This window comes from Lonchura striata, chromosome 21, assembly GCF_046129695.1.
Source record: "Lonchura striata isolate bLonStr1 chromosome 21, bLonStr1.mat, whole genome shotgun sequence".
Classification (NCBI taxonomy): Eukaryota; Metazoa; Chordata; class Aves; order Passeriformes; family Estrildidae; genus Lonchura; species Lonchura striata.
The window spans coordinates 1,762,002-1,903,820 of NC_134623.1; the positions used below are offsets into that span (position 1 = coordinate 1,762,002).

The 141,819-nt window shown below is 50.0% G+C and overlaps 3 protein-coding genes and 1 non-coding gene across 4 annotated transcripts in view; all 4 read right to left on the bottom strand.

Annotated features, from left to right (window-relative positions):
* Positions 1-3,756: 3,756 nt before the first annotated feature.
* Positions 3,757-63,995, bottom strand: BRD4 (bromodomain containing 4). The gene is made up of 23 exons (XM_077787677.1): positions 63,909-63,995; positions 52,630-52,706; positions 51,477-51,576; positions 47,975-48,293; positions 46,591-46,728; positions 45,607-45,742; positions 43,125-43,214; positions 42,979-43,043; positions 38,470-38,832; positions 36,592-36,720; positions 32,750-32,959; positions 28,424-28,629; positions 26,422-26,720; positions 24,292-24,399; positions 19,775-19,827; positions 18,750-19,071; positions 16,529-17,149; positions 15,258-15,367; positions 12,591-12,756; positions 10,798-10,925; positions 8,838-9,049; positions 5,967-6,225; positions 3,757-3,908 (listed from the first exon to the last, which is right to left on the bottom strand). The coding sequence occupies exons 3-23, from the start codon at positions 51,494-51,496 to the stop codon at positions 3,840-3,842; spliced, it is 4,023 nt and encodes a 1,340-aa protein (XP_077643803.1). The 5' UTR covers positions 51,497-51,576; positions 52,630-52,706; positions 63,909-63,995; the 3' UTR covers positions 3,757-3,839.
* Positions 63,996-65,584: 1,589 nt separating this feature from the next.
* On the bottom strand, positions 65,585-91,402 carry LOC110480323 (uncharacterized). The gene is made up of 11 exons (XM_077787678.1): positions 91,350-91,402; positions 87,635-88,115; positions 84,110-84,344; positions 81,568-81,615; positions 79,692-79,776; positions 78,753-78,894; positions 76,991-77,084; positions 74,442-74,572; positions 72,086-72,181; positions 65,873-66,472; positions 65,585-65,720 (listed from the first exon to the last, which is right to left on the bottom strand). The coding sequence occupies exons 1-10, from the start codon at positions 91,400-91,402 to the stop codon at positions 65,888-65,890; spliced, it is 1,950 nt and encodes a 649-aa protein (XP_077643804.1). The 3' UTR covers positions 65,585-65,720; positions 65,873-65,887.
* Positions 91,403-117,619: 26,217 nt separating this feature from the next.
* On the bottom strand, positions 117,620-121,461 carry LOC110480321 (uncharacterized). Its single transcript, XR_013341006.1, has 3 exons — positions 121,367-121,461; positions 119,026-119,058; positions 117,620-117,761 (listed from the first exon to the last, which is right to left on the bottom strand). It is a non-coding gene; the product is annotated as an uncharacterized LOC110480321 (transcript).
* A 2,489-nt stretch (positions 121,462-123,950) lies between these two features.
* Positions 123,951-141,819, bottom strand: part of WIZ (WIZ zinc finger) — a 36,365-nt gene continuing 18,496 nt past the window's right edge. Inside the window, exons 5-11 of the mRNA XM_077787679.1 lie at positions 141,741-141,819; positions 139,672-140,124; positions 136,967-137,503; positions 133,577-134,026; positions 130,457-130,855; positions 127,635-127,827; positions 123,951-124,104 (exon numbers count right to left, since the gene is read on the bottom strand). The exon at positions 141,741-141,819 is cut by the window's right edge and continues 86 nt beyond it. Of these exons, the coding sequence (XP_077643805.1) occupies positions 123,951-124,104; positions 127,635-127,827; positions 130,457-130,855; positions 133,577-134,026; positions 136,967-137,503; positions 139,672-140,124; positions 141,741-141,819 (2,265 nt within the window). The remainder of the gene's footprint in view (positions 124,105-127,634; positions 127,828-130,456; positions 130,856-133,576; positions 134,027-136,966; positions 137,504-139,671; positions 140,125-141,740) is intronic.

Here is a 141,819-nt window from a genome sequence, read left to right on the forward strand (position 1 = left end):
GGCGCCGTCCCCGGGCTGTCCCGGGCTGTCCCGGTCTGTCCCGGTCTGTCCCCGCCGCCTCTATCGCGACATTGGCGCCGTCCCCGGGCTGTCCCGGTCTGTCCCGGGTTCTCCCCGGTCTGTCCCGGTCTGTCCCCGGTCTCCCCCAGTCGGTCCCCGGGCTGTCCCCAAGTTGTCCCCGGTCTGTACCAAGGCTGTCCCGGGTCTGTCCCCGTGTCCCGGGTCTGTCCCGGGTCTGTCCCGGTCTGTCCCCGTGTCCCCGGTCTGTCCGGGGTCTGTCCCGGTCTGTCCCAGGCTGTCCCTGGTCTGTCACCGTGTCCCGGGTCTGTCCCGGGTCTGTCCCGGGTTCTCCCCGGTCTGTCCCCGGTCTGTCCCCGTGTCCCGGGTCTGTCCCCGTGTCCCGGGTCTGTCCCGGTCTGTCCCAGTCTGTCCCCGGCCTGTCCCGGGTCTGTCCCTGTGTCCCGGTCTGTCCCCGGTCTGTCCCGGTCTGTCCCGGTCTGTCCCCGGTCTGTCCCCGTGTCCCCGGTCTGTCCCGGGTTCTCCCCGGTCTGTCCCGGTCTGTCCCGGTCTGTCCCGGGTCTGTCCCGGTCTGTCCCCACCGACCTGCGGCCCCGCGGCTTTTCCGTCACCTCCGCCGCGACCGCGGCGCTGGCCCCGCCCCCGAGCGCTGATTGGACAGCGGGGGAAAAGGGGCGGAGCTGTCAGGAAGCAACCAATGAACGCGCGAGGGGCGTGGCCTGGAGCTCCCGAGGGGGCGTGGCCTCTGGAACCGTTTTTTGGAATTTTTTTTTTTTTCCCCCTTCTTTTTTTTTTCTTTTTCTTTTCCCCCTTTTTTGGCTTTTTCCCCCCCCCTTTTTTTGTTTTTTTTTTTTTTTCCCCTCCTTTTTTCGGCTTTTTCTTTGGTTTTTTTTCCCCTTTTTCCTTTTTTGGGCTTTTTTTTGGGGGGAATTTTTCTCATTTTTTGGACTTTTTTCGTGTTTTTTTCCTCATTTTTTTTTGCTTTTTTTTCTCCTTTTTTTCCCCCTTTTTTGGTTTTTCCTCCTTTTTTTAGCTTTTTTTTACCCCTTTTTTTGGCTTTTTTTTTTCTCCTTTCCCTCCCCCCCCCCCTTTTTTTGGCTTTTTTTTCGATTTTTATTTCTCCTTTTTTGTCTCTTTTTTTTGTTTGTTTTTTCCTCTTTTTTCTGGCTTTTTTTTTTTCTTTCCTCCCTTTATAGTTTTTTTTTTTTCCCTTTTCTGGCTTATTTTATTTCCTTTTTTTGGCTTTTAAATTTTTTTTTTCTTTTTTTTTTGGCTTTTTTTTCCTCCATTTTTTTTTCCCCCCCAATTCTCCCTTTTTAATTTTCAAATTTTTTTTGTCGCGAAAGCGACAAAAGTTTTATTTTAAAATATTTTGACCCTTTTAAAAATACCTTTTGACCTTTTTTCCTCCCCTTTTCATTAAAACTTTTCACTTTTTTTTTCCCTTCTGAGAATTTCAATTTTTCTCCATTTCGGGTCGAATTTTGCGTTTTTTAAAAATCGTAACCAAAATTCCACTGAAATTTCGATTTTAAAACCTCACAACTTCAACTTTTCAGTCTCAATTCATTCATTTCCACTGAAACCTTCAAAATTTGGATTTTAAACCTTCAAAATTTGGATTTTAAATCTCCAATTTCTGTTCATTTCCACTGAAACCTTCAAAAATTGAATTTAAAAATCCCTGTTTCCACTGAAACCTTCCAAATTTGGATTTTAAATCCCCAACTTCTGTTGATTTTCACTGAAACCCTCAAAATTTGGATTTTAAATCCCCAATTTCTGTCGATTTCCTCTTAAAATTCCAATTTCTGGGCATTTTAATTCCCTTAAATTCCCATTTTTTCTGATTTAATTCTGATTTTTTTTCCCCCTCCCTTTTTTTTTTAATTCCCTCCCACCCCTTGAAATTTTTTCGGGATAAAAACGGGGCGGAAAAACCCGAAAATTCGGTGATTTTGGTGTTTTTTTGGTGTTTTTTTTTATACAAAACCAAACTCGCAGCGTTTTTTATTCCACGATCGGCGAAACCCCGGCGCGGGAATTCCGGGGGAAAAAACCTCGGGATTGGCACCGACGGCGACCCCAACCCAAATAAAATTAATTCACTCTTAATAATTAATAAAAACCCCGGGGGGGAGGGGGAAACGGGGAGAATTCCCGGGATTTTGGGGGAAAAAATGGAGGAAAAATAAAAAAAATGGAATTAAAAATGGGAGAAAAAAGGGGAAAAAATTATAAAAATAATTCCGGGTGCGGCGGCGATTTTGGGGGGAAAAGGGGGAGGGGAGGGAGGGGGAAGGGGGAAAAAGGGAAAATTTTTTTAAAAATGAGGAATTTGTAAAAAATGGGGGGAAATGGGGAAAAAATGAGGAAAAATTGGGGAAAAATGGGGGGAAAATTGGGAAAAAAGTGAATTTTGAGGGAAGAAATTCAAATTAAAAAGGGAAAAAGATGGAAAAGGGATTGAAGGGGAAATAAAAATGAAATTAAAGGGGAAATAAAAAAGAGGGAATAAAAAAAGATAGAATAAGGGAAAAAAGAAAAGGGAAAAAAGGGAAAAATCAGGGGAAAAAAGAGGGAAAAAGGAAAGAAAAGAAGGAAAAAATTTTAAAAATGGGGAAAAAGGGGAAAGAAAAAAATCAGGGAAAAGGAGGAAAAATAGAAAAAATGGGGGAAAGGAAAAGAAATGGGAAAAATCAGGGAAAAAAGTCAAGAAAAAATCAGGGAAAAATCAGGAATAAAATGAAAAATTTAGGAAAAAAATAGAAAAAAGTCAGGAAAAAAAACAGAAAAAAAAAAAAAACCCAGAAAAAAAGGGAAAAAAATCTGGAAAAAAAGAGAGAAAAAATCAGGGAAAAAAAGATAAAAAACACAAAAAAATCAGAAAAAAAAATCCGAAAAAAAGGGAAAAAAAGAGAGAAAAATTCAGGGAAAAAAAGAAAAAAATCAGGAAAAAAAATAAATTCAAGAAAAAAGATGGAAAAATTCAGGAAAAATCAGAAAAAAGAAAAATTCAGGGAAAAAAAGTTGGGGGAAAAAAGAGAAATTCAGGAAAAATGTGAAAAAAAATCAGGGAAAAAAAAAATTCTGGAAAAAATCAGAGGAAAAAAGGAAAATAAAGGGAAAAAAAGGGAATATTTTTGGGAAGGGAAAATATTTAAAAATGGAGGGAAAAAAAGGGAAAATTCCAGGGAAAAAGGGGAAAAAAAGGTGAAGGGGGGGAAGTCCCTGAGGCCGTCACCCCTCCCCCAAAAAATCCCCAAATCCGCCCCGATCCAGCCCAAAAAATCGGGAATTTTCTCCCAATTTTTCGCCGCCCACCGCAAAAAAAAAAAAAAAAAAAAAAAAAAAAGCTAAAAAACTGATGAAAGAAAAAAAACCCCAAAAATTCCAAATTTCTGAACGCAAAATCCCAGGAAATTCCCGAGAATTCTGATTTTTTTTTTTTTTTTTTTTTGGTGTGAAAAAAGGGCAAAAAAAAGGGCAAAAAAAAAAAAATTGGAATTCCGGGGTAAGGCAGCCCCGCCCCCGCTCCCATTCCCGAATTTTTTCCGATATTTAAGGAGAGTCCCAACTTTTGTTGTTTTTTTTTTTTTTTTCCCAGTTTTTTGGGGATTTTTTTGGCCAGGAAAAAAAGGGGGAAAAGAGCGAAAAAAAAAAAAAAGGAATTTTTTTTCTTTTTTTTGTTTTTTTTTTTGAGATTTTTCCACTTTTTTTTTTTCCGGGTTTTTTTTTTTTTCCGTTGTTTTTTTGTCCTTTTTTTTTTTTTTGTTTGTTTTTTGGGAAAGAGTCAAAATTCCCGGCCGGAGTCGCCGCTCCTAGAAAAGATTCTCCTCGAAAATGGCCAGGAGGTCGCTCTGGAAGTTCATGTCGATCGTCGCCGCCATCTGCAAAAAACGGGAAAATCGGGAAAAAATTCCGGGAAAAAAATTCCCACATTTTGGGGGAAATTTCTGGGGGTTTTGGGGGATTTTTTTGGGGGGTTTTATTGTGGATTCTTGGGTTTTTTTGGTGGATTTTTTGAGGATTTTATTTTTTTATTCTTTGGGTTTTTGTTGATTTTTTGGGTTTTTTTTTTTGATTTTTCGGGTTATTTTTGTGGATTTTCCCACGATTTCTCCCTGATTTTTGGGGATTTTTTTTGGGGGGATATTCCCTTGATTCCCCCCCATTTTTAGGGACTCTTTTTCAGGTACATCCCAACAATTTTAACTCATTTTTTGGGAACGTCCCGACTATTTTAACCCATTTTTTGGGCTATTTTTGGGGACCCCCCCTGGTAACTTTAACCCATTTTTGGTGACCCCTTTTGGGGTTTTTTTAGGGATAATCCCACGATTTCCCCCCGTTTTTGGGGGCCAATTTCAGGTACATCCCAACCATTTTAACCCATTTTTGGGGCTGGTTTTTTTGGCTATTTTTGGGGACCCCCCGGTGCCTTGAACCCATTTTTGGGGACCCTTTTTTGGGTACATCCCAATTATTTTAACCCATTTTTTGGGGCTATTTTTGGGGATCCCCGTGGTGCCTTGAACCCATTTTTGGGGACCCCCCTGGTAACTTTAACCCATTTTTGGTGATCCTTTTTCGGGTACATCCTGACCATTTTAACCCATTTTTTTGGACTATTTTTGGGGACCCCCCCGGTGACTTTGACCCATTTTTGGGGACCCTTTTTCAGGTACTTCTCAACAATTTTAACCCATTTTTTGGGGCTATTTTTGAGGACCTCCGTGGTGCCTTTAACCCATTTCTGGCTATTTTTGGGGACCCCCCCAGTGACTTTGACCCATTTTTTCGGGACCCTTTTTCGGGTACATCCCGACCATTTTAACCCATTTCTGGGGCTATTTTTTTTGGCTATTTTTGGGACCCCCCTGGTGCCTTTAACCCATTTTTTGACTATTTTTGGGACCCCCCTGGTGCCTTTAACCCATTTTTTGACTATTTTTGGGACCCCCCTGGTGCCTTTAACCCATTTTTTGGCCCCCTGGCGCCTTGAACCCATTTTTGGGGACATTTTCGAGCCCCCCTGGTGCCTTTAACCCATTTTTTGACTATTTTTGGGATCTCCTGGTGCCTTGAACCCATTTTTGGGGACATTTTTTAACCCTCTGATGCCTTTAGCCCATTTTTGGGACATTTTTGGGTCCCCCCCAGTGCCTTTAACCCATTTTTGGGGACATTTTCTAACCCCCTCGTGCCTTTAACCCATTTTGTGACTATTTTTGGGACCCCCCGGTGCCTTTAACCCCTTTTTGGCACATTTTTGGTACCCCCCGGTGCCTTTAACCCCTTTTTTGGGACATTTTGGTGACCCCCCAGTGCCTTTAACCCATTTTTTGGCACATTTTTGGGCCCCCCCGGTGCCTTTAACCCCTTTTTGGCACATTTTGGTGACCCCCAGTGCCTTTAACCCCTTTTTGGCACATTTTGGTGACCCCCCGGTGCCTTTAACCCATTTTGTGACTATTTTTGGTACCCCCCGGTGCGTTTAACCCATTTTTGGTTCATTTATTAACCCCCCGGTGCCTTTTAACCCCTTTTTGGCACATTTTTAGTGACCCCCCGGTGCCTTTAACCCATTTTTGGTTCATTTTTTAACCCCCCGGTGCCTTGAACCCCTTTTTGGCACATTTTTGGTACCCCCTGGTGTCTTTAACCTCTTTTTGGCACATTTTTTGTGACCCCCGGTGCCTTTAACCCATTTTTTGACCATTTTTGGTACCCCCCGGTGCGTTTAACCCCTTTTTGGCACATTTTTTGTGACCCCCGGTGCCTTTAACCCATTTTTTGACCATTTTGGTGACCCCCCGGTGTGTTTAACCCCTTTTTGACCATTTTGGTGACCCCCCGGTGTGTTTAACCCCTTTTTGACCATTTTGGTGACCCCCCGGTGTATTTAACCCCTTTTTGACCATTTTGGTGACCCCCCGGTGTCTCACCGCCTCGCGCCGCCGCCGCTCCTGCTCCCTCTTGCGCGCCAGCTCGCGCTGCTGGTCCAGCAGCGCCTGCGAGCCGGGCGGGGCCGGCGGCTGCGGCGCCGCCGAGGCGGCCGACACCGGCACCGCCACCGGCACCGGCACCGGCACCGGCACCGGCGCCGCCGCGCCCGGCCCCGGCGGCGGCTGCTGCTCCTGGCGCCGCCGCGCCTCCTCGTGCACCCGGCGCGCCTGCTCCAGCGCCTCCTCGTCCTCCCGGCTCCTGGGGGGGACCAGAGTGACCATGAGTGACCACTGAGTGACCACTGAGTGACCATGAGTGACCACAGTGACCAGTGAGTGACCCTGAGCCCTGCACTGCTCCAGCGCCTCCTCGTCCTCCCGGCTCCTGGGGAGTGACCAGAGTGACCATGAGTGACCACAGTGACCATGAGTGACCATGAGTGACCACAGAGTGACCACAGTGACCAGTGAGTGACCACAGTGACCAGTGAGTGACCCAGACCCTGCACTGCTCCAGCGCCTCCTCGTCCTCCCGGCTCCTGGGGAACACCAAAGTGACCAGGAGTGACCACTGAGTGACCACTGAGTGACCACAGTGTGACCACAGTGACCATGAGTGACCATGAGTGACCAGTGAGTGACCACAGAGTGACCACAGAGTGAACACAGTGACCACAGAGTGACCCAGACCCTGCACTGCTCCAGCGCCTCCTCGTCCTCCCGGCTCCTGGGGAGTGACCAGAGTGACCATGAGTGACCAGTGAGTGACCATGAGTGACCAGAGTGACCAGAGTGACCAGTGAGTGACCAGTGAGTGACCATGAGTGACCATGAGTGACCAGTGAGTGACCATGAGTGACCACTGAGTGACCAGAGTGACCATTGAGTGACCTTGAGTGACCTTGAGTGACCCCTGAGTGACCAGAGTGACCATTGAGTGACCCCAAGTGACCCCTGAGTGACCATGAGTGACCAGGAGTGACCACAGTGTCCGTGGTGCTCCCTGTGGTGTTCCTGGTGGTGTTTGTGGTGGATCTGATGATGGTTCTGGTGTCTCTGGTGGTGTTTATGGTGTTCCTGGTGGTGTTTGTGGTGGATCTGATGATGGTTCTGGTGTCTCTGGTGGTGTTTAAAGTGTTCCTGGTGTCTCTGGTGGTGTTTGTGATGTTCCTGATGATGCTTCTGGTGTCTCTGGTGGTGTTTATGGTGCTCCTGGTGGTGTTTGTGGTGTCATGGTGGATCTGATGATGGTTCTGGTGGTGTTTATGGTGTTCCTGGTGGTGTTTGTGGTGGATCTGATGATGCTTCTGGTGTCTCTGGTGGTGTTTATGGTGCTCCTGGTGGTGTTTGTGGTGTCATGGTGGATCTGATGATGGTTCTGGTGGTGTTTATGGTGTTCCTGGTGGTGTCTGTGGTGGATCTGATGATGGTTCTGGTGTCTCTGGTGGTGTTTAGAGTGTTCCTGGTGTCTCTGGTGGTGTGTGTGATGTCCCTGGTGATGTTTCTGATGTTCCTGCTGGTGTTTATGGTGGATCTGATGATGGTTCTGGTGGTATTTGGTGTCTCTGGTGGTGTTTATGGTGGTGTTTCTGGTGTCTCTGGTGGTGTCATGGTGGATCTGATGATGGTTCTGGTGGTGTTTGAGGTGTCTCTGGTGATGTATGTGGTGGATCTGATGATGGTTCTGGTGTCTCTGGTGGTGGTGGTGGTGTCTCTGGTGTTTATGGTGGATCTAATGATGTTCCTGTTGGTGTTTCTGGTGTCTCTGGAGGTGTCTGTGATGTTTCTGGTGATGTTGGTGGTGTCTCTGGTGGCTATAGTGGATCTGATGATGTTCCTGGTGGTGCCTGTGGTGTCCCTGGTGGTGTTTCTGGTGTCTCTGGAGATGTTTCTGGTGTCTGTGGTGGTTATGGTGGATCTGATGATGTTCCTGGTGGTGTCTGTGGTGTCTCTGGTGGTTACGGTGGATCTGTGATGGTTTTGGTGGTGTTTGTGGTGTCACTGGTGCTGTTTGTGGTGGATCTGATGACGGTTATGGTGTCTCTGGTGGTGTTTATGGTGTTCCTGGTGTTTCTGGTGGTGTTTTTGGTGGTTATGGTGGATCTGTGATGGTTCTGGTGGTGTTTCTGGTGTCTCTGGAGGTGTCTGTGATGTCTCTGGTGGTGTTGGTGGTGTCTCTGGTGGTTATAGTGGATCTGATGATGTTCCTGGTGGTGCCTGTGGTGTCTCTGGAGGTGTCTCTGGTGTTCCTGGTGTTTGTGGTGGATCTGATGATGTCCCTGCTGGTGTTTCTCGTGTTTCTGGTGTCCCTGCTGGTGTTTCTGGTGTCTCTGGTGGTGTCCCTGGTGGTGTTTATGGTGTCCCTGCTGGTGTTTCTGGTGCCTCTGGAGGTGTCTGTGGTGTCTCTGGTGGTGTTTCTGGTGTCTCTGGTGGTGTTGGTGGTGTCTCTGGTGGTTATAGTGGATCTGATGATGTTTCTGGTGGTGTCTGTGGTGTCTCTGGAGGTGTCTGTGGTGTCTCTGGAGGTGCCTGTGGTGTCTCTGGTGGTGTTTCTGGTGTTCCTGGTGTTTGTGGTGGATCTGATGATGTCCCTGCTGGTGTTTCTCGTGTTTCTGGTGTCTCTGGTGGTGTCCCTGGTGGTGTTTATGGTGTCCCTGCTGGTGTTTCTGGTGCCTCTGGAGGTGTCTGTGGTGTCTCTGGTGGTGTTTCTGGTGTTCCTGGTGTTTGTGGTGGATCTGATGATGTCCCTGCTGGTGTTTCTGGTGTCTCTGGAGGTGTCTGTGGTGTCTGTGGTGTCTCTGGAGGTGTCTGTGGTGTCTGTGGTGTCTCCTCTGTTCCTGCCGCTGCCCGCGCCGGTGGCCGTGTCCTCACCTCATCCTCTCCTGCTCCCGGCGCAGCCGCTCCTTCTCGCGCTCCACCTGCTCGGCCTGGGCCTTGAGGGCCTTCTCGCGCTCCTCCTTCTCGCGCGCCGCCCGCTTGAACTGCTCGAAGGAGTCGCTGGAGGACTTGGCCGCCGCCGCCGGCGCCGCCGGGTGCTTCTGCACCAGCGAGGCCCACGAGCCCATGTTCTTGATCTTCAGGTCCTGCCGGGAGACAGCGCGTCACCGCCGGGCCACCGCGAGGTCTGGGATCCACCAGGATCCACCAGAGCCGTGGTGGCCTCCAATGGCTTCATCCCGAGGAACCGGAGCCAACCCTGGAGGTCCCTTGGCCTGGTGGGATCTCAGGGGGTTCTCCCAGATCCAACCCTGGAGGTCCCTCGGCCTGGTGGGATCTCAGGGGGTTCTCCCAGATCCAACCCTGGAGGTCCCTCGGCCTGGTGGGATCTCAGGGGGTTCCTCAACCTGGTGGTTGGATCTCAGAGAACCTCCTGAGACCCAACCCTGGAGATCCCTTGGCCTGGTGGGATCTCAGGAGGTTCTCCCAGATCAAATCCTGGACTTCCCTCAGCCTGGTGGGATCACAGGAGCTTCTCCCAGATCCAACCCTGGAGCTCTCCAGGTCCCTCAGCCTGGGATCTCAGGAGGTTCTCAGAGACCCAATCTTGGAGTTCCCTTGGACTGGTGGGATCTCAGGGGGTTCCTCAACCTGGTGGTTGGATCTCAAGAGAACCTCCTGAGACCCAACCCTGGAGATCCCTCAGCCTGGTGGGATCTCAAGGGCTTCTCCCAGATCCAACCCTGCAGTTCCCTCAGCCTGGTGGGACCTCAGGAACTTCTCCAAGATCCTGTTCTGGAGCTCCTCCAGGTTCCTGGGGACCTCCAAACCCTCCCTGACCCTGGTGGCACCTCAGGAACTTCTCCAAGACCAACCCTGGAGCTCCTCCAGGTTCCTGGAGACCCCAGACCTCATTTTTGGGGCAGGAGCGCCCAAAATCCCAACCCCACGTCCCAGGTGACCTCCTGAAGATCCCGCGGGAATTTTGGGGCTTTCCCCCCAAATTTGGGATTTTTTAACTTTCGGGGAATTTTTTACCTTTTTTGACATATTTACCTTTTTTGGAATTTTTTATCTTTTTTGACATTTATTACCTTTTTTGACATTTTTCTCCTTTCTGACATTTTTATCTTTTTTGACATTTTTCCCCTTTCTGACATTTTTCCCTTTTTTGTTCTTTTTTCCCTTTTTTGTCATTTTTTACCTTTTCTGGCATTTTTACCTTGCGTGGATTTTTTTCCCTTTTTTGATGATTTTTCCCTTTTTCGACATTTTTACCTTTTTTGACCTTTTTCCCCTTTCTGACATTTTTATCTTTTTTGACATTTTCCCCTTTTTTGTTATCTTTTCCCTTTTCTGACTTTTTTCCCCCTTTTTGTAATTTTTTACCTTTATTGACATTTTTCACTTTTTTTTTACTTTTTACCTTTTATGACGTTTTTTTCCTTTTTTGGCATTTTTTACCTTTATTGACATTTTCACCTTTCATGTTTTTTTTCCCGTTTTTGTCGTTTTTTCCCTTTTTCAGCATTTTTTACCTTTATTGACATTTTTACCTTGTGTGGTTTTTTTTCCCTTTTTTGACGTTTTCCCCTTTTTTGTAGTTTTTTTACCTTTTCTGGCCTCTTTTACCTTTTTTGACATATTTCCCTTTTTTGTCATTTTTTACCTTTATTGACATTTTCACCTTGCGTGGGTTTTTTTTCCCTTTTTTGACGTTTTTTCCCTTTTTTGCCATTCATTACCTTTTTTTGACATTTTGCCCTTTTTGTTCTTTTTTCCCTTTTTTGACGTTTTTTCCCTTTTTTGTCGTTTTTCACCTTTATTGACATATTCACCTTTCGTGTTTTTTTTCCCCTTTTTGCCGCTTTTTCCCATTTTTGCCGTTTTTTACCTTTTTTGGGGCCACGGGCGTTTTGGGCTCGGCCTTTTGGCGCTCCTTGTCCGTGGGGGGCGGGGCCTGCTCGGGGGGGCGGATCACGGGCCGGGGTCCCGCCCCCTCCAGGGGCTTCAGCTCCGGCCCTGAAACCAAAATTTGGGAATTCTGAACCCCAAAATTGGGCATTTACACCCCAAAATCGGGCCGGGGTCCCGCCCCCTCCAGGGGCTTCAGCTCCGGCCCTGAAACCAAAATTTGGGAATTCTGAACCCCAAAATTGGGCATTTACACCCCAAAATCGGGCCGGGGTCCCGCCCCCTCCAGGGGCTTCAGCTCCGGCCCTGAAACCAAAATTTGGGAATTCTGAACCCCAAAATTGGGCATTTACACCCCAAAATCGGGCCGGGGTCCCGCCCCCTCCAGGGGCTTCAGCTCCGGCCCTGAAACCAAAATTTGGGAATTCTGAACCCCAAAATTGGGCATTTACAACCCAAAACGGGGCCGGGGTCCCGCCCCCTCCAGGGGCTTCAGCTCCGGCCCTGAAACCAAAATTTGGGAATTCTGAACCCCAAAATTGGGAATTCTGGGGATTTATGGTCCCAAAATTGGGAATTCTGGGAGTTTGAACCCAAAAATTGGGAATTCCGACCCCAAAATGGGAAATTCTGGGGATTTATAGTCCCAAAATTGGGAATTCCAACCCCAAAAATTGGGAATTTTGGTGTTTTCATCTCTCCCCATGACGTTTTATAGGATTTTTGGAGTTTTTTTCTCTCCCTCTGAAATTCTAAGTGGATTTTTTTGGGTTTCCCTCTCTCCCCATGACATTTTATGGGATTTTTTTGTGTTTTTTTCCCTCCCCATGAATTCTGAGGGATATTTTGGGGGTTTTCTCCTCTCCCCAAGACATTTCCTGGGATTTTTATGGGATTTTTTTTTGTTTTTTCCCTCCCCATGAATTCTGAGGGATGTTTTGGGGGTTTTCCCCTCTCCCCAAGACATTTCCTGGGATTTTTACAGGATTTTTTTGGTTTTTTTCCCTCCCCATGAATTCTGAGGGATATTTTGACAGTTTTCCCCTCTCCCCAAGACATTTTATGGGATTTTTTGGGTTTTTTTCCCTCCCCATAAATTCTGAGGGATATTTTGGGGGTTTTCCCCTCTCCCCAAGACATTTCCTAGGATTTTTATGAGATTTTTATGGGATTTTTATGGGATTTTTTCCCTCCCCTTGAATTCCGAGGGATGTTTTGGGGGTTTTCCCCTCTCCCCAAGACATTTCCTGGGATTTTTATGGGATTTTTTTAGGTTTTTTTCCCTCCCCATAAATTCTAAGGGATATTCTGGGGGTTTTCCCCTCTCCCCAAGACATTTCCTGGGATTTTTATGGGGTTTTTTCCCTCCCCATGAATTCTGAGGGATATTTTGGGGTTTTCCCCTCTCCCCAAGACATTTTATGGGATTTTTATGGGGTTTTTTCCCTCCCCATGAATTCTGAGGGATGTTTTGGGGGTTTTCCCCTCTCCCCAAGACATTTCCTAGGATTTTTATGAGATTTTAATGGGATTTTTATGGGATTTTTTCCCTCCCCTTGAATTCTGAGGGATATTTTGGGGGTTTTCCCCTCTCTCCATGACATTTTATGGGATTTTTGGGGTTTTTTTCCCTCCCCATGAATTCCGAGGGATGTTTTGAGGGTTTTCCCCTCTCCCCAGGCCATTTTACGGGATTTTTATGGGATTTTTTCCCTCCCCATGAATTCCGAGGGATGTTTGGGGTGTCCCGGGATTTTGGGGGTGCGCACTCACGCTGGGGGAGGTGCGGGGCCGCCTTGACGCCCTCGGGGTGGCCCTTGGGGGGCTCCTGGCGCAGGGGGGGGCTGAAGGTCTCGGTGCGGATCACGGGCGAGTGCAGCTTCTCCTCCTTCCCCCCCCCCAGCGGCTGCGACTGCACCACCGAGGCCGCTCGCAATTCCTGCGGAAATCCGGGATCAGGATCCGCCCCAAAATCCCAAATCCAACCCCAGTCCTGGCAACGAGGCCGCTCGCAATTCCTGCGGAAATCCGGGATCAGGATCCATCCCAAAATCCCAACCCCAATCCTGATCCTGACCCTGATCCCAATCCTGATCCTGACTCCAACACCGCTCGCAATTCCTGCGGAAATCCGGGATCAGGATCCATCCCAAAATCCCAACCCCAGTCCTGGCAACGAGGCCACTCGCAATTCCTGCAGAAATCCGGGATCAGGATCCATCCCAAAATCCCAAATCCAACCCCAGTCCTGGCAACGAGGCCACTCGCAATTCCTGCAGAAATCCGGGATCAGGATCCATCCCAAAATCCCAAATCCAACCCCAGTCCTGGCAACGAGGCCGCTCGCAATTCCTGCGGAAATCCGGGATCAGGATCCATCCCAAAATCCAGATCCCAATCCCAACACCGCTCGCAATTCCTGCGGAAATCCGGGATCAGGATCCATCCCAAAATCCAGATCCCAATCCCAACACCGCTCGCAATTCCTGCGGAAATCCGGGATCAGGATCCATCCCAAAATCCCAACCCCAATCCTGGCAACGAGGCCGCTCGCAATTCCTGCGGAAATCCGGGATCAGGATCCATCCCAAAATCCCAAATCCAACCCCAGTCCTGGCAACGAGGCCGCTCGCAATTCCTGCGGAAATCCGGGATCAGGATCCATCCCAAAATCCAGATCCCAATCCTGATCCTGACTCCAACACCGCTCGCAATTCCTGCGGAAATCCGGGATCAGGATCCATCCCAAAATCCCAACCCCAGTCCTGGCAACGAGGCCGCTCGCAATTCCTGCAGAAATCCGGGATCAGGATCCGCCCCAAAATCCCAACCCCAGTCCTGGCAACGAGGCCACTCGCAATTCCTGCGGAAATCCGGGATCAGGATCCATCCCAAAATCCCAACCCCAATCCTGATCCTGACCCTGATCCCAATCCCAACACCGCTCGCAATTCCTGCGGAAATCCGGGATCAGGATCCATCCCAAAATCCCAAATCCAATCCTGAGCCTGACCCTGATCCCAATCCCGACACCGCTCGCAATTCCTGCAGAAATCCGGGATCAGGATCCATCCCAAAATCCCAACCCCAATCCTGATCCTGACCCTGACACTGCTCACAATTCCTGCAGAAATCTGGGATCAGGATAGACCCCAAAATCCCAACCCCAATCCTGATCCTGACCCTGATCCCAATCCCAACACCGCTCGCAATTCCTGCGGAAATCCGGGATCAGGATCCATCCCAAAATCCTAAATCCAATCCTGAGCCTGACCCTGATCCCAATCCCAACACCGCTCGCAATTCCTGCCATGGAAATCTGGGATGAGGATCCATCCAAAATCCCAACCCCAATCCTGATCCTGATACCGCTCGCAATTCCTGCAGAAATTTGGGATCAGGATAGACCCCAAAATCCCAACCCCAATCCTGATCCTGATACCGCTCACAATTCCTGCAGAAATTTGGGATCAGGATCAGCCCCAAAATCCCGACCCCAATCCCGAGCCTGACCCTGCTCACAATTCCTGTGGCTCCCCAAACCCCGTTTTCTTCCCTGATCCCAAATCCAAAATCCTGGTTTTTCACCTGACCCCAAATCCACATCCTCAAATCCCGAATTCCGTTCTCTCACCTGACCCCAAATCCCAAAATCCAAAATCCTGTTCTTTCCCCGATCCCAAATCCCAAACTCTGACTTTCCATCTGACCCTAAATCCCAAAGTCCCAAAATCCCAAATCCCGTTCTCTCACCTGACCCCAAATCCCCAAATTCCAAATCCCCAAATTCCAAATCCCCAAATTCCAGTCTTGGTCTTTCACCTGAACCCAAACCCCAGACCCCAAACCCCAAATCCAGAACCTCAAATCCCAAAATCCCAAATCCTGTTCTTTCACCTGACCCCAAATTCCCAAATCCTGTTCTTTCACCTTACCCCAAAGTCCCAAATCCAAACTCCAAACTCCAAATCCCCAATCCAAAATCTCAAATCCCAAATCCCAAAATCCCAAGTCCTGTTCTTTCACCTGACCCCAAAGTCCTAAATCCAAACTCGAAACTCCAAATCCCCAATCATAAACCTCAAATCCCAAATCCCAAAATCCAAAATCCTGTTCTTTCACCTGACCCCAAAATCCCAAATCCAAACTCCAAATCCCCAATCCAAAATCCCAAAATCCCAAATCCTGTTCTTTCACCTGACCCCAAAGTCCCAAATCCAAACTCCAAACTCCAAATCCCAAATCTCAAATCCCAAAATCCCAAATCCTGTTCTTTCACCTGACCCCAAAGTCCCAAATGTGAAATCCAAACTCCAAATCCCAAACTCCAAATCTCAAATCCCAGATGCCATTTTTTCACCTGACCCCAAACTCCAAATCCCAAACCCCAAATCCCAAATCCCGATCCCAAATCCCAAATCCCAAATCCCGCCCTTTCACCTGTTTTTTTGGCTGGATGTTTTGCTGAGGGGGCGACTGAGGCACGAGGCCCTGGAACGGCATCTGTGGGGAAGGCATCATGAGAGGGGAAGGGGCTTCCCGCAGGTGACCTGCAACAGGTGGGCACCGGTCAGTCAGCGTCGTCACCGCCACCGCCACCGCCACCGCCACCGCCGCCGGCGCGTCCCCGAGACCCGCCACCCACCCACCGTCCATGCGTGGACTCCAACCATCCATCCATGGACTGCATGCATCCATCCATCCATGGACTCCATCCATCTATCCATGGACTGCATGCATCCATGGATTTCATCCATCATCCATCCATCATCCATCCATGGATTCCATCCATCCATCCATCCATGGACTCCATCCATCCATCCATCCATGGACTCCATCCATCATCCATCCATGGACTCCATCCATCATCCATCCATCCATCCATCCATGGATTTCATCCATCATCCATCCATCATCCATCCATGGATTCCATCCATCATCCATCCATGGACTCCATCCATCATCCATCCATGGATTCCATCCATCATCCATCCATCATCCATCCATGGACTCCATCCATCCATCATCCATCCATGGATTCCATCCATCCATCCATCCATGGACTCCATCCATCCATCCATCCATGGACTCCATCCATCCATCATCCATCCATGGACTCCATCCATCCATCCATCATCCATCCATGGACTCCATCCATCCATCCATCATCCATCCATCCATCCATCATCCATCCATCCATCCATCCATGGATTCCATCCATCATCCATCCATCCATCATCCATCCATCCATCCATCCATGGATTCCATCCATCATCCATCCATCCATCCATGGATTCCATCCATCATCCATCCATCATCCATCCATGGACTCCATCCATCCATCATCCATCCATGGACTCCATCCATCCATCTATCCATCCATGGACTCCATCCATCCATCCATCCATCCATCATCCATCCATGGATTCCATCCATCATCCATCCATGGACTCCATCCATCCATGATCCATCCATCCATCCATCCATGATCCATCCATCATCCATCCATCATCCATCCATGACCCATCCATGATCCATCATCCATCCATCCATGATCCATCCATCCATGATCCATCCATGACCCATCCATGATCCATCCATGATCCATCCATGACCCATCCATGACCCATCCACGCCCCACCCACGACCCACCCGTGACCCATCCGTGACCCCCCCCACCCCTCGGCGCCGTCTCCGTCCCCGCCGCTCACCGGCGCCGTAGGGGTCGGCTTTGTGGTGCCGCGGCGACGGGTGGTGCTGGATGACCTGCTGCGCTTTTGCCGGCGCCGGCTGCGGCTGCTGCGGCGCCGGCGGCTGCTGCTGCTGCGTCGGCGGCGCCGGCTGCGGCGGCGGCGGCGCCGGCGGCTGCGCCAGGTGCGACGGGAAGGGCAGGGGCTGCAGGTGCAGCGGGCGCGGCGGCGGCTGCAGCGGCTGCACCGCGGGGTGCGCCGGCGGCGGCGGCAGCGCCGGGGGGGGCGGCGGCGGCTGCGGCTGCGGCGCCGGCTGCGACTGGACCTTCACTGAAGGGAGAAGCGGAGGCTGCGGCTGCACCTTCTGCAGCTGCTGCAGGTACAGCTGCATCTGGCTGGCGCTCAGCGGCAGGCCGTGGTGCGGCGGCGGCGGCACCGGCACCGGCACCGGCGCCGGCGGCTCCTCGTCCTCCAGCAGCACCTGCGGCGGCTGCGGCAGCGGCGGCTGCGGCAGCAGCGGCTGCGGCGGCGGCTGCGGCGGCAGCGCCGGCGACGGGGCCGGCGGCCGCGGCGGCTTCGGGGGCAGCGCCGCCGCGCGGTTGCTGGGCCTCGAGGGCTGCTGAGGCAGAGCGTTGTGCAAAGCTGCGGGACAGGACACGGCCAGAGGTCAGGAGAGCTCCACGTCCCCCGTCCCACCCAACCTTCTCCTCTTCTGCCACATGACGCAGTGGTGGGACCAGGAGAACTTCCAGGGCCACCCTGCACCCTCCCGTCCCAGCTGGTATCAGCACCTTCCTCTGGCATGTGCCAGGGAGCACGCGGTGGTGGGGCCAGGAGAACTTCCAGGGCGTGGCCCATCACCGCCCTATCCCACCCCATCGCCTTCCAGATGGAACCAACCTCACCCACCACCACCCTCCTCCTCTGAGAGCTTGGGGCGCCAAGACCCAAGAACCTCCCTCTTCCCCTCTGTACCCTCATCCTCTTCCTCTTGGGACACCTCAACAAACCCACGGTGGACACCAAGAGTGAAGAACCTCCCTTTGCCCATCTACCACCATTCTGTTCCTCCCGGGACACCCCAAGGAGCTGATGGTGAACCCCAAGAGTAAAGAACCTCCTCTTCCCCATCTACCACCGCCCTCATCCTCTTGGGACACCCCAAGGAGCTGATGGTAGACACCAAGAGTGAAGAACCTCCTTTTCCTCCATCTATCACCATCCTCATCCTCCCGGGACATCCTGAGGAGCCCATGGTGGACACCAAGAGTGAAGAACCTCCTTTTCCTCCATCTATCACCATGCTCATCCTCCCGGGACACCCCGAGGAGCTGATGGTGGACACCAAGAGTGAAGAACCTCCTTCCTCCATCTATCACCATGCTCATCCTCTTGGGACACCCCAAGGAGCCCATGGTGGACACCAAGAGTGAAGAACCTCCTTCCTCCATCTACCACCGCCCTCATCCTCCCGGGACACCCCAAGGAGCTGATGGTGGACACCAAGAGTGAAGAACCTCCTTCCTCCATCTACCACCGCCCTCATCCTCCCGGGACACCCCGAGGAGCCCATGGTGAACCCCAAGAGTGAAGAACCTCCCTTTCCTCCATCTATCACCACCCTCATCCTCCTGGGACACCCCACGGAGCTGATGGTGGACACCAAGAGTGAAAAACCTCCTTTCCCCATCTATCACCATGCTCATCCTCCCGGGACACCCCGAGGAGCCCATGGTGGACACCAGGAGTGAAAAACCTCCCTTTCCTCCATCTACCACCACCCTCATCCTCCTGGGACACCCCACGGAGCTGATGGTGGACACCAAGAGTGAAGAACCTCCTTTTCCTCCATCTATCACCATGCTCATCCTCCCGGGACACCCCGAGGAGCTGATGGTGGACACCAAGAGTGAAGAACCTCCTTCCTCCATCTATCACCATGCTCATCCTCTTGGGACACCCCAAGGAGCCCATGGTGGACACCAAGAGTGAAGAACCTCCTTCCTCCATCTACCACCGCCCTCATCCTCCCGGGACACCCCAAGGAGCTGATGGTGGACACCAAGAGTGAAGAACCTCCTTCCTCCATCTATCACCATCCTCATCCTCCCGGGACACCCTGAGGAGCTGATGGTGGACACCAAGACCCAAGAACCTCTCTTTCCCCATCTACCACCGCCCTCATCCTCCCGGGACACCCCGAGGAGCCCACGGTGGACGCCGAGGCCCGTGCCCGGCTCACCTGGAGGAGACACCACGTGCTGGTTGAGGTGGGGCGAGGGGCTGTGCTCGGGCGCCGGGGGCAGGTGGGGCGGGGGCAGCTCGGCCTGGGGCAGGTGCAGGATGGGTTGGCCGAAGTGGGCCATGGTGTCGAACATGGTCCCCGGCAAGGGGTGCTCCAGGACGGGCACCGGCGCGGCGACGAAGGGCGGCGGCGGCGACGCCTTCAGCGGCGCCGCGGGCTGCGGGACGGGCGGCGGCTGCGGCGGCTGCAGCGCCGGCGGCGCGGGCTGCGGCGGCGCCGGCGGCGGCTGCGGCGGCGGCTGGTGGTGGTGGTGGTGGTGCTGTTGGAAGAGGAGGAGTTAGGAAGGGTGGAGACGGCGTCCGAATGGGCGTTTGGGCGTGGAAATGAGCTCCTGGGGTCGGCGAAATGTTCTCGTTGGTCACCGGAGTTGGTGATTTGGGTCATCTAATCGACCTCTTGGGTCATCTCAATGTGGGTTTGGAGACCAAAATGGTCTTTTGGTCATCAAAATGTGAGTTTGGACACCAAAATGGTCTTTTAGTCATCTAAATGGTCATCTCTATGTGGGTTTGGACACCAAAATGGTCTTTTGGTCAACCAAAATGTGAGTTTGGACACCAAAATGGTCTTTAGGTCATCAAAATGTGACTTTGGACACCAAAATGATGTTTTGGTCATCTCAATGTGGGTTTGGAGGCCAAAATGATCTTTTGGTCACCTGAACGTGAGTTGGGACACCAAAATGGTCTTTGGTCATCAAAATGACCGATCCCACCCCAGTCCCAATCCATGGATCCAACCCAAACCCAATCCCAATCCATGGATTCCATTCCAATCCATGGATCCCATCCCAACCCAATTCATGGACCCAACCCAAACCCAATTAATGGATCCAATCCAAATCCAAACCCAAATCTATTGATCCCAGTCCCAATCCATGGATCCAATCCCAATCCATGGATCCCAACCCACCCCACGGATCCCATCCCACAGATCTAATCCCAATCCCATCCCAATCCTACCTTTTTCTGCTCCCGCCCCGAGTGCCCTTTTTTCTTCAACTTCGGCGCCATCTCTGCCAAAAATAAACGGGAAAAGAAGGAAAATTAATTTGGGAACGGCTCCGGATGAACCCGACGGCACCGATCGGGAACGAGGCAGGAATTCCCCCGGGATTGACCGGAATTCCCCTGGGATTTCTGGGATTGGATATTCTGCCGCCAAAAAAAGAAAAATAAAGGAGGGAAAATTGTTGGAAAAAGATCCAACAGCCAAGAAAATCCATGGATTCAACAGGAGCAGGTATCCCGGGAATGTCGCTGCTCCAGCAGGAGAACCTCGGCAAAATTCATCGCCGGTGTTGGATCCCAGCTGGAATCGCGTTCCAAGAAGAGATTCCAAGGATTTCAACCCAAAGATGATCCCAAATTCCATCGTCGGGGTCGGGTCCCAGTTGGAATCGCAAGACCCAAAAGAAAATCCCAAGGATTTCAACCCAAAGATGATCCCAAATTCCTTTACCGGTGTTGGGTCCCAGCTGGAATTGTGAGGCCCAGAAGGTTCATCCTGGATTTTGGAGATCTCAACCCAAGGACGATCCCAACCTTCATCAACAATTGTTGATCCAACTTGGAATCACGGCGTCCAGAAGAAGACTCCAAGAATTTTAATCCAAAACGATCCCAAATTCCTTCACCGGTGTTTGATCCCAGTTGGAATCACGTTCCCAGAAGGTTCATCCTGGATTCTGGAGATCCAACCCAAGGATGATCCCAACCTTCATCGCCGGTGTTTGATCCCAGTTGGAATCGCATTCCCAGAAGGTTCATCCTGGATTCTGGAGATCCCAACCCAAGGATGATCTCAACCTTCATCGCCGGTGTTGTATCCCAGTGGGAATCGCATTCCCAGAAGGTTCATCCTGGATTCTGGAGATCCCAACCCAAGGATGATCTCAACCTTCATCGCCGGTGTTGTATCCCAGTGGGAATTGCGTTCCCAGAAGGTTCATCCTGGATTCTGGAGATCCCACCCAAGGATGATCTCAACCTTCATCGCCGGTGTTGGATCCCAGTGGGAATCGCGTTCCCAGAAGAGATTCCAAGGATTTCAACCCAAAGATGATCCCAAATTCCTCTGCCGGTGTTTGATCCCAGTTGGAATCGCGTTCCCAGGAGGTTCATCCTGGATTCTGGAGATCCCAAGGATGATCCCAACCTTCATTCCCAGCTATCGGGTCCCAGTCGGAATCGCGAGGTCCAAAAGAAGATTCCAGGGATCCCAACCCAAGGATGATCCCGAAATTTCATCACCGATTTTGGGTCCCAGTTGGAATTTTCTGGTCTGGAAGATTCCAAGGATTTCAACCCAAGGACGATCCCGAACTCCATCACCGATTTTGGGTCCCACTCGGAATCGTGGGGTTCCATGGAGATCACCTGGAGATCCTGGAGATCCCAACCCAAGGATGATCCCAACTTTCCTCACCGGTTGTTGAGTCACAGTCAGAATCGTGTTCCCAGAAGGTTCATCCTGGATTTTGGAGATCCCAAAGATGATCCCAATCTTCATCGCGAACTGGAATGTTCTAGTCCAGAAGGATGATCCTGGATTTTGGAGATCCCAACCCAAGGATGATCCCGAATTTCATCACCGATTTTGGCTCCCAGTTGGAATTTTCTGGTCCAGAAGGAGATTCCAGAGATTTCAACCCCAAACATCCTCCCCGGCTGTCGGGTTGGAGTCGGAATCGCGCTCCCAGAAGGATGATCCTGGATTTTGGAGATCCCAACCCAAGGATAATCCCAAACTCCATCACCGATTTTGGCTCCCAGTTGGAATTTTCTGGTCTGGAAGATTCCAAGGATTTCAACCCAAGGACGATCCCGAACTCCATCACCAATTTTGGGTCCCACTCGGAATCGTGGGGTTCCATGGAGATCACCTGGAGATCCTGGAGATCCCAACCCAAGGATGATCCCAACTTTCCTCACCGGTTGTTGAGTCTCAGTCGGAATCGTGTTCCCAGAAGGTTCATCCTGGATTTTGGAGATCCCAAAGATGATCCCAACCTTCATCACCAACCGGAATTTTCAAGTCCAGAAGGATGATCCTGGATTTTGGAGATCCCAACCCAAGGATGATCCCGAATTTCATCACCGATTTTGGCTCCCCGTTGGAATTTCCTGGTCCAGAAGGAGATTCCGAGGATTTCAACCCAAGGACGATCCCAAACTCCATCACCGATTTTGGGTCCCACTCGGAATCGTGGGGTTCCATGGAGATCACCTGGAGATCCTGGAGATCCCAACCCAAGGACGATCCTGAATTTCATCACCGATTTTGGCTCCCAGTTGGAATTTTCTGGTCCAGAAGGAGATTCCAAGGATTTCAACCCAAGGATGATCCCGAACTTCCTCCCCGGCTGTCGGATCTGAGTCGGAATCACGATCCCAGAAGGTTCATCCTGGATTTTGGAGATCCCAGCCCAACCCATGGATGAACCTTCAACCCCGAATCCACGGGGATAAAATCCGGGATCGATGGAAAAGTCACTTCCAGGTGATTTTGGGGCAGAGAAGTCCAATCCAGCCATGGCCACGTGGATTTATGGGATTTCTCCCAAATTTTCCCCAAAATCCTGATTTTATTCCCACCCAAAGAGCGAAACGCCGCCGGACGGATCCAAATTCCCAAATCCTGGGGTAAAATTCCATGAAAAAAGAGATTTTTGGAGTCCCTTTATGGCTTTTATTACATCAAAACACCCAATGGATCCGATTTTCCAGGTTTTTGAGGGAGTGAGGAATTGCTGCTTCCAAGGCTGAGAAATCTTGGAAAAAGGAACAAAAAAATCAATGAATTTTGGGAAAATATTCGGGGCAGATCAAAGTGTTTTGGGAAAAAAACCTGGATTTGGTGGTTTGGAGTGAAAGTCATCCCCAAAAAATTCCTTTTCCAGGTTTTTCTGCTTCCAACCACCATTTTTTTTTGGAAAAATTAAAGTTCTGGATTTGGGATGAGCCCAATCCTGTTAATTTTGGTGGATTTGATGGAAAATCAGGCAAAAATCAGGAAAAACCTGATAAAAATAGGATTTAAAAGATAAATCCAGGGAAGAATTCAGCACCAATTCCTTGGATTTTGCCATTCCTAAGGCCTAAAAATTCAAAAAAAACCTCCAAAAATTGATGGGAAATTCCAACAAAACCCCCAAATTTATGGAAAACTCCTTAAAATTACTCTAAAAAATTATGAAAATGTTCCAAGATTCCCAATTCTGGATTTATCTTGGAAAATTGCTGGGAATTGCCAGCAGATCCGGCTCAATCCTGGATTTTTTGGGGACATTTTTGGGATTTTTTTTTGTTTTTTCTGTTTTTTTGGAGGATTTTGTTTGGATTTCTGCTCCCCTTCCGTGCCTGACCCGCTCTGGAATTCAATCCCGAATATTTCCAGGGGATTTTCCAACACTGGAGCCACCAAACCCTTCCCGATTCCTGGAGTTAAGCCCGGCTCAACCTCAGATTTTGGGATGGGAACAAATCTCAAATTCCCGGAGCGCGAGGAAAGGTGGGAATTGGGAAAATTTGGGATAATACCCAGGAAAAATCGGGATTTTACCCCCAGGGAGGCGCAGGGAGCGACGACGGGGACTTGGAATTTCAAATTCCCTCAAAATCCAATTTTTCCTCCAGATTCCAGATCCCAAATCCACCTGGAGCCATAAAATAAAACTGGATTTATCCCCAAAATCCCATTTCCCCCACCTTTTTCATCTGTAAAATCCCATTCCCTCAACGTTTTTAACCTTAAGATCCCATTTTCCCCATTTTTTAATCAATAAAATAATGTTCCCTCAATTTTTCCTTCATAAAATTTCATTTTTTTCTCATAAAATCCCATTCCCTCCATCTTTTTATCCATAAAATCCCATTTTTCCCATAAAATCCTTTTCCCTCCATTGTTATCCACAAAAGCCCATTTTTCCATAAAATTCCATTTTCTCTATCTTTTTCCTCCATAAAACCCCATTTTCTCCATCTTTTCCCTCTATAAAACCCCATTTTCTCCATAAAATCCCATTTTTCCATCTTTTTTTCTCCACAAACCCCCATTTTTTCCATAAAATCCCATTTTCCCATATTTTTCCTCCATTAAACCCCATTTTCTCCATAAAATCCCATTTTTCCATATTTTTTTCTCCACAAAACCCCATTTTTTCCATAAAACCCCATTATCTCCATTTTTTTCTCCACAAAACCCCACCCCTCCATCTCCACACGACGTTCCCGACGGCTCCACCGTAATTCCCATTTTCCCAAAAAAAAGCCCAAAACCCGAACCCAACCCCACCCAACCCTGCCCCGGCGCTCGCCGCAGGATTATTACAAAAAAACAGGAAAAAAAACTTTAAAAAATCACGGAATGCTGGCCAGGAAATTGCAAAGGCTCCCCCAAAGAAGAATGGACGGCGAAGGCAGGAATGAAATCGAGTTTATTTGTCCGGAAAAGGTTGGGAAAGGCGGGAAGCGCTAACCTGAGTCCGACTCGTCGCTGTCGGAAGAGCTCGACTCGCTGCTGGATTCCGACTCCGACGAGGAGAATCCCTTGAGCTTGGAGGAGCCGGCCAGGACGTCGAGCTTCTCTGCCGGGAACAACGGGAGGGCGTCACCGCGGGGCCTCACCGGGGATCGACCGCCTCAACCCCACGGCTTTGGCCTCAAGTCAACCAGGGCATGCCAGCTGGGTCATCCTGAACTCAACTGGTTCATTCTGAACTCAACCGGTTTGTTCTAAACCCAACCGGTTCGTTCTGAACTCAACCGGTTTGTTCTAAACCCAACCGGTTGGTTCTGAACAAAACTGGTTAATTCTAAACCCAACCGGTTCATTCTGAACTCAACCGGGTCATTCTAAACCCAACCGGTTCGTTCTGAACTCAACCGCTTAGTTCTGAACTCAACTGGGTCATCCTGAATTCAACCGGGTCATTCTAAACCCAACCGGTTCATTCTGAATTTAACCGGGTCATTCTAAACCCAACCGGTTCGTTCTGAACTCAACCGGTTTGTTCTAAACCCAACCGGTTCATTCTGAACTCAACCGGTTTGTTCTAAACCCAACCGGTTCGTTCTGAACTCAACTGGGTCATTCTAAACTCAGCTGGTTGGTTCTAAACCCAACTGGTTGGTTCTGAACTCAGTTGGTTGATCCCAAACTCAACCGGTTGGTTCTGAACTCAACTGGGTCATCCTGAACCCAACCGCTTGGTTGTGAACAGAACCGGTTCGTTCTAAACACAACCAGTTGGTTCTAAACCCGACTGGTTGGTTCTGAACTCAATTGGTTGATCCCAAACTCAACCAGTTAATTCTAAATTCAACTGGGTCATCCAGAATTCAACTGGTTGGATCTAAACTCAGCTGGGTCATCCTGACCTCAACTAGTTGGTTCTAAATTCATCTGGGTCATCCTGAACTCAACCAGTTAGCTCTGAACTCAACTGGTTCATTCTAAACCCAACTGGTTGGTTCTGAACTCAATTTGGTCATCCCGAACTCAACCAGTTGGTTCTAAACTCAAGTGGTTGATCACAAACTCAACTGGGTCATCCTAAACTGAACTGGTTGGTTCTAAACTCAACTGGGTCATCCAGAACTCAGCTGGGTTGGTTCTAAACCCAACTGGTTGATTCTGAATTCAACTGGGTCATCCCAAAAACAACCAGTCGGTTCAAAACTCAACTGGTTCATCCCAAACTGAACCGGTTGGTTCTGAAGCCAACTGGTTAGTCCTAAACTCAACTGGCTCATTCTAAACCCAACTGGTTAGTCCTAAACTCAACTGGGTCATCCTAAACTCAACTGGTTGGTTCTAAACTCAACTGGTTGGTTCTAAACCCAATGGTTTGTCTCAACTGGTTCAAACTCAACTGGTCAGTCCCAAACTCAACTGGTTGATCCTAAACCTGCCTGGTTCATCCCAACTGGCTGATCCTAAACCCAACTGGTTGAGCTCAAACTCAACTGGTTCATCCCAAACTCAACCAGTTGCACCTGAAGCCAACTGGCTGATCCTAAACCCAACTGGTTCATCTCCACTGGCTGATCCTAAACCCAACTGGTTCATCTCCACTGGCTGATCCTAAACCCAACTGGTTCATCCCAACTGGCTGATCCTAAACTCAACTGGTTGATCCTAAACCCAACTGGTTCATCCCAACTGGTTGATCCTAAACTCAACTGGTTCATCCCAACTGGTTGATCCTAAACCCAACTGGTTGGTCCTAAACCCAACTGGTTGATCCCAACTGGCTGATCCTAAACACAACTGGTTCATCCCAACTGGCTGATCCTAAACCCAACTGGCTGATCCTAAACCCAACTGGTTCATCCCAACTGGCTGATCCTAAACCCAACTGGTTGGTCCTAAACCCAACTGGTTTGCTGCAAACGTGCACTCAATAATCCAAAATATTGAAACTTCAAAAGAAAATCTTTAATTATTACAAAGTGGGGCCTGCAGCGGCCGCCATTTTGAATCCCACCCGCCGCCATCTGGGTGAGGCGAAGCCGCCTCCAAAACCTCCCCAAAACGCCCAAACCCCGGCAGAAAAACCGCCGGGCAAGGCGGCCGGCGGCGCCGGAACGCCGGGATCCGGGAGTACCTGGGGCTTTCCTCTTCTTGCGCAGGCAGGAGGTGACGTAGCGCTCGAGCTCGCGCAGCGTCGACGGCTTCAGCGTCTCGAAGTCGATCTCGATCTCGTCGGGGTTGGAGTTCTTGAGCGAGGGCTCGCGGGACTGGATGATGTGCACCACGCGCCCGAGCTTCTCGCCGGGCAGTTTGTTGATGTCCAGGCTCAGCTGCCGCTTCTCCTCGTAGGACATGGGCTTGCACTTCTCCTCCTCCTCCGACTCGTAGGCGGGCGCGGCTTTGCTGGGCTTCACCGGCGCCGGCTCCTTCTTGCTGCTCACGGCGGCGGGAAGGGAGGTTTAGGTCTAAACCCGGCCTAAACCCGACCTAAACCAGCTCTAAACATGACCTAAACCCGACCTAAACCCAGCCTAAACCCAACCTAAATTCAACCTAGACTAGTCCTAACTCAGAGCATCTGGAGGACCTGAGTGCCACCGGCTCCTTCTTGCTGCTCACGGCGGCGGGAAGGGAGGTTTAGGTCTAAACCTGGCCTAAACCAGCTCTAAACCTGACCTAAACCCAACCTAAACCCAGCCTAAACCTGACCTAAACCCAGCTCTAAACCCAACCTAAATTCAACCTAAACTGGTCCTAACTCAGAGCATCTGGAGGACCTGAGTGCCACTGGCTCCTTCTTGCTGCTCACGGCGGCGGGAAGGGAGGTTTAGGTCTAAACCCGGCCTAAACCCGACCTAAACCAGCTCTAAACCTGACCTAAACCCAGCCTAAACCCAACCTACTAAACCCAGCCTAAACTGGTTCTAATTCACAGGATCTGGAGAACTTCACAACCACCGGCTCCTTCTTGCTGCTCACGGTGGCGGGAAGGGAGGTTTAGGTCTAAAACTGGCCTAAACCCGACTTAAACCCAGCTCTAAACCTGATCTAAACCCAGCTCTATACCCAACCTAAATTCAACTTAAACTGGTCCTAACTCAGAGGATCTTGAGAACTTCACTACCACCGGCTCCTTCTTGCTGCTCACGGCGACGGCAAGGGAGGTTTAGGCCTAAACCCAACCTAAACCCAGCCTAAACCTGATCTAAACCCAGCTCTAAACCCAACCTAAATTCAACCTAAACTGGTCCTAACTCAGAGCATCTGGAGGACCTGAGTGCCACCAGCTCCTTCTTGCTGCTCACGGCGACAGAAAGGGTGCTTTAGGTCTAAACCCGGCCTAAACCCAGCCTAAACCTGATCTAAACCCAGCCTAAACCAGCTTTAAACCAAACTTAAACTCGTCCTAACTCAGAGGATCTGGAGAACTTCACAACCACCGGCTCCTTCTTGATGCTCACAGCAACAAAAGATGGTGGTTTAGGCCTAAACCCAAAGCTGAGCTCAGGCAGGATTTGGGCACCCGAAGCTGAGTTTAACTCGCCCCTGGGCACCCAAAGCCCAGCCTAACTCCCCCCTGGGCACCCAAAGCCCAGCCTAACTCACCCCTGGGCACCCAAATCCCAGACTAACTCACCCCTGGGCACCCGAAGCTGAGCTTAACTCGCCCCTGGGCACCCAAAGCCCAGCCTAACTCACCCCTGGGCACCCAAAGCCCAGCCTAACTCACCCCTGGGCACCCAAAGCCCAGCTTAACTCGCCCCTGGGCACCCAAAGCCCAGCCTAACTCACACCTGGGCACCCAAAGCCCAGCCTAACTCACCCCTGGGCACCCAAGGCCCAGCCTAACTCCCCCCTGGGCACCCAAAGCCCAGCCTAACTCACCCCTGGGCACCCAAGGCCCAGCCTAACTCACCCCTGGGCACCCAAAGCTGAGCCTAACTCACCCCTGGGCACCCCAAGCCCAGCCTAACTCCCCCCTGGGCACCCAAATCCCGGCCCCCCGCCCACCGCGCGTCCCCGCAGCCACGGAGAAGAACCGGCCCCAGACCGAGCTGGGCTCCAGCGAGGAGCAGGCGGTTCCTCGTTAAGGAGCCCGCTAATTACCCTAACGAGGCGGGGGAGGGGAGGCGCACCTGGAGGCGCTGCTGCTGCTGCTGCTGTTGCTCTTCTTGGCCTTCTTGGGCGGCGGCTCCTTGGCCTTGCTCTTCTTGGCCTCGTCCAGCTCCTCCTTCTTTTTGTGCTTCTCCTTCTTCTTCTCCTTCTTGTCCTTCTCCTTCTTCTTTGGTTTGTTCTGCTGGGGCTGGGACAGCGCCGCCAGCTGCTCGTGCACGGCCTTCAGCTGCGGGACGGCACGCCTTGGAGACCCCGAGAACTTCTCCAGGGTCCACCCGCGCCCACCTCCACCCGCCCCAGCGGCTCGGCCACAGCGGCCCGGGTCACCTCCAGGGTCATGGAGGGTGACCTGGAGTCACCAACCCAGCCCGGTCACCCCAGGAGATCCATGGACACCTCCAGGGTCATTGAGGGTGACCTGGAGTCACCAACCCACCCTGGTCACCCCAGGAGATCCATGGACACCTCTGAGGTCATTGAGGGTGACCTGGAGTCACCAACCCAGCCCGGTCACCCCAGGAGATCCATGGACACCTCCAGGGTCATCATGTGCAACCCAGAGTGACCAACCCAGCCCGGTCACCCCAGGAGATCCATGGACACCTCCAGGGTCATTGAGGGTGACCTGGAGTCACCAACCCACCCTGGTCACCCCAGGAGATCCATGGACACCTCTGAGGTCATTGAGGGTGATCTGGAGTGACCAACCCAGCCCGGTCACCCCAGGAGATCCATGGACACCTCCAGGGTCATCGAGGGTGACCTGGAGTCACCAACCCAGCCCGGTCACCCCAGGAGATCCATGGACACCTCCAGGGTCATCGAGGGTGACCTGGAGTCACCAACCCACCCTGGTCACCCCAGGAGATCCATGGACACCTCTGAGGTCATTGAGGGTGACCTGGAGTCACCAACCCAGCCCGGTCACCCCAGGAGATCCATGGACACCTCCAGGGTCATCGAGGGTGACCTGGAGTCACCAACCCACCCTGGTCACCCCAGGAGATCCATGGACACCTCTGAGGTCATTGAGGGTGACCTGGAGTCACCAACCCACCCTGGTCACCCCAGGAGATCCATGGACACCTCTGAGGTCACTGAGGGTAACTTGGAATGACCAACCCAGCCCGGTCACCCCAGGAGATCCATGGACACCTCCAGGGTCATCGAGGGTGACCTGGAGTCACCAACCCAGCCCGGTCACCCCAGGAGATCCATGGACACCTCTGAGGTCATTGAGTGTGACCTGGAGTCACCAACCCAGCCCGGTCACCCCAGGAGATCCATGGACACCTCCAGGGTCATCGTGTGCAACCCAGAGTGACCAACCCAGCCCGGTCACCCCAGGAGATCCATGGACACTCCAGGGTCATGGAGTGTGACCTGGAGTCACCAACCCAGCCCGGTCACCCCAGGAGATCCATGGACACCTCCAGGGTCATCGAGGGTGATCTGGAGTCACCAACCCAGCCCGGTCACCCCAGGAGATCCATGGACACCTCCAGGGTCATCGAGGGTGATCTGGAGTCACCAACCCAGCCCGGTCACCCCAGGAGATCCATGGACACCTCCAGGGTCATTGAGGGTGATCTGGAGTCACCAACCCACCCTGGTCACCCCAGGAGATCCATGGAGACCTCCAGGGTCATCGAGGGTGATCTGGAGTCACCAACCCAGCCCGGTCACCCCAGGAGATCCATGGAGACCTCCAGGGTCATCGAGGGTGATCTGGAGTCACCAACCCAGCCCGGTCACCCCAGGAGATCCATGGACACCTCCAGGGTCATTGAGGGTGATCTGGAGTCACCAACCCACCCTGGTCACCCCAGGAGATCCATGGAGACCTCCAGGGTCATCGAGGGTGATCTGGAGTCACCAACCCAGCCCGGTCACCCCAGGAGATCCATGGAGACCTCCAGGGTCATCGAGGGTGATCTGGAGTCACCAACCCAGCCCGGTCACCCCAGAGCAATGGTCAGGAGATCCATGGACACCTCCAGGGTCATCAAACCCAACCCATGACTGACCCCACCTGCTGAGGGTCACCTCCAACCATTCCATGGACACCTCCAGGGTCATCGTGTGCAACCTGGAGTGACCAACCCACCCCGGTCACCCCAGCAATGTCCAGGAGATCCATGGACACCTCCAGGGTCATCAAACCCAACCCATGACTGACCTCACCTGGTCCCTGTCACCTCCAATGGTTCCATGGAGACCTCCAGGGTCATCAAACCCAACCCATGACTGACCTCACCAAGTCACTGTCACTTCCAATGGTTCCATGGAGACCTCCAGGGTCATCAAACCCAACCCATGACTGACCTCACCATGTCACTGTCACCTCCAATGGTTCCATGGAGACCTCCAGGGTCATCAAACCCAACCCATGACTGACCTCACCTGGTCCCTGTCACCTCCAATGGTTCCATGGAGACCTCCAGGGTCATCAAACCCAACCCATGACTGACCTCACCTGGTCCCTGTCACCTCCAATGGTTCCATGGACACCTCCAGGGTCATCAAACCCAACCCATGACCCCACCTGGTCCCTGTCACCTCCAATGGTTCCATGGACACCTCCAGGGTCATCAAACCCAACCCATGACTGACCTCATCTGGTCCCTGTCACCTCCAATGGTTCCATGGAAACCTCCAGGGTCATCAAACCCAACCCATGACCCCACCTGGTCACTCATTTTGGGCCAACAAACCCAATGGTTTTGGGTCAACCCAAGACTTTCAGGCCAACAAACTCACGGATTTTGGGTCAACAAACCCGAGGAATTTGGGTCAAACCAATGGTTTTGGGTCAACCAATCCAACCAAGGATTTAAGGTCAACAAACCCAACAATTTCAGGTCAAACCAACCACTTTGGGTCAACCAACCCAAGTGGTTTTGAGTCAACCCAACGCAACTTTAGGTCAACGTACCCAACGGTTTTGGAGCAACCAACCCAACAATTTTGGGTCAAACCGAACCATTCTGGCTCAACCCGACAACCTTGGGTCAACCAACCCAACATTTTTGGGTCAACTCAAAAATTTTAGATAAACCCAACGATTTTGGAGCGACAAACTCAACAATCCTGGGTCAACAAACCCAACAATTTTGGGTTAAACCCAACAATCTTGGGTCAACCAACCCAACAATTTTGGGTCAACTCAAAAATCTCAGATAACCCAAACGATTTTGGAGCGACAAACCCAACAATCCTGGGTCAACAAACCCAACAATTCCAACAATTTTGGGTCAAAAAACCCAAGAAATTCAGATCGACAAATCAAACAATTCCAGTTGACAAACCCAACAATTTAGGTCAACAAACCCAACGATTGTGGGTCAACAAACCCAACGGTTTAGGTCAACAAACCCAACGATTTTGGGTGAACAAACCCAACAATATTGGGTCAACAAACCCAGTGACTTTGGGTCAACAAACCCAACGATTTTGGGTCGACAAACCCAACCATTTTGAGCTGAGAAACCCAATGGTTTAGGTCAACAAACCAAACAATTTTGGGTCAACAAACCCAACAATTTTGAGCTGACATCCCAAGGATTCCAGAATGACAAACCCAACGATTCTGGGTCAACAAACCCAACGACTTTGGGTTGACAAACCCAATGATTTCAAGCTAAGAAACACAATGATTTTGGGTCGACAAACCAAACGATTTTGGGTTGACAAACCCAATCATTTTGTGTTGACAAACCCAACGATTTTGGGTCAACAAACCCAATCATTTTGTGTTGATAAACCCAACGATTTTGAGTTGACAAACCCAACGATTTTGAGCTGACATCCCAAGGATTCCAAAATGACAAACCCAACGATTTTGAGCTGACATCCCAAGGATTCCAAAATGACAAACCCAACGATTCTGGGTCAACAAACCCAACGATTTTGGGCTGACATCCCAAGGATTCCAAAATGACAAACCCAACGATTTTGAGTTGACAAACCCAACGATTTTGGGCTGACATCCCAAGGATTCCAAAATGACAAACCCAATGACTTTGGGTCGACAAACCCAACAATTTTGAGTTGACAAACCCAACGATTTTGAGCTGACATCCCAAGGATTCCAAAATGACAAACCCAATGACTTTGGGTCGACAAACCCAACGATTTTGGGTTGACAAACCCAACGACTTTGGGTCGACAAACCCAACGATTTTGCGTTGACAAACCCAACGATTTTGGGCCGACAAACTCAAGCATTCCATAATGACAAACCCAACGCTTTCGCTGCCCCTGGAGCTGGCGGCCGTGGGACACCCAGGCCCTCCACCGCGACCCCAGGCCCACCCGGCGCCGCCGGCCGGGGCCTCGGGCCGTACCTGCTCCTGCAGCTCGGCCAAGCGCTGCGCCCGCTCCTCCTCGGAGTCGTCGGAGGAGCTGTCGCTGTCCGAGGAGCTGTCGCTGCTGCTGTCGCTGGACGAGGGCGGCGCCACCTTGGTGGGAGGTGGCACCACCACCGGCGACGAGGCGGGCACGGCCGGCTCCTCCGGCTCGTCCGGCATCTTGGCAAAGCGCATCTCGAACACGTCCTGCAAGCACAGCGGGGGGCCGGGGGTGACGCCGGGCTCGGCGCCGCCGCGGCTCCCGAACGGGGGGACCCCACGGACCGGGAGGTTCCGCACCGAAAATCAACTCCTGGACGTGGGGTGAGGCAGGGGCCATGGAATTTTGGGAGTTTCTTGGAGTTCTGACTCTGTCCGAGGTGGATTTAAGGGAAAAGTGATGGGATTTGCTCGTTTATTTTCTCGTTTAAAAGGTGCCGTTTTCAGGTTCTTGAGATCTTGGGTCACCTTCAGTAGAGGTTCCACCGTGGGTTCCCACTGGAGATCTCAACCATCTCCAAGGTGGTTTTGGGATGAAAAATTGGTGGTTTTGGGGGGAAAATTCAGAGGATTTCCCCAATTTCTTATTCAAAAGCTGCTTCTGGAGTTCTCCTCCATCTTCTCGGACCATCTCTGGTCGACTCCGTGATTTTCGAGGTCTTTTCCAACCTCAAGCCCACCACGGATTCCCACTGGAGACCTCAACCATCTCCAAGGTGGTTTTGGGGGAAAAACTCAGAGAAATTCCTCCATTTCCCGTTTCAAACCTGACTTTTCCAAGTTCTTGAGATCTTCCTGGACCATCTTTGGTTGACTCCACGATTTTTGAGGTCTTCTCCAGCCTCAATCCCACCAGGAATTCCCACCCCACTCCCCTCTTCATCCATCCCAGGGGTTCTCACTCACTTTGAAGGAATTCCTTTCCATTTGCCAGGATTTTTCCTCATTTTGGAAGGAATTTTCCATAATTTTGAAGGATTTTTCCCTCCATTTTAAAGCACATTTTGAAGGATTTTATTCCATTTTTCCTCCTTTTTGAAGGATTTTTAAAAATTTTCCTCCTTTTTGAAGGATTTTATTCCATTTTCCTCCTTTTTAAAGGATTTTTAAAAATTTTCCTCCTTTTTGAAGGATTTCATTCCATTTTCCTCCTTTTTAAAGGATTTTATTCATTTTTCCTCCTTTTTAAAGGATTTTTAAAAATTTTCCTCCTTTTTGAAGGATTTTATTCCATTTTCCTCCTTTTAAAGGATTTTTTAAAATTTTCCTCCTTTTTAAAGGATTTTATTCCATTTTCCCTTCTTTTAAAGGATTTTATTCCATTTTCCTCATTTTTAAAGGATTTTATTCCATTTTCCTCCTTTTAAAGGATTTTATTCAATTTTCAAGGATTTCAACATCATTCTGAAGGATTCTCACTCATTTTTAAACAATTTTTCCTATTTCTAGAAAGATTTCCTAAATTTTTGACAATCTCATTTTTAAAAGATTTTTCCTCAATTAAATAAAATTTTTCCTCCATTTTGAGTTTTTAAAACTTAATTTCCATTTTTTACTATCCCAAAACTCCAATTTAATTCCAATTTGGATTCTAAACCTCTTCCAGAAGCTGAAATTCCCTGGAAAACCCCAAAAATTGGGATATTCCGGGGATGAAAAATCAGAAAAATGAGTAATTCCAGAAAGATTCCAGGAGTCGTTTTTTGGGATTCTGACACTCAAAAATCCACTTTTTTTTTTTTTATTTTGATCCCAAAAATCAACATTTTTTCCCCAAAAAATGAGTTGAAAAACACAATTTTCCATGAAAAATCTTCAGCTTGGGAAATGAAAAATTGGGATTTTAAATTGGATTTTGCCTTTTCCTCCTGCTAGGGGTTGGAAAATTCCACAGAATTTTATTTAATTTCATGCTGGAATTGCGTTTTCCAGGCATCTCCTCCTCAAAAATTCCATATAAAATCACAAAAAAATTCCCGGATTTCCCTAAATTCATCCCAAAATTCACAATCCCTGGGCTCCAATGAAAGCTGAGCTGGATTTCTACAGAAACACCCCAAAAATTCCTGTTTTGGGATAAAATTCAGAATATTGGAGGAATTTTTGGGATAAAAAATATGGAATATTGGAGGAATTTTTGGGATAAAATTCGGAATATTGGGAGGAATTTTTGGGATAAAAAATTCGGAATATTGGAGGCATTTTTGGGATAAAATTCAGAATATTGGGAGGAATTTTTGGGATAAAATTCGGAATATTGGAGGGGAGCGTCGGGATCGAGGATTTTCCCAAATTTTTGGGATTTTTTTGTTTTTTGCTTCAAATAAATTCCCAAAAAACCACCGGAATTTTAGTTTTTTATGGAATTTTGGTGGTGAAATTTTCACTGGAGCTTTTTGAGGAGCAGATTCAGGAATGGCAAAATTTGGGAATGAGGAAAAACCGGGAAAATTCCCGGGAAGAGGCCGAGGAGGGACCCTGGGGAGCCTCCAGAGGATTTTTTTGGCGACAAAAATGGGAATTTTGGATTTTTTTGGGGATAAAAATGGGAATTTTGGAGCCACGCCGGTCCTGCCCACGCCTGCCTCAAACTGGGAGGGACGAAAAAAAGAAATTTTCAATAAAAGCTGGGCTGGAAGGGGATTGGAGGAAAATTGGGGAAAATTTGGGGAAAAAATGAGAAAAATTCAGAGGAAAATGAGGAAAAAATTGGGGGGAAATGAGGGAAAATTTGGGGAAAATTGAGGAAAAAATGAGGGGAAATTCAGGGGGAAATGAGGGAAAAATTGGGAAAAATTTGGGAAAATTCAGGGGAAAATATGGAAAAACTGAGCTGAGACAGGAAAAAGAGAAATATTCAATAAAAACTGGATTAAAGAGAGGAATTGTAATAAAATTTGGGGCAAGTTGAAGAAAAATTTAGGGAAAAATGAGGAAAAATCAGGGGAAAATGAGGGAAAAATAAGAAACATTAAATAAAATTTAGCTTAAAGGAAGAAATTTAGAAAAAATCAAGGGAAAATTAAGGGAAAAACAAGAAAAAATTCAGTTAAAAGGAAAATTTGAAATAAAACTGAGACTAAAGAAGGAAACCGGGAGAAAATTGAGAAATATTGAATAAAATAGAGTTTAAAGAAAATCAAGGAAAAATTAAGGGAAAACCAAGAACAAACTGAACTAAAAAAAAACCCCCATTAATTAAAACTGAGCCAATTTCCATCCCTTCAACAAATCTTAATTTACTTTTTTTTTCTGAGTCAGCATTTTCGATTTTTTCCATCATTTTAAAAATTTTTTATTTTGGGGTAAATCCCGCTGAGAAAACCGAGCCCATTTCCTTCACTTCAACAACAAAAAAAAGCCAATTTTTAATTTTTTTTTGGCCGAGTCAGCTTTTTTTTTTTTTTGTAATTTTTTTTTAAGTTATTTTTTTGGGGGTAAATCCCGCTAAAAACTAAAACTAAAAACCGACCCTACCTAAACGCCCTAAATAAGAAAACCGAGCCAATTTCCTTCACTTCAACAACAAAAAAAAAAGCCAATTTTAAATTTTTTTGGGCTGAGTCAGCTTTTTTTTTTTTGGTGAAATTTTTTTTTTTTTTTTTTTTTGGGGTAAATCCCACTAAAAACTAAAACTAAAAACCGACCCTACCTAAAGGCCCTAAATAATAAAACCGAGCCAATTTCCTTCACTTCAACAACAAAAAAGTGCCAATTAAAATAAATTTTTTGCTGAGTCAGCATTTTGGAATTTTTTTTTTTTTTTTTTTTTTTTTGTGGCAAATCCCGGTGGGAAAACCTCCCCCCAAAAAAAGGGAATTTTGGGGCGGACTCCTCACCTGGAGTTTCCTGGCCATGGCCACCACCTCGTGGTCGGCGGGGTTGTACTTGTAGCAGTTGGAGAACATCAGGCGGACGTCGGCCGCGAACTCCTGAGCGTCGCGGTACTCGCGGCCCTCCAGCTTGGACTGCGGGCACCAAATGTCCCCAATCCGCCCCGATTTCACCCCAATTCCACCCAAATTCCGCCCCGATTTCACCCCAATTCCACCCAAATTCTGCCCCGATTTCACCCCAATTCCGCCCAAATTCTGCCCCAATTTCACCCCAATTCCACCCAAATTCTGCCCGAATTTCACCCCAATTCCACCCAAATTCTGCCCCAATTCCACCCAAATTCTGCCCCGATTTCACCCCAATTCCACCCAAATTCTGCCCCAATTCCACCCAAACACTGCCCCAATTTCACCCCAATTCCACCCAAATTCTGCCGCGATTTCACCCAAGTTCTGTCCCAATTTTACCCAAATCCGCCCCAATTCTGCCCCAATTTCATCCCAGTTCTGCCCAAATTCTGCCGATTTCACCCCAATTCTGCCCCAATTTCACCCCAATTCCACCCAAATTCTGCCCCAATTTCACACAAACACTGCCCTGATTTCACCCAAATTCTGCCGCGATTTCACCCAGATTCTGCCCCAATTTTACCCAAATCCACCCCAATTCTGCCCCAATTCTGCCCTGATTTCACCCCAATTCTGCCCCAATTTCATCCCAATTCTGCCCAAATTCTGCCCAAATTCTGCCCAAATTCTGCCCAAATTCTGCCCGTCCCACCCAAATTCTGCCCCAGTGCCACCCCAATTCTGCCCCAATTTCACTCCAATGCCGCCCAAATTCTGCCCGAATTTCACCCCAATTCCACCTAAATTCTGCCCGAATTTCACCCCAATGCCGCCCAAATTCCACTCAAATCCCACCCAAATTCCACCTGAATTCCATTTTAATCACGCCCAACTTCCACTCGAATTCTGCCCAAATCCCACCCAAATCATGCCCAAATCCCACCCAAATCCCACCCAAATCGTGCCCAAATCCCACCCAAATCGTGCCCAAATCCCTCCCAAATTCCACCCAAATCTGCCCGAATTCCACACCAGGGATGGGCTGGGGGACAAACCCCATTTTTCCCCCTCCCTCCCCCCAAACCCCATTTTACCCCCCCAAACCCAATTTTTCCCCATCCCACCTCCCCAGACCCCATTTTCCTCCCCCCAAACCCCATTTTCCCCCCATCCCACCTCCCCAAACCCCATTTTCCTCCCCCCAAACCCCATTTTCCCCCCATCCCACCTCCCCAAACCCCATTTTCCTCCCCCCAAACCCCATTTTCCCCCCATCCCACCTCCCCAAACCCCATTTTCCTCCCCCCAAACCCCATTTTCCTCCCCCCAAACCCCATTTTCCCCTCATCCCACCCCCCCCAAACCCCATTTTCCTCCCCCCAAACCCCATTTTCCCCTCATCCCACCCCCCAAACCCCATTTCCCCCCAATCCCACCCCCCAAACCCCATTTTCCTCCCCCCAAACCCCATTTTCCCCTCATCCCACCCCCCCAAACCCCTTTTCCCCCCATCCCACCTCCCCAAACCCCATTTTCCTCCCCCCAAACCCCATTTTCCCCCCAATCCCACCCCCCAAACCCCATTTTCCTCCCCCCAAACCCCATTTTCCTCCCCCCAAACCCCATTTTTCCCCATCCCACCTCCCCAAACCCCATTTTCCTCCCCCCAAACCCCATTTTCCTCCCCCCAAACCCCATTTTCCTCCCCCCAAACCCCATTTTCCCCCCATCCCACCCCCCCAAACCCCATTTCCCCCCAATCCCACCCCCCAAACCCCATTTCCCCCCCATTTCCCCGTCCACCCCGCTCACCTTGATGGTGCTGAGGTCCATGGGGTGCTTGATGATGTCGCAGTAGTCGTGCAGCCCCAGCGCCTCCACGTCCACGGGCTTGTAGAAGGGCCAGGCGTAGGCGGCGTGCTTCTTGGCGAACATCTCCTTGATGATGCCGCCGCAGTACTTGAGCTGCTCCGAGGCCTTGGAGGCGCGCGCCTCGCCCGGCTGCTGCTGCGAGTCGGGCACCTCCTTCTTGGGGGGCTTCGGGGGGCGGCCGCCCTCGCGCCGCGCCCCCAGCTTGGCGGCCTTGGGCTCGGCGGGCAGCGAGGGCGACTCGTGGATGGGGTCCAGCGCCGTGGGCGTGGTGGTGTCGGCTTTCCGCTTGACGCCCTTCTTGGTCTGCCGGCAGCGCGGGCGTCAGCGGGGCGGGGTCGGGGTTTGGGATTTGGGGGTCAGGGTTTGGGGTTTGGGGTGGGATTTGGGGTTTGGGGGTCGGGGTTTGGGGTGGGATCAGGGTTTGGGGTTTGGGGGTCGGGGTTTGGGATGGGATTGGGGTTTGGGGGTCGGGGTTTGGGGTGGGATCAGGGTTTGGGGTTTGGGGTTTGGGGGTCGGGGTGGGATTTGGGTTTTGGGGTCAGGGTTTGGGATGGGATTGGGGTTTGGGGGTCAGGGTTTGGGGGTCGGGATTTGGGTTTTGGGGTCAGGGTTTGGGATGGGATTGGGATTTGGGGTGGGATTGGGGTTTGGGGGTCGGGATTTGGGGTTTGGGGTCAGGGTTTGGGTTTTGGGGTCAGGGTTTGGGATGGGATTGGGGTTTGGGGGTCGGGGTTTGGGGTTTGGGGGTCGGGGTTTGGGATGGGATTGGGGTTTGGGGGTCAGGATTTGGGGTGGGATCAGGGTTTGGGGGTTGCGATTTGGGGTTGGGGTGGGATTGGGTTTTGGGGGTTGGGATTTGGGTTTTGGGGTCAGGGTTTGGGGTGGGATTGGGGTTTGGGGGTCAGGATTTGGGGTCTGGGGGTCGGGATTTGGGGTTTGGGGTCAGGGTTTGGGTTTTGGGGTCAGGGTTTGGGATGGGATTGGGTTTTGGGGGTCGGGATTTGGGGTCTGGGGGTCGGGATTTGGGGTGGTGTTGCCATCACGCTGTGGGATTGGGGGTTTGGGGTCAGGATTTGAGGTGGGATTTGGAGTTTGGGGTCAGGGTTTGGGGTGGGATCGGGATTTGGGGTTTGGGGGTCGGGGATTTGGGGGGATTTGGGGTTTGGGGGTCGGGGTTTGGGGTGGGATTTGGAGTGGGATTGGGGGTTTGGGGTTGGGATTTGGGGACGTTCCTTGGGGTTTTGGGGTTGGGATTTGGGGGCATTCTTTGGGTTTTGGGGTTGGGATTTGGGATTTTGGGGTTTGGAGTTTGACTTTGGGATTTTGGGGTTTGGGGTCTCCACTTTGGGATCGTTCTTTGGGATTTTGGGGTTTGGGGTTTCTGCTTTGGGATCGTTTTTGGGATTTTGGGGTTTCTGCTTTGGAATTTGGGGATTTTGGGGTTTCTCCTTTGGGATTTTGGGGTTTGGGGTTTCTCCTTTGGGATCACTCAATAATCAACATTAAATGAAATAATAAATCCCAACACCAAATCAGACCAATTAACCTTGGCTAATGAACGCTAATTAACACCAACCAAAACAAACCTAATACCAAATCCCACCCCTTAATTAACCTAATTACTGGTGCCTAACGAAGCATAGATAATAATGATAATTATAATAATAATAGCAACAACAATAATAACGATAAAAATAGAAAACCAGTAATTAACACCACTAACACCTAAGCCAAACCCAATCCCAGTCCCTCATTAAGCTAATTACGGGTGCTTAATGAAGCAATGATAATAATAACCCAAAAAACTCCAATAATAATCTGATAGTAATAACAATAACTAATAATAATAATAATTAAACAACAATTAACACCACCAAACCCAACCCCATATGCAGTCCCTAATTAAGCTAATTACAGGCGCCTAACGAAGCCATGAAAACAGCAATGAAAACAATATTAATAATAACAGTAACATTAATAAAAATAATAATAAACAACAATTAACACCAAAGGCAGTCCCTAATTAAGGTAATTACGGGCACCTAACGAATCAATGACAATAAACACCACCAACCCTAACCTCAGTCCCTAATTAAGCTAATTACAGGTACCTAACGGAGCAATGTCAATAAACACCACCAACCCCAACCTCAGTCCCTAATTAAGCTAATTACGGGCACCTAACGGAGCAATGGCAACGATAACAAAAAGAACAATAACAGTGATAACAATAACAACAATAAATAAACAATTAACACCAAGGACAGTCCCTAATGAAGCTAATTACGGGTACCTAACGAAGCAATGGCAATGATAATGAAAACAACGGTAACAGTAATAACAATAACTAATAATAACAACAACAAATAAAAAAATTACACCAAGGGCAGCCCCTAATTAAGCTAATTACAGGTGCCTAACAAAGCAATGTCAATAAACACCATCAACCCCAACCTCAGTCCCTAATTAAGCTAATTATGGGCACCTAACAGAGCAATGGCAATGATAATGAAAACAAGAATAACAGTAATAATGATAACTAATAATAATAATAATAAACAAACAATTAGCACCAGGGTAGTCCTTAACGAAGCTAATTACGGGTACCTAACGAATCAATGGCAATAAACACCACCAACCCCAACCTCAGTCCCTAATTAAGCTAATTACGGGCACCTAACGGAGCAATGGCAACGATAACAAAAAGAACAATAACAGTGATAACAATAACAACAATAAATAAACAATTAACACCAAGGACAGTCCCTAATGAAGCTAATTACGGGTACCTAACGAAGCAATGGCAATGATAATGAAAACAACGGTAACAGTAATAACAATAACTAATAATAACAACAACAAATAAAAAAATTACACCAAGGGCAGCCCCTAATTAAGCTAATTACGGGTACCTAACAAAGCAATGGCAATAAGCACCACCAACCCCAACCTCAGTCCCTAATTAAGCTAATTACAGGTACCTAACGAAGCAATGTCAATAAACACCACCAACCCCAACCTCAGTCCCTAATTAAGCTAATTACGGGCACCTAACAGAGCAATGGCAATGATAATGAAAACAAGAATAACAGTAATAATGATAACTAATAATAATAATAATAAACAAACAATTAGCACCAGGATAGTCCTTAATGAAGCTAATTACGGGTACCTAACGAATCAATGGCAATAAACACTACCAACCCCAACCTCAGTCCCTAATTAAGCTAATTACAGGTACCTAACAGAGCAATGTCAATAAACACCACCAACCCCAACCTCAGTCCCTAATTAAGCTAATTACAGGTACCTAACGGAGCAATGTCAATAAACACCACCAACCCCAACCTCAGTCCCTAATTAAGCTAATTATGGATACCTAACGAATCAACAGCAATAATAATGAAACCAAGAATAACAGTAATAACCATAACTAATAATAACAACAACAAATAAAAATGTAACACCAAGGGCAGTCCCTAATTAAGCTAATTACGGGTACCCAACGAAGCAATGGCAACAATAATGAAAACAATAACAGTAATAATGATAACTAATAATAATAATAATAATAATTAAACAATTAGCACCAGGGTAGTCCTTAATTTAGCTAATTACGGGTACCTAACGAATCAATGGCAATAAACACCACCAACCCTAACCTCAGTCCCTAATTAAGCTAATTACAGGTACCTAACGGAACAATGGCAATAAACAGCACCAACCCCAACCTCAGTCCCTAATTAAGCTAATTATGGATACCTAACGAATCAACAGCAATAATAATGAAACCAAGAATAACAGTAATAGCGATAGCTAGTAATAATAATAATAATAATAATAATAATAATAATAATAATAATAATAGTTAAAATACTACTAGTACTAATAATAACAATGATAGCTAAAAATAATAACAATAATAATAATGATAGCTAAAATACTACTACTAATAATAACAATGATAGCTAAAAATTAATAATAATAATAATAATAATGATAACTAAAATACTACTACTAATAATAACAACGATAGCTAAAAATGATAATAATAATAATAATAATAATAATAACAATAATGATAGCTAAAAAAATAATAATAATGATAGCTAATAATAATAATAATAAGAAGAACAATAGCTAAAATACTACTACTAATAATAATAATGATAGCTAAAAATAATAATAATAAAAGTAATAATAATAAAAATAATAATAATAACAACAATAGCTAATAATAATAATAATAATTATTATAGCTAATAATAATAATGATAGCTAATAATAATAATAATAATAGTAGTAGTAACGATAGATAATAATAATAATAATAGTAATAGTAATAATAGTAATAATAGTAATAATAATAATAATAATAATAATAATAATAATAATAACAACAACAACAACAACAACAACGAGCGGGGCCGAGGCGGCGGGGCGGCTCACCTTGAGGGGCGGCGCGGGCGCGGGCAGGACGGGCGGGTGGGGCTGCAGGGCGGCGGGCGCGGCGGGCGCGGGCGGCGGCGCCGGGGCGGGCGCGGGCGGCACCGCGGTGACGGCGGGCGGCGGCAGCAGCTCCGCGCCCGCCGCGCCCAGCGGCAGCGGCGGCGCCAGGCCCGGCACCGGCGGCACCGGGGACGGCGCCGGGGCCGGCAGCGCCGAGGAGCCCGGCTTGGAGGGCGCTGCCGGGGGAAACTGAGTCACGGCGCGGCACCGCGGGGAGCAAGGGGGAATAGGGGGAATAATGGGGGATAATGGGGGATAAATGGGGGATAATGGGGGATAATGGGGAATGATGGGGAATGAATGGGGGAATGAATGGGGGAATAATGGGGGATAATGGGGGAATAATGGGGGATAATGGGGGATAATGGGGGATAAATGGGGGATAATGGGGGGAAATGGGGAATGAATGGGGAATGAATGGGGAATGATGGGGGAATAATGGGGGATAATGGGGGATAAGGGGGAAATGAATGGGGAATGATGGGGAATAATGGGGGATAATGGGGAATAATGGGTAAATAAATGGGGAATGATGGGGGAATAATGGGGGATAAGGGGGAAATGAATGGGGAATGAATGGGGAATGAATGGGAAATGAATGGGAAATGAATGGGAAATGAATGGGAAATGAATGGGAAATGAATGGGAAATGAATGGGGAATAATGGGGAATGAATGGGGAATGATGGGGGAATAATGGGGGAATAATGGGGGAATAGTGGGGGATAATGGGGGATAAATGGGGGATAATGGGGGAATGAATGGGGAATGAATGGGGAATAATGGGGGATAAATGGGGGATAAATGGGGGATAAGGGGGGAATGAATGGGGAATGATGGGGGAATAATGGGGGAATAATGGGGGAATGAATGGGGAATGAATGGGGGATAATGGGGAAATGAATGGGGAATAAGGGGGGAATGAATGGGGAATAATGGGGGAATGAATGGGGAATAATGGGGAATAATGGGGGAATAAGGGGGGAATAAGGGGGGAATAAATGGGGGATAATGGGGAAATGAATGGGGAAATGAATGGGAAATAAGGGGGAAATAATGGGGGGATAAATGGGGGATAATGGGGAAATGAATGGGAAATAAATGGGGAATAATGGGGGAATAATGGGGGAATGAATGGGGAATGAATGGGGAATAATGGGGCAATAAATGGGAGATAAATGGGGGAATGAATGGGAAATGAATGGGGAATGATGGGGGAATGAATGGGGAATAAGGGGGAATGAATGGGGAAATGAATGGGAAATAATGGGAAAATAATGGGGGGATAAATGGGAAATAAATGGGGGAATGAATGGGAAATAGGGGGAAATAATGGGGGATAAATGGGAAATGAATGGGGAATGAAAGGGGAATGATGGGGGAATGAGGGGGGAATGAATGGGAAATAAGGGGGGAAATAATAGGGAAATAAAGGGGAATAAAGGGGGAATAAGGGGGAAATAAAGGGAAATAAATGAGAAATAATGGGAAATAAAGGGGAAAATGAATGGGAAATAAATGGGGAATAAGGGGGAAATGAATGGGAAATAATGGGGGAATAAATGGAAAATAATGGGGAAATAAGGAGGAATAATGGGGGAAATGAATGGGAAATAAGGGGGAAAAATGGGAAATAAGGCGGAAATAAAGGGGGAAATAAATGGGAAAAAGGGAGAAATAAATGGGAAATAAAGGGGAAAATAAATGGGAAAAAGGGGGAAAATATGGGGGAAATGAGGGGAAATAAGGGAAAACAGGAGGGAAATGAGGGGGAAAATGAAGGGAAAATAGGGAAAATTAAGGGGGGACACAGGAGGGAAAATCAGGGAAAAAATATGGGAAAATAGGAAAGAAAATAGGGGGGAATGATGGGAAATAAAGGAAAAGGGGGGAAACAAGGGGGGAAATTTTGGGATTTTTTTCAGAAATTTTGCGAATTTCAGGACTTTTTTTGGGGGGGATTTTTTAGGATTTTTTGGGGGAATTTTGGGAATTTTTTGGAGGTGGGAATTTTGCGGATTTGGGGATTATTTGGGGGGAATTTTGGGAATTTATTTTTCAGAAATTTTACGAATTTCAGGACTTTTTTGGGGGGGAATTTTTATATTTTATGGGGGGGAATTCTGCGGATTTGGGGGTTATTTGGGGGGAATTTTGGGAATTTATTTTTCAGAAATTTTGCGAATTTCAGGACTTTTTTGGGGGGGAATTTTAGGATTTTTTGGGGGAATTTTGGGAAGTTTTTGGAGGTGGGAATTTTGCGGATTTGGGGGTTTTTGGGAGGAATTTTGGCAATTTATTTTTCAGAAATTTTGCGAATTTCAGGACTTTTTTGGGGGGAATTTTGGAAATTTTTTTGAGGTGGGAATTTTGCGGATTTGGGCGTTATTTGAGGGGAATGTTGGGAATTTTTTTTCAGAAATTTTGCGAATTTCAGGACTTTTTTGGGGGGAATTTTAGGATTTTTTGCGGGGAATTTTGGGAATTTTTTGGAGGTGGGAATTTTGCGGATTTGGGGGTTATTTGGGGGGAATTTTGGGAATTTTTTTGGGAATTCAGGACCCCCCACCTGCTTCCTTGCGGGCGCGGCCCCGGCCCTTGGTCTGGGCGATGACGATTTCCGTTTCCTCCGGCGTCATCTCCGAGATCTTCTGCAGGAAAAGCTTCTCCAGAGCCTCTGCCATCAGCACAATGTCATCTCCTGGCTAAAAAATGGGATAAAAAAATCACAATTTGGGAAAAAAGCTTCTCCAGAGCCTCTGCCATCAGCACAATGTCATCTCCTGGCTAAAAAACGGGATAAAAAATTCACAATTTGGGTAAAAACCCTCCTGCCATCAGCACAATGTCATCTCCTGGCTAAAAAACGGGATAAAAAATTCACAATTTGGGCAAAAAGCTTCTCCAGAGCCTCTGCCATCAGCACAATGTCATCTCCTGGCTAAAAAACGGGATAAAAAATTCACAATTTGGGCAAAGAGCTTCTCCAGAGCCTCTGCCATCAGCACAATGTCATCTCCTGGCTAAAAAATGGGATAAAAAATTCACAATTTGGGAAAAAACCCTCCTGCCATCAGCACAATTCCCCATTTTTTTCCCCAAAACAATTCACTGGTTTCTCCCCCTAAAATTCCCTGGTGTATTCCTCCAAAATTTCCTGGAATTTTCCCCCCAAATTCCCTGGTATTTTTCCCCAAACTCCCCATTTTTTCCCACAAAAAATCACTTTTTTTCCCCCTAAAATTCCCTGGTTTCTTCCCCAAAATTACCCGTGTTTTTTCCCAAAAATTCCCTGGAATTTTTCCCCAATATTCCTGATTTTTTTTCCCCAAAATTCCCTGGGATTTCCCCCCACAAATTTCATTGGTTTTTCCACCAAAATTCCCTGGGATTTTTTCCCCCCAAATTTCACTGATTTTTCCCCAAAAATTCCCTGTTTTTTCCCCCAAAATTCCCTCTTTTTTCCTCATAATTACCTGGGTTTTTTCCCAAAATTCCCCATTTTTTCCTCCCAAAATTCTGTGTTTTTTCCCCAAAATTGCCTGGGATTTACCTTGTTGTAGATGTAGCAGTTTGTAAACATGGTGTTGAAATCCTGGATACATTCTTGAGCGTTCCAGTAATAATTATTTTCCAAGCGTTTCTTTATTGTTCCCATATCCATCGGAGTTTTTATGATTTTATAATAATCCTGGGGGAAAAAATCGGGATTTTAGGGATTTTTAAGGATTTGGGTGTTTTTGGTTTATTCCTGGATTCATCGGCACTTGGGTTGCTTCCAAAATTGGGGATTTTTCATTTTAAAAGGAAGAAAATTTGGGAAATTTAAGGCAAAAAGCAGAGAAATCGATCGAGTCCAACTTGGAGACGTCAAATCCAACCATTGGATCACAAAATCCAACCACTGGGTCACCAACTGAACCACTGGGTGGTCAACTCAACCACTGGGTCACCGACTCAACCACTGGGTCACCAACTGAACCACTGGGTGGTCAATTCAACCATTGGGTGGTCAACTCAACCACTGGGTCACCAACTCAACCTTTGGGTCACCAACTCAACCACGGGGTCACCAACTCAACCTTTGGGTCACCAACTCAACCATTGGGCCACCAACTCAACCTTTGGGTCACCGACTCAACCATTGGGACGTCAACTCAACCACTGGGTCACCAACTCAACCATTGGGCCACCAACTCAACCATTGGGTCACCAACTCAACCATTGGGTCACCAACTCAACCATTGGGTGGTCAACTCAACCACTGGGTCAACAACTCCTCCATTGGGTCACCAACTCAACCACTGGGTCATCAGTTCAACCACCGGGTCACCAACTCAACCATTGGGTGGTCAACTCAACCATTGGGTCATCAACTCCTCCATTGGGTCACCAACTCTATCACTGGGTCATCAGTTCAACCATTGGGCCACCAACTCAACCACTGGGTCATCAAATCAACCACTGAGTCACCAACTCCTCCATTGGGTCACCAACTCAACGATTGGGTGGTCAACTCAACCATTGGGCCACCAACTCAACCACTGGGTCATCAAATCAACCACTGAGTCACCAACTCCTCCATTGGGTCATCAACTCAACCATTGGCTGGTCAACTCAACCACTGGGTCACCAACTCCTCCATTGGGTCACCAACTCAACCGCTGTGTTGTCAACTCAACCACTGGATCATCAACCCAACCATTGTGTCACCAACATTCCCCATTCTTGGAGAACCCCAACATTCCCAACTCCTGGAGATCTCCACCATTCCCAACTCCTGGAGATCCCCACCATTCCCAACTCCTGGAGAACCCAAACAGATCCCCACCATTCCCAACTCCTGGAGAACCCCAACACTCCCAACTCCTGGAGAACCCAATCAGAACCCCACCATTCCCAACTCCTGGAGATCCCCGATCTCCTCCCGCGCTCACCGGGAGGTTGAGCTTGACGGCGTCCACGGGCTGCTGGAAGGGCCACGCGAACTGGTGCTTCCAGAGGGTCTTGAGGACCACCTTGAGCAGGTACTGGAGCTGGTTGGTTTGGCGCTTGGGTTTGTTGGGGTTGGACGTCTCCGGCGGCGGCGGGTTGACGCCGACGCCGGCCCCGGGCTGGGCCTGGCCCGGCGCCGGCGCCGCCGACGGCTGCGTGGAGTCCAGGGCGTCCGGCAGCACCGGGAGGTTCCGCAGGCGCGTGCCGGGGCCGCTCTCGGCCGCCATGGCGTTGATGCCGTTGCATTCCTCACCGGAGACCCTGCGCACGGACGGGAACGGCTCCAGCGACCATCTGGGCGTCGGGACCACCCTGAGGTGGCACCCAAGGGATTGGGAACACCCTGAGGTGGCACCCAGAGGGGTTGGGACCACCCTGAGGTGGCACCCAGGGGATTGGGAACACCCTGAGGTGGCACCCAGGGGCTGGGAACACCCTGAGGTGGCACCCAGGGGATTGGGAACACCCTGAGGTGGCACCCAGGGGCTGGGAACACCCTGAGGTGGATTTGGGACCACCCTGAGGTGGCACCCAGGGGGTTGGGAACACCCTGAGGTGGCACCCAGGGGGTTGGGAACACCCTGAGGTGGCACCCAGGGGATTGGGAACACCCTGAGGTGGCACCCAGGGGCTGGGAACACCCTGAGGTGGATTTGGGACCACCCTGAGGTGGCACCCAGGGGGTTGGGAACACCCTGAGGTGGCACCCAGGGGGTTGGGAACACCCTGAGGTGGCACCCAGAGGGGCTGGGATCACCCTGAGGTGGCACCCAGGGGGTTGGGAACACCCTGAGGTGGCACCCAGAGGGGCTGGGACCACCCTGAGGTGGCACCCAGAGGGTTGGGACCACCCTGAGGTGGCACCCAGAGGGGCTGGGAACACCCTGAGGTGGCACCCAAGGGATTGGGAACACCCTGAGGTGGCACCCAGGGGCTGGGAACACCCTGAGGTGGATTTGGGACCACCCTGAGGTGGCACCCAGAGGGGCTGGGACCACACTGAGGTGGCACCCAGGGGCTGGGAACACCCTGAGGTGGCACCCAAGGGATTGGGAACACCCTGAGGTGGCACCCAGGGGGTTGGGACCGCCATGAGGTGGCACCCAAGGGATTGGGAACACCCTGAGGTGGCACCCAGAGGGGTTGGGACCACCCTGAGGTGGCACCCAGGGGATTGGGAACACCCTGAGGTGGCACCCAGGGGCTGGGAACACCCTGAGGTGGATTTGGGACCACCCTGAGGTGGCACCCAGGGGGCTGGGACCACCCTGAGGTGGCACCCAGGGGGTTGGGACCGCCCTGAGGTGGCACCCAGGGGGTTGGGACCACCCTGAGGTGGCACCCAGGGGCTGGGAACACCCTGAGGTGGATTTGGGACCACCCTGAGGTGGCACCCAGGGGGCTGGGACCACCCTGAGGTGGCACCCAGGGGGTTGGGACCGCCCTGAGGTGGCACCCAGGGGCTGGGAACACCCTGAGGTGGCACCCAAGGGATTGGGAACACCCTGAGGTGGCACCCAGGGGGTTGGGACCACCCTGAGGTGGCACCCAGGGGCTGGGAACACCCTGAGGTGGATTTGGGACCACCCTGAGGTGGCACCCAGAGGGGCTGGAATCACCCTGAGGTGGCACCCAGAGGGGCTGGGACCACCCTGAGGTGGCACCCAGGGGTTGGGACCACCCTGAGGTGGCACCCAGGGGGTTGGGAACACCCTGAGGTGGCACCCAGGGGGTTGGGAACACCCTGAGGTGGATTTGGGACCACCCTGAGGTGGCACCCAGGGGCTGGGAACACCCTGAGGTGGCACCCAGGGGGTTGGGAACACACTGAGGTGGCACCCAGAGGGGCTGGGAACACCCTGAGGTGGCACCCAGAGGGGCTGGGACCACCCTGAGGTGGCACCCAGAGGGGTTGGGAACACCCTGAGGTGGCACCCAGAGGGGCTGGGACCACCCTGAGGTGGCACCCAGGGGCTGGGACCACCCTGAGGTGGCACCCAGGGGCTGGGAACACCCTGAGGTGGATTTGGGACCACCCTGAGGTGGCACCCAGAGGGGTTGGGAACACCCTGAGGTGGCACCCAGAGGGGCTGGGACCACCCTGAGGTGGCACCCAGGGGCTGGGACCACCCTGAGGTGGCACCCAGGGGGTTGGGAACACCCTGAGGTGGCACCCAGGGGCTGGGACCACCCTGAGGTGGCACCCAGGGGATTGGGAACACCCTGAGGTGGCACCCAAGGGATTGGGAACACCCTGAGGTGGATTTGGGATCATCCTGAGGAACCTCAGGTGGCACCCAGGGGGCTGGGACCACCCTGAGGTGGCACCCAGGGGATTGGGAACACCCTGAGGTGGCACCAAGGGGCGTCGGGACCACCCTGAGGTGGCACCCAGGGGATTGGGAACACCCTGAGGTGGCACCCAGGGGATTGGGACCACCCTGAGGGACCTGAGGTGGGTTTGGGCAGCTGGGACTGAAATTTGGGAAAAAAGGGACAGAAATTTGGGGAAGAATAGGCAGAAATTGGGAAAAAAGAGGCAGAAATTGGAAAAAAAGGAACAGGAATTTGGGAAAAAAGGAGCAGAAATTTGGGAAAAAAGGAGCAGAAATTGGGCAAAAAGGGGCAGAAGTTTGGGAAAAAAGGGGCAGAAGTTTGGGAAAAGGGGCAGGAATTGGAAAAAAAAGGAACAGGAATTTGGGAAAAAAGGGGCAGAAGTTTGGGAAAAAAGGAGCAGAAATTTGGGAAAAAGGAGCAGAAATTGGGAAAAAAGGGGCAGAAGTTTGGGAAAAAAGGGGCAGAAGTTTGGGAAAAGGGGCAGGAATTGGAAAAAAAAGGAACAGGAATTTGGGAAAAGGGGGCAGAAATTTGGGAAAAAAGGGGCAGAAATTGGGCAAAAAGGAGCAGAAATTTGGGAAAAAGGAGCAGAAATTGGGAAAAAAGGGGCAGAAGTTTGGGAAAAAAGAGGCAGAAATTTGGAAAAAAGGGGCAGAAGTTTGGGAAAAAAGGGGCAGAAGTTTGGGAAAAAAGGGGCAGAAGTTTGGGAAAAAAGGGGACAGAAATTTAGGAAAAAAGACAGAAATTTGGGAAAAAAGGGGCAGGAATTTGGGAAAAGGGGCAGAATTTGGGACAAAGGGGACAGAAATTTGGGAAAAGGGGCAGGAATTTGGGACAAAGGGGCAGAATTTGGGACAAAGGGGGCAGAATTTGGGACAAAGGGGCAGGAATTTGGGAAAAGGGGCAGAATTTGGGAAAAGGGGCAGGAATTTGGGAAAAGGGGCAGAATTTGGGACAAAGGGGCAGAATTTGGGACAAAGGGACAGGAATTTGGGACAAAGGGACAGGAATTTGGGACAAAGGGGCAGGAATTTGGGAAAGGGGCAGGAATTTGGGAAAGGGGCAGAATTTGGGACAAATGGATTTTGGGAGGCTCCCAGCCCGTACCTTGTAGGATACATTGCCATGGAATTTCTGCCCGGAAAACGCCGCGGAGTCAGAGCCCGCTCGGCTCCTCCATGGATCCCGCCCGGCCTCCGAGCCCGACCTGAGAGAAAAATCCTTGGGAATTGTTGGGAATTTCCTCCAAATCCTGGAATTCCACCCTGCTATTCTCGGCATCCACAAAAATCGGGAAAATCCGACAGAAAAATGAGGTTTTGGCACCAAAATTTGGATTTTTCCCACTTTTTCCAAATCTCGAGGAGGGTTTTTTTTTGCTCCAGGTCCTGACTCTGAGGGGGAAAAACCTCAGGAATGTTGGGAGTTTCCTCCAAAATCCTGGAATTCCACCCTGCTATTATCGGCATCCACAAAAATCAGGAAAATCCGACAGAAAAATGAGGTTTTGGCGCCAAAATTCGAATTTTTCCCTTTTTTTTCCCCCGTTTTTCAGACCCAAATCCAGATTTTGAGGAGGGATTTGTGCTCCAGATCCCAACTCTGAGGGGGAAAAATCCCAGGAATGTTGGGAATTTCCTCAAAATCCTGGAAATCCACCCTGCTTTTCTTGGGATCCAGAAAAATCAAGAAAATCCTACAGAAAAATGAGGTTTTGGCACCAAAATTGGAGTTTTTCCCACTTTTTCCAGATGTCAAGGAGGGTTTTGTGCTCCAGGTCCCGACTCTGAGGGGGAAAATCCTTGGGAATTGTTGGGAATTTCCACCCAAAATCCTGGAAATCAACCCTGCTATTATTCAGATCCAGAAAAATCAGGAAAATTTGACAGAAAAATGAAGATTTGGCACCAAAATTTGGATTTTTCTAATTTTTTCCAGATCTTGAGGAGGGTTTTGTGCTCCAGGTCCCGACTCTGAGGGAAAAAATCCCAGGAATGTTGGGAATTTCCTCAAAATCCTGGAAATCCACCCTGGTTTTATTTGGATTAAAAATTTAAAAAATCCTACAGAAAAATGAGATTTTGGCACTAAAATTTGGATTTTTCCTGTGTTTTTTTCCCATTTTCCAGCTCCAAATCCACATTTCAAGAAGGGATTTGTGGCTGCTCCAGGAAAAATCCTGGAATTTCCCTCAGGAATGCAGGACATCTGGGATTTCCCTGGAAAAACCCTGGAATTTCCCGGGAAATCTGGGATTTACCTGAGTTCCAGGTGCCCTTCCAGGTGTGGCTCCCTCAGCCTCTGACCTTCATCTTCCACCTCGCGCTGGAAAAAGCTCTGGGAAAAAAAGGGAATTCCATAAATTCCTGATTCCAGCCCAAAATTCCCAATCCCAGTCCCAAAATTCCCAATTCCAGTCCAAGATTCCAAATTCCAGTGAAAAATACCCAATTTTGGCACCAAAATTCCCAATTCCAGCCTCAAAATTCCCAAATTCTGTCCTTAAAATTCCCAATTCCAGTGAAAAATTTCAGATTTGGCCCCAAAATTCCCAATTTCAGCCCCAAAATTCCCAATTCTAGTCCAAGATTCCCAATTCCAGTCTCAAAATGCCCAATTTTGGCCTCGAAATTCCCAATTTAGGCCACAAATTCTCAATTCCAGCCCCAAAATTCCCAATCCCAGCCCCAAAATCCCCAATTCAAGCCTCAAATATCCGAATTCTGGCCACAAATTCCCAATTCCAGCCCCAAAATTCCAATTTTAGCCCCAAAATCTCCCCAAAAATACAATTTAAACCCCCAGAAAATGAAGGAAGCAAAATCCTCCCCTCCTCAGGCCAGCCCAACTCCACCTCAGATTAATTAAAACCGGGTTTAATTAACATTTAGTGCTGGGTTTAATTGGTTCAGGGCCTTACTCTGGGTTTATCTCACCCCAGATTAATTAAAACCGGATTAATTAACATTAAAACCCAGATTAATGAACATTTTAGTGCTGGGTTTAATTGGTTCAGGGCCTTACTCTCGGTTTACCTCACCTCAGATTAATTAAAACCAGATTAATTAACATTAAACCCCAGATTAATTAACATTTAGTGCTGGGTTTAATTGGTGGAGCCCCAAATCCAAGCCCAGGGATGGCAAAAAAAAGAGGAAAATTCCCCAAATTCCCCCAAATCCAGGAGTTTTCCCTTGGAATTCCCCAAATTTTCACCCTATCCCAGGAAATTTGGGATGAAAATTCCCATTTTTCCTCCAGTTCTAGGTGAAAACGGCACAGAATTCCCAGAAAATCCCAAATATTCCAATCCCAGGAAATTTGGGATAAAAATTTCCAGTTTTCTTCCAGTACCTTAAATAACCCTAAAACTTTAGGAATTATGCTCAAATTTTGGGATTGACCCTTAAATAATCCCAAAATTTTGGGAATAATCCTTAAAAAACTCCAAAAGTTTGCAAATAATCCTTAAAAAACCCCCAAAATTTGGGAACAATCCTGAAATAATCCCCAAATTTTGGAAAATTATCCTGAAGTAACTCAAAAATTTGGGAATTATCCTTAAATAACCCCAAACTTTGGGAATGACACTCAAATATTGGGAATTGATCCTCATATAACCCCGAATTTTGGGAACTGAACCTCGAACAATCCCAAAATTTTGGGAATAATCCTCAAATAACCCCAAATTTTGGGAACTGATCCTCAAATAAACCCAAATTTTGGGAACTGAACCTCAAATATCCCCAAACTTTAAGGAATAATCCTTAAACAACCCCAAAATTTTGGGGAATAGTCCTTAAATAACCCCAGAATCTTGGGAATAATCCTCAAATACCCCCAAAATTTTGGGAATGATCGTTAAATAATCCCAGAATTTTGGGGAAATGATCCTTAAATAACCCCAAAATTTGGGAATAACACTCAAATTTTGGGAAATGATCCTCAAATAACCCCATATTTTAGGAAATGATCCTTAAATAACCCCAAAATTTGAGAACTGATCCTCAAATAACCCCAAAAATTTAGGAATTGAACTCAAATAACCCCAAATTTTGGGAATTGATCCTCAAATAACTCCAAATTTTGGGAACTGAAGCTCCAACCCCCCAAAACTTTGACAAGAAATGCTCAAACCACCCCAAAATTGACACCAGACCCCCCAACAACCCCAAAAGTGCGGCTCAAACCCCCAAAATTGGACAAATTAAGCTCAAACCACCCCAAAATCTGAAAGTTGAAGCTCAAAACCCCAAAACTTGGAGCAAAAACCCCAAAAACCCAAAAGTTTGGAACAAGCGACACTCAAACAGCCCCGAAATTTGACAAGTGATGCTCAAAAATCCCAAAATTTTCACCAAATCTCCTCCGACAGCTCCAAAACTTCAGGAAACAAAACTCAAACCAGCCCAAAATTCAACAAGGGATGAAAAACAGCCCCAAAATTTGACAAATTCTGCTCAAACCACCCCAAAAATCCACAACTGATGCTCAAACCCCCCCAAATTTTGACAAACGAAGCTGAAAACCCCAAAACTTTGGGAACTGAAATTCAAACTCTCCAAAACTTTGACAAGAAACGCTCAAATCACCCCAAAATTCAACAAGCGACGCTCAAACCACCCCAGAATTTGGGAAAGGATCCCAAAATCACATCCAAAAGTCAGGAAATTATCTCAGAACTGCCCCAAACTTTGGGAAAGGATCCCAAAATCACCCCCAAAATTCAGAAAATTATTTCAGAACCACCCCAAATCTTGGGAAACAATCCCAAATCCCCCAAACTTTGGGAAAGGATCCCAAAATCTCATCCAGAATTCAGAAAATAATCCCAAAATCCCCTCCAAAAATTGGGAAATGCTGCTCCAAACCATCCCAAACTTTGGGAAAGGATCCCAAAATCTCATCCAGAATTCAGAAAATAATCCCAAAATCCCCTCCAAAAATTGGGAAATGCTGCTCCAAACCATCCCAAACTTTGGGAAAGGATCCCAAAATCTCATCCAGAATTCAGAAAATAATCCCAAAATCCCCTCCAAAAATTGGGAAATGCTGCTCCAAACCATCCCAAACTTTGGGAAAGGATCCCAAAATCTCATCCAGAATTCAGAAAATAATCCCAAAATCCCCTCCAAAAATTGGGAAATGCTGCTCCAAACCATCCCAAACTTTGGGAAAGGATCCCAAAATCTCATCCAGAATTTAGAAAATGATCCCAAAATCCCCCAAACTTTGGGAAATGACCCCAAATCCCCCCCAGACTTTGGGAAAAGATCCCCAGATTCCTCAAACTTTGGGAAAGGATCCCAAAAATCACATCCAGAATTCGGAACACGATCCCAAAATTCCCCAAACCTTGGGAAAGGATCACAAAACTGCCCGAAACCTTGGGAAAAGATCCCAAATGCCCCAAACTTTGGGAAAAGATCCCAAAATCACACCCAGAATTCGGAACACGATCCCAAAATTCCCCAAACCTTGGGAAAAGATCCCAAATGCCCCAAACTTTGGGAAAGGATCCCCAAATCTCTCAAACCTTGGGAAAAGATCCCAAAATCAAATCCAGAATTCGGAAAATGATCCCAAAATCCCCCAAACTTTGGGAATTGCTGCTCCCAACCCCAAAGCTCCCAAACCCCGGAGCCAGGGCCCGCCCCCAGCCCCACCCCCGGCTCATTAAGGGCTAATTAGCATTAATTAACCCCGGCTTCACCCCCTCTAATTAACGCCCCAGGGATAATGAGGCGGCTTTTCCCAGGAAATCCCTGCCCAGGAGGGCTCGGGGACATCCCCAGGAATTTTTGGGGATTTTTGAGGATTTGGGGAATGAAATCCAAGTGAATGGCACCCAAAAATCTCAGGAATTCCCTCAGGTTCCCCATTCCCAGCCTAAAATATCCAGGAATTCCCTCAGACTGGGAATTCCATCCATAAAACCTCAGCAATTCCCTCATGATCCCAATTCCCATCCAAAAATACCCAGGAATTTCTTCGTGTTCCAAATCCAATCCCAAAAAATCCCAGGAATTCCCTCAGGTTCCAAATTCCCATCTCAAAATATATCCAGGAATTCCCTCCGGTTCCAAATTCACAGCCCAAAAAAATCCAGGAATTCCTTCAGGCTGGGAATTCCAACCCCAAACCACTGGAAACCTCAGATTCCCAACTCCCATCCAAAAATACCCAGGAATTCCCTCAGGCTCCCAATTCCCTCCCCAAATTACCCAGGAATTCCCTCAGGCTGGGAATTCCAACATCAAAACCTCGGGAATTCCCTCAGGCTCCCAATTCCCAGCCCAAAATGTCCAGGAATTCCCTCAGGTTCCAAATTCCCATCCCAAAATATCCAGGAATTCCCTCAGGTTCCAAATTCCCACCCCAAAATGTCCAGGAATTCCCTCAGGCTGGGAATTCCAATATCAAAACCTCAGGAATTCCCTCGGGATCCGAATTTCCATCTCAAAATGTCCAGGAATTCCCTCGGGCTGGGAATTCCAAACCCAAAATACCCAGGAATTCCCTCAGGCTGGGAATTCCGACCTCAAAACCTTGAGAATTCCCTCAGGATACAAATTCCCACCCCAAAGCACCCACAAATTCCCTCAGGCTCCCAATTCCCTCCCCAAAATACCCAGGAATTTCCTCAGGTTCTGAATTTCCATCCCAAAATATCCAGGAATTCTGTCAGGCTGGAAATTCCCACCCCAAAACCTCAGGAATTCCCTCAGGCTCCAAATTCCAACCGCAAAATACCCCAAGGAATTCCCTCAAGCTGGAAATTCCCACCCCAAAACCTCAGGAATTCCCTCAGGTTCCAAATTCCCATCTCAAAATTCTCAGGAATTCCCTCAGGTTCTGAATTTCCATCCCAAAATGTCCAGGAATTCCCTCAGACTGGGAATTCCATCCATAAAACCTCAGCAATTCCCTCATGATCCCAATTCCCATCCAAAAATACCCAGGAATTTCTTTGTGTTCCAAATCCAATCCCAAAAAATCCCAGGAATTCCCTCAGGTTCCAAATTCCCATCTCAAAATATATCCAGGAATTCCTTCAGGCTGGGAATTCCAACATCAAAACCTCGGGAATTCCCTCAGGCTCCCAATTCCCAGCCCAAAATGTCCAGGAATTCCCTCAGGTTCCAAATTCCCACCCCAAAATGTCCAGGAATTCCCCCAGGCTGGGAATTCCAATATCAAAACCTCAGGAATTCCCTCAGGTTCCAAATTCCCATCACAAAATGTCCAGGAATTCCCTCAGGCTGGGAATTCCAATCCCAAAACCTCAGGAATTCCCTCAGGCTGGGAATTCCAACCTCAAAACCTTGAGAATTCCCTCAGGCTCCCAATTCCCATCCCAAAAACTTGGGAATTCCCTCAGGTTCCAAATTCCCACACCAAGAAAACCTCAGGAATTCCTTCAGGTTCCCAATTCCCAGCCCAAAACCTCAGGAATTCCCTCAGGCTGGGAATTCCGACCTCAAAACCTCGGGAATTCCCTCAGCCTCCAAATTCCAACCCCAGAAAAACCCAGGAATCCCCTCAGGTTCCCAATTCCTATCCCAAAATACCCAGGAATTCCCTCAGGCTGGGAATTCCAAACCCAAAATACCCAGGAATTCCCTCAGGCTGGGAATTCCAAACCCAAAATACCCAGGAATTCCCTCAGGCTGGGAATTCTGACCTCAAAACCTTGGGAATTCCCTCAGGATACAAATTCCCACCCCAAAGCACCCACAAATTCCCTCAGATTCCCAATTCCCATCCCAAAATACCCAGGAATTTCCTCAGGTTCTGAATTTCCATCCCAAAATATCCAGGAATTCTGTCAGGCTGGAAATTCCCACCCCAAAACCTCAGGAATTCCCTCAGGCTCCAAATTCCAACCCCAAAATACCCCAAGGAATTCCCTCAAGCTGGAAATTCCCACCCCAAAACCTCAGGAATTCCCTCAGGTTCCAAATTCCCATCTCAAAATTCTCAGGAATTCCCTCAGGTTCTGAATTTCCATCCCAAAATGTCCAGGAATTCCCTCAGACTGGGAATTCCAACATCAAAACCTCAGGAATTCCGTCAGGTTCCAAATTCCAACCCCAAAACCTCAGGAATTCTCCCAGGCTGGGAATTCCAAACCCAAAATACCCAGGAATTCCCTCAGGCTGGGAATTCCAAACCCAAAATACCCAGGAATTCCCTCAGGCTGGGAATTCTGACCTCAAAACCTTGGGAATTCCCTCAGGATACAAATTCCCACCCCAAAGCACCCACAAATTCCCTCAGATTCCCAATTCCCATCCCAAAATACCCAGGAATTCCCTCAGGCTGGGAATTTCACCCCAAATCCTCGGGAATTCCCTCAGGTTCCCAACTCCCATCCCAAAACTTTGGGAATTCCCTCAGGCTGGGAATTACAATCGAAAAAATCCAGGGATTCCCTCATGCTGAAAATTCCAACGTCAAAACCTCAGGAATTCCCTCAGGTTCCAAATTCCCATCCCAAAACCTCAGGAACTCCCCTCAAGTTTCCAATTCCCATCCCAAAAAAATCCAGGAATTCCCTCAGGTTCTCAACTCTCATTCCAAAATATTGTGAATTCCTTCAAACTCCAAATTCCCATCCAAAACTATCCAGGAATTCCTTCATGTTCCCAATTCCTCCTCCCCAAAATACCCAGGAATTCCCTCAGGCTCCAAATTCCAACCCCAGAAAAACCCAGGAACTCCCTCAGGTTCCAATTCCAATCCCAAAACACACAGAAATTCCCTCAGGCTGGGAATTCCAACCTCAAAACCTCGGGAATTCCCTCAGGATACAAATTCCCACCCCAAAAATCAAAAAATTCCCTCAGGCTGGGAATTCCAACCTCAATACCTTGGAAATTCCCTCAGGCTCCAAATTCCCACCCCCAAAAAAAACAGGAATTCCTTCAGATTCCCAATTCCTAGCCCAAAATACCCCGGAATTCCCTCAGGCTCTAAATTCCAACCCCAAAAAACCCCAGGAATTCCCACAGGATGGAAATCCTAACCTCAGAAGCTTGAGAATTCCATCAGGCTCCAAATTCCCATCCAAAAACATTCAGGAATTCCTTCATGTTCCAAATCCAATCCCAAAAAAAATCCAGCAATTCCCTCAGGTTCCAAATTCCCACCCCAAAATATCCAGAAATTCCCACAGGTTTTTAATTCACAGCCCAAAATATCCAGGTATTCCCTCAGGCTGGGAATTCCAACCCCACCAAACCACGGGAATTCCCTCAGGCTCCAAATTCCAACCCCAAAACCTCGGGAATTCCCTCAGGTTCCCAACTGCCAGCCCAAAATATCCAGGAATTCCCTCAGGTTCCCTATTCCCATCCCAAAACCTTGGAAATTCCCTTAGGGTGGAAATTCCCATCCCAAAGCCTCAGGAATTCCCTCAGGCTGGAAATGCCAGCCCCAAAACCTTGGGAATTCCCTCAGGCTCCCAATTCCCATCCCAAAATCCCAAAGACACCCTCAAGCTGCCAATTCCCAGCCCAAAACCTCAGGAATTCCCTCAGTTTCCCTTTCCCATCCCAAATAAAATGGGAATTCCCTCAAATTCCGAATTCCCATTCCCAAAAAAACGGGAATCCCCTCAGTGTCCCAATTCCCATCCTATAAAATCCCAGAAATTCCCGCAGTGCTCCTAAAACATCCAGGAATTCCCTCAGTGTTCACTCCCATCCCAAAAGATGTGGGAATTCTCTCATGTTCCCAATTCCCACCCCAAAACATCCAGGAATTCCCTCATGTTCCCAATTTGCATTCCAAAACATCCAGGTATTCCCTCAGCGTCAGAATTCCCACCCCAAAACATCCAGGAATTCCCTCATGTTCCCAATTTGCATTCCAAAACATCCAGGTATTCCCTCAGCGCCAGAATTCCCATCCCAAAACATCCAAGAATTCCCTCAGGATTCACTTTCCATCGCAAAAATCCTGTTAATCCCCTCATGTTCCCAATTCCCATCCCAAAACATCCAGGAATTCCCTCAGTGCTCCATGTCCATCCCAAAAAAACCCAGGAATTCACTCAGTGTTCCACCAGAATCCAAAAAGATCCAGGAATCCCCTCAGTGTCCCATTCCCATCCCAAAACATTTGGGAATTCCCTCAGTGTCCCATTTCCCATCCCATAAAAACCAGGAATTCCCTCAGTGTTCCCTCTTAACCCCAAAACATCCAGGAACTCCCTCAGGTTTCACTCCTCATCCCAAAAAAACCAGGAATTCCCTCAGTGTCCCAATTCCCACCCCAAAACATCCAGGAATTCCCTCAGTGCTTCATTCCCATCCTATAAAAACCTGGAATTCCCTCAGTGTTCCCTCTTCATCCCAAAACTTTCTGAAATTCCCTCAGCGTTCAATCTTCATCCCCCAAAAACCGGGAATTGCCTCATGTTCCAAATTCCCATCCCAAAACATCCAGGAATTCCCTCAGGATTCACTTTCCATCCCAAAAAAACCATTAATCCCCTCAGCATCCCATTCCCATCCTATAAAAAACCGGAATTCCCTCAATGTTTCCTCTTCATCCCAAAATACCCAGGAACTCCCTCAGGGTTCACTCCTCATCCCAAAAAAAAACTGGAATTGCCTCATGTTCGCAATTCCCATCCCAAAAAATCCAGGAATCCCCTCAGTGCTCCATTCCCATCCCAAAAAACCTGGGAATTCCCTCAGTGTCCCATTGCCATGCAAAAACATTCAGGAATTCCCTCATGTTCCCAATTCCCATCCCAAAACATCCAGGAATCCCCTCAATGTCCCATTCCCGCCCCAAAACATTCAGGAATTGCCTCATGTTTGCAATTCCCATCCCAAAAAATCCAGGAATGCCCTCAGTGTTTCCTCTTCATCCCAAAACATTCAGGAATTGCCTCATGCTCCCCATTCCCATCCCAAAAATCCCAGGATTCCCCTCAGTGTTCCATCAGCATCCCAAAAAAACCAGGAATTCCATTAGTGCTTCATTCCCACTCCAAAAATACCCCAAAATTCCCTCATGTTTCCAATTCCCATCCCAAAACATCCAGGAATTCTCTCAGTCTCCCATCCCCATCCCCAAAAAAACCCGGGAATTCCCCCAGTATTCACTTTCTATCTCAAAAATTCCCTCATGTTGCCAATTCCCATCCCAAAAAATCCAGGAATCCCCTCAGTGTCCCATTCCCATCCCAAAAAAACTGCAAATTACCTCATGTTCCCAATTCCCCCTCAAAACATCCAGGAACTCTCGCAGGGTTCACTCCTCATCCCAAAAAACCAGGAATTGCCTCATGTTCCTAATTCCCATCCCGAAACATCCAGGAATTCCCTCAGGATTCACTTTCCATCCCAAAAATCCCGTTAATCCCCTCAGTGTTCCATTCCCATCCCAAAAAACCTGGGAATTCCCTCAATGTCCCATTGCCATGCAAAAACATTCAGGAATTCCCTCATGTTCCCAATTCCCATCCCAAAACATCCAGGAATTCCCTCAGTGTTTCCTCCTCATCCCAAAAAAAAAAAGGAATTCCCTCAGGATTCACTTTCCATCCCAAAAATCCCATTAATCCCCTCAGTGTCCCATTTCCCATCCCCAAAAAATCCAGGAATTCCCTCAGTGTTCACTTTCCATCCAAAAAAATCCAGGAATTCCCTCAGTGTTCACTTTCCATCTAAAAAAATCCAGGAATTCCCTCAGTGTTCCCTTTCCATCCCAAACTTCCCGGGAATTCCCTCAGGATTCACTTTCCATCCCAAAAATACCATTAATCCCCTCAGTGTCCAATTTCCCATCCCAAAAAAATCCAGGAATTCCCTCAGCGTTCACTTTCCACCCCAAAAAAATCCAGGAATTCCCTCAGTGTTCACTTTCCATCCCCAAAAAATCCAGGAATTCCCTCAGTGTTCACTTTCCATCCCCAAAAAATCCAGGAATTCCCTCAGTGTTCCCTTTCCATCCCAAAAAATCCAGGAATTCCCTCAGTGTTCACTTTCTATCCCAAAAATTCCCTCATATTCCCAAGTACCATCCCAAAAATCCCATTAATCCCCTCAGTGTCCCATTCCCACCCAAAAAATCCAGGAATTCCCTCAGTGTTCACTTTCTATCCCAAAAATACCATTAATCCCCTCAGTGTCCAATTTCCCATCCCAAAAAATCCAGGAATTCCCTCAGTGTTCACTTTCTATCCCAAAAAATCCAGGAACTCCCTCAGTGTCCAATTTCCCATCCCAAAAAATCCAGGAATTCCCTCAGTGTTCACTTTCCACCCCAAAAAATCCAGGAATTCCCTCAGTGTCCAATTTCCCATCCCAAAAAATCCAGGAATTCCCTCAGTGTTCCCTTCCCACCCCAAACTTCCCGGGAATTCCCTCAGGTCCCGGTGTCACTCCAGCATTGCCGCTGCCACCCCGAATTCCCGGGCTCGCCGCGAATTCCCGGCGCCACCCGTTATTCCCGGTGCCACTCCCGAGTTCCCGGTGTCACTCCCGAGTTCCCGGCGCCACCCGTTATTCCCGGTGTCACTCCCGAGTTCCCGGTGCCACTCCCGAGTTCCCGGTGTCACTCCCGAGTTCCCGGTGTCACTCCCGAGTTCCCGGGCTCCCCTCAGGCCCCGCCCGGTTCCCATCGCCGCCCGCTCCACCGGCACCGCTCCCGCCGCCGCCCCGGGCCGCCCTCAGCGCCTCCTCCCCTCACGGAGCGGCGGGGGCGGGAGCGGCCCGGGCCTACCGGGGGCGGGCCGTGCCTACCGGGGGGCGGGCCGGCCCGGGCGCAGCGGGGCGGCCCCGCGGGCGCTGCCGGCGCCGTCCCGGGGCGGACTCACCGCGGGCCGGGCCGGGCCGGGCCGGCGCTGCCGCCGCGCAGGAGCCGCCGCCGCTTCCTCCCGGTCCGCCACAAAATGGCGGCGGCAGGAAGTGCCCCCCGCGCGCCGGCCCCGCCCCGCGCTACGCCAACGGCGTAGGGCGGCCCCGCCCGCGCCGCGCGCGCCCGGCGCTACGCCGGCGGCGCAACGCCGCGCCGGGATGCTCGTACGCTAGCGGCGTAAGGCGGCGCAAAGCGGCGCTTACGCAAACGGCGCGGCGCGGCCCCGCCCGCCCCGCCCCGCGCCCTACGCAAACGGCGTAACCCCGGCGGCGCAGGGCGGAGGGCGCTCCGCCGCGACCCCCGCGCCGCCCGCTGAGGGCGGACACGCCGCGGATCGCACCGGGAGGCGGCGGAGAGAGCGGCGGGCGCGGCGGAGGGCGGCGCTTCCGCCGGCGGCGCCCCCGCCTTTACGGCGTTGGCGCAGCGGCGGGGCCCGCGCCGCGGTTTACGCCGTTGGCGTAGCCGCCCTGACGCAGCGGCCGCATTACGCAATGCGGGTTACGCCGGCGGGGCGACGTAAGCGGCGTTGGTGAATCGCGGCACCCCCATCGAGCCCACCCGGCGTCCCCCGCTCCGTCCTCCCGCTGCCCCTCAGCGCCTGCGGCGCCCCCGGCGCGGCCCGGCCCGGCCCTCCCGGCGCGCCCGCGGCGGCCCCGCTCTTACCTGAGGGGGCCGCGGCGCTCCGGGCCGGGCTCCGTCCGTCCCGGCGGGCCGGGGGCGGAGGAGGAGGAGGAGGAGGAGGGAGGGGAGGGGCGGGGGGGCCGCGGGCACCGAGGGGCAGCGGCTCCGGCAGCGGCGCCGCACTGACCTCACCGCGCTGCGCGTGACGTCACGGCGCACCGGGACACGCCCCCCGCCGCCGGCCCCGCCGCGTGACGTCACGGGCGGAGCGGGAGGGGAGGGGAGGGGGGGGGACCGGGGGGACACCGGGAGGGGACAGGGAACACCGGGAGGGGACAGGGAACACCGGGGGGACACCGGGAGGGGAACCGGGGGGGGACAGGGGACACCGGGGGGGGACACCGGGGGGGGACAGGGGACACCGGAGGGTGGGGGAGGACACCGGGAGGGGACAGGGGACACCGGGAGGGGAACCGAGGGGACAGGGGAAACCGGGAGGGGACAGAGGACACCGGGGGGGGACAGGGGACACCGGGAGGGAACCGAGGGGACACCGGGGGGGAACCGAGGGGACACCGGGAGGGAACCGAGGGGACACCGGGGGGGAACCGGGGGGACACCGGGAGGGACAGGGGACACCGGGAGGGAACCGAGGGGACACCGGGAGAGAACCGGGGGGACACCGGGAGGGAACCGAGGGGACACCGGGAGAGAACCGGGGGGACACCGGAGGGTGGGGGGGTCACCGGGAGGGGACATTTGGGGGGTCCCGGGGGTCCCGGGAGGAGACAGGGGACACCGGGAGGGTCCCTGGGGACGTTTTGGGGGTCCCGGGTGACACCGGGGGCGTTCCAGGGGATTTTTGGGGGGGTCCCGGGACAATTTGGGACCTTCTGGGGACATTTTGGGGGTCCCTGGATAAATTTGGGGACATTTGGGGGTCCCTGGGGACACTTTGGGGACATTTTGGGGGTCCCAGGAACATTTTGGGGGGGTCCCAGGGACAATTTGGGACCTTCTGGGGACATTTTGGGGGTCCCTGGATAAATTTGGGGACATTTTGGGGGGATTTGGGGACATTTTGGGGGTCCCTGGATAAATCTGGGGACATTTTGGGGGTCCCAGGAACATTTTGGGGGTCCTGGAATATTTTGGGGGGGGTCCTGGGCACATTTTGGGAGGGTTTGGGACATTTGGGGATATTTTTGGGGGGATTTTGGGGATAATTTGGGGACATTTTGGGGGATTTTGGGGTCCCCCCCCTCCAGAAATTCCCATTCCAGAGAAATTTGGGATCGATTTTCAGGAAAAATCCCCAAAATTCCCCATTTTTTGGCAATTCCCTTTGGTTTTTGGGGCGAAAAAAGGAGATTTCGGTTAAAACCAAAAATGGGGGAATCGATTCAAAATCCCGGCTCTGAATCCCAAAGAATTCCTGGGATTTTTTGGGGAATTCTGTAGGAAAAATCAGGGAAAATCACAAGGTGGAGCCTCTGAATTTTGCTGGAAAAGGGAAATTTTGGGGGAAAAAATTGGGAATTTCTCCCAGAAATCTCCCTTGGAATAGGATCATCCCTAAAAATCCCATTCCAGCCCCAAATCCTCACCGGGAACGAGGAAAAGGAAAATTAAAGGGAAAAAATTCCAATTTTTTTTGGAAAAATCTTCCCTAAAATGGTGAAATTTTAGAAAAAAAAAATGAAGGAAATCCCTGGGAATTTTCCCAAATTTCCAACTTTTTATTTTTCCCATTTTTGGGGCTTTTTTTTCCCTGAAACTGCCCCAAATCCCAGCAGAGAATTCCTCAGGGATGGGAAAATTTGGGAATTTCTCCTCTTTTGTGGTTTCTTCATCCTGGAAGGATGGAAAAAAAAAAATAAAATCAGGAAAAAATCCTGGAAAAATAAGATTCATTTTCATCAATTTCCCAGGAATTCTCCCCAAAATCCCAATTCCAGCTTGGAAAAATCCTGGAAAAATCCAAATTTCCTGGATCAAATCCTCACCTTTTCCTGGAATTCTCAGGGGTTTTCCACATTTTTCTCTTCCTCCTTTTCCGGGATTTTTTCCTCTTTTTCTGGAATTTTCTCCTCCTTTTCCGGGATTTTTTCTTGGATTTTTTCCTCTTTTTCTGGGATTTTTTCCAGAATTTTTTCCTCTTTTTCCGGGTTTTTTTCTGGGGTTTTTTCCTCTTCTTCCACGATTTTTTCCGGAATTTTTTCCTCTTTTTCCGGGATTTTCTCTGGAATTTTTTCCGGGATTTTTTCCTCCTCTTCCCCCTCCCCTCCCTCAGTTTGGTTTTGGGTGGAAATCCCGAATTCCTGGGATTTTTCCGTCGGATTTTCCGTCGGATTTTCCCGGGGCTTTTCGGGAATTTCGGGATTTTCGGGAATTTCCGGCTCCTCCAGGAACGGCGGCACCAGGAGGGGCCTGGGGGGCTCCAGGAATTCCTGGGCTCCGGGGCAATCTCCGGGAATTTCGGCGTTTTCCGGGAGTTTTTCCGGGGTTTTTTCCGGGATTTCCTCCGGCGTTTCCGTGGGGTCGGGGTTTTCCCGGGATTCCCCCGGCGGCGGCTCCGGGGGCTCCTCCCGGAAGGGATCCTCACCCTGGAGGGAAAAACGGGAAAAACACGGAAAATTGGGAAAAATTGTGGGGAAAAAAACAGGGGAATTGGGGGAAAAACCCAGGAAAATTGGGAAAAATTGTGGGGAAAAAAACAGGGAAATTGGGGAGAAAAACACGGAAAATTGGGAAAAATTGTGGGGAAAAAAACAGGGAAATTGGGGAGAAAAACATGGAAAATAGGGAAAAATTGTGGGGAAAAAAACAGGGAAATTGGGGAGAAAAACATGGAAAATTGGGAAAAATTGTGGGGAAAAAAACAGGGAAATTGGGGAAGAAAACATGGAAAATTGGGAAAAATTGTGGGGAAAAAAACAGGGAAATTGGGGGAAAAACCCAGGAAAATTGGGAAAAATTGTGGGGAAAAAAACAGGGAAATTGGGGGAAAAACCCAGGAAAATTGAGGAAAACCAGGAAAATTGGGGAGAAAAACAGGGAAATTGAAAAACATGGAAATTTGGGGGAAACAGGGAAAATTGAGAGGAAAAACATGGAAAATTGAGGGGGAAAACATGGAAAATTGGGGAGAAACAGGGGAAATTGGGGAGAAAACTGGGGAAAAACAGGGAAAATCGGGAAAAAAGGAAAATTGGTGGAAATTGGAAAAAAAGGGAAAATGGGAGGAAAAACCAGGGAAATTGGGGGAAAAAAACCCAGAAAAATTGGGGAGAAAAACATGGAAAATTGGGGGGGAAATAATATGGAAAATTGGGGAAAACCATGGAAAATTGAGGGAAAATTGGGGAGAAACTGGGATAATTGGGAAAAACATGGAAAATTGGGGAAAAACAGGGAAAATTGGGGAGAAAAACATGGAAAATTGGGGAAAAACAGGGAAAATTGGGGAGAAAAACATGGAAAATTGGGGAAAAACAGGGAAAATTGGGGAGAAAAACATGGAAAATTGGGGAATTCCTCGATAATGGGAATTGCTGGCCTGGGATAATGGGAATTTCTGGGATAACGGGAACGATCCCGGACCGGGATAACGGGAACGATCCCGGACCGGGATAACGGGAACGATCCCAAACTGGGATAACGGGAATTTCTGGGATAACGGGAATTTCTGGGATAATGGGAATGATCCCATCCCACACCGTCAATTCCAGGCTCAACATCCCCACTTTTCCTGGATCCAAATCTGGTTTTTTTGGGATCCAAATCCCTGATTTTCCTGGATCCAAATCCCTGATTTTCCTGGATCCAAAACTGGTTTTTTGGGATCCAAATCCCTGATTTTCCTGGATCCAAATCCCTGATTTTCCTGGATCCAAATCTGTTTTTTTGGGATCCAAATCCCTGATTTTCCTGGATCCAAATCCCTGATTTTCCTGGATCCAAATCCATGATTTTCCTGGATCCAAGCCCCCTCTTTTGGGATGCCGAGTTCCTCTTCTTGGCAGAGTCCGTCTTCCCAGGATCCAAAATCCCGGTTTTTGGGATCCAAAATCCCGGTTTTTGGGATCCAAAAGCCCGTTTTTTTGGGATCCTCCGTCCCTCTTCTTGGGCTCCAAATCCCGTTTTCCCCGAGGATCCAAAGTCCTTTTTCTGGGATGCAAATCCCATTTTTTGGGATCCAAAATCCCATTTTTCCCTGGACTCCAGGTCCGTCTTCCCAGGATCCAAAATCCTTTTTCCTTGGACTCCGAAGTCCCTTTTTTTTGGGATCCAAGTCCCGTTTTTTGGGATGCAAATCCCATTTTTCCCAGGATCCAACATACCTCCTTTTCCCGGGATCCAGCGTCCTTTTTTTGGGATCCACCATCTCTCTTCTCGGGATCCAAAATCTTTTTCTGGGATTGAAATCCCAATTTTTGGGATCCAAATCCCGTTTTTCCTGGGATCCAAATCCCGTTTTTCCTGGGATCCAAACTTCTTGTTTTGGGATCCAAATCCCTTCTTTTCCCAGGACTCCAGGTCCCTTTTTCCTGGGATCCAAATCCCATTTTTTGGGATCCAAAATCCCATTTTTCCCTGGACTCCAGGTCCGTCTTCCCAGGATCCAAAATCCTTCTTCCTTGGACTCCAAAGTCCCTTTTTTTTGGGATCCAAATCCCGTTTTTTGGGATCCAAATCCCATTTTTTCCCCAGGATCCCAAGTCCTTTTTTTGGGATCCAAATCCCATTTTCCCCAGGATGCAAAGTCCCATTTTTGGGATGCAAATCCCGTTTTTTGGGATGCAAATCCCGTTTTTTGGGATGCAAATCCCGTTTTTCCCAGGTTCCAACATACCTCCTTTTCCCGGGATCCAGCGTCCGTTTTTTGGGATCCAAAATCCTTTTTTGGGATCCAGCATCTCTCTTCTCGGGATCCAAAGTCTCTCTTCTCGGGATCCAAATCCCATTTTTTGGGATCCAAATCCCATTTTTTGGGATCCAAATCCCGTTTTTCCTGGGATCCAAACTTCTTGTTTTGGGATCCAAATCCCTTCTTTTCCCGGGACTCCAGGTCCCTTTTTCTGGGATCCAAATCCCATTTTTTGGGATCCAAATCCCATTTTTTGGGATCCAAATCCCGTTTTTCCCTGGACCCGAGGTCCATCTTCCCAGGATCCAAAATATTTTTGGGATCCGAATCCCATTTTTTCCCCAGGATCCAAAGTCCTTTTTTTGGGATCCAAATCCCATTTTCCCCCGGACTCAACGTCCTTTTTCGGGATCCAGGCTCGCTCTTCCTGGGATCCAAATCCCTTTTTCCAGGATCCAAAATCCTTTGTCCTTGGACTCCAAAGTCATTTTTTTTGGGATCAAAATCCCATTTTTCCCCAGGACCCAAAGTCATTTTTTTTGGGATCTAAATCCCATTTTTCCCTGGACCCAAATCCCATTTTTTGGGATGCAAATCCCATTTTCCCCAGGACTCCAGGTCCGTCTTCCCAGGATCCAAAATCCTTTTTCCTTGGACTCGTTCCCGGGATCCGGCGTCCCTTTTCCCAGGATTTCGGGTCACTTTTCCTGGGATCCAAATCCCATTTTTTGGGATCCAAAGTCCCTCTTCTTGGGATCCAAATCCCATTTTTTGGGATCCAAATCCCGTTTTTCCCAGGACTCCAGGTCTGTTTTCCTGGGATGCAAAATCCCATTTTTCCCCAGGATCCAAAGTCCTTTTTTTGGGATCCAAATCCCATTTTTCCCCAGGATCCAAAGTCCTTTCTTTGGGATGTAAATCCCATTTTTCCCTGGACATGAGGTCCATCTTCCCAGGATGCAAATCCGATTTTTGGGATGCCAAATCCCATTTTTCCCAGGATCCAAAGTCCTTTTTTTGGGATCCAAATCCCATTTTTCCCAGGACCCAAAGTCCCTTTTTTTGGGATCCAAATCCCATTTTTTGGGATCCAAAGTCCCTTTTTTTGGGATCCAAATCCCATTTTTCCCAGGACTCAACGTCCTTCTCTTCCTGCAATCCGTGTCCCTTTTCCTGGAATTTTCCCAGGATCCAAATTCCGTTTATAATTAGGATCCAAAATCCCTTTTTTTTTTGGGATCCAAAATCCCTTTTTTTTTTTGGGATCCAAAATCCCTTTTTTCCCTGGGACTCCAGGTCCCTCTTCCTTTTTCCTGGGATCTAAATCCCATTTTTTGGGATCCAAAATCCCATTTTTCCCTGGACCTGAGGTCCATCTTCCCGGGATGCAAATTTTCATTTTTCGGGATGCAAATCCCATTTTTCGGGATCCAAACTCCCTCCTTTTCCCAGGACTCCAGGTCCGTCTTCCCCGGATCCAAAGTTCATCTTTGGGGATCCAAATTCCCGTTTTTTGGGATCCAAATTCCCATTTTTTGGGATCTGAGTTCCCGTTTTTTGGGATGTGAGTCCCCATTTTTTGGGATCCAAATTCCCGTTTTTCAGGATCCAAATTCCTGATTTTTGGGATCCAAATTCCCGTTTTTCAGGATCCAAAGTCCCATTTTTTCGGGATTCAAATTCCCGTTTCTCGGGATACAATTCCCGTTTTTCCCAGGACCCAGCAGGCAGAGGCAGCGTTTTTCCCACTTTTTTCCCTTTTTTTTCCCATCTTTTCCCGTTTTTCCAACTTTTCCCCAAATTTCCGGGACCGGGGAGGGAATTTTGGGATCTTGGAGCTTCTCCCGCCGGAATTCCCGGGAATCCTCCGGAGGCGCCTCCGTTCCTTCTCGTCCGCCCCGGCCGCGGATCCTGCCCGGAAAATTCCGGAAAATCCCGGAATTCCCGGCCCAGCCCCAAATTCCGGCGCTCCCAAGGGGAAAAAATTGGGATTTTGGGGGATTTTGGGGAGGTTTGGATTCCTGGGATTGGGATTTGGGCTGGGAATTCCCATTGGGATGGGGCTGGAGCTGCCCCGAAATTCCAAAAAATCTCAAATTCCCAAAATTCCAAAGAATTCCTGAACGGCAGCCGCGGCTCCAGGGGGGATTTGGGGGGAAATTCCAGGATTTGAGGGATTTTTGCTTCAATGCTGAGGAGATGAAGGGGAAAATTGGGAAAAAATTCCCAAAAAAAACCCCCGGGAATGCAAAAAACCACAGGAAAAGGTAAAATTAAAAAAAGCCAGAGATTGGATACAAAAATCCAGGATTTTTTGAGATACGAAAGAGGAGGAAAAATCAGGGAAAAATTCCCAAAAATTCTAAAAAATGAGGAAAAAATCCCAAGATTGGAAGAGAAAACCAGAAAAAAATGGGAAAAATGGGGATTTTGGGGGAATTTTTTTGGAATTTGGGGGATTTTTTGGGATGGAGCTCCGGGATTTCTGGGAATGGCTCCGGGGGAAAAATTTGGGTAAAATTCCCAAAAAACTCCCGGGAATGCCAAAGGAAATAAAAACTTTGAGAATTAAAGGGGAAAAAAAAAAAAAAAAAAAAAAGGGAAAAAATCTGGGATTTTTTTGGGATTTGGATTTTGGGATGTTGGAATGCCAGGGACGAGGAAAAATTGGGAAAAAATTCCCGAAATCTGCCAAAACTACTGGAAAAAAGCAGAAAAAAACCCCAAACATGGGACAAAAAAACCCACCAAAAAATGGGGAAAATCCAAGATTTTGCTGGAGTTTTTGGGAATGCTGGAATCCCAAAGAGGTGAAAAAAAACCAGGAAAAAATTCCCAAAATATGCCAAAGCCAACAGAAAATAAAGAAAAAAAACCCCCGAAAATGGGACAAAAAAAGCCCAAAAAAAGGGAAAAACTGCGGAGTTTTGGGGGATTTTGGGGAATTTTTTGGGGATTTGTTGGGGATTTTTGGGAAGGGTCTGGGAGGTGGGAATTTTGGGAATTCTGGAATTCCGGGTACCTGCAGGTATTGCTCCAGCATCCTGACGATGTGTTTGTCCCAAAAATGGGATAAAAACCCCCAAAAATGGGGGAAAATTCCAGAATTTGCTGGAATTTTTTGATCCCAAAGAAGTGATAAAAAAAATGGGAAAAAATTCCCAAAATGTGCCAAAAAAGCAGGAAAAAAAACAGGAAAAAAACCGAGAATGGGACAAAAAGAAGAGAAATTGTGGATTTTTTGGGGGGATTTTTGGGGGATTTTTGGGGAATTTTTTGGGGATTTGTTGGGGATTTCTGGGAAGGGTCTGGGAGGTGGGAATTTTGGGAATTCTGGAATTCCGGGTACCTGCAGGTATCGCTCCAGCATCCGGACGATGTGTTTGTTGTTCAGGACGCTCTTGGCCACGTGCAGGCTCGTCTTCTTGAACTGCTCGGCCGCCAGCTGGAAAGGGAAAAACCCGGAATTCCGGGAATTCTGCAGGGGTTCGGGGGGAAAAGTCTGGAATTCCGGGAATTCTGCAGGGGTTCGGGGGGAAAAAATCCGGAATTCCGGGAATTCTGCAGGGGTTTGAGGGAAAAACCCGGAATTCCGGGAATTCTGCAGGGGTTTGAGGGGAAAACACGGAATTCCGGGAATTCTGCAGGGGTTCGGGGGGAAAAAATCCGGAATTCCGGGAATTCTGCAGGGGTTTGAGGGAAAAAATCCAGAATTACGGGAATTCTGCAGGGGTTCGGGGGGAAAACCCGGAATTCCGGGAGTTCTGCAGGGGTTTGAGGGGAAAACCCGGAATTCCGGGAATTCTGGAGGGGTTCGAGGGAAAAAATCCAGAATTACGGGAATTCTGCAGGGGTTCAAGGGAAAAACACGGAATTCTGGGAGTTCTGCAGGGGTTTGAGGGAAAAACCTGGAATTCCGGGAGTTCTGCAGGGGTTTGAGGGAAAAAAATCCAGAATTACGGGAATTCTGCAGGGGTTCAAGGGAAAAACCCGGAATTCTGGGAGTTCTGAAGGGGTTTGGGGGAAAACCCGGAATTCTGGGAGTTCTGCAGGGGTTCAAGGGAAAAAACCCGGAATTCCAGGAATTCTGCAGGGGTTCGGGAGGAAAACCCTGAATTCCGGCATAACTGGGGATAAATCCAGGATAAATCAGGGATAAATCTGGGATAAATCCGGGATAAATCCAGGATAAATCAGGGATAAATCTGGGATAAATCCGGGATAAATCAGGGATAAATCCGGGATAAATACAGGATAAATCCGGGATGGATGGGGCTAAATCAGGGATAAACCCGGGCTAAATCCGGGCTAAATCCGGGATAAATTTGGGATAAATCCGGGATAAATTTGGGATAAATCCGGGCTAAACCCGGGCCAAACCCAGCCTGTCACTCACCCTGCGGCTGCGGTTGTGCTAAACCCGGGATGGATGGGGATGGATGGGGATAAATGGGAATAAACCCGGGACAAAGGAGGATAAATCAGGGATAAATCCAGGATAAATTTGTGATAAATCCGGGCTAAATTTGGGATAAATCCAGGATAAATCCGGGATAGATCCAGCCTGTCACTCACCCTGCGGCTGCGGTTGTGCTAAACCCGGGATGAATGGGGATAAATCCAGGATAAACCCGGGATAAATTTGGGATAAATCCAGGCTAAATTTGGGATAAATCCAGGATAAATCCGGGATAAACCCAGCCCCACTCACCCTGCGGCTGCGGTTGTGCTAAACCCGGGATGGATGGGGAAAAATGGGAATAAACCCGGGATGGATGGGGATAAATCCAGGATTAATTTGGGATAAATCCAGGATAAATTTGGGATAAATCCAGGATAAATTTGGGATAAATCCAGGATAAATTTGGGATAAATCCAGGATAAATTTGGGATAAATCCAGGATAAATTTGGGATAAATCCAGGCTAAATCCAGGATAAATCCGGGATAAATCCGGGATAAACCCAGCCTGTCACTCACCCTGCGGCTGCGGTTGTGCTAAACCCGGGATGAATGGGGATAAATCCAGGATAAATTTGGGATAAATCCAGGCTAAATTTGGGATAAATCCGGGATAAATCCGGGATAAACCCAGCCTGTCACTCACCCTGCGGCTGCGGTTGTGCTAAACCCGGGATGGATGGGGATAAATCCAGGATAAACCCGGGATAAATTTGGGATAAATCCGGGATAAATTTGGGATAAATCCAGGATAAATTTGGGATAAATTTGGGATAAACCCAGCCTGTCACTCACCCTGCGGCTGCGGTTGTGCTAAACCCGGGATGAATGGGGATAAATGGGGATAAATGGGAATAAACCCGGGACAAAGGAGGATAAATCCAGGCTAAATTTGGGATAAATCCGGGATAAATCCGGGATAAACCCAGGCTGTCAGTCACCCTGCGGCTGCGGTTGTGCTAAACCCGGGATGGATGGGGATAAACCCGGGATGGATGGGAATAAACCCGGGATGGATGGGGATAAATCCGGGATAAATTTGGGATAAATCCGGGATAAATCCGGGATAAATCCGGGCTAAACCCAGCCCGTCACTCACCCTGCGGCTGCGGTTGTGCTAAACCCGGGATGAATGGGGATAAATGGGGATAAATGGGAATAAACCCGGGACAAAGGAGGATAAATCCAGGCTAAATTTGGGATAAATCCAGGATAAATTTGGGATAAACCCAGGCTGTCACTCACCCTGCGGCTGCGGTTGTGCTCGGCCGAGCGCAGGTGCCGCTGCAGCAGCGTCCCCTGCGCCGGGATCAGCATGTCGCAGGCCAGGCAGTGCGCCGCCTCGATCCGCTTGAAAAAGTGCTCCTGCCCGATCCCTAATTCCCAAAAATTCCCAACATTCCGTGAATTCCACAAATCCAGGGTGACAGGAATCAAACAGCCCCGGTCCCACCCCGAAATTCCCTTTTTCACAGAGAAAATCCAGCAAATTTTAACCCAAAAATGAGAATTGGCCCCAATCCCACTTGAAAAGTGCTCCTGCCCGATCCCTAATTCCCAAAAATTCCCAACATTCCGTGAATTCCACAAATCCAGGGTGACAGGAATCAAACAGCCCCGGTCCCACCCCGAAATTCCCTTTTTCAGTGAGAAAATCCAGTGGATTTTAACCCAAAAATGAGAATTTCCCTCAATCCCATTTGAAAAGTGCTCCTGCCCGATCCCTGGTCCCAAAAATTCCCAAAATTCCGTGAATTCCAGAAATCCAGGGTGACAGGAATCAAACAGCCCCGGTCCCACCCCGAAATTCCCTTTTTCAGAGAGAAAATCCAGCAAATTTTAACCCAAAAAATGAGAATTGGCCCCAATTCCCTTGAGGAAAAGCTCCTGAGCCAGCCCTGATCCCAAAATTCCGTAAAAATTCCTCAAAATTCTGGAAAAATTCTGGAAAAATTCTGGAAAAATTCCAAAAAATGCATGAATTTGGGTGAGGAGAAGTAGAACAGCCCCAAAGTTCCCTTTTCCAGAGAGAAAATCCAGCAAATTTTAACCCAAAAAAGGAGAATTTCCCTCAATTCCCTTGAGGAAAAGCTCCTGAACCAGCCCTGATCCCAAAATTCCCAAAAATGTAAAAAAAAAATTCCAAAAATTCCCAAAAATTCCATAGATTTGGGGCAGCAGGAGTCAAGCATTCCCAATCCCATCCCAAAATTCCTGGAATTCCTAGGAAATCCCAAATGTTAATCCTGGAAAATCCCAAAATTTCCCAACTAAGACCTGGAAAATCCCAAATAAAACCTCAAAAATTAAAACCAATCCCAAAAAAAAAAAAAAAATATCCCAGGGAAAAAAAAAACCCAAACCAAGCCCAAAAAATTCCCAAATCAATCCGTAAAAACCCCAAATAATCCCAATAAAAATTCCCAAATAAACCCAGGAAATTTCCCAAATAAAACCTTGGAAAATCCCAAATAAAACCTCAAAAATTCCAAATAAAACCAGGAAAATTCCCAAATAATCCCAATAAAAAATCCCAAATAATCCCAGGAAAAAAATCCCAAAATCAATCTGAAAAAAATCCCAAATAAAATCTGGAAAATCCCAAATCAAGCCCCAAAAATTCCCCAATAAAATCTGGAAAATTCCCAAATAAACCCAGGAACAAACACCCAAACCAAGCCCCAAAAATTCCCAAATCCAGGAAAATCCCCGGTCAGAGCCCCGAGAATTCCCGGGAATCCCCGAAGTTCGGGATCAGGATTTGGGATTTGGGATTGAGACCAGGATTTGGGATCAGAATTTGGGATTTGGGGTGGGAATTCGGGATTTGGGATCAGGATTTGGGATCAGGGTGGGAACTTGGGATTTGGGGTGGGAATTTGGGATCAGGGTGGAAATTTGGGATTTGGGATCAGGGTTTGGGATCAGATTTTGGGATTTGGGATCAGGATTTGGGGTTTGGGATCAGGATTTGGGATTTGGGATGGGAATTTGGGATTTGGGATGAGGGTTTGGGGTGGGAATTTGGGATTTGGGGTGGGAATTTGGGATCAGGATTTGGGATCAGGATTTGGGATTTGGGATCAGGGTGGGAATTTGGGATTTAGGATGAGGATTTGGGGTGGGTGGGAATTTGGGATTTGGGATCAGATTTTGGGATTTGGGATCAGGATTTGGGATTTGGGATCAGGATTTGGGATTTGGGATCAGGATTTGGGATTTGGGATTTGGGGTTTGGGATCAGGATTTGGGATCAGGATTTGGGATCAGGGTGGGAATTTGGGATCAGGATTTGGGATTTGGGGATTTGGGATCAGGATTTGGGATTTGGGATTTGGGAATTTGGGATTTGGGGATTTGGGATCAGGATTTGGGATTTGGGATTTGGGATCAGGATTTGGGAATTTGGGATCAGGATTTGGGAATTTGGGATTTGGGGATTTGGGATCAGAATTTGGGATTTGGGATCAGGATTTGGGATTTGGGATTTGGGGATTTGGGATCAGGATTTGGGATCAGGGTGGGAATTTGGGATCAGGATTTGGGATTTGGGGATTTGGGATTTGGGGATTTGGGATCAGGATTTGGGATTTGGGATTTGGGATCAGGATTTGGGATTTGGGGATTTGGGATCAGGATTTGGGATTTGGGATTTGGGATCAGGATTTGGGATTTGGGGATTTGGGATCAGGATTTGGGATTTGGGGATTTGGGATCAGGATTTGGGAATTTGGGATTTGGGATCAGGATTTGGGATCAGAATTTGGGAATTTGGGAATTTGGGATCTGCACACCCCGGAAGGGATCCGGCCTCGCTCTGTTCCCGTCTCTCTCCGGCAGCTCCTGGCGGCGCCGCTCGATTTTCCGGTTCCGGTTCACGATGTACTCCTGGAAAAACGGGAATAAAAACGGGAATTCCGGGAATAAAAATGGGAATTCTGGGAATAAAATCTGGGAATTCCGGGAATAAAAATGGGAATTCCTGTTCACGATGGACTCCTGGAAAAACGGGAATAAAATCTGGGAATTCCGGGAATAAAACCTGGGATTCCTGTTCACGATGTACTCCTGGAAAAACGGGAATAAAATCTGGGAATTCCGGGAATAAAATCTGGGAATTCCTGTTCACGATGGACTCCTGGAAAAATGGGAATAAAAACGGGAATTCCGGGAATAAAATCTGGGAATTCCTGTTCACGATGGACTCCTGGAAAAACGGGAATAAAATCTGGGAATTCCGGGAATAAAATCTAGGAATTCCTGTTCACGATGGACTCCTGGAAAAACGGGAATAAAATCTGGGAATTCTGGGAATAAAAACGGGAATTCTGGGAATAAAACCTGGGAATTCCTGTTCACGATGGACTCCTGGAAAAACGGGAATAAAATCTGGGAATTCTGGGAATAAAAACGGGAATTCTGGGAATAAAACCTGGGAATTCCTGTTCACGATGTACTCCTGGAAAAACGGGAATAAAATCTGGGAATTCCGGGAATAAAAATGGGAATTCCGGGAATAAAATCTGGCAATTCCTGTTCACGATGTACTCCTGGAAAAACGGGAATAAAATCTGGGAATTCTGGGAATAAAATCTGGGAATTCCTGTTCACGATGGACTCCTGGAAAAGCGGGAATAAAACTGGGAATTCCGGGAATAAAATCTGGAATGAAACCCAGGATTCCTGTTCACGATGGACTCCTGGAAAAACGGGAATAAAAATGGGAATTCTGGGAATAAAAATGGGAATTCTGAGATAAAACCCAGGAATAAAACCTGGGATTCCTGTTCACGATGAACTCCTGGAAAAATGGGAATAAAAACAGGAATAAAAACGGGAATAAAAATGGGAATAAAAACGGGAATAAAAACGAGAATAAACAGGGAAAATCTGGGAATAAAATCTGAGATTCCGGTTCACGATGTAATCCTGGAAAAACGGGAATAAAAATGGGAATAAAACCTGGGAATTCTGGGGATAAAAGCAGGAAGCATCTGGAATTCTGGCACAAAACCACCAAGAAAATCCCAAATATCCAACTTGGAAAAATCCCAAGAAATTCCTGAAAAATAGGGAGAAAAAAAATCACAAAAAATTCAAAAAAAAATCCCAAAAAATTCAAATTTTTGCCTAAAAACACCCCAAAAAAATCCCAAAAAAAATCCCCAAAATTCCCAAATTTCCCCCGGGTCCGGAATTCCCTGGAAATCGGGGAATTTTGGGGCAGACCTGCAGGAACTGGACGGTTTTATCCAGGAGCTCGGTGCCGATGTAGCGCAGTGTGTCCCGGTGGGGCTGGAACAACCCCAAAAAACCCGGAAAAATCCCAAAAAACTCCCCAAAACTCCCTCCAAAAATCATGGAAAAATCTCCAAAAAATCCTGCAAAATGCTGGGAAAAAACAAAAAAAAATCCAAATAAAATCACAAAAAAAATCACAAAAAATTCAAATTTTTGCCTAAAACCACCCCGAAAAATCCCAAAAAAATCCCCCAAAATTCCCAAACTTCCCCCGGGGCCGGAATTCCCTGGAAATCGGGGAATTTTGGGGCAGACCTGCAGGAACTGGACGGTTTTATCCGGGAGCTTGGTGCCGATGTAGCGCAGCGTGTCCCGGTGGAATTTGCTCTCCAGGTGCCGCTGGATCTCCTCCTCCTCCAGGCTCCGGAATTTGCAGACGGAACAGGCGAACTGGATCCTGGAAAAAGGGAATGCAGAAAATTCCCAAAAAAATCCACCAAAAATCCCCTCAAAATCCACCAAAAATTGCCGGAAAAGTGCCCCAAAATTCCCAGAAAATCACCCCAAAAATTCCCAAAAAATCCCAGAAAATCATCCCAAAAATTCCCAGAAAATCCCAGAAAAAATTCCCCAAAAATTCCTGAAATTCCCAGAAAATCCCCAATATTCCCAAAAAAAACTCCCCAAAATTCACAGAAAAAAAGAATTCCCAGAAAAATTACCCCAAAATTTCCTGAAATTCCCAGAAAAATCCCCAAAATTCCCAAAGAAAAATCCCCAAAATTCCCATAAAAAAAAATTCGCAGAAAATTCCCCCAAAATTCCCAGAAAATTAAAAAAAAAATTGCCTGAAAAATTCCCCAAAAATTCCTGTAAATCCCCAATATTCCCAAAAAAACTTCCCAAAATTCCCAGGGAAAAAAAAAATTCCCAGAAAAATTCACCCAAAATTCCCAGAAAAATTCACCCAAAATTCCCAGAAAATTCCCCAAACAAATTCTCCCAGATTCCCAGAAAATCCACCAAAAAACTCCCAGAAAAATGCCCCAAATTTCCAGAAAATCACCAAAAAATTCCCCCAAATTCGCCGAAAATTAAATAAAAAAATCCCAGAAAAAATCCCCGAAAATTCACAAAATTCCTGGAAAATTCCCTGAAAAATTCCCCAAAAATCCCCAAAATTCTCCGAAAATTCCCGAAATTCCCGAAATTCCCCAGAATTCCAAAAATATTTTGGAAATTCCGGATTCCCACCTGTCCATGGCCCTGTCCCTCATCCGGTCCCTCCTCCGCTGCTTCTCCCGTTTCTTCCTCACCTCCTCGTCCTCCTCCGAGGATCCTGCGGGAAATTCGGGAATTCTGAGCCCCAAAAAAATTCCCAAAATTCCCACAGCCCAAACCCCCAATTCTTCCCACATTTTCTTACCTTTTTCCCAGATTTTCCCACTTTTTTTTCTGGGTTTTTCCCACTTTTTCCCTCAATTTTTCCCAGTTTTTTTTCCCCTTTTCACTCAAATTTTCCCATTTATTTTCCCCTTTTCCCATTTTTCCTCAATTTTCTGTAGATTTCTTTTTCCCATTTTTCTCCCAATTTCTACCAATTTTTCCCACGGATTTTCCCAGATATTCCCATTTTCCCATAAAATTTCCCAGATATTCCCATTTTCCCGTTTTTCCCACTTTTTCCCTCCTTTTCCCACTTTTTCCCTCCATTTTTCCCATTTGTTTTCCCTTTTCCTATTTTCCCTCAAATTTCCCTGGATTTCTGTTCTTTTTCCCATTTTTTCCCAAATTCCCCCAATTTTTCCCATGGATTTTCCCAGATATTCCCATTTTTCCCTCCAATTCCCCCCATTTTTCCCTTATTTTTCCCCCATTTTTTCTTGGATTCCCTTTATTTTTCCACTATTTCCGTGGTTTTTCCCAAATATTCCCATTTTCCACCATATTCCACTTTTTTTCCGTTTTTCCACCATTTTCCCCAGTTTTCCCCCTGCTTTTTCAAGTTTTATCCCAATTTTCTCTTGGAATTTTTTCCCTGCTTTTCCCATTTTTCCTGATATTCTCCATTTTCTCCTCTGTTTTTCCCATTTCCCCCTGATTTTCCCTCTTTTTTTCCCATTTTCCTTGATTTTCCCTCCTTTTCCCAATTTTCCCAAATTTTCCCTGTTTTTCCTGATTTTCCCCATTTTATTTCCACACTTTTCCCATTTTTCCCCGAATTTTTCCATTTTTCTCCCATTCCCAGCAGCTTTTTCTTCCTTGGGATCATTTGGGATCCAACCCCAAAGAATTCCTCAGGAATTCCTTCCAAAAACCCCAAAATTCCTTAAAAAAACCCCAAAATTCCCTCATAAATCATCAGGAAAAGCCCAAAAAAAGCAGAAAAAGCAAGAAAAAATCCCAAACTTTGGGGTGGGAACTGGAATTTTTGCGAATTTCCACCCCAAAACCTGGGAAGAACCCTTGGAATTTTGGGACTTTCCCCCTTCCCGGCCACAAATTCCCAAAAAAAGCTGGAAAATCCTGGAATTCCAGGAATTTTCCCCCAGAATTCCGGGAATTCTCCTGGTAAAGGGAGCCTGGGGTCTCCTGGGGAAGCAAATCCGGGATCTCCTGGAAAAAAAGAAGGAAAAGGAACCATTGGAGTCAATTTTCCTTGGAATTTCCTGGGGGATAAATGGAATATTGGGAATTTTCACCTCGTTTTCTATGGATATTCCCCCCAAAAAAAATTTTTTTTTTTTTTTTGGTGGAATTTTGAAGGCTGGAAAAGCCTCGAGGATTTGGGAATTCCAGCCCTGCCCTGCTCGGCCTCTCCCAGCCTTTTCCAGGTGGGAATTATTCCCAAAATTCCCAAATTTCTGATCCCACCTGGAAAATAAAAAACCCAAAATTTGGGATCCAGCCCTTCCAGGAGCCAAATCTGGGTGGAAATTCCCAATTTTTTTTTTTTTTTTTTGGGATGTTCCAGGCACCGGAATCCCCTTGGGAATTCCAAAGGGGGGGAAATTCCATCAAATTTTTGATTTTTGGGATATTCCAAGGCAGAGAATTCCTCAAAAGCTGCTGCAGGGCTCTGAAATTCCCAGATTTTCCTGGATTTTGAGAATTCCTGGAATACTTACACCTTTGTCTGCCTCATCCAGGGATTTCTCCTCTCCTTCTCCTTCATCTCCTGCAGGAAAAATGGGAAAAATTAGGAAGAAAAGGGAAGAAATTGGGAAAAAAGAAGGAAATTCCAAGGAAATTTGGGGAAATTCCAGGGAAATCTGGGAAAATCCAGGGAAATATCCATGGAAAATCCAAAGAAAATGGGTAAAAATGCAGGAAAAAAATGGTGGGAATCCATGGAAAAGGGGGGAAAACTACAAAAAATCCCAGGAAAAGGAGGGAATTCCCAGGAAAAGGTGGAAATTCCCAGGAAAAACTGGAAATACCTATGGATAAAGGGTGGAAATTAAGGAAAAAATGTGGAATTCCCAGAAAAAGGCTAGAAATTCCCAGGAAAAGGCTGGAATTCCCAGGAAAAGGCTGGAAATTCCCACAAAAAAGACCAGAATTCCCAGGAAAAGGCATGGAAATTCCCAGGTTAAAAGGCTGGAATTCCCAGGAAAAGGCAGAAATTCCCAGGAAAAGGCTGGAAATTCCCAGGAAAAGGCAGAAATTCCCAGGGGAAAAAAATGCCAGTTTTCCCAGGAAAAGGCAGAAATCCCCAAGGAAAAAAGGACACAATTCCCAAAAAAAGGCAGGAAATTCCCAGGAAAAGAGCAGAATTCCCAGGAAAATCCAAAAAAAAGGCAGGAAATTCCCAGGAAAAGAGCAGAAATTCCCAGGGAAACAAAATGCCAGTTTTCCCAGGAAAAGGCAGAAATCCCCAAGGAAAAAAGGACACAATTCCCAAAAAAAGGCAGGAAATTCCCAGGAAAAGAGCAGAATTCCCAGGAAAATCCAAAAAAAAGGCAGGAAATTCCCAGGAAAAGAGCAGAATTCCCAGGAAAATCCAAAAAAAAGGCCGGAAATTCCCAGGGAAAGAGCAGAATTCCCAGGAAAATCCAAAAAAAAGGCAGGAAATTCCCAGGAAAAGGCAGAAATTCCCAGGGAAACAAAATGCCAGTTTTCCCAGGAAAAGGCAGAAATCCCCAAGGAAAAAAGGACACAATTCCCAAAAAAAAGGCCGGAAATTCCCAGAAAAAGAGCAGAATTCCCAGGAAAATCCAAAGAAAAGGCAGGAAATTCCCAGGAAAAGAGCAGAATTCCCAGGAAAATCCAAAAAAAAGGCAGGAAATTCCCAGGAAAAGGCAGAAATTCCCAGGGAAAAAAAATGCCAGTTTTCCCAGGAAAAGGCAGAAATCCCCAAGGAAAAAAGGACACAATTCCCAAAAAAAAGGCCGGAAATTCCCAGAAAAAGAGCAGAATTCCCAGGAAAATCCAAAGAAAAGGCAGGAAATTCCCAGGAAAAGAGCAGAATTCCCAGGAAAATCCAAAAAAAAGGCAGGAAATTCCCAGGAAAAGAGCAGAATTCCCAGGAAAATCCAAAAAAAAGGCAGGAAATTCCCAGGAAAAGAGCAGAATTCCCAGGAAAATCCAAAAAAAAGGCAGGAAATTCCCAGGAAAAGGCAGAAATTCCCAGGGAAAAAAAATGCCAGTTTTCCCAGGAAAAGGCAGAAATCCCCAAGGAAAAAAGGACACAATTCCCAAAAAAAAGGCCGGAAATTCCCAGAAAAAGAGCAGAATTCCCAGGAAAATCCAAAGAAAAGGCAGGAAATTCCCAGGAAAAGAGCAGAATTCCCAGGAAAATCCAAAAAAAAGGCAGGAAATTCCCAGGAAAAGAGCAGAATTCCCAGGAAAATCCAAAAAAAAGGCAGGAAATTCCCAGGAAAAGAGCAGAATTCCCAGGAAAATCCAAAAAAAAGGCAGGAAATTCCCAGGAAAAGGCAGAAATTCCCAGGGAAAAAAAATGCCAGTTTTCCCAGGAAAAGGCAGAAATCCCCAAGGAAAAAAGGACACAATTCCCAAAAAAAAGGCCGGAAATTCCCAGAAAAAGAGCAGAATTCCCAGGAAAATCCAAAGAAAAGGCAGGAAATTCCCAGGAAAAGAGCAGAATTCCCAGGAAAATCCAAAAAAAAGGCAGGAAATTCCCAGGAAAAGAGCAGAATTCCCAGGAAAATCCAAAAAAAAGGCCGGAAATTCCCAGGAAAAGAGCAGAATTCCCAGGAAAATCCAAAAAAAAGGCAGGAAATTCCCAGGAAAAGAGCAGAAATTCCCAGGGAAACAAAATGCCAGTTTTCCCAGGAAAAGGCAGAAATCCCCAAGGAAAAAAGGACACAATTCCCAAAAAAAGGACAGAAATTCCCAGGAAAATCCAAAGAAAAGGCAGGAAATTCCCAGGAAAAGGCAGAAATTCCCAGGGAAAAAAAATGCCAGTTTTCCCACGAAAAGGCAGAAATCCCCAAGGAAAAAAGGACACAATTCCCAAAAAAAAGGACAGAAATTCCCAGGAAAATCCAAAAAAAAGGCAGGAAATTCCCAGGAAAAGAGCAGAATTCCCAGGAAAATCCAAAAAAAAGGCCGGAAATTCCCAGGAAAAGAGCAGAATTCCCAGGAAAATCCAAAAAAAAGGCCGGAAATTCCCAGGAAAAGAGCAGAATTCCCAGGAAAAGGCTGGGTACCGTGCTCGGAGTCGCTGTCGCTGCGGGGGTTTTTGGGATCGTCGTTCCCGGGCTCGTTCCCGTCGCTGTTCCCGGGATTCCCGTCGCTGTTCCCGGGGTCGTTCCCGGAATTCCCGTCGGTATTCCCGTCGGTATTCCCGTCGGAATTCCCGTCGTTCCCGTCGCGTTTCCGCTTGCGGGGCCCCTCGGGCTCCCAGCGCCCCCCGGGGCGAGCGCGGAGCCCCCGGCGCCGGCCCTGGAAAAGGGGGAAAAAGTGGGATAAGGTGGAGGGAAAAGGGGGGAAATTATGGGAAAGGGGGAAAAAATGGGATCAAGTGGAGGGAAAAGGGGGGAAATTATGGGAAAGGGGGAAAAAGGGGGAAAAATGTGATCAAGTGGAGGGAAAAGGGGAAAAATTATGGGAAAGGGGGGAAAAAGTGGGATAAAGTGGAGGGAAAAGGGGGAAAATTATGGGAAAGGGGGAAAAAGGGGGGAAAATGGGATAAAGTGGAGGGAAAAGGGGAAAAATTATGGGAAAGGGGGAAAAAAGTGGGATAAAGTGGAGGGAAAAGGGGGGAAATTATGGGAAAGGGGGAAAAAATGGGATAAAGTGGAGGGAAAAGGGGGAAAATTATGGGAAAGGGGGAAAAAATGGGATCAAGTGGAGGGAAAAGGGGAAAATTATGGGAAAGGGGGAAAAAATGGGATCAAGTGGAGGGAAAAGGGGAAAATTATGGGAAAGGGGGGGAAAGGGGGGAAAAATGGGATAAAGTGGAGGGAAAAGGGGGAAATTATGGGAAAGGGGGGAAAGGGGGGAAAAATGGGATCAAGTGGAGGGAAAAGGGGGAAAATTATGGGAAAGGGGGAAAAAAGTGGGATAAAGTGGAGGGAAAAGGGGGGAAATTATGGGAAAGGGGGAAAAATGGGATAAAGTGGAGGGAAAAGGGGGGAAATTATGGGAAAGGGGGAAAAATGGGATAAAGTGGAGGGAAAAGGGGGAAAATTATGGGAAAGGGGGGAAAAATGGGATAAAGTGGAGGGAAAAGGGGGGAAATTATGGGAAAGGGGGGAAAGGGGGGAAAAATGGGATCAAGTGGAGGGAAAAGGGGGAAAATTATGGGAAAGGGGGAAAAAAGTGGGATAAAGTGGAGGGAAAAGGGGGAAAAAAGTGGGATAAAGTGGAGGGAAAAGGGGGACAAAAGCAGGGAAAAAAGTGGGGGAAAAAATGGGAAAAAGTGTGGAAAAAAGTGGGAAAAATAGTGGGGGGAAAAGTAGGAAAAAGAGTGGGGAAAAACGTGGGAAAAAGAGTAGGGGAAAAGCGGGGGGAAAAGTGGGAAAAGGTGGGGGAAAAGTGTGGAAAAAAGTGGGGGAAAAGTGGGGAGAAAGTGGGAAAAAAGTGGGGAAAAGTGGGGAAGAAAAATGAGGAAAAAATGGAAAAAAGGGGGAAAAGGGGGGAAGTGGGAAAGAGCAAAGTGGGAAAAGGAAGGAAAAAATTGGGGAAAGAGTGGGAAAAAGTGCAAAAGAGTGGGAAAAAGGTGGGGAAAAGCAGGAAAAAGAAGGAAAAAATGGGGAAAGGGTGAGAAGAAGTGGGAAAAAAGGTGGAAGAAGTGGGAAAAGTGGGAAAATTGGAGGGAAAATGGGAAGAAGAAGGAAAAAATTGGAGAAAAAGTGGGAAGAAGTGGGAAGAAGTGGGAAAAAGTGGGAAAAAGAAGGAAAAAATGGGGAAGAGTGGGAAGAAGTGGGAAAATTGGAGGGAAAATGGGAAGAAGAAGGAAAAAGCTGGGGGAAAAGTGGGAAGAAGTGGGAAAAAAAGGGGAAATTGGGGGAAAAGGGGGAAAATAAGGAAAAAGAGGGGGAAACGAGGAAAAAGTGGCAAAAAAGTGGGAAGAAATGGGAAAATAGGGGAAAAAAAGTAGGGAAAAGGGGAGAAAAGTGGGGAAGAGTGGGAAAAAGAAAAAACTGGGGAAGAAGTGGGAAAGGGTGGGGAAAAGTGGGAAGAATAAGGAAAAAAGTGGGAAGAAGCAGGAAAAAAGGGGGGAAGTGGGAAAAAGAAGGAAAAGTTGAGGCAAAAGTGGGAAAACTTGGGGGAAATGGGAAGAAGAAGGAAAAAGCTGGGGGAAAAGTGGGAAGAAGTGGGAAAATTAGAAGGAAAATGGGAAGAAGAAGGAAAAAGCTGGAGGAAAAGTGGGAAGAAGTGGGAAAAAAGTGGGAAAAAGAAGGAAAAAAGTGGGGCAATAGTGGGAAAAGTGGGGAAAAGAAGGAAATAATTGGGGCAAAGTAGGAAGAAGTGGGAAAAGTGGGAAAATTGGAGGGAAAATGGGAAGAAGAAGGAAAAAGCTGGGGGAAAAGTGGGAAGAAGTGGGAAAATTGGAGGGAAAATGGGAAGAAGAAGGAAAAAATTGGAGAAAAAGTGGGAAGAAGTGGGAAGAAGTGGGAAAAAGTGGGAAAAAGAAGGAAAAAATGGGGAAGAGTGGGAAGAAGTGGGAAAAGTGGGAAAATTGGAGGGAAAATGGGAAGAAGAAGGAAAAAGATGGGGGAAAAGTGGGAAGAAGTGGGAAAATTAGAAGGAAAATGGGAAGAAGAAGGAAAGAGCTGGAGGAAAAGTGGGAAGAAGTGGGAAAATTAGAGGGAAAATGGGAAGAAGAAGGAAAAAATTGGAGAAAAAGTGGGAAGAAGTGGGAAGAAGTGGGAAAAAGTGGGAAAAAGAAGGAAAAAATGGGGAAGAGTGGGAAGAAGTGGGAAAAGTGGGAAAATTGGAGGGAAAATGGGAAGAAGAAGGAAAAAGCTGGGGGAAAAGTGGGAAGAAGTGGGAAAAAAGTGGGAAAAAGAAGGAAAAAAGTGGGGCAATAGTGGGGAAAAGTGGGGAAAAGAAGGAAATAATTGGGGCAAAAGTAGGAAGAAGTGGGAAAAGTGGGAAAATTGGAGGGAAAATGGGAAGAAGGAAAAAGCTGGGGAAAAGTGGGAAGAAGTGGGAAAATTGGAAGGAAAATGGGAAGAAGAAGGAAAGAGCTGGGGGAAAAGTGGGAAGAAGTGGGAAAATTGGAAGGAAAATGGGAAGAAGAAGGAAAGAGCTGGAGGAAAAGTGGGAAGAAGTGGGAAAATTGGAAGGAAAATGGGAAGAAGAAGGAAAAAATTGGAGAAAAAGTGGGAAGAAGTGGGAAGAAGTGGGAAAAAGTGGGAAAAAGTGGGAAAAAGTGGGAAAAAGAAGGAAAAAATGGGGAAGAGTGGGAAGAAGTGGGAAAAGTGGGAAAATTGGAGGGAAAATGGGAAGAAGAAGGAAAAAGCTGGAGGAAAAGTGGGAAGAAGTGGGAAAATTAGAAGGAAAATGGGAAGAAGAAGGAAAGAGCTGGGGGAAAAGTGGGAAGAAGTGGGAAAATTGGAAGGAAAATGGGAAGAAGAAGGAAAAAGCTGAGGGAAAAGTGGGAAGAAGTGGGAAAATTAGAAGGAAAATGGGAAGAAGAAGGAAAGAGCTGGGGGAAAAGTGGGAAGAAGAAGGAAAAAGCTGGGAAAACCCGAGGAAAAGCGGGAATTTCTGGCAGCACTCACCGGGTGCAGGCCGTTCCAGGGCAGGGCTCCCATCCTCTCCTTCCTCCTCATGCCGAAGGGGCCGCGGCTCATTCCCGGCATTCCCAGATCCCCCGGGAAATCGGGATAATCGCCGGGATAGTCGGGATAATCCCCGGGATAATCGGGGTAATCGCCGGGGTAATCAGCGGGGTAATCGCCGGGGTAATCGCCGGGGTAATCGCCGGGGTAATCGCCGGGATAATCGGGATAATCGCGATATTCCAGCGCCTGGGAGAAGAGCGAGGGCAGCCCGCGGCGGCTCCCGGGGAACGGGAAGGGCTCGGCCCAGCGGGAGCCGCCCGGGAAGGGCTCCGGGAGGCGCCGGCCCCGCGCCGCGCCCCGGCGGCCACCGGCACCGCCACCGGCACCGGCACCGGCACCGGGAGCGCCCGGCCGGAACGGAGCGGCCCGGGAGTCAGCCCGGGACGGGAACGAGGAGAAGGAGGAGAAGCGGAAGGAGCTGGAAAAGAAATGGAGGAGAAAATCGGGGTGAGGGAAGGGATTCCTGATTTATATTGGAAAAATGGGAATGAAATCGGGGTGAGGGATGGGATTCCTGATTTATATTGGAAAATCGGGAATGAAATCGGGGTGAGGGATGGGATTCCTGATTTATATTGGAAAAATGGGAATGAAATCGGGGTGAGGGATGGGATTCCTGATTTATATTGGAAAATCGGGAATGAAATCGGGGTGAGGGATGGGATTCCTGATTTATCTTGGAAAATCGGGAATGAAATCGGGGTGAGGGATGGGATTCCTGATTTATATTGGAAAATCGGGAATGAAATCGGGGTTAGGGATGGGATTCCTGATTTATATTGGAAAATCGGGAATGAAATCGGGGTGAGGGATGGGATTCCTGATTTATATTGGAAAATCGGGAATGAAATCGGGGTGAGGGATGGGATTCCTGATTTATATTGGAAAATCGGGAATGAAATCAGGGTGAGGGGTGGGATTCCTGATCTATATTGGAAAATCGGGAATGAAATCGGGGTTAGGGATGGGATTCCTGATTTATATTGGAAAATCGGGAATGAAATCGGGGTGAGGGATGGGATTCCTGATTTATATTGGAAAAACGGGAATGAAATCGGGGTGAGGGATGGGATTCCTGATTTATATTGGAAAAATGAATGAAATCGGGGTGAGGGATGGGATTCCTGATTTATATTGGAAAATCGGGAATGAAATCGGGGTGAGGGATGGGATTCCTGATTTATATTGGAAAATCGGGAATGAAATCGGGGTGAGGGATGGGATTCCTGATTTATATTGGAAAATCGGGAATGAAATCGGGGTGAGGGATGGGATTCCTGATCTATATTGGAAAATCGGGAATGAAATCGGGGTGAGGGATGGGATTCCTGATTTATATTGGAAAATCGGGAATGAAATCGGGGTGAGGGATGGGATTCCTGATTTATATTGGAAAATCGGGAATGAAATCGGGGTTGGGGATGGGATTCCTGATTTATATTGGAAAATCGGGAATGAAATCGGGGTGAGGGAAGGGATTCCTGATTTATATTGGAAAATCGGGAATGAAATCGGGGTGAGGGATGGGATTCCTGATTTATATTGGAAAATCGGGAATGAAATCGGGGTGAGGGATGGGATTCCTGATTTATATTGGAAAATCGGGAATGAAATCAGGGTGAGGGGTGGGATTCCTGATTTATCTTGGAAAATCGGGAATGAAATCGGGGTGAGGGATGGGATTCCTGATTTATATTGGAAAATCGGGAATGAAATCGGGGTGAGGGATGGGATTCCTGATTTATATTGGAAAAACGAATGAAATCGGGGTGAGGGATGGGATTCCTGATTTATATTGGAAAATCGGGAATGAAATCGGGGTTAGGGATGGGATTCCTGATTTATATTGGAAAATCGGGAATGAAATCGGGGTGAGGGATGGGATTCCTGATTTATCTTGGAAAAACGAATGAAATCGGGGTGAGGGAAGGGATTCCTGATTTATATTGGAAAATCGGGAATGAAATCGGGGTGAGGGATGGGATTCCTGATTTATATTGGAAAATCGGGAATGAAATCGGGGTGAGGGATGGGATTCCTGATTTATATTGGAAAATCGGGAATGAAATCGGGGTGAGGGAAGGGATTCCTGATTTATATTGGAAAAACGGGAATGAAATCGGGGTGAGGGAAGGGATTCCTGATTTATATTGGAAAATCGGGAATGAAATCGGGGTTAGGGATGGGATTCCTGATTTATCTTGGAAAATCGGGAATGAAATCGGGGTGAGGGATGGGATTCCTGATTTATATTGGAAAATCGGGAATGAAATTGGGGTTAGGGAAGGGATTCCTGATTTATATTGGAAAAATGGGAATGAAATCGGGGTGAGGGAAGGGATTCCTGATTTATCTTGGAAAAACAAATGAAATCGGGGTGAGGGATGGGATTCCTGTTTTATATTGGAAAATCGGGAATGACATTGGGGTGAGGGATGGGATTCCTGATTTATATTGGAAAATCGGGAATGAAATCGGGGTGAGGGATGGGATTCCTGTTTTATCTTGGAAAATCGGGAATGAAATCGGGGTGAGGGATGGGATTCCTGATTTATATTGGAAAATCGGGAATGAAATCGGGGTGAGGGATGGGATTCCTGATTTATATTGGAAAATCGGGAATGAAATCGGGGTGAGGGATGGGATTCCTGATTTATCTTGGAAAATCGGGAATGAAATCGGGGTGAGGGATGGGATTCCTGATTTATATTGGAAAAACGGGAATGAAATCGGGGTGAGGGATGGGATTCCTGATCTATATTGGAAAATCGGGAATGAAATCGGGGTGAGGGATGGGATTCCTGATTTATATTGGAAAATCGGGAATGAAATCGGGGTGAGGGATGGGATTCCTGATCTATATTGGAAAATCAGGAATGAAATCGGGGTTAGGGATGGGATTCCTGATTTATCTTGGAAAATCGGGAATGAAATCGGGGTGAGGGATGGGATTCCTGATTTATCTTGGAAAATCGGGAATGAAATCGGGGTTAGGGATGGGATTCCTGATTTATATTGGAAAATCGGGAATGAAATCGGGGTGAGGGGTGGGATTCCTGATTTATATTGGAAAATCGGGAATGAAATCGGGGTGAGGGATGGGATTCCTGATTTATATTGGAAAATCGGGAATGAAATCGGGGTGAGGGATGGGATTCCTGATTTATATTGGAAAATCGGGAATGAAATCGGGGTGAGGGATGGGATTCCTGATTTATCTTGGAAAATCGGGAATGAAATCGGGGTTAGGGATGGGATTCCTGTTTTATCTTGGAAAATCGGGAATGAAATCGGGGTGAGGGATGGGATTCCTGATTTATATTGGAAAATCGGGAATGAAATCGGGGTGAGGGATGGGATTCCTGATCTATATTGGAAAATCGGGAATGAAATCGGGGTTAGGGAAGGGATTCCTGATTTATCTTGGAAAAATGGGAATGAAATCGGGGTGAGGGAAGGGATTCCTGATTTATCTTGGAAAAACAGGAATGAAATCGGGGTGAGGGATGGGATTCTTTTTTATCTTGGAAAAACAGGAATAAAAATTGGGATTTTTGGGACAAACCATAAAAGAAGCTATCCCAAATTCCGGAAATGAGTGGGGAAAATGGGATTTTGGGATCATTTGGATTTTTTGGGATCCGGTGCCCACCTCTGGTGCTGCCCCTTGGCCAGCAGCTCCTGGCACTGCCTGAGCTTGGCCATTTTAAAACCCTCTCCCATTCCCAAAATTCCCTGAAATTCCCAAAAATTCCCTAAAAACCCATGAACTTTCTCAGAAAAAAACCTAACATTTGAGACTGAATCTTCCTGTCCCATCCCCAAAATTCCCTAAATCCCCAAAAATTCCCTAAAAACCCATGAACTTTCTCAGAAAAAACCTAAAATTTGAGACTGAATCTTCCTGTCCCATCCCCAAAATTCCCTAAATTCCCAAAAATTACCTAAAAACCTGGGAATTTTCTCAGAAAAACCCAAAAATTTGAGACTCAATTTTCCTGTCCCATCCCCAAAATTACCTAAATTCCCAAAAATTATGTAAAAGCCTGGGAATTTTCCCAGAAAAACACTAAAATTTGAGACTCAATTTTCCTGTCCCATCCCCAAAATTCCCTAAATTCCCAGAAAAGCCCTAAAACTTGAGATTCAACCTTCCTGAAACGCTGAAATCCCTGGGAAAACAATGGGAATTTTGGGACAAAATGGCCAAAACAACCAAAAAATGACGCCGAATTCCAGAAATTAGTGGGAAAAATGGGATTTTGGGATGGTTTGGAATCCAGGCTGACCTGTGCTGCTGCCAGCGCTGCCCTCCTTGGCCAGCAGCTCCTGGCATTGGCCATCTTTAAAACCCTCTCCCATTCCCAAAATTCCCTAAAATTCCCCAAAATCCCCTGAAAAAAAACTGGAAAATTCCCAAAAATTCCCTTAAAAACCTGGGAAATGCCCAAAAATTCCCTGAAAAACCTGAGAATTTTTCCAGGAAAAAAAACCCAAAAATTTGAGGTTCAACCTTCCTTAACAACTCCAGTTGTGGAAAACGACCGGAATTTTGAGCTAAAGGCCCAAAACCGCCCAAACCCACGCCCAAATTCCGGAAAAGAGTGGGAAAGATGGGATTTTGGGATGGTTTGGAATCCAGGCTGACCTGTGCTGCTGCTCGGGGCCCTCGCCGGCGCTGCCCTCCTTGGCCAGCAGGTCCAGGCGCTGGTTGATCTTGGCAATCAGCGAGTCGGGGCTGGAGCCGGGCGGCTCGGCCGGGCCCGAGGATCCAGTGGATCCCGAGGCAAAGGTGGATCCCGATCCCGAGGCAAAGGTGGATCCCGATCCCGAGCCAAAAGTGGATCCTGACCCTGAGCCAAAAGCGGTTCCTGATCCTGATGCAAAGGTGGATCCGGCAGATCCTGAGCCAAAGGCGGTCCCGGATCCCGATCCAAAAGCGGTTCCTGATCCTGATCCAAAGGTGGATCCTGCAGATCCCCCTCCAAAGGCGGCCCCAGATCCCGATCCGAAGGTGGATCCTGATCCAAAGGAGGTCCCAGATCCTGATCCAAAGGTAGATCCTGACCCGAAGGTGGATCCAGCAGATCCCGACCCGAAGGCAGCTCCAGATCCTGAGCCGAACGCAGATCCGGATCCGAAGGAGGTCCCAGATCCTGACCCAAAGGTGGATCCAGCAGATCCCGAGCCGAAGGTGGATCCCGAGCCGAAGGCAGCTCCCGATCCCGCTCCGAAGGCGGATCCAGATCCCGATCCGAAGGCGGATCCAGCGGATCCCGCTCCGAAGGCGGATCCAGCGGATCCCTCGCCGGATCCCAGCCCCAGCTCGGCCGCCTTGGGGGCGTCCCAGGAGCCGTAGGAGGCTCCCGTGGGGGCCGAGCTCTGCCCGGGGTAGAACTCATAACCCTCGTAGCCTGGGGGGGAAAGGGTTAATTAGTTAATTAATTACAGGGTCATTAAGGGGGGAATTGAAGAGTTACAGGGGTGGGAGCCCAGCAGGAAAAGCTCCGGGAGGATTCCAAAGGAAATGCCAAGGGAATTTGGGGGGGTGTAGAACCGGTAACCCTTGTGGCCTGGCAAAGAAAGGGTTAATTAGTCAGATAATTAATTAACTAGAAGGTCATTTAAAGAGTTACAGGGGTGGGAGCCCAGCAGGAAAAGCTCCGGGAGGATTCCAAAGGAAATGCCAAGGGGATTTGGGGGGTGCAGAACTGGTAACCCTCGTAGCCTGGCAAAGAAAGGGTTAATTAGTCAGATAATTAATTAACTAGAAGGTCATTTAGAGAGTAATTAAAGAGTTACAGGGGTGGGAGCCCAGCAGGAAAAGCTCCGGGAGGATTCCAAAGGAAATGCCAAGGGGATTTGGGGGGTGTAGAACTGGTAACCCTTGTGGCCTGGCAAAGAAAGGGTTAATTAGTCAGATAATTAATTAACTAGAAGGTCATTTAGAGAGTAATTAAAAGAGTTACAGAGGTGGGAGCCCAGCAAGAAAAATCCCGGGGTGATTCTAAGGAAAAAAATTCCAAGGCAGTTTGGGGGATGTAGAACTCATAACCCTCACAGCCTGGGGGAAAAGGGTTAATTAGCTCATTAATTAATTAGCTCATTAGTTAATTAATTAATTAGTAAGAAGGTCATTAAGGGGGGAATTGAAGAGTTACAGGGGTGGGAGCCCAGCAGTAAAAATCCCGGGGTCATTCCAAGGAAAAAAAATTCCAAGGGAGTTCGGGGGGTGTAGAATTGGTAACCCTCATAGACTGGAGGGAAAGGGTTAATCAGCTCATTAATTAATTAGTGACAAGGTCATTAAGGCAGGAATTGAAGAGTTACAGGGATGAGAGACCAGCAGGAAAAGCTCTGGGAAAATTCCAAGGAAAAAAAAAATTCCAAGGGAGATTGGGGGGTGTAGAACTCGTAACCCTCACAGCCTGGGGAGGAAAGGGTTAATTAGCTCATTAATTAATTAATTAATTAGGGGATCATTAAGAGAGTAATTGAAGAGTTCCAGGGGTGGGAATCCAGCAGGAAAAGCTCTGGGAGGATTCCAAAGGAATCCAAAGGGTTTTGGGCTTTGGGAATTTTGGCTCTTTGCAGCCTGGGGAGTAATTAATTAATTGGTTAATTAGGGAGAAATTAAAGGATTAATTAAAGAGTTACAGGGTGGGAGCCCAGCAGGAAAAGCCATGAAGAATAAAGGGAGAGGGAAAAAGAGAGGAAAAGGGGAGAGGGAAGAGGAATAAAAAGAAGGAAAAGGAAAGAAAAATGGGAAAAAGAGAGGGAAAAATTGAGAAAAGAGAGGGGGAAAAGGGAAAAAAATGGGAAAAGGGAGGAAAAGGATGGAAAAATGGGGCGGAGGGAAAAAAGGAAAGAAAAAGTGGAAAAAGGGAAGAAAAATGGGAAAAAGAGAAGGAAAATGAAAGGAAGGAGAGGAAAAAGAAAAATTTGGGAAAGGGCGGGAAAATTTGGGAAAAAGGAGGAAAAAAGTTGGAAAAAATGGGGGGAAAGAAAATGGGAAAAAAGGAGAAAAATGGGGAAAAAGAAGGAAGGAGGAAAAGGGAGGAAAAAATTGGAAAAAAGGAGGGAAAAAAGTTGGATAAAATGGGGGGGGAAGAGAAATGGGAATAAAGGAGAAAAATGGGGAAAAAAGAAGGAAAATGGGAGGAAGGAGGGAAAAAGGAAAAATTTGGAAAAGAGGGAAAAGGAGGGGAAAATGAGAGGAAAAAGAAAAAAAGTTGGAAAAAGTTGGGGGAAAAAGCAGGAAAAGAGGGAATTGGGAATTCCAAAATTCTCACCCACCTTGCCAGCTGCTCGTGTTCGTGCCATAGGAAGCTGGAAAAAAAAAGGAAAATTCAGGAAAATTCATGGAAAAATGCTGAAGTTTGGGCTGAAATGTTTGGGATTTCTGGGAAAATGAGGGGATTTGGGGATAAAACAGGAGGGATTTGGGATTTGGATGGAATTCTGGAGGTTTTTCCAGGAAAAAGCAGGAAAAGGGGTTCGGGGGGGATGCAGGGATTTTGGGAGTTGGGGATGGGAAGGGTGGGAAAAGTGGGGGGAAAGGGAAAAACAGGGGAAAGGGTGGGAAAATGGGGAAAAATAGGGGGAAAAGGGTGGAAAAAATGGGGAAAATGGAAAAATAGAGGGGAAGAGGTTAGGAAATGGGGAAATGGGGAAAAAAGGAGGAAAAAGGGAAAAAAGCAGAAATATTGGATAAAGGGGGGAAAGTGGGAGAAATATGGGGGAATAATAGGAGAAAAAAGAAGGAAAATGGGGAAAATGGGAGAAAAATGGGGAAAAAAGAAGAAAACTGGAGGGGAAGGGAGGAAAATGGAAGAAATAAGAGGAAAAATTGGGGAAGTGGGAGAAAAATGGGGGGGAATGGAGAAAAAATGAAAAAATGGAGGAAATGAGAGAAAAATGGGGGTGAAAACAGGAGAAAAAAGGAATAAAATGGGAGAAAAATGGGGGAGGGGAAAGGTGAGAAAAAAGGGGAAAATGGGAGAAAAATTGGAGAAAAGGGGAAAAATGGGGGGGGGAAATGAGAAATTGATGCAAAGTTGGGAACAGCTCACCCTGGGCGCCGGCGGCTCCGGTGCTCCAGGTGCCATATCCTGGGAAAAAGGAGAATTCGTCAGCAGGGAAGGGAAAATTCCCACTTTTCCTGAGCAAAATCCCAAATTCCAGGCCCAATCCTAAATTCCAGCCCCAAAATCCAGCCCCAATCCCAAATCCCAGCCGCCAAATCCTAAATCCCAGCCCCAAATTCCAGCCCTGATCCCAAAATCCAGCCCCAAAACCCAGCCCTGATCCCAAATCCCAGTCCCAAATTCTAGCCCTGATCCCAAAATCCAGCCCAAATCCTAAATCCCTGATCCCAAAATCCAGGCCTGATTCCAAGATCCAGCCCTAAAATCTAGCCCAAATTCTAAATCCCAGCCCGAAAAATCCAGTCCTGATCCCTGATCCCAAATCCCAGTCCCAAATTCTAGCCCTGATCCCAAAATCCAGCCCAAATCCTAAATTCCAGCCCTAATCCCAAACCCCAGCCCCAAAATCCAAAGTAAGCCTGGAAAAGAAGCCAAGCCTGGGCCTGATCCCTTTTTCCAGGCTGAGGTATCCGGGGGAAATTCCGGGGGGGATCATGAGGGGATCCAGGGGGATCCTGAGGGGGGATCCAAGGAAATTCCAGGGGGAATCCAGGGGAATTTCCAGGGGGGATTCTGAGGGAATCCAGGGGAATTTCCAGAGGGAATCCTGGGGGGATCTAAGGGAATTTCCAAGGAGATCATGAGGGGGGATCCAAGGAAATTCCAGGGGGAATCCTGAGAGGATCCTGAGGAATTTCCAGGGGAATTTCCAGAGGGATCAAGGGGAATTCCCAGGGAGATCCTGGGGGTGATCCAATGGAACTTCCAGGGAGGTCCTGAGGGGGAATCCAAGGAAATTCCAGGGGGAATCCTGAGGGAGATCCAAGGTGGGGACTCCAGGAGGATCCCCCTGAGGAGAGGACAGGGAACCGCTCAGGAGGGCACACGGGACCCCCAAGGAGGGGGACACGGGACCCCCAAGGAAGGGGACATGGATCCCCTGGGAGCCGCCACAGCTGGGACGGGCCAGGACGAGGGAAACTGAGGCAGAGGCGCCGGGGGCGGGGCCGCGGCCGCCATTTTGTGTCGCCTTCAGAAATGGGCCCGGCGCCATTTCCGCCCCCCCGTCCCCCTCAGGGCATGACCCCCCCCACCAGCCCCCAGCAGCCAATCAGCGCCGCCCTGGCGGTGAGTGACGTGGCGCTCAGCCAATCAACGGCGCCACCGCCTCACCGGGGGGCGGGCGGTGCGCTTCCCGCTGTGGCGGAACCCCCCCCGCCAGAACTCGCCGGTAACGGAGCCGGTGCTGAGGCAGCCACGGGAAGGAGCCACCACCACCCCGGGGGAGCGGCAGCACCGCGGGGCCGCCCCGCCCGGCACTTACCGCCGTATCCCGGCTCCATCGCCGCCGCCGCCGCCGCCGCCGCCGCTTCACCGCCCGCCTCAGCCCCCTGCGCACGCGCGCCACCGCCCGCCTCCCGTTTGGCCCCGCCCACGCCACTCCTTATTGGTTGGTCTCTTCAGCGGCGCGGCCCGCCCGCAGCTCCCATTGGTCTGAATGGTTCCCGCCCATGATCTGATTGGTGGAGGCGCTTCCTCCCTGAGGGCACGGCCTGTCAATCAAGGGCGTTCTGGCTGCTGATTGGGCGGCGCCGCGGGGCGCGCCGTTTGCCGGCGGGGAGGGGGAGGAGGGGCCGCCATGGAGTCCCCGGGGCCGGGAGCGGAGCGGCCCCGAACCGAACCCGGAACGGGCCCGGACACGCCCCGGAGCTGCCTGGAAATGGCCCCGGAGCGGCCCCTCCCAGTGACAATGTCCCCAGGGCCTCACAGTGAGTGTCCCCGGCCCCTCAGTGACAGCGTCCCCACATCCCCTCACAGGGACCCCAGATCCCCTCACAATGTCCTGAAATTCCATCAAAATGTCTCCAAACCCCCTCAGGGACCCCAAATCACCTCACAGGGTCCCCAGATCCCCTCACAATGTCCTGAAATTTTATTAAAATGTCTCCAAATCTCCTCAGAGACCCCAAATCCCCTCAGGGGTCCCCACATCCCCTCACAGGGACCCCAGATCCCATCAGGGACCCCAAATCCATTCAAAATGTCCCCAGATCTCCTCAGGAACCCCAAATCCCTGCAAAATGTCCCAAAATCACCTCAGTGTTCCCAAATCCCCACACAGGGACCCCAAATTCCATCAAAATATCCCCAAATCCCCTCAGTGTCCCCAGATCTCCTCAAAATGTCCCCAAATCCCATCAGGGACCCCAAATCACCTCACAGGGACCCCAGATCCCCTCAGGGACCCCAAATCCATTCAAAATGTCCCCAGAGCCCCTCACAATAACCTCAAATTCCATCAAAGTGTCCCCAAATCTCCTCAGGGACCCCAATTTCTCCTCACAGACCCCAAATCCCCTCAAAATGTCCCCAAATCCCCTCACAAGATCCTCAAATTCCATGAAAATGTCCCCAGATTCCCTCAGGGACCCCAAATCCTCTCAGTGTCCCCAGATTCCCTCAAGATATCCCCAAATTCCATCAAAATGTCCCCAAATCTCCTCAGGGACCCCAAATCCACTCAAAATGTCCCCAAATCCCTTTTCCCTCCTTTTTCCCTTCATTTTCCATCTCTTTTCCCATTTTCCCCATCTTTTTCCTGCCCCTTTCCCATCATTTCTTCCCCATCCACTTTTCCACCCCTTTCCCAATCCCGGCAGGAATTTTTCCCATCCCAGAAGGAATTTCCCCATTCCTGAAGGATTTTTTTCCCCATTTCTGAAGGATTTTTCCCATTCCTGAAAGAATTTTCCCATTCCTGAAGGATTTTTTCCCCATTCCAAAAGGATTTTCTCCCATTCCTGAAGGATTTTTCCCATTCCAGAAATGATTTCCCCATTCCTGAAGGAATTTTCCCATCCCTGGTGGGAATTCTCCCAATCCTGGCAGGAATTTCCCCATTCCTGAAGGATTTTTTCCCCATTCCTGAAGGATTTTCTGCTATTCCTGAAGGAATTTTTCTAATCCTAAAAGGTATTTCCCATTCCTGAAGGAATTCTCCCAATCCTGGCAGGAATTTTCCCCATTCCTGAAGGATTTTTTCCCAATCCTGAAGGATTTTTTCCCACCCCAGCCCCACCTGGGCCTCCCAGCCCCCAATTCCCACCCCCAGGACCATTCCCAGATCCCAAATCCCAACTTTTCCCTTTTCGGGCAGGAAAATCCCAATCAGCACCGGCAATCTCCCAAAAAAAACCCCGAGAATTTGGGAATTTCCTGAGAACAAAAGAGTCAGGAGAAGCTCAGGATGAGTCCTTTAAAATCCACAAAAACCTCGGGAATTTCTCCCGTTTCACAACGGACACAACGGCACCGAACGCTCCGAGAGGGGCGGGAAAACAGCGGGAAAAACAACGGAAAAACAGGAAAAACGACGGAAAAACGGGAAAAACGACGGGAAAACGACAGGAAAACAGCGGGAAAACAGCGGGAAAAGGGAACCACAGCCACAGGAAAACCTCGGGACAAATCCCAGCCCCATTCCCGAGGGAAATCTGGGAGAAATTCCCACAAATCCACGCGGGAGCACGGCAAAAACGCTGGGAGGCGTGGTAGGAAAAATTCCCCAAAATTCCAGGGAATTCCTGCTTTTTTTCTGGGAATTCCCCCCAAAAAATCCAAGGGAATTCCCTTTTTTCCCTAGGAATTCCCAAAAAATCCAAGGAAATTCCCTTCTTTCCTCTAGGAATTCCCAAAAAATCCAACAAAATTTCCTTTTATTCCTGCAATTCCCAAAAAACCCAAGGAAATTCCCTTTTTTTCCTGGAATTCGCAAAAAATCCAGTGAATTTCCTCTTCTTTTAGGAATTCCCAAAAAAAAGGACGGAATTCCTGCTTTTTTCTAGGAATTCCCCCAAAAATTTCAATAGAATTTCTACTTTTTCTTGGGAATTCCAAAAAATCTGATGGAATTCCCAAAAAATTAAAGGAAATTAAAAAAAAAAAAAAATCCAAGGAAATTCCCTTTTTTTCCCAGGAATTCCCAAAAAAACGTCCACAAAATTTCCCTCTTTTTCCTGAGAATTCCCAAAAAATCCAAGGAAAATCCAAGGAAATTCCCAAAACTATCAGAGGAAATTCCCTTTTCTCCCAGAAATTAAAAAAAAAAAAAAAAAAACCAAAAAAACCCAAAAAAAAACAAAAAAAAAAACCTCCAAAAAAATTCCAGGCAGGCTGGCTGTGGAATTCCCGGAATTCCTGGAATTTGGGGCAGCAGAATTCCAGAATTTTGAGAATTTCTGGGATTTTGGGCAGCTGAATTCCCGGAATTCTGGGAATTCCTGGAATTTGGGGCTGGGGCACATCCAGGGACACGAATCCAACACATCCGGGAACGCTCCGGGTCCTTTTCCTGCCAGGAATTCACTCCTGGAACATTCCAGAACTTTCCAGGATTTTGCTCTCCCGGAACATTCCAGAACTTTTTGACATTCTGGAAATTTTCACTCCCGGAACGTTCCAGAACTTTTCTCTCTTGGAACATTCCAGAACTTTCCTGGAACATTCTAGAACTTTTCATTCCAGGAATATTCCATTACTTTCCTGGAAAATTCTGGAATTTTTCTCTCCGGGAACATTCCAGAATTTTTTCTCCAGGAACATTCCGGAACTTTTTGACATTCCAGAACTTTTCACTCCTGGAACACTCCGGAATTTCCCTCTGGGTGCTGCTCCAGGAATTCCTCAGAATTTGAGGAATTTTCCTCAGGATTTTGGGAATTTTCCTCGGGATTTTGGGAATTTTCCTCCTTTTCCATCCCTGCTCCCCTTTCCCGGCCTTCGGCCGCCGCCGCTCCCTCGGGATTTTCCAGATTTTCCTTGGAATTTTCCTCAGGATTTTCAGGATTTTCCTCAGGATCTGCTGAATTTCTGGGATTTTCCTCAGGATTTTCGGGATTTTCCATGGGATTTTCCAGATTTTCCTCAGAATTTTGGGGGTTTTCTGTCAGATTTTCCAGATTTTCTGTGGGATTTTGGAGATTTTCCGTGGGATTTTCCAGGTTTTCGGGGTTTTCTGTGGGATTTTCAGGATGTTCCTCTGGATTTGGAGGATTTTCCGTGGGATTTTCCAAATTTTGGGGATTTTCCGTGTTTTCTGTGAGATTTTCTGGATTTTCTGCTGGATTTTGGGGATTTCCTGTGGGATTTTCCAGGTGTTCTGTGGGATTTTCAGGATTTTGTGGATTTCCCGTAGGATTTTCCGGGTTTTCTGTGGGATTTTGGGGATTTCCCATGGGATTTTCCGGGTTTTCCGTGGGATTTTCAGGATTTTCCTCCCCTGCTCCTTCCCCTTCCTCGTGCTCCTCCTTTTCCTCGGGATCATCTGTGAAGGGATTTTCCCCCTGGAAAAGAGAGAAAAAAATTCCCCAAACCCCCAAAAATTTCCCAAAAAAATTCCACAAAATCCCCCAAAAATTCCCCAAAAAAATTCCACAAAACCTCCCAAAAAACCCCCTGAAAATTCCCAAAAAAGCCCCCAGAAAATTCCCCAAAAATTCCCAATCCCCACCGAAAACCTCCTAAAATTCCCAAAAAAAAGTGCAAAACCCCCAGAATTCCAAAAAATTCCCCAAAACCCCCCAAAAATTCCCCACACCCTCCAAAAATTCCCAGAAAAATCCCCCTGAAAATTCCAAAAAAATCCCCCGAAAACTCCCAAAACCCCCTCAACACTTCCGAAAATTCCCGAAAAAAACCCTAAAAATTCTCCAAAACCCCCAAAAATCCCCCCAAAAATCTCCCCAGATCCCCCAAAATTCCCCAAAATCCTCTGGAAACATCTGAAAATTCCCCAAGACCCCCCCAAACTTCCCAGAAATCCTTCCAAAACCCCCAAAAATTCAACAAAAACCAAAAAAATTCCCCAGAATTCCCCCCAAAACTCCCGAAAATTCCCAAATTTTCCCAAAAAGCCTCCAAAAATTCCCCAAAACTTCCTGAAAACCCCTGAAGATTCCAAAACATTCCCAAAAAACCTCCAAAATCCCCTGAAAAACCCCCAAAACCCTCAAAATTCCCAAAAAGTTCCCCAAAACCCCCACAAATCCCTGCAAAAATTCCCCTGAACCCCTGAAAATTGCCAAAGATTCCCGAACATTCCCAAAAATTCCTGGAATTCCCAAAAAATTCCCAAAACCGCCCCCAAAACCTCCAAAAATTCCCATAAAACCCTGCAAAATCCTCCAAAAGCCCCCAAAATTCCCCAAAAAATCCCTCCAGAACTTCCCCCGAAGCCCTGAAAATTGCCAAAGATTGCCCAAAATTCCCGGAATTCCCAAAAAATTCCCAAAACCGCCCCCAAACCCTCCAAAAATTCCCATAAAACCCTGCAAAATCCCCCAAAAATTCCCCAAAATTCCCCAAAAATCCCTCCAAAACTTCCCCCGAACCCCTGGAAATTGCCAGGCAATCCCGGGATTCCCGGAATTCCCGGAATTCCCGGAATTCCCACCCGCAGGAAGCGCTGCAGTTTGCTGCCGATGGTTTTGTTGTTGAGGATGCTCCGAGCCACCGCCAGCGACGCCCGCTTGGAATGCTCCAGCATGGCCTGGGAAACGGGAATCTCCTGGGAATGCCGGGAATTCTCCGGGAAAAACTCCCCAGGATTCCAGGAATTCTCCTGGGAATTCTCCGGGGAAAACTCCCCAGGATTCCAGGAATTCTCCTGGGAATTCTCCGGGGAAAACTCCCCAGGATTCCAGGAATTCTCCTGGGAATTCTCCGGGGAAAACTCCCCAGGAGTCCGGGAATTCTCCTGGGAATTCTCCGGGAAAAACTCCTCAGGATTCCAGGAATTCTCCTGGGAATTCTCCGGGGAAAACTCCTCAGGATTCCGGCATTTCCCTGGGAAAACTGCTCAGAACTCCAGGAATTCTCCTCAGAATTCGCCTGGGAAAACTCCTCAGGATTCCGGCATTTTCCAGAGAATTCTCCGGGGAAAACTCCCCAGGATTCCAGCATTTTCCTGGGAATTCTCCGGGGAAAACTCCTCAGGATTCCGGCATTTCCCTGGGAAAACTCCTCAGGATTCCAGGAATTCTCCTGGGAATTCTCCTGGGAAAACTCCTCAGGATTCCGGCATTTTCCTGGGAATTCTCCTGGGAAAACTCCTCAGGATTCCGGCATTTTCCTGGGAATTCTCCTAAGAAAACTCCTCAGGATTCCGGCATTTTCCTGGGAATTCTCCTGGGAAAACTCCTCAGAATTCCAGCATTTTCCTGAGAAAATTCGTCAGAATGCTGGGATTTTCCTGGGAATTCTCCGGGGAAAACTCCTCAGGATTCCGGCATTTTCCTGGGAAAACTCCTCAGAATTCCAGGAATTCTCCTCAGAATTCTCCTGGGAAAACTCCTCAGAATTCCTGGGATTTGGGGCAGATCCCACCAGAATTCCCAGGATTTGGGTGGGATTCCCGGGATTTGGGATGGATCCCATCAGAATTCCCGGGATTTGGGGCAGATCCTGTCAGAATTCCCAGGATTTGGGTGGGATTCCAGGATTTGGGGCAGATCCCAGCAGGATTCCCGGGATTTGGGTGGGATTCCCGGGATTTGGGGCAGTTCCCATCAGGATTCCTGGGATTTGGGGCAGATCCCATCAGAATTCCCGGGATTTGGGGCAGATTTCATTAGAGTTCCCAGGATTTGGGGTAGATCCCATTAGAATTCCCGGGATTTGGGTGGGATTGTGGGATTTGGGGCAGATCCCATTAGAATTCCCAGGATTTGGTGCGGATCCCATGAGAATTCCCGCGATTTGGGATGGATCCTATCATAATTCCCAGGATTTGGTGCGGATCCCATTGGAATTCCAGGATTTGGGCAGGATTCCTGGTATTTGGTGCGGATCCCATCATAATTCCCGGTATTTGGTGCGGATCCCATCGGAATTCCGGGATTTGGGCGAGATTCCCGGTATTTGGTACAGATCCCATCGGAATTCCGGGATTTGGGCGAGATTCCTGGGATTTGGGTCGGATCCCATGGGAATTCCGGGATGCGGGTCGGATCCCATGGGAATTCCCGGTATTTGGTGCGGATCGCATGGGAATTCCAGGATTTGGGCGGGATTCCCGGGATTTGGGTCGGATTGCATGGGAATTCTGGTATTTGGGTCAGATCCCAGGGGAATCCCGGGATTTGGGTCGGATCCCAGGGGAATCCCGGGATTTGGGTCAGATCCCAGGGGAATCCCGGGATTTGGGCGGGATTCCCGGGATTTGGGTCGGATCCCAGGGGAATCCCAGGATTTGGCTCGGATCCCAGGGGAATCCCAGGATCCGGGTCAGATCCCAGGGGAATCCCGGGATTTGGGTCGGATCCCAGGGGAATCCCGGGATTTGGGTCGGATCCCAGGGGAATCCCGGGATTTGGGCAGGATTCCCGGGATTTGGGTCGGATCCCAGGGGAATGCCAGGATTCGGGCAGGATTCCCGGGATTCGGGTCGGATCCCAGGGGAATGCCGGGATTTGGGCAGGATTCCCGGGATTCGGGCAGGATTCCCGGGATTTGGGCAGGATTCCCAGGGGAATCCCGGGATTTGGGCAGGATTCCCGGGATTCGGGCAGGATTCCCAGGGGAATGCCGGGATTCGGGCAGGATTCCCGGGATTCGGGCAGGATTCCCAGGGGAATGCCGGGATGGGCTCACCCGGCGGTTGTGGTTGTGCTCCGGGGAGCGCAGGTGCCGCTGGACGGCTCCGGAGTGCATCGGGAGCAGCAGGTCACAGGCGGAGCAGTGCGCCGCCTCCACCTTCCGCACAAAGTGCTCCAGGCCCAGCTCTGGAAAACGGGAATTGGGAATGGGATCGGGAATGGGATCGGGAATGGGATCGGGAATGGGATCGGGAATGGGAGCGGGAATGGGATCGGGAATGGGATCGGGAATGGGATCAGGAATGGGATCGGGAATGGGAGCAGCAGGTCACAGGCGGAGCAGTGCGCCGCCTCCACCTTCCGCACGAAGTGCTCCAGGCCCAGCTCTGGAAAACGGGAATTGGGAATGGGATCAGGGATCGGGAATGGGATCAGGAATGGGATCGGGAATGGGATCGGGAATGGGATCGGGAATGGGAGCAGCAGGTCACAGGCGGAGCAGTGCGCCGCCTCCACCTTCCGCACGAAGTGCTCCAGGCCCAGCTCTGGAAAACGGGAATTGGGAATGGGATCAGGGATCGGGAATGGGATCAGGAATGGGATCGGGAATGGGATCGGGAATGGGAGCGGGAATGGGATCGGGAATGGGATCGGGAATGGGAGCAGCAGGTCACAGGCGGAGCAGTGCGCCGCCTCCACCTTCCGCACGAAATGCTCCAGGCCCAGCTCTGGAAAACGGGAATTGGGAATGGGATCGGGAATGGGATCGGGAATGGGATCGGGAATGGGATCGGGAATGGGATCGGGAATGGGAGCGGGAATGGGATCAGGAATGGGATCAGGATCGGGATCGGGATCAGGAATGGGATCGGGAATGGGATCGGGAATGGGATCGGGAATGGGATCGGGAATGGGAGCAGGGATGGGATCGGGAATGGGATCAGGAATGGGATCAGGAATGGGATCGGGAATGGGATCGGGAATGGGAGCAGGGATGGGATTGGGAATGGGATCAGGAATGGGATCAGGAATGGGATCGGGAATGGGATCGGGAATGGGATCAGGAATGGGATCGGGAATGGGATCGGGAATGGGAGCAGGGATGGGATTGGGAATGGGATCAGGAATGGGATCAGGAATGGGATCAGGAATGGGATCAGGAATGGGATCGGGAATGGGATCAGGAATGGGATCGGGAATGGGATCAGGAATGGGATCGGGAATGGGATCGGGAATGGCATCAGGAATGGGATCGGGAATGGGATCGGGAACGGGATCAGGATCGGGATCGGGATCAGGAATGGCCGATCCCTCTGGGCCATTCCAGAGCCGTTCCTGGGGTTCCCAGCCCTGCCCTTCCCAGAATTCCGGGGTACCCTGGGTCAGGTCCTGCTCCCGCTGGATCTGCTGGATCACGGCGTTGATGTCCCGGATCCCGCGGCGCCGCTCCTCCGTCTTCCGCGTCTTGTTGGCCACGTATTCCTGCAGGAATTCCATGGGATCATCCCGAAAATCCCCAATTCCCCGCCAGGGAATTCCCTGGGATCAGCTTCCCAAAAATCCCCGGGAATGGGCCTGGAGAATCCCCAATTCCCCGGCAGGGAATTCCCTGGGATCATCCCAAAAATCCCCGGGAATGGGCCTGGGCCTGGAGAATCCCCAATTCTCCTGCAGGGAATTCCCTGGGATCAGCTTCCCAAAAATCCCCGGGAATGGGCCTGGAGAATCCCCAATTCTCCTGCAGGAATTCCCTGGGATCAGCTTCCCAAAAATCCCCGGGAATGGGCCTGGAGAATCCCCAATTCTCCTGCAGGAATTCTACGGGGTCATCCCAAAAATCTCCAATTCCCCGGCAGGGAATTCCCTGGGATCAGCATCCCAAAAATCCCCGGGAATGGGCCTGGAGAATCCCCAATTCTCCTGCAGGGAATTCCCTGGGATCATCCCAAAAATCCCCGGGAATGGGCCTGGAGAATCCCCAATTCCCCGGCAGGGAATTCCCTGGGATCATCCCAAAAATCCCCGGGAATGGGCCTGGAGAATCCCCAGATCTCCCTGCAGGGAATTCCCTGGGATCATCCCAAAAATCCCCAGGAATGGGCCTGGAGAATCCCCAATTCTCCAACTCCCCCCTGCAGGGAATTCCCTGGGATCAGCTTCCCAAAAATCCCCAACCCACCCTGGGATCATCCCAAAAATCCCCAATCCCCCTGCAGGGAATTCCATGGGATCATCACAAAAATCCCTGGGAATTGACCTGGATAATCCCCAATTCCCCTGCAGGGAATTCCCTGGGATCTGAGAAAGGAGGGAAAAGAAAGAAGGAAAGGAAAAAGGATGGAAAAGGGAAAAGAAGGAAAAGAAGGGAAAGGAAAAAAAACGAAAAGAAAGGAGAAGAAAGGAAAAGTGGGAAAAGAAAAAGGAAAAGAGGAAATGAAGGAAAGGGAAAAGGGAGGAGAAGAGGAAAGAAAGGAAAGGAAAAATAGGGAAAGGGGAAAAAGAGGGAAAAGGAAAGGAAGAAAAGGAGAAAAAACAGGGAAAAGAGAAAATAAGGAAAAATCAGGGAAAAGAGAGAAAGAAAAAAGGGGGAAAGGGAAGAAGGGAGGAAGGGAGGAGAGGAAAAGCAGGAAAAGGAGGAAAAGGAGGAAAAGGAGGAAAAAGAGGAGGAAAAGGAAGAAGAGGAGGAAGAGGAAGAAGAGGAGCGGAAAAGGAGAAGAAAACGAGAGGAGAAAAGAAAGAGAAAAAGAAGAGGAGGAAGAGGAGGGAAAGCAGAGGAAAAGGAGAAGAAACGCTGGAAAAGGGCAGGAAAAACAGGAAATGGAGGAGGAGGAGGAGGAGGAGGAGGAGGAGGAGGAGGAGGGAAAGGAGAGGAAGAGGAGGAGGAGGAGGAGGAGGAAGAGGAGGAGGAAGAGGAGGAGGAGGAGGAGGAAAAGGAGAGGAAGAGGAGGAGGAGGAGGAGGAGGAGGAGGAAGAGGAGGAGGAGGAGGAGGGAAAGGAGAGGAAGAGGAGGAGGAGGAAGAGGAGGAGGAAGAGGAGGAGGAGGAGGAGGAGGAGGAGGAGGAGGAGGAGGAGGAGGAGGAGGAGGAAGAGGAGGAGGAGGAAGAGGAGGAGGAGGAGGAGGAGGAAGAGGAGGAGGAGGAGGAGGAGGAAGAGGAGGAAGAGGAGGAGGAGGAAGAGGAGGAGGAGGAGGAGGAAGAGGAGGAAGAGGAGGAGGAGGAGGAGGAGGAAGAGGAGGAAGAGGAGGAGGAGGAAGAGGAGGAGGAAGAGGAGGAGGAGGAGGAGGAGGAAGAGGAGGAGGAGGAGGAGGAGGAGGAGGAAGAGGAGGAGGAGGAGGAGGAGGAAGAGGAGGAAGAGGAGGAGGAGGAAGAGGAGGAGGAAGAGGAGGAGGAGGAGGAGGAGGAAGAGGAGGAGGAGGAGGAGGAGGAGGAGGAGGAGGAGGAGGAAGAGGAGGAGGAGGAAGAGGAGGAGGAGGAGGAGGAGGAAGAGGAGGAGGAGGAGGAGGAGGAAGAGGAGGAGGAGGAGGAGGAGGAAGAGGAGGAGGAGGAGGAGGAGGAGGAGGAGGAGGAGGAGGAAGAGGAGGAGGAGGAGGAGGAGGAGGAGGAGGAGGAGGAGGAGGAGGAGGAGGAGGAGGAGGAGGAGGAGGAGGAGGAGGAGGAGGAGGAGGAGGAAGAGGAGGAGGAGGAGGAGGAGGAGGAAGAGGAGGAGGAGGAGGAGGAAGAGGAGAGGAAGAGGAGGAGGAGGAGGAGGAAGGCACCTGCAGGAACCGGGCCGTCTGCTGGGGCAGCACCGACTGGAAATGGGAAAAGGGAGAGGGAGAGCAGGAAAAGGAGGAACAGGAAAGGAGGAAGATGATGAAGATGAGGATGAAGATGAAGATGAAGATGAGGATGAGGAGGAGGATGAGGAGGAGGATGAGGAGGAGGAGGATGAGGCCGAAGGCACCTGCAGGAAGCGCGCCGTCTGGGCCGGCAGCCGCGTGCCCACGAACCGGGAATGGGAAAAGGGAAAGCAGGAAAAGCAGGAAAAGCAGGAACAGGAAAGGAGGAAGATGATGAAGATGAGGATGAAGATGAGGATGAGGAGGATGAGGAGGAAGAGGAGGATGAGGAGGATGAGGAGGATGAGGATGAGGCCGAAGGCACCTGCAGGAAGCGCGCCGTCTGGGCCGGCAGCCGCGTGCCCACGAACTGGAAATGCTCCCGGTGGAATTTGCTCTCCAGGTGCTGCCGGATCTCGTCCTCGAAAAACGTCCGGAACTTGCACAGGGAGCAGACGAACTGGATCCTGGAAAAACCGGGAATGGCGGGATCAGGGAACGGCGGGAATCAGGGAATCAGGGAATGGGAAACGCGGGAAACACGGGAATGACGGGAATCAGGGAATGGGAAACACGGGAAACATGGGAATAACGGGAATCAGGGAATGGGAAATGCGGGAATAACGGGAATGGCGGGAATGAGAAACACGGGAAACACGGGAATGATGGGAATCAGGGAATGGGAAACACGGGAATGAGAAACACGGGAAACAGGGGAATAACGGGAATCAGGGAATGGGAAACGCGGGAAACACGGGAATGACGGGAATCAGGGAATGGGAAACACGGGAAACACGGGAATGACGGGAATCGGGGAATGGGAAACACGGGAAACACGGGAATGACGGGAATCAGGGAATGGGAAACACGGGAAACACGGGAATGACGGGAATCGGGGAATGGGAAACACGGGAAACACGGGAATGACGGGAATCAGGGAATGGGAAACACGGGAAACACGGGAATGACGGGAAAGAGAAACACGGGAAACATGGGAATAACGGGAATCAGGGAATGGGAAACGCGGGAATAACAGGAATGGCGGGAATGAGAAACACAGGAAACACGGGAATGACGGGAATCAGGGAATGGGAAACACGGGAATGAGAAATACGGGAAACAGGGGAATAACGGGAATCAGGGAATGGGAAACGCGGGAATGAGAAACATGGGAATAATGGGAATCAGGGAATGGGAAACACGGGAATGGAGGGAAATGCGGGAATGAGAAACACGGGAAACACAGGAATAATGGGAATAACAGGAATGGGAAACACGGGAAACACGGGAATAATGGGAATGAGAAACACGGGAAACACGGGAATAATGGGAATAACAGGAATGGGAAACACGGGAAACACGGGAATAATGGGAATGAGAAACACGGGAAACACGGGAATAATGGGAATAACAGGAATGGGAAACACGGGAAACACGGGAATAATGGGAATGAGAAACACGGGAAACACGGGAATAATGGGAATAACGGGAATGGGAAACACGGGAATGATGGGAATGGCAGGAAATGCAGGAATGAGAAACACGGGAAACACGGAAATAACGGGAATCAGGGAATGGGAAACACGGGAATGGTGGGAAACACGGGAATAACGAGAATAACGGAAACATGGGAATAACAGGAGTAATGGGAATAACAGGCAACATGGGAATAACAGGAATGGTGGGAATAACGGGAATGGGAATAACGGGAATAACAGGAATGACGGGAAACACGGGAATAACGGGAGTAATGGGAATAATGGGAAACACAGGAATAATGGAAACATGGGATTAACGGGAAAAAATCCATTTAAAAATGGAAAAGCTCTAAAAAATGGGAAATGTTCCCAAAAAAAGGGAAATATTCCCAAAAAAGGGGAAATTCCCGGAATCCCAGGGTACCTCTCCACCATCCGGTCCCGGTGCCGCTTCTTCTGCCGATCCTGGGATTTCCTCCCGGCCGGGAGCCGCTGGGAAATCTGGGAATTCTCCTCGGGATGGCCCAGGGCGCCTGGAAAACGGGAATGCCGGGAATTCCGGGAAGCTCGGAGGGGATCCAGCCCCAAATCCCACAAATCCAACCTAAAATCCCAAAAAAATCAGCCCAAAATCCCAGAAAATCCAACCTAAAATCCCAAAAAATCAGCCCAAAATCCCAGGGAATTCAAAATCCCAGGAAATCCAGAATCCCAAAAACTCAGCCCAAAATCGCAGGGAATCCAAGGAGATTCCCAGGGAATCAAAAATCACAGGAAATCCAACCCAAAATCCAAAAAAATCGGCCCAAAATCCCAGAAAATCCAGCCCAGAATCCCAGGAAATCCAAAATCCCAAAACATCAATCCAAAAATCCCAGGAAATCCAAGGAAAATCCCAAGAAATGCAACCCCAAATCCCAGGGAATTCAAACCAAAATCCCAGGGAATCCAAAATCCCAAGAAATCCAAGAAAAATCCCCAAAAAATCAGCCCCAAATTCTCCCCTGATCCCAAATTCCTGGAATTCCCTCCCCAAATTCCTGGAATTTCCTGGAATTCCCAACTCACCTTTCTCGGAATCTCTTCCCTCTTCATCCTCCCCTTCCTGAAAACCCAAAAATTCGGGAATTTCAAACCCCCTGGAATGAAATCCTGGGAATTTTTCTCCCTCAGGAATTTCCCATGGATTTGGGAATCCCAAAATTTTGGGGGATTTTCCCAAAGAAATCTCTCAGGGATGGGAATTTCATTGGAGAAGCTGGAATTCCCTGGAATTCCCAAATTTCCTGTGGAAAATTCCAATTCCAGCCCTTCCCCCAAGCAAAATCCTCCTGGAATTCCCCCAAAATTCCCGAATTTCCCTGCCTCAGATCCCAAAATTCCCAAATTTCCCTCCCCCAGATCCCAAAATTCCTGAATTTCCCTCCCCCAAATCCCTAAATTCCTGAATTTCCCTCCCCCAGATCCCAAAATCCTGGAATTTCCCTCCCCCAAATCCCAAAATTCCCGAATTTCCCTCACTCACCCCTCTGGATTCCTCCTTTTCTCCGGATTCTCCCTCCGTGCCTTCCTCTGGAACCAACAAAACCCCAAAAATTTGGGAATTTGGGATAAGTCCCGGGAATTTTAACCTGGAAATCCAAAATTCAGCCCCAAAAATTGGGAATTTGGGAGCAATCCCGGGATTTTTATCCTGGAAATCCAAAATTCAGCCCCAAAAATTGGGAATTTGGGAGAAATCCCAGGATTTTTAACCTGGAAATCCAAAATTCAACCCCAAAAATTGGGAATTTGGGGTCAATCCCAGGATTTTTAAACAGGAATTTTGGAATTCATCCCCAGAAATTGGGAATTTGGGTAAATCCTGGGATTTTTAACCAGAATTCAGCCCCATAAATGTGGAATTCGGGTAAATCCTGGAAATTTTAAAGCACAACTCATCCCAATAAAACAGGGAATTGGGTCACTCCCAGGATTTTTAAACAGGAATTCTGGAATTCATCCCAATAAAACTCGGAATGGGGTAAATCCCAGGATTTTCAGAGCTGGAATTCCAGAACTCATCCCAATAAATGTGGGGTCGCTCCCAGGATTTTAAACCAGAACTCGGCCCAATAAATGTGGAATTTGGGGTAAATCCCGGGATTTTTAAACAGGAATTCCAGAACTCATCCCCAGAAATTGGGAATTTGGGTAAATCCCAGGATTTTTAAACAGGAATTCCAGAACTCATCCCCAGAAATTGGGAATCTGGGCAATTCCTGGGATTTTTAAACAGGAATTCCAGAACTCATCCCCAGAAATTGGGAATCTGGGCAATTCCTGGGATTTTTAACCAGAACTCATCCCAATAAATGTGGAATTTGGGGTCAATCCCAGGATTTTTGAACAGGAATTCCGGAACTGATCCCAATAAAAGATGGAATTTGGGCAATTCCTGGGATTTTTAACCAGAACATATCCCAATAAAATGTGGAATCTGGGCAATTCCAGGGATTTTTTTCGGAACGGATCCCAGTAAAAGGTGGGATTGGGAATTCCAGGGATTTTTATCGGAACGGATCCCAGTAAAAGGTGGGATTGGGAATTCCAGGGATTTTTATCGGAACGGATCCCAGTAAAAGGTGGGATTGGGAATTCCAGGGATTTTTATCGGAACGGATCCCAGTAAAAGATGGAATCTGGGCAATTCCAGGGATTTTTTTCGGAACGGATCCCAGTAAAAGATGGGATTTGGGCAATTCCAGGGATTTCTATCGGAACAGATCCCAGTAAAAGGTGGGATTTGGGCATTCCTGGGATTTTTTTCGGAACGGATCCCAGTAAAAGATGGAATTTTGGGCAATTCCAGGGATTTCTATCGGAACAGATCCCAGTAAAAGGTGGGATTTGGGAATTCCAGGGATTTTTTTCGGAACGGATCCCAGTAAAAGGTGGGATTGGGAATTCCAGGGATTTTTATTGGAACAGATCCCAATAAAAGGCGGGATTTGGGAATTCCAGGGATTTTTTTCGGAACAGATCCCAATAAAAGGCGGGATTTGGGAATTCCAGGGATTTTTATCGGAACGGATCCCAATAAAAGGCGGGATTTGGGAATTCCAGGGATTTTTATCGGAACGGGTCCCAGTAAAAGGCGGGATTTGGGAATTCCAGGGATTTTTTTCGGAACGGATCCCAATAAAAGGCGGGATTGGGAATTGCTGACCGTTGTCGGAGCCGGAGCTGTCGGAGCCGTTCTCGTCCCGTTCCTCCCCCGGCTGCCGCCGCCGGCCCGGCCCCTCCCGGCGCGGCCGCTTCCGCTGCCGGAAAACGGGAAAGGTGGGAAAAATCCGGAAAAATCGGGAAAAACGGGGGAAATTGGGGAAAAAATGGGGGGAAATGGAGAGAAAATTGGGAAAAAATGGGGGGAAATGGAGAGAAAATTGGGAAAAAATGGGGGGAAATGGAGAGAAAATTGGGAAAAAATCAGGGGAAATGGAGAGAAAATTGGGAAAAAATGGGGGGAAATGGAGAGAAAATTGGGAGAAAATGGGAAAAATCAGGGGAAATGGAGAGAAAATTGGGAGAAATTGGGAAAAATCTGGGGAAATGGAGAGAAAATTGGGAGAAATTGGGAAAAAATCAGGGGAAATGGGAGAAAATTGGGAAAAAATCAGGGGAAATGGAGAGAAAATTAGGAAAAAATCAGGGGAAATGGAGAGAAAATTGGGAAAAAATCTGGGGAAATGGAGAGAAAATTGGGAAAAAAATGGGGGAAAATGGAGAGAAAATTGGGAAAAAATCTGGGGAAATGGAGAGAAAATTGGGAAAAACTCAGGGGAAATGGAGAGAAAATTGGGAAAAAATCAGGGGAAATGGAGAGAAAATTGGGAAAAAATCAGGGGAAATGGAGAGAAAATTGGGAGAAAATCAGGGGAAATGGAGAGAAAATTGGGAGAAAATCAGGGGAAATGGAGAGAAAATTGGGAAAAACTCAGGGGAAATAGAGAGAAAATTGGGAAAAAATGGGAAAAATCAGGGGAAATGGAGAGAAAATTGGGAAAAAAACTGGGGAAATGGAGAGAAAATTGGGAAAAAATCAGGGGAAATGGAGAGAAAATTGGGAGAAATTGGGAAAAAATCAGGGGAAATGGGAGAAAATTGGGAAAAAATCTGGGGAAATGGAGAGAAAATTGGGAAAAAATGGGGGGAAATGGAGAGAAAATTGGGAAAAAATCGGGGGAAATGGAGAGAAAATTGGGAAAAAATCGGGGGAAATGGAGAGAAAATTGGGAGAAATTGGGAAAAAATCAGGGGAAATGGGAGAAAATTGGGAAAAAATCAGGGGAAATGGAGAGAAAATTGGGAAAAAATCAGGGGAAATGGAGAGAAAATTGGGAGAAAAATGGGAAAAACAGGGGGAAATGGGAGAAAATTGGGAGAAAAATGGGAAAAATCAGGGGAAATTGAGAGAAAATTGGGAGAAAAATGGGAAAAACAGGGGGAAATGGGAGAAAATTGGGAGAAAAATGGGAAAAATCGGGGGAATTGAGAGAAAATTGGGAGAAAATTGGGAGAAATCAGGGGAATTGAGAGAAAATTGGGAGAAAAATGGGAAAAACAGGGGAAATGGAGAGAAAATTGGGATAAATCGGGGAAAATGGAGAGAAAATTGGGAGAAAATTGGGATAAATTGTGGGAAATGGGAGAAAATTGGGAGAAAATTGGGAAAAATCAGGGGAAATGGGAGAAAATTGGGAGAAAGATGGGAAAAATCGGGGGAATTGGAGAGAAAATTGGGAAAAATTGGGGGAAATGGGGAAAAATGGGGGAAAATTGAGAGGAAACTGGGGGATAAATGGGGGGAAAGTTGGGGGAAACACATGGAAAAATTATGGAAAAGCCATGGAAAACTCATGGAAAACCATGGAAAAACCAGGAGAAAATAATGGAAAATCATGGGGAAAACACGGAAAAAAACACGGAAAAACCATGGAAAGACCATGAAAACTCATGGAAAACCATGGAAAAACCATGAAAAACCATGGAAAAACCATGAAAACTCATGGAAAACCATGGAAAAACCATGAAAAACCATGGAAAGACCATGAAAACTCATGGAAAAACCATGAAAACTCATGGAAAACCATGGAAAAACCATGAAAAACCATGGAAAGACCATGAAAACTCACGGAAAAACCATGGAAACTCATGGAAAACCATGGAAAACCATGGAAACTCATGGAAAACCATGGAAAAACCATGGAAACTCATGGAAAACCATGGAAACTCATGGAAAACCATGGAAAGACCATGAAAACTCATGGAAAAACCATGAAACCTCATGGAAAACCATGGAAAGACCATGAAAACTCATGGAAAAACCATGAAAACTCATGGAAAAACCATGAAACCTCATGGAAAGACCATGAAAACTCATGGAAAACCATGGAAAGACCATGAAAACTCATGGAAAAACCATGAAAACTCATGGAAAACCATGGAAAAAGCATGAAACCTCATGGAAAACCATGGAAAAACCATGGAAACTCATGGAAAACCACGGGAAAGCGAGGGGAAAGCAGCGGAGCACGGGGCAGGCGCCGGAAGAGCCGCGACTCACCCGGAGCTCGGCGTCCCAGGGCCGGCAGCCCCGGCGCGGGCGCTTGAGGCCGCGGCCGCCGCCGGCGAAGGCGCGGCCGGCGCCCGCCTCGGGCACGGCGCCGCGCGCCACGAGCGCCGGGAGGCGCCGGCCCGGCCCGGCCCGGCCGCCGCGCGCCGGCAGCGCCGGGAACGCCGGGAACGCCGGGAACGGCCGCTCCCGGCCCCAGCCCCGCGCGCCGAAACCTTCCCGGAATTTGCCCGGGAATTGCTGCTCCCGCGGCGGCGGCGGCGGGCGGCCGTAGAAGTCGCCGGCGTCGGGCTCGGATTCGCCGGGATAATCGTTGGGGTAATCGGGATAATCGTTGGGATAATCGTTGGGATAATCGTTGGGATAATCGTTGGGATAATCGTTGGGATAATCGTTGGGATAATCAGGATAATCGTTGGGATAGTCGTTGGGATAATCGTTGGGATAATCAGGATAATCGCCGGGATAGTCGAAGGCAGCCCGGTACGGATCCCGGTTCACGCGGGAGTCGCCGTAGGATTCGTAGGGATCGTACCTGACGGGGAAAATTCGGGAATTTTGGGTTTTTCCAAGGGGGAAAGGGAGCGGTGCAGGGAGGGAGAGGGGTTTTTTTTTTTTTTTGGGAATTCCCAAAAAATGGTTTCAAGGGGTTGGGGATTTCTAAGAAAAAGGGTCTGGGGGATTGGGATCCACTTTATTCCCAAATAATGGGTCCCAGGATTTGGGGAGCACCTTCTCCAGCCCTTTTCCCACATTTTCCATCCCTATTCCCATTCCCCATCCCTTTTCCCACATTTTCCATCCCTTTCCCCATTCCCCATCCCTCCTTGTTCCCCAGGATCCCCAAGCAGCCCTGGAGCCCCAAATCCCAAATTCTGGATTTTTCAGGATAATCTTCCATTCCCAATCCCCAATTCCCAATCCCAGTCCCACATTCCCAATTTCCACCTGTCTGGTGCAGCTCCATAGCCCCAGCCCGGCCCCGGCATCCCTTCGGCCTCGGGCTGGCCACCGGCTCCCACATTCCCAATCCCATTCCCAATCCCTGAATCCCATTCCCACATTCCCAATCCCCCATTCCCAAACCCCAATCCCCCATTCCAAATTCCCAAATTCCCATTCCCACCTGTCGGGTGCAGCTCCGTGGCCCCGTCCGGGTCCCGGCAGCCCCTCGGCCTCATTCCAGCCACCGGCTCCCCCATTCCCAAATTCCCAAATTCCAAATCCCCCATTCCCAATCCCAATCCCCATTCCCAAATTCCCAATCCCCAGTCCCAAACTCCCAAATTCCCAAATTCCCACCTGTCGGGCGCAGCTCCGTATCCGGGTCCCGGCAGCCCCTCGGGCTCGCTCCGGCTGCCGGCTCCCCCATTCCCAAATTCCCAAATTCCAAATCCCCCATTCCCAATCCCAATCCCCATTCCCACATTCCCAAATTCCCAATCCCAAATTCCCAAATTCCCATTCCCACCTGTCGGGCACAGCTCCGTATCCGGGTCCCGGCAGCCCCTCGGGCTCGCTCCGGCCGCCGGCTCCCCCATTCCCAAATTCCCAAATTCCCAATCCCCCATTCCCAATCCCAATCCCCCAATCCCAATCCCCATTCCCACATTCCCAAATTCCCAATCCCCATTCCCAAACTCCCAAATTCCCAAATTCCCACCTGTCGGGCGCAGCTCCGTATCCGGGTCCCGGCAGCCCCTCGGGCTCGCTCCGGCTGCCGGCTCCCCCATTCCCAAATTCCCAAATTCCAAATCCCCCATTCCCAATCCCAATCCCCATTCCCACATTCCCAAATTCCCAATCCCACATTCCCAAATTCCCAAATTCCCACCTGTCGGGCACAGCTCCGTATCCGGGTCCCGGCAGCCCCTCGGGCTCGCTCCGGCCGCCGGCTCCCCCATTCCCAAATTCCCAAATTCCCAATCCCCCATTCCCAATCCCAATCCCCCAATCCCAATCCCCATTCCCACATTCCCAAATTCCCAATCCCCATTCCCAAACTCCCAAATTCCCAAATTCCCACCTGTCGGGCGCAGCTCCGTATCCGGGTCCCGGCAGCCCCTCGGGCTCGCTCCGGCTGCCGGCTCCCCCATTCCCAAATCCCCAAATTCCCAATCCCCCATTCCCAATCCCAATCCCCCAATCCCAATCCCCATTCCCACATTCCCACATTCCCAAATTCCCAAATTCCCACCTGTCGGGCGCAGCTCCGTATCCGGGTCCCGGCAGCCCCTCGGGCTCGCTCCGGCCGCCGATTCCCGAATCCTGCCGCTGCTTCCCGGCGCCGGCGCCGCCCTCGGGGGCCCCGTCGGGCTCGGAGCCGCCCAAATCCCAGGAATTGGCGGCGCCGAAGCCGAAGGCCCCGGAGCTCTCCTGGCCGTAGCCGTAGCCGTAGCCATAGCCCTCGTAGCCTGGCGGAGGGAATTCGGGAATTCGGGAATCCCGGAGTCACCGGGAATTCCCTACTGGGATTCACCAAAAATTCACCGGGATTCAGGAATTCGGGAGTCACCCGGAATTCAGGAACTCCAGAGTCACCGGGAATTCGGGAACCCCGGAGTCACCGGGAATTCCCTACTGGGGTTCACCAGGAATTCAGGAATTCGGGAGTCACCGGGAATTCCCTACTGGGATTCACCAGGAATTCACTGGGAATTCAGGAATTCGGGAGTCACCGGGAATTCCCTACTGGGATTCACCAGGAATTCACTGGGATTCACCGGGAATTCAGGAACTCCAGAGTCACCAGGAATTCAGGAATTCTATAGTCACTGGGAATTCCCTACTGGGATTCACCAGGAATTCACTGGGATTCACTGGAAATTCAGGAACTCCAGAGTCACCAGGAATTCAGGAATTCCAGAGTCACTGGGAATTCCCTACTGGGATTCACCAGGAATTCACCAGGAGTCACTGGGAATTCAGGAATCCCAGAGTCACCAGGAATTCACTGGGATTCACCGGGAATTCACTGGGATTCACCAGGAATTCAGGAATTTGGGATTCACCGGGATTTACTGGGACTCACCAGGAATTCCCTACCAGAATTTACTGGGAATTCCCTACCGGGATTCACCGGGAATTTACTGGGAATTCAGGATTCACAGGGATTTACCAGGAATTACCGGGATTTACCGGGAATTCAGGATTCACAAGGATTTACCAGGAATTCAGGATTTACCAGGATTTAGGGATTCACTGGGATCTACAAGGAATTCGGGATTTACTGGGATTCACTGGGAATTCGGGAGAGCTCCGGGATTCACCAGGAATTCCAGAGAATCCCAGGATTTACCAGGAGTTTGGGATTTACTGGGAATTTGGGTTCACTCCCAGTTAATTCCTATGGAATTTGGAATCACTCCCACGGAATCTGGGGTCATTCCCACAGAATTTGGGATCACTCCCACGGAATATGGGATCATTCCCATGGAATTTGGGATCATTCCCATGGAATTTGGGATCACTCCCACGGAATGGCCGAAGGGATCCCAACAATCCCCTCATCTGGAACTCGGAGCCGTTTCCCCGTTCCAAAAATGCCGATTTTTTGTCGGATCCGGTGGGAATTTGGGACTAAAACTTGGGAAAGGAGAGGTGGGAGCTTCCCGAGGGCGCGGGCCGGGATCCAGGGATGGATCCAGGGGGATCCAGGGGAGGGAATTCCGCACTTGCCTCTGCTCGAGCCCGAATTCCAATCTCCGTACCCTAAAAAACAGGAAAATCCCAGTTAGGCTCCCAAAATCCCCCAAATTCCCCCCAAATCCGCCGGGAATCGGCCCCAGGAGCCCCAAATCCCAAATTTCCATCCAAGCCGGGAAGAATTCCCAACCCTGGGGATTTGGGGATCGTCAGGAAAGGGAAAATCCTGCTGAGAATTTGGGGGGAAATTGGGGAAAGGGGGGAAAGATTGGGGAAAATTGGGAAATAATTGGAAAAATTGGGAAAGAATGGGAAAAGATGGGGAAAAAGAGAAGAAAATGGAAAGAATGGGAGAAAAATGTGAGAAAAATGTGAAAAATTGGGAGGAAAATGGGAAAAATTGAGAAAGAATTGGGAAAAATGGGGGGAAAAGGGAAAGAATGGGAAAAAATTAGGAAAAAAAAGAAAAAATGTGAAAAAAAACGGGGAAATGGGAAAAAATGGGGGGAAATGGGGAAAAATGGGGGAAAATGGGGAAAAATGGGGGAAAACAGGGAAAATGGGAATAATTGAGAAAGAATTTGGAAAAATAGGGCAAAAAATAAGAAGAAAGGGGGAAATGGGAAAAAACAGGAAAAAAATAAGGGAAAAGGGGGGAAAGCAAGAGAAAAATGGGGGAAAAATTGAAAAAAATGGGGAAAAGTGGGGGAAAAATGGGAAAAAAACGGGAATTGGATCCGTTCCTGCTGTTCCTGGCTGCCCTCATTCCCCAGAGGAATTTCAACCCTAATTAGTGGCTCCTCATTAGCATAACAGCCCAATTAAGGGCTTTGGGTGCCTCGGGGTGGGAATTTTCCTGGAATATTTTGGGAATCCTTGCCCAAATCGCTGGGTGTGTCCCAGGTGAGGCGAGGCCGCTGCAGGAGCCGGGAACGGGGCAGAATTCATGGAAAAATGGGGAAAAAATGGGAATAAAAGGGCTCGGGTGGGGATGGAAGCGGGAATTCCGGGGCCCTGTAGCAGCGAACGGGGAATTTGGGATCATATCCCGGGATTTTGGGAATTCCCAGATCCCGCAGCGGGATCGGGAGACCCAAACGGGGCTGGACGGGAACAAATCCCAATTTTGGGATCAAACCCCTGGGATCGGGGCTGTCCCGGAGCTCCCGGTGGCTCCGGCTGAGCCCTCCGGGACACCCCCGGGACCCTCAGGAACATCCTCGGTCCCGGTGTCCCCCCAGTGTCCCTCGGGGACCCCAAAGACCCCCCAGGGACCCCAGAGACCCCCGGGACCCCTCAGGGACCCCAGGGACCCCTCAGGGACCACAGGGACCCCAGAGACCCCTCAGGGACCCCTCAGGGACCCCAGGGACCCCTCAGGGACCTCAGGGACCCAGAGACCCCCCAGGGACCCCTCAGGGACCCCTCAGGAACCCTCAGGGACCCCTCAGGGACCCCAGAGACCCCCCAGGGACCCCCCAGGGACCCCTCAGGGACCCCTCAGGGACCCCTCAGGGACCCCAGAGACCCCCCAGAGACCCCTCAGGGACCCCAGAGACCCCTCAGGGACCCCTCAGGGACCCCAGAGACCCCTCAGGGACCCCTCAGGGACCCCAGAGACCCCTCAGGGACCACAGGGACCCCAGAGACCCCTCAGGGACCCCTCAGGGACCCCAGAGACCCCTCAGGAACCCTCAGGGAGCCCAGAGACCCCTCAGGGACCCCTCAGGGAGCCCAGAGACCCCTCAGGGACCACTCAGAGAGCCCAGGGACCCCTCAGGGAGCCCAGGGACCCCTCAGGGACCACAGGGACCCAGAGACCCCTCAGGAACCCTCAGGGACCCCAGAGACCCCCCAGGGACCCCTCAGGGAGCCCAGAGACCCCTCAGGGACCACTCAGAGAGCCCAGGGACCCCTCAGGGAGCCCAGGGACCCCTCAGGGACCCCGTTGAGCCCCCATGATTCCCGCTCCTCACAGACCCGCCGCCCCTCACGGTTCCCGCTGACCCTTCCCGGTTCCCGCCCCTCACGGCTCCCGCCCCTCACGGACCCGCCGGCCCCTCACGGTTCCGCCCCTCACGGACCCCAGCGGCCCCTCACGGTTCCGCCCCTCACGGACCCGCCGACCCCTCACGGTTCCGCCCCTCACGGACCCGCCGGCCCCTCACGGACCCGCCGGCCCCTCACGGCTCCCGCCCCTCACGGACCCGCCGGCCCCTCACGGACCCGCCGGCCCCTCACGGACCCCAGCGGCCCCTGACGGTTCCGCCCCTCACGGACCCCAGCGGCCCCTCAGGGCTGCCGCGGCCCCTCCCGAGCCGGGCCGGCCCCGCCGCCCGCAGCCGCCGCGGTGCCGGTGCCGCCCCCCCCTCACCGTAGCTCATGATGGCGGCGCCTCCTCCCCTTTCCCGGGCGGTAACGGCGCCGCGCCGGCCCCGCCCCCAGACGCTGATTGGCCGCGCCGCTCCGCCTCCCCCGCGATGATTGGTCCGCGCGGTTCGCGCCTCCCATTGGCCTCCGGCCGCTGTCGTTCATCGCGCTCTCCGCGCTGCGATTGGTTGAAATGAAAGTCTGCTTGATGAGGAGGCGTGGCTTCAGCAGCTCTGCTCTCCCATTGGCCGGCTTCGCCCAGTGAGGACCTATCGCGTGAGGGACGCCCTTTGCCACGCCCCCTCGCCGCAGCGCCGGCTGCTATTGGTTGTCTCCGATGAGGCCACACCCCCCGCGGCCGCTCGCGGAGGTGCGGTGTCACCGGGGGTCACGTGCTGGTCACGTGCCGCGCGCAGCTCGTGCAGGTCACGTGGGGGACGCGGGGCCCGCGCTGGGGTCACGTGAGGGGGGAGCGGCCCCAAAATCAAAAAAAATCCCAAAAAAATCCCCAAAAAATCCCCCCAAAATCCCCAAAACAGCCCAAAAATCCTCAAATCCCTGTCCCCAAAAATCCCCCTCCCAAAAATCCCCCAAAACAACCCAAAACTCCTCAAATCCCTGTCCCCAAAAATCCCCCCCACAAAAAAATCCCCCAAAACCCCCAAAACAACCCAAAACTCCTCAAATCCCTGTCCCCAAAAAATCCCCCCAAATCCCCAAAACAACCCAAAAATCCCCAAATCCCTGTCCCCAAAATCCCCACAAAAAAAACCCCAAAAAATCCCCAAGAATCCACAAATCCCAAATCCCAGAATCCAAAATCTGTTCCCCCAAATCCCAAATCCTGATCCCAAATCCCTGTCCCCCAAAAATCCCCAAATCCCAAACTCCAGAATGCCAAATCCTGATCCCAAATCTCAAATACCAAATCCCAGGGAATTCCCCCAAATTTCTCTCAATTTCCCCCCAAATTTCTCCAAATTTCCCTGAAATTCCCCCAAATTTCCCTGGATTCCCCCAAATCCTCCTGGATTTCCCCAAATTTCCTCCAATTTCCCTTGAATTCTCCCAAATTTTCTCCAATTTCCCCGGAACTTCCCCAAATTTTCCCAAATTTCCCTGGATTCTCCCAAATTTCCCCTGAATTTCCCCAAAACTTCCCTGGAATTCCCCAAAATCCTCCTAGATTTCCCCCCAAATTTCCCTCAAATTTCCCCAAAATTCCCCTGGATTCCCTCAAATCCTCCCGGATTTCTCCAAATTTCCTCCAATTTCCCTGGAATTCCCCCAAATTTCCCTGGATTCCCCCAAATCCTCCTGAATTTCCAAAGTTTCCCTGGAATTCCCCCAAATTTCCCTAAAATTTTCCCAGATTTCCCCCAAATTTCCCAGGAATTCCCCCAAGTCCTCCTGAATTTCCCAAATTTCCCTGAAATACCCCCAAATTTCCCTGGATTTCTGCAAATTTCCCTGGATTCCCCCAAATCCTCCTGGATTTCTGTAATTTCCCTCAAATTTCCCCCAAATTTCCCCGAATTTCCATGGAATTCCCCCAAATTTCTGCAAATTTCCCTGGAATTCTTCCAAATCCCCCTGGATTTCTTTAAAATTTCCCCCAAATCCTCCTGGATTTCCCAAATTTCCCCACAATTCCCAAAATCCTCCTGGATTTCCCCCAAATTTCCCTCAAATTTGCTAAAATTTCCCCCAAATTTTCCCAAATTCCCCTGGAATTCCCCAAATCCCGCATTCCAGGCATCCAGAGGCTCCGTTTTTCCCGGGAATTCATCTCCAGAAGAATTTAATCCATCGTTGCCCAGCCCCGGGTACAGGAATCGCCGGAAATGTCCCGAAAAACGTGGAAATAAAATTAAACAAAAAAAAAAAAGGGAAAAAAAAAGAACCAAAATATTTCTCCGTTAAAATTCCTTCCGAAATCCGGAAGTTTCGGGATTCCCAAATAAAAGTGGATTTTTTTTTTTTTCCCTTGGCTTTCTACACGAATCTAGAGTTTAAAAAAGTCGGGATGAGGGGGGAAAAACGGGAATAAAACCGAGAACGATGGGAAAAAAAAACAAACAAAAAATGGGAATTTGGGGGGAAAAACGGAACCGAATCCTCCCGGAATTTTGGGGATTCCCGCGGGATTTCCCGGCTCCGCCGCCGGAGGAATTTTGGGAATCGGCGGCGAGAGGAGGGGGGAGAATCCCGTGGGATTTGCTTGGGAAAAATGGGAATTTTGGGAACATGCAACCCCGGAACTGAGGCAATTCCGACATCTACGGGGCCACTAAAAAAAACAAACCAAAAAAAAAAAAAAAACGGGAAAAAAAACCAAAAAAAAAAAAAAAACCGGGAATTTACAGCTCGGCGAGGGTCCAAATGTACAAAATCCACAGCGCTCCCCCCCCGGGAATTCCGGGAATTCCGGGAATTCCCTCCCCGAGGCGCCGCCGCGGCGCCGCCGGTTCTTTGGGATAAAAAATCGGGGATTTTCCTTCTTCCTCCTGCCGGGAGCGGGGGATCCCGCCGCCCCCCTGGGCGCTCCCGCGGCGTTTTTTGGGATCGGGGGAATTTCGGGCAGCGGCTCAGGGAGCGTCGGGCAGCGCCGGCGGCTCCGGGGGCGCCTGGCTCCGGCACGGATCCGCCTTGGAGAAGCTCATGTCCAGGATGTGGCGCTGCAGGTGCCGCAGCCACTCCTCCTGGATGGACAGCGGGCCCTGGAACTCCACCTCGCAGAACCTGCAACGGCGCAATGCCCAGGATTCGGACGCAATTCCCGGATTTCGGGAGGAATTCCCGCGATTTCAGACGGAATTCCCGGATTTCGGGAGCAATTCCCGCGATTCAGACGCAATTCCCGCGATTCAGGAGCAATTCCCGGGATTAGGGAGCAATTCCCTCCATTCGGGAGCAATTCCCACGATTCGGGAGCAATTCCCGCGATTCGGGAGCAATTCCCGGGATTTCAGACGGAATTCCCGGGATTTCAGACGGAATTCCCAAGATTTCAGACGGAATTCCCAAGATTTCAGACGGAATTCCTGGGATTTGGGAGGAATTCCCGGGATTTCAGACGGAATTCCTGGGATTTGGGAGGAATTCCCAGGATTTCAGACAGAATTCCCAAGATTTCAGACGGAATTCCCGGGATTCGGGAGGAATTCCCGGGATTTCAGATGGAATTCCCGGGATTTCAGATGGAATTCCCGTGATTTGGGAGGAATTCCCAGGATTTCAGACGGAATTCCTGGGATTTGGGAGGAATTCCCGGGATTTCAGACGGAATTCCTGGGATTCGGGAGGAATTCCCAGATTTCAGACGGAATTCCCGGGATTTCAGATGGAATTCCCGGATTTCAGACGGAATTCCTGGGATTTCAGACGGAATTCCAGGGATTTCAGATGGAATTCCAGGGATTTCAGACGGAATTCCTGGGATTTGGGAGGAATTCCCGGGATTTCAGATGGAATTCCCGGGATTTCAGACGGAATTCCAGGGATTTCAGATGGAATTCCCGGGATTTCAGACGGAATTCCTGGGATTTGGGAGGAATTCCCGGGATTTCAGACGGAATTCCCGGGATTTCAGATGGAATTCCAGGGATTTCAGATGGAATTCCAGGGATTTCAGACGGAATTCCAGGGATTTGGGAGGAATTCCCAGATTTCAGACGGAATTCCTGGGATTTGGGAGGAATTCCCGGGATTTCAGACGGAATTCCCGGGATTTCAGACGGAATTCCAGGGATTTCAGATGGAATTCCCGGGATTTCAGACGGAATTCCTGGGATTTGGGAGGAATTCCCGGGATTTCAGACGGAATTCCCGGGATTTCAGATGGAATTCCAGGGATTTCAGATGGAATTCCAGGGATTTCAGACGGAATTCCTGGGATTTGGGAGGAATTCCCAGATTTCAGACTGAATTCCCGGATTTCAGACGGAATTCCAGGGATTTCAGATGGAATTCCAGGAATTCAGATGGAATTCCCGGGATTTCAGACAGAATTCCCGGGATTCGGGAGGAATTCCCCAATTTTGGGAGGAATTCCCTGATTTCGGGAGGAATTCCGCCTGATTTCAACAAGAATTCCCGGATTTTGGGGATTGGGAATGATGGAAACGGGGCTGGGGTGGGGGGAGGGAAATGGGGAAAAACCCCAAGAAAATGGGATGGGGGAAGAAGGAAATGGGGAAAAATGAGGGAAAGCCGGGAAATTCCAAAAAATGGGATGGGAGAGAAGGGAAAGGGGGGAAAATCAGGAAAAGGGGGGAAAAGCCCTCAAAAAATGGGATGGGGGAGGAGGGAAAACAGAGGAAAAGGGGGAAAATGGCCAAAAATAGGGATGGGGATGAGGGAAAGGGGAAAAACAGAGGAAAAGAGGGAAAAATAGGGATGGGGGTGAGGAAAAGGAGGAAAAGGCAAGAAAAGGGGGAAAAGAGCCAAAAACAGGGATGGGGATGAAGAAAAGGGGGAAAACGCAGGAAAAGAGCCAAAAATGGGGATGGGGATGAGGGAAAGGGGGAAAAGGCAAGAAAAGAGGGAAAAATAGGGATGGGGATGAGGGAAAGGGGGAAAAGGAAAGAAAAGAAGGAAAAACAGGGATGGGGATGAGGGAAAGGGGGAAAAATACAAGAAAAGAGGGAAAAACAGGGATGGGGATGAGGGAAAGGGGGAAAAATACAAGAAAAGAGGGAAAAACAGGGATGGGCATGAAGGAAAGGGGAAAAGGAAAGAAAAGGGGGAAAGATAGGGATGGGGATGAGGGAAAGGGGAAAATACAGGAAAAGAGGGAAAGATAGGGATGGGGATGAAGGAAAGGGGAAAAGGCAGGAAAACGGCCAAAAATAGGGATGGGGATGAGGGAAAGGTGGGAAAGGCAGGAAAAGGGGGAAAGATAGGAATGGGGATGAGGGAAAGGGGAAAAAGCAGGAGAAGGGGGAAAGATAGGGATGGGGATGAAGAAAAGGGGGAAAACAGGAAAAGACAGGAAAAGAGCCAAAAATAGGGATGGGAATGAAGGAGAGGGGAAAAACAGAGGAAAAGAGGGAAAAATAGGGATGGGGATGAGGGTAAGGTGGGAAAGGCAGGAAAAGAGCCAAAAATAGGGATGGGGGTGAGGGAAAAGGGAAAAACAGAGGAAAGGAGGGAAAAATAGGGATGGGGATGAGGGAAAGGAGGAAAAGGAAAGAAAAGGGGGAAAAACAGGGATGGGCATGAAGGAAAGGGGAAAATACAGGAAAAGAGGGAAAAATAGGGATGGGGATGAGGGAATGGGGGAAAATGCAGGAAAAGAGCCAAAAATAGGGATGGGGATGAGGGAAAGGGAGAAAACGCAAGAAAAGAGGGAAAAAATAGGGATGGGGATGAGGGAAAGGTGGGAAAGGCAGGAAAAGGGGGAAAGATAGGGATGGGGATGAGGGAAAGGGGGAAAAAGACAGGAAAAGAGCCAAAAATAGGGATGGGGGTGAGGGAAAGGGGAAAAGGCAGGAAAAGGGGGAAAAATAGGGATGGGGATGAGGAAAGGCGGAAAAATACAGGAAAAGAGCCAAAAATAGGGATGGGGATGAAGGAAAGGGGGAAAAATACAGGAAAAGAGGGAAAAACAGGGATGGGGATGAAGAAAAGGGGGAAAACAGGAAAAGACAGGAAAAGAGCCAAAAATAGGGATGGGAATGAAGGAAAGGGGAAAATGCAGGAAAATGGCCAAAAATAGGGATAGGGATGAGGGAAAGGGGGAAAAGGAAAGAAAAGGGGGAAAAATAGGGATGGGCATGAAGGAAAGGGGAAAAGGCAGGAAAAGAGGGAAAGATAGGGATGGGGATGAAGGAAAGGGGAAAAGGCAGAAAAACGGCCAAAAATAGGGATGGGGATGAGGGAAAGGTGGGAAAGGCAGGAAAAGGGGGAAAGATAGGGATAGGGATGAGGGAAAGGGGGAAAAAGGCAGGAAAAGAGCCAAAAATAGGGATGGGGATGAGGGAAAGGGGAAAAGGCAGGAAAAGATCCAAAAATAGGGATGGGGATGAAGGAAAGGAGGAAAAGGCAGGAAAAGGGGGAAAGATAGGGATAGGGATGAGGGAAAGGGGGAAAAGGCAGGAAAACGGCCAAAAATAGGGATGGGGATGAGGGAAAGGGGAAAAGGCAGGAAAAGGGGGAAGAGCCCAGAGCAGGGAGGGAAGAGCGGGGAGAAGCGGGAGCAATTCCCCGGAAGCGGCCGGGAATCCGGGCAGAGGCCCGGGCGGCAGGAAGGCGCCGCGGGCGCGTCCCACCTGCACTTGAGGGTGTAGATGTCGCCCACGAACTTGACCAGCGAGGTCTGCGGCGGGCGCGGCACCAGCGCCGGCACCGGGCGGACGCGCGGCGGCGGCCGCGGCTCCGGAAGCTTCCGCGGGAAGTCGGCGCCGCCGGCGGCGTCGCGGGGCGGCGGCGGCTCCAGGGGCCGCGCCTGGTGCCGCTCGAACTCTGCCACGGCGCCCAGCGGGGAATGGGGCGGCTCCGGGCGCCGTTCCGGAGCCCGGCGCCGCCCGCGATCCCGGATTCCCATTCCCAACGGCCCGTTCCCGGTCCTGAGCCCGTTCCCAATCCCATTCCCAACGCCCCGTTCCCGGTCCTGAGCCCGTTCCCAATTCCCCAATCCTGAGCCCGTTCCCAATCCCATTCCCAACGGCCCGATCCAGTCCTGAGCCCGTTCCCAATCCCATTCCCAACGGCCCGATCCCGGTCCTGAGCCCGTTCCCAATCCCATTCCCAATTCCATTCCCAACACCCCGTTCCCGGTCCTGAGCCCATTCCCAATCCCATTCCCAACGGCCGGTTCCCGGTCCTGAGCCCATTCCCAATCCCATTCCCAATGCCCCGATCCCAGTCTTGAGCCCGTTCCCAATCCCATTCCCAACTCCCCATTCCCAATCCTGAGCCCGTTCCCAATCCCATTCCCAACTCCCCGTTCCCAGTCCTGAGCCCGTTCCCAATTCCCCAGTCCTGACCCCGTTCCCAATTCCCCAGTCCTGACCCCATTCCCAATCCCATTCCCAACTCCCCGTTCCCAATCCTGACCCCGTTCCCAATTCCCCAGTCCTGACCCCGTTCCCAATTCCCCAGTCCTGACCCCATTCCCAATCCCATTCCCAACTCCCCGTTCCCAATCCTGACCCCGTTCCCAATCCCATTCCCAACTCCCCGTTCACAGTCCTGAGCCCGTTCCCAATTCCCAGTTCCCAATCCTGAGCCCGTTCCCAATTCCCCAATCCTGAGCCCGTTCCCAATTTCACATTCCCAATCCTGACCCCATTCCCAATCCCATTCCCAATTCCCAATTCCCATTTCCATCCCCAGTTCCCAATCCTGAGCCCGTTCCCAATCCCATTCCCAACTCCCCGTTCCCAATCCTGACCCCATTCCCAATTCCCCAATCCTGACCCCATTCCCAATCCCATTCCCAATTCCCATTTCCATCCCCAGTTCCCAATCCCAACCCCGTTTCCAATTTCACATTCCCAATTTCCCATTCCCAGTTTCACATTCCCAGTCCTGACCCCCTTCCCAATCCCATTCCCAATTCCCAGTTCCCAATCCTGACCCCATTCCCAATTCCCCAATCCTGACCCCATTCCCAATTTCCCATTCCCAATCCTGACCCCATTCCCAATTTCACATTCCCAATCCTGACCCCATTCCCAATCCCATTCCCAATTTCCCATTCCCATCCCCGTTCTCAATCCCAACCACATTCCCAATTTCACATTCCCAATTTCACATTCCCAATCCTGACCCCGTTCCCAATTTCCCAGTCCTGACCCCATTCCCAATTTCCCATTTCCATCCCCGTTCCCAATCCTGACCCCATTCCCAGCCCCATTCCCAATTTCACATTCCCAATCCTAACCCCATTCCGAATTCCCCAATCCTGACCCCATTCCCAATCCTGACCCCATTCCCAATTCCCACATTTCCCACCCCAATTCCCACATTTCCCATTTTCCCCGTCCCAAACCCCACATTTCCCACCCCAAACCCCACATTTCCCACATTTTCCCCACCCCAAACCCCACATTTCCCATTTTCCCCGTCCCAAACCCCACATTCCCCACCCCAAACCCCACATTCCCCACCCCAAACCCCAGATTTCCCACCCCAAACCCCACATTTCCCATTTTCCCCGTCCCAAACCCCACATTCCCCACCCCAATTCCCACATTCCCTGTCCCAAACCCCCCATTCCCCACCCCAAACCCCATTTCCAAACCCCAAATCCCATTTTCCCCACCCCAAATCCCCATTTTTCCCCCCCATCACTCACTGCTGAAGTTGCCCCTCTGCTCCTCCACCTTGACCAGCCCCAGGGGCCCCACCCCAAACCCCACATTTCCCACCCCAATTCCCACATTTCCCATTTTCCCTGTCCCAAACCCCACATTTCCCACCCCAATTCCCACATTTCCCATTTTCCCTGTCCCAAATCCCACTTTCCCCACCCCAATTCCCACATTTCCCATTTTCCCATCCCCATCACTCACTGCTGAAGTTGCCCCTCTGCTCCTCCACCTTGACCAGCCCCAGGGGCCCAACCCCAAACCCCACATTCCCCACCCCAAACCCCATTTCCAAACCCCAAATCCCATTTTCCCCACCCCAAATCCCCATTTTCCCCACCCCATCACTCACTGCTGAAGTTCCCCCTCTGCTCCTCCACCTTGACCAGCCCCAGGGGCCCCACCCCAAACCCCACATTTCCCATTTTCCCTGTCCCAAACCCCACATTCCCCACCCCAAACCCCACATTTCCCACCCCAAACCCCACATTTCCCACCCCAAACCCCACATTCCCCACCCCAATTCCCACATTTCCCATTTTCCCATCCCCATCACTCACTGCTGAAGTTCCCCCTCTGCTCCTCCACCTTGACCAGCCCCAGGGGCCCCATCCCAAACCCCACATTTCCCACCCCAAACCCCACATTTCCCACCCCAAACCCCACATTTCCCATTTTTCCCATCCCAAACCCCACATTCCCCACCCCAAACCCCATTTCCAAACCCCAAATCCCATTTTCCCCACCCCAAATCCCCATTTTTCCCCCCCATCACTCACTGCTGAAGTTCCCCCTCTGCTCCTCCACCTTGACCAGCCCCAGGGGCGAGCCCAGCGCCCGCTCGGCGCCCTCGGCGCCCTTGGCGCAGTCGCCCAGCGCCGCCTCGGCCGCCAGCCCGCCCTTGGGCAGGAAGGGCACGGCGGCGGCGCCGCGCGGCTCCCGCGGGTGCGCCGAGCTCCGGAACTTCTTGGAGAAGGGGCGGCCGCCCTGGATGTAGCTGCGGTAGGCGCCGGCCTTGTGGGGCCGGTGCCGGATCCACTCGCGCAGCGTCTCGATGGGCGAGCCGTTGACGCACCACTCGGTGACGCCGAACTGCCGCAGGTGCGCCCGGGCGTGGCTGGCCAGCGCCTTGCGGTTCTCGAAGTACAGCCCGCAGAGCTCGCAGCAGGCCTCTGCTGCTGGGAAATACAGAAAAATGGGGTGAAAATAGGGGAAAATGGGAAAAAACGAGATTCAAACGGGAATTAACAATGAACTGCCGCAGGTGCGCCCGGGCGTGGCTGGCCAGCGCCTTGCGGTTCTCCAAGTACAGCCCGCAGAGCTCGCAGCAGGCCTCTGCTGCTGGGAAATGGGGAAAAAATGGGGTTAAAATAGGGGAAAATGGGAAAAAACGAGATTAAAACGGGAATTAACAATGAACTGCCGCAGGTGCGCCCGGGCGTGGCTGGCCAGCGCCTTGCGGTTCTCCAAGTACAGCCCGCAGAGCTCGCAGCAGGCCTCTGCTGCTGGGAAATACAGAAAAATGGGGTGAAAATAGGGGAAAATAGGAAAAAACGAGATTAAAACGGGAATTAACAATGAACTGCCGCAGGTGCGCCCGGGCGTGGCTGGCCAGCGCCTTGCGGTTCTCCAAGTACAGCCCGCAGAGCTCGCAGCAGGCCTCTGCTGCTGGGAAATACAGAAAAATGGGGTGAAAATAGGGGAAAATGGGAAAAAACGCTGAAAAAAATAGGGAAAATGGGAAAAAACAGGATAAAAATGGGACTAATATACAGAAAATGGGGCACGGGCACTGCCCAAGTGCCTTGCTGTTCTCAGAGCACAGCCCACAGAGCTCGCAGCAGGGAGAACGTGGAAAAATGGAGAAAGAATGGGAAAAAATGGGAAAAAATGGGAAAAAACGTGTTTCCAGCCAATCCCGAAAATATCCCAAAACCAAAAACCCCAAAATTCCCGGGAATTCCCCCCAGTACTCACAGGCCTTGTCGTGCAGGGCCTTGGCCTTGAAGCCCAGCTCGAAGGCTTTGTGCTTGGCCTCGCCGTGCCCGCCCAGAACCACCCCAAAACCATCCCAAAAACCCCAAAATTCCCCAAAATTCCCCCCAGCACTCACAGGCCTTGTCGTGCAGGGCCTTGGCCTTGAAGCCCAGCTCGAAGGCACTCCCAGCCCATCCCAAAACCACCCCAAAACCATCCCAAAAACCCCAAAATTCCCCAAAATTCCCCCAGCACTCACAGGCCTTGTCGTGCAGGGCCTTGGCCTTGAAGCCCAGCTCGAAGGCTTTGTGCTTGGCCTCGCCGTGCCCACCCAAAACCACCCCAAACCCTCCTAAACCCTCCCAAAACCATCCCAAAAACCCCAAAATTCCCCAAAATTCCCCAAAATTCCCCCCAGCACTCACAGGCCTTGTCGTGCAGGGCCTTGGCCTTGAAGCCCAGCTCGAAGGCTTTGTGCTTGGCCTCGCCGTGCCCACCCAGAACCACCCCAAACCCTCCTAAACCCTCCCAAAACCATCCCAAAAACCCCAAAATTCCCCAAAATTCCCCCCAGCACTCACAGGCCTTGTCGTGCAGGGCCTTGGCCTTGAAGCCCAGCTCGAAGGCTTTGTGCTTGGCCTCGCCGTGCCCACCCAGAACCACCCCAAACCCTCCTAAACCCTCCCAAAACCATCCCAAAAACCCCAAAATTCCCCAAAATTCCCCGAAATTCCCCCCAGCACTCACAGGCCTTGTCGTGCAGGGCCTTGGCCTTGAAGCCCAGCTCGAAGGCTTTGTGCTTGGCCTCGCCGTGCCCGCCCAAAACCACCCCAAACCCTCCTAAACCCTCCCAAAACCATCCCAAAAACCCCAAAATTCCCCAAAATTCCCCCCAGCACTCACAGGCCTTGTCGTGCAGGGCCTTGGCCTTGAAGCCCAGCTCGAAGGCTTTGTGCTTGGCCTCACCGTGCCTGCCCAAAACCATCCCAAAAACCCCAAAATTCCCCAAAATTCCCCCCAGCACTCACAGGCCTTGTCGTGCAGGGCCTTGGCCTTGAAGCCCAGCTCGAAGGCACTCCCAGCCCATCCCAAAACCACCCCAAAACCATCCCAAAAACCCCAAAATTCCCCAAAATTCCCCCCAGCACTCACAGGCCTTGTCGTGCAGGGCCTTGGCCTTGAAGCCCAGCTCGAAGGCTTTGTGCTTGGCCTCGCCGTGCCCGCCCAGAACCACCCCAAACCCTCCTAAACCCTCCCAAAACCATCCCAAAAACCCCAAAATTCCCCAAAATTCCCCAAAATTCCCCCCAGCACTCACAGGCCTTGTCGTGCAGGGCCTTGGCCTTGAAGCCCAGCTCGAAGGCTTTGTGCTTGGCCTCGCCGTGCCCGCCCAGAACCACCCCAAACCCTCCTAAACCCTCCCAAAACCATCCCAAAAACCCCAAAATTCCCCAAAATTCCCCCCAGCACTCACAGGCCTTGTCGTGCAGGGCCTTGGCCTTGAAGCCCAGCTCGAAGGCTTTGTGCTTGGCCTCGCCGTGCCCGCCCAAAACCACCCCAAACCCTCCTAAACCCTCCCAAAACCATCCCAAAAACCCCAAAATTCCCCAAAATTCCCCCCAGCACTCACAGGCCTTGTCGTGCAGGGCCTTGGCCTTGAAGCCCAGCTCGAAGGCTTTGTGCTTGGCCTCGCCGTGCCCACCCAGAACCACCCCAAACCCTCCTAAACCCTCCCAAAACCATCCCAAAAACCCCAAAATTCCCGGGAATTCCCCCCAGCACTCACAGGCCTTGTCGTGCAGGGCCTTGGCCTTGAAGCCCAGCTCGAAGGCTTTGTGCTTGGCCTCGCCGTGCCCGCCCAGAACCACCCCAAAACCATCCCAAAAACCCCAAAATTCCCCAAAATTCCCCCCAGCACTCACAGGCCTTGTCGTGCAGGGCCTTGGCCTTGAAGCCCAGCTCGAAGGCTTTGTGCTTGGCCTCGCCGTGCCCGCCCAGCCTCTCCTCGCCCAGCGGCCTCTTGGTGGCCAGGAAGGCTCCGGGGTTTTTGGAGCCCAGCGGCGCCAGGGCCAGCCCCGAGCCCGGCTTGCCCAGGGCCAGCCCCGGCGGCGGCGGCGCCGCGTGCGGCTCGGCGCCCTCCTCGCCCGGCTCCAGCCCCGGCGGCGCCGGCGGCTCCTTCTTGATGAGGCAGGGCTTGGATTTCTTCCTGAGGATCTCGCGCAGCGTGTCGATGGGCGAGCCGTTCACCGACCACTCGGTCACCCCCATCTGCCGCAGGTGCGAGCGCGCGTGGCTCGACAGCCCCTTGCGGTTCTCGAAGAACTCCCCGCAGAACTCGCAGCGGATGTCGCGCACCGGGTCCGCCCGGGAGGCTGCAGAGAGAAATTCGGGGATCAGGGAGGGAGGGAACCCCAGGGATGGGCTCCGAGTGTCCCCAAAATCCCCTGGATGAGCTCAGAGTGTCCCCAAAATCCCCTGGATGGGCTCAGAGTGTCCCCAAAATCCCTGGCAGGAGCTCAGAGTGTCCCCAAAATCCCCTGGATGTCGCGCACCGGGTCCGCCCGGGAGGCTGCAGAGGGAAACTCGGGGATCAGGGAGGGAAGGAACACCATGGATGGGCTCCGAGTGTCCCCAAAATCCCCTGGATGGGCTCAGAGTGTCCCCAAAATCCCCTGGATATCATGCACCGGGTCCGCCCGGGAGGCTGCAGAGAGAAATTCGGGGATCAGGGAGGGAGGGAACCCCAGGGATGGGCTCCGAGTGTCCCCAAAATCCCCTGGATGGGCTCAGAGTGTCCCCAAAACCTCGGGGATGTCGCACACCGGGTCTGCCCGGGAGACTGCAGAGGGAAACTCGGGGATCAGGGAGGGAAGGAACACCATGGAAGGGCTCAGAGTGTCCCCAAAATCCCCTGGATGGGCTCCGAGTGTCCCCAAAATCCCCTGGCAGGAGCTCAGAGTGTCCCCAAAATCCCCTGGATATCATGCACCGGGTCCGCCCGGGAGGCTGCAGAGAGAAATTCGGGGATCAGGGAGGGAGGGAACCCCAGGGATGGGCTCCGAGTGTCCCCAAAATCCCCTGGATGAGCTCAGAGTGTCCCCAAAACCTCGGGGATGTCGCACACCGGGTCTGCCCGGGAGGCTGCAGAGGGAAACTCGGGGATCAGGGAGGGAAGGAACACCATGGATGGGCTCAGAGTGTCCCCAAAATCCCCTGGATGAGCTCAGAGTGTCCCCAAAATCCCCTGGATGGGCTCCGAGTGTCCCCAAAATCCCCTGGATGGGCTCAGAGTGTCCCCAAAATCCCTGGCAGGAGCTCAGAGTGTCCCCAAAACCTCGGGGATGTCGCACACCGGGTCCGCCCGGGAGGCTGCAGAGGGAAACTCGGGGATCAGGGAGGGAGGGAACCTCCAGGATGGGCTCAGAGTGTCCCCAAAATCCCCTGGATGAGCTCAGAGTGTCCCCAAAATCCCCTGGATATCATGCACCGGGTCCGCCCGGGAGGCTGCAGAGAGAAATTCGGGGATCAGGGAGGGAGGGAACCCCAGGGATGGGCTCAGAGTGTCCCCAAAATCCCCTGGATGAGCTCAGAGTGTCCCCAAAACCTCGGGGATGTCGCACACCGGGTCTGCCCGGGAGGCTGCAGAGGGAAACTCGGGGATCAGGGAGGGAGGGAACCCCCAGGATGGGCTCAGAGTGTCCCCAAAATCCCCTGGATGAGCTCAGAGTGTCCCCAAAACCTCGGGGATGTCGCGCACCGGGTCTGCCCGGGAGGCTGCAGAGAGAAATTCGGGGATCAGGGGAGGGAGGGAACCCCAGGGATGGGCTCCGAGTGTCCCCAAAATCCCTGGCAGGAGCTCAGAGTGTCCCCAAAATCCCCTGGATGTCGCGCACCGGGTCCGCCTGGGAGGCTGCTGAGGGAAACTCGGGGATCAGGGAGGGAAGGAACACTATGGATGGGCTCCGAGTGTCCCCAAAATCCCCTGGATGGGCTCCGAGTGTCCCCAAAATCCCCTGGCAGGAGCTCAGAGTGTCCCCAAAATATCAGGGATGAGCCCCAAGCCAGGGGATGTCATGCATTGGGTCTGCCCAGGCGGCTGCAGAGGGAAATTCGGGGATCAGGGAGGGAGGGAACCCCATGGATGGGCTCCGAGTGTCCCCAAAATCCCCTGGATGGGCTCAGAGTGTCCCCAAAGTCCCCGGGATGAGCCCCAAGCCAGTGGAAGTCATGAACCAGGTTTGCCCGGGAGGCTGCAGAGGGAAATTTGGGGATCAGAGAGGGAAGAAACCCCCTGGATGGGATTTTAGAGCCCCAAATCCCTGGGATCGGCTCAGAGAATCCCCAAAATCCCTGGCAGGAGCTCAGAGCATCCCCAAAATCCCTGGGATGATCTCTGAACTCCCCAAATCCCTGGGATAAACCCCAAATCCCCCAAATCCCTGGGATAAACCCCAAATCCCCAGGACAAACCCCAAAACCACTCACAGAGGTTGAGGGGCGCCATCTCCTCATGGCCCTGGGATGGATCCCTGAGCCCCCCAAATCCTGGGATGGATCCCAGCTCCCCAAATCCCTTTGGATAAACCCCCAAATCCCTGGGATAAACCCCAAATCCCCCAAATCCCTTGGATAAACCCCCAAACCCCCGGGATAAACCCCAAATCCCCGTCTCAAACCCCAAAACCACTCACAGAGGTTGAGGGGCGCCATCTCCTCATGGCCCTGGGATGGATCCCTGAGCCCCCCAAATCCTGGGATGGATCCCAGCTCCCCAAATCCTGGGATGGATCCCAGCTCCCCAAATCCTGGGATGATCCCAGCTCCCCAAATCCTTTGAATGACCCCTGAACCCCCCAAATCCCCGGGATAACCCCCAAATCCCCCAAATCCCCGTCTCAAACCCCAGAGCACTCACAGAGGTTGAGCGGCGCCATCTCCTCATGGCCCTGGGATGGATCCCTGAGCCCCCCAAATCCTGGGATGGATCCGAGCTCCCCAAATCCTGGGATGGATCCCAGCTCCCCAAATCCTGGGATGGATCCCAGCTCCCCAAATCCTTGGGATGATCCCTGAACTCCCCAAATCCCTTGGATAAACCCCCAAACCCCCGGGATAAACCCCAAATCCCCGTCTCAAACCCCAGAGCACTCACAGAGGTTGAGCGGCGCCATCTCCTTGTGGCCCTGGGATGGATCCGAGCTCCCCAAATCCTGGGATGGATCCCAGCTCCCCAAATCCTTCGGATGATCCCTGAACCCCCCAAACCCCCGGGATAAACCCCAAATCCCCGTCTCAAACCCCAGAGCACTCACAGAGGTTGAGCGGCGCCATCTCCTCGTGCGCCGCCCAGGCCGGGTCCGGCGGCGCCGGCGCCTCCCCGGGATGGATCCCGGCTGCTCCTCCTCCTCCTCCTCCCGCTGCCATCAGCTCCCGCTTGATCTCCACCCTGAGCTGCTCCGGCTTGAGCTTCTTGTGCAGGGCCAGCCCCGGGAACATCTTGCGGGCCGTGGGCGGCGGCGAGGCCGCGCCGGGCGCCGGCCCCGGCGGGCTCAGCGGCGCCGGCAGCTTCTTGCCCAGCCCGGGCAGGTGCAGCTCCGGCCCCGGCGGCCGCGGCGGCTCCAGCGGCGCCAGCCCGGCCAGGAGGCTCTTGGCGGGCGGCTTGGGGTGGCCGGAGCGGCGGCGCGTGAGGATCTCGCGCAGCGTGTCGATGGGCGAGCCGTTGACGTACCACTCGGTCACCCCCATCTGCCGCAGGTGCGAGCGCGCGTGGCTCGACAGCCCCTTGCGGTTCTCGAAGAACTCCCCGCAGAACTCGCAGCGGATGTCGCGGCACGGCTCCGAGCCCGAGGCTGGGACACGGGAGAGAAGGGGTTAAAAAGTGATCCGGTGGGGTTTGGGGGGCACGGCTCCGAGCCCGAGGCTGGGACACGGGAGAGAAGGGGTTAAAAGTGATCCGGTGGGGTTTGGGGGGCACGGCTCCGAGCCCGAGGCTGGGACATGGGAGAGAAGGGGTTAAAAGTGATCCGGTGGGGTTTGGGGGGCACGGCTCCGAGCCCGAGGCTGGGACACAGGAGAGAAGGGGTTAAAAGTGATCCGGTGGGGTTTGGGGGGCACGGCTCCCAGCCCGAGGCTGGGACACGGGAGACAAGGGGTTAAAAAGTGATCCAGTGGGGGTTTAAGCGGGAAAATGGGAGAAAAGGGGTTAAAAAGTGATCCGGTGGGGTTTGGGGGGCACGGCTCCCAGCCCGAGGCTGGGACATGGGAGAGAAGGGGTTAAAAGTGATCCGGTGGGGTTTGGCGGGCACGGCTCCGAGCCCGAGGCTGGGACACGGGAGAGAAGGGGTTAAAAAGTGATCCGGTGGGGTTTTGGGGGCACAGCTCCGAGCCCGAGGCTGGGACACGGGACAGAAGGGGTTAAAAAGTGATCCGGTGGGGGTTTAAGCGGGAAAATGGGAGAAAAGGGGTTAAAAGTGATCCGGTGGGGTTTGGGGGGCACGGCTCCGAGCCCGAGGCTGGGACATGGGAGAGAAGGGGTTAAAAGTGATCCGGTGGGGTTTGGGGGGCACGGCTCCGAGCCCGAGGCTGGGACACGGGAGAGAAGGGGTTAAAAGTGATCCGGTGGGGTTTGGGGGGCACGGCTCCGAGCCTGAGACTGGGACATGGGAGAGAAGGGGTTAAAAAGTGATCCGGTGGGGTTTGGGGGGCACGGCTCCGAGCCCGAGGCTGGGACAGCGGGGACACGGGAGAGAAGGGGTTAAAAAGTGATCCAGTGGGGGTTTAAGTGGGAAAATGGGAGAGAAGGGGTTAAAAAGTGATCCGGTGGGGTTTGGGGGGCACGGCTGCGAGCCCGAGGCTGGGACACGGGAGAGAAGGGGTTAAAAAGTGATCCGGTGGGGGTTTAAGCGGGAAAATGGGAGAAAAGGGGTTAAAAAGTGATCCGGTGGGGTTTGGGGGGCACGGCTCCGAGCCCGAGGCTGGGACATGGGTGAGAAGGGGTTAAAAAGTGCCGATTCAGATTCCAATTCCCGGGATTTGGAGGGAAAGGGAAGTTGTGCTTCCCGAGGAATTCCCTGCAAAACTCCCAGCGGCTGTTGCTCCACTGCAACCCCATCACAGCCCATTACACCCCACTAAAATCCATTACACCCCACTAAACTCCACTAAAATCCAATAAAACACCCATTACACACCACTAAGCACCATTACAGCCCGCTACACCCCACTACACCCCACAAAACCTCATTAAATCCCACTAAAACCCCCATTACACCCCACTAAACCCCACTACACCCCATTACACTCCACTACACCCCACTACACCCCACTAAACCCCCACTACACCCCAATAAACCTCAATAAAAACCCCACTACACCCCACTAAACCCCATTACACCCCATTACACTCCACTACACCCCGTTACACCCCACTAAACCCCAATAAACCTCAATAAAAACCCCACTACACCCTGTTACACCCCACTAAACCCCAATAAACCTCAATAAAAACCCCATTACACCCCACTAAACCTCACTACACCCCACTAAACCCCAATAAACCTCGATAAAAACCCCGCTACACCCCACTAAACCCCCACTACACCCCACTACACCCCACTACACCCCACTAAACCTCAATAAAAACCCCATTACACCACACTAAACCTCACTACACCCCACTAAACCCCAATAAACCTCAATAAAAACCCCACTACACCCCACTAAACCCACTAAAACTCAATAAAAACCCCGCTACACCCCACTAAACCCACTAAAACTCAATAAAAACCCCACTACACCCCACTACACCCCACTAAACCCCACTACACCCCACTACACCCCACTAAACCCCAATAAAACCCCACTACACCCCACTAAACCCCAATAAAACCCCCGCTACACCCCGTTACACCCCACTACACCCCACTAAACCCCAATAAAAACCCCGCTACACCCCGTTACACCCCACTACACCCCAATAAAAACCCCGCTACACCCCGCCACGCCCCGCGGCACTCACTGAGGTTGAGCGGCCCGTCCTCCTCGGGCGCCCACTTGGCCTCGGCGGGCAGCGGGCTGAGCGCCAGCTTGGCGCCCTTCTCCTCGGCGCCCTTGGGCGAGCCGGGCAGCGGCGCCTTGCGCAGCCCGGGCGAGCCGGGCCGGCCCAGGGCCTTGCCGAAGCCCGGCGGGGACTTGATGGCCTTGTTGAGGGAGCCCTCGGGCTTGGGCAGCAGCAGCAGCGGCGGCCGCGGCGGCTCCTTGGGCGAGCCGGCCGACTTCTTGGCCAGCGCGGGGCCGGCGGGCTCGGCCTTGGGCTTGTGGCGCACCAGCTCGTAGAGGAGGTCGATGGGAGCCCCCGAGCTCTCGGACTCGGCCACGCCGAGCTGGCGCAGGTGGGAGCGCGCGTGGCTGGACAGCCCCTTGCGGGTCTCGAAGCAGGCGCCGCACACCTCGCACGTGGTCAGGCTGGGGGCTGAGAAGCGGGAAATCAGGGGTTAAAAACGGCTCGGGAGTTGGGAGATCAGGGGTTAAAAATCCCTCGGGCTGGGGGCTGGGAAACGGGAAATCAGGGGTTAAAAATGGCTTGGGAGTTGGGAGATCAGGGGTTAAAAATCCCTCGGGATCAGCTTCAGGTGGTCAGGCTGGGAAGTGGGAAATCAGGGGTTAAAACCCCTTGGGATCAGCTCCCATCCAGCCACGATTTTGGGATTAGAGCGGGCGCCGCACACCTCGCACGTGGTCAGGCTGGGGGCTGGGAAGCGGGAAATCAGGGGTTAAAAACGGCTCGGGAGTTGGGAGATCAGGGGTTAAAAATCCCTCGGGCTGGGGGCTGGGAAACGGGAAATCAGGGGTTAAAAACGGCTCGGGAGCTGGGAGATCAGGGGTTAAAAATCCCTCAGGCTGGGGGCTGGGAAACGGGAAATCAGGGGTTAAAACCCCTTGGGATCAGCTCCCATCCAGCCACGATTTTGGGATTAGAGCGGGCGCCGCACACCTCGCACGTGGTCAGGCTGGCGGCTGGGGAACGGGAAATCAGGGGTTAAAAATGGCTTGGGATCTGGGAGATCAGGGGTTAAAAATCCCTCAGGCTGGGGGCTGGGAAACGGGAAATCAGGGGTTAAAAATGGCTTGGGATCTGGGAGATCAGGGGTTAAAAATCCCTCGGGCTGGGGGCTGGGAAACTGGAAATCAGGGGTTAAAAATGGCTTGGGATCTGGGAGATCAGGGGTTAAAAATCCCTCGGGCTGGGGGCTGGGAAACGGGAAATCAGGGGTTAAAATCCCTCGGGAGCTGGGAAATCAGGGGTTAAAAATCCCTTGGGATCTGGGAAATCAGGGGTTAAAAACGGCTCGGGATCTGGGAAATCAGGGGTTAAAAATCCCTTGGGATCTGGGAAATCAGGGGTTAAAAATCCCTCGGGATCAGCTTCAGGAGCAGGCCTGCACACCTTGCACAGTCAGGCTGGGGGCTGGAAAATGGGGGAAAAACTGGAAAAAATGGGAAAAAATGGGGATAAATGTGATCTCAGAGTGAGGAGAACGAGGAGGGACAGGAAGGAAAACTTGGGAGCCGATCCCAAAAAATTCCAACCGCTCCCAGGCCAACTTTTGGGATCAGAGGAGGGACAGGAGGGGAAGTTTGGGAGCCAATCCCAAAAAATTCCAACCCCTCCCAGGCCAACTTTTGGGATCTGAGCTGGTGCTGCACACCTTGAACAGGGTCAGGCTGGGGAAAATGGGGGAAAAACTGGAAAAAATGGGGAAAAAACAGGGAAAAATGGGGAAAAATCAGGATAAATCCGATCTCAGAGTGAGGAGAACGAGGAGGGACAGGAAGGAAAACTTGGGAGCCAATCCCAAAAAATTCCAACCGCTCCCAGGCCAACTTTTGGGATCAGAGGAGGGAAAGTTTGGGAGCCAATCCCAAAAAATTCCAACCGCTCCGCGCAGCAGCTCTGGACTCCAAGCAGGTCAATCCCCCCTCATTAACCCCACATTAATTAACCCCAAAGTCCCCTGGGTGGGCTCTGAGGGCCCGGATCCCAGGAGAATCCCAGGAGAATGGGGGAAAATCCCCGGGAATTTTCACCTTTGGAGTCCTGGGGTTCGGCCTTGCTGCCGGGCGGCTCCGGGCTCAGCTTGGTCCCGAGGCGGGGCGGGGGCGGCTC

Excerpts from the sequence above, each read along its gene's own strand:
- BRD4 (XM_077787677.1), bottom strand. The coding sequence starts at position 51,496 with ATGGCAATGTATCCTACAAG. Across the intron at positions 36,721-38,469 it reads TGGACCTCAGCACCATCAAG|TCCAAGCTGGAGGGCCGCGA; the intron begins GTGAGCGGGGTG and ends TGGTGCCCGCAG. Across the intron at positions 10,926-12,590 it reads GGCCCCGCACCTCCCCCAGC|GGCCGGAGCTGAAGCCCCTG; the intron begins GTGAGTGCGCAC and ends TTTTGGTTTCAG.
- LOC110480323 (XM_077787678.1), bottom strand. The coding sequence starts at position 91,402 with ATGGCCAAGCTCAGGCAGTGCCAGGAGCTGCTGGCCAAGGGGCAGCAC. Across the intron at positions 78,895-79,691 it reads AGGGACAGGGCCATGGACAG|GATCCAGTTCGCCTGTTCCG; the intron begins GTGGGAATCCGG and ends CCCTTTTTCCAG. Across the intron at positions 72,182-74,441 it reads AGCACAACCGCAGCCGCAGG|CTGGCGGCCGAGCAGTTCAA; the intron begins GTGAGTGACAGC and ends TTCCCTTTCCAG.